Raw genomic sequence first — 117,790 nt, forward strand, 5'->3', positions numbered from 1 at the left:
GCAATAGCTCTGGCTGACTGTCAGGCCAGTTTGTCCTTGTTAGGCGAGACCAAATTAATCTGTCCGATCTGCGGATAAAAGTCTATAGCTGTAGTGTGGAGTAAGAAACTGGGGTGATAAGAATGGAATGGACACTGTGCCCGCTTCTGGTCACCTTGCCTCAAAAAGGATATTGCAGACTTGGAAAAGGTTCAGGGAACCCAAATGATGGAGGGGATTCTGCCAGTGTTTGAAAAAGAAAAGGTTCTGACCTCCTTTTTACTCCTTTGCCTAGTCCTTAGACCTTTTTGTTGTTGTTGTTATTTAGTCATTTAGTCGTGTCCGACTCTTCGTGACCCCCTGGACCAGAGCACGCCAGGCACTCCTGTCTTCCACTGCCTCCCGCAGTTTGGTCAAACTCATGCTGGTAGCTTCGATAACACTGTCCCACCATCTTGTCCTCTGTCGTCCCCTTCTCCTTGTGCCCTCAATCTTTCCCAACACCAGGGTCTTTTCCAGGGAATCTTCTCTTCTCATGAGGTGGCCAAAGTCTTGGAGCCTCAGCTTCAGGATCTGTCCTTCCAGTGAGCACTCAGAGCTGATTTCCTTCAGAACGGATAGGTTTCCTCAGACCTTAGTTGGCACAAAAGAGTATTCTTGCAGAGTATTGCTGGTTTTAGTCTTAAAAAGTCTTCTTCTCCAACCACAACCGACAGCTTTTACACACACCAAACACAACCAGCTTTCTACCATCCAACCAACCCACACCCAACACCAACATTGATCACTCTATATATACAGGTACAATTTGGTGAAAGTTGCATGCGTCATTGTAGGCCACTGACTCATGTTGAGTTAGTTCTTTTAGCATCAAAGAAACAGCGGCCAATTTTTAGCTGTAACAGATATGACAGCTGCAAGGATGCTGGTAGCCCAGAGCTAGAAGGTCCCTATCAGAGCGGAATGGCAGGCTAAGCTGTTGGACTATGCAGAGATGGCAGAAATGACCGGGAAAACCAGAAATCAGGAGGACCAAAACTTCAATAAAGAATGGAGGAAACTGATCTGAGAGACCACTGTAAATGTTTGAACTCTTAAATATCTCTTGTAACGTAACAAAGACTTTGGACATAACAGAGAACTGAAAAATTAGAGCGACTTGTACTATGCAGCTGAAAAGGTTAAGTAAAGAACCCATGGAGCGGTGGAGGAAAGTCTAGAGATTCAGAAGAATCTTGTGTATTTGTTATCATTTGTGATCTTGAATGCAAGCACTAATTTGTAAAACCGAATAAAATGATTTCAAATGACCAAGGGGATGGAGTGGTTCTTTTCTGAAGGAAGGTCGCAACATTTTTGGCTTTTTAGTTTAGAAACAAGGCGAGGAAGAGGCGATATGAGAGAAGTGTTTAAAATCATGCATGGTAAGGAGAGAATGGCTAGAGAAAAGTTTTTCTCTAACACTAAAACTCGTGGACATGCAATGTAGTGGAACGCTGGAAGATTCAGGGCAATCAAAAGGAAGGACTTCTTCATGTTACATTGGGGGCAACTGGTAGGCCACTGTGATAACAGGATGCTGAACTAGATAATAATAATGATGACGATGATAGCGGAAGCAGGTGGCGCTGTGGTCTAAACCTCTGAGCCTCTTGGGCTTGCTGATCGGAAGGTCGGTGGTTCGAATCCCCGCGACGGAGTGAGCTCCCTTTGCTCTGTCCCAGCTCCTGCCAACCTAGCAGTTCGAAAGCATGCCAGTGCAAGTAGATAAATAGGTTCCACTGCAGCGGGAAGGTAAGCAGCTTTTCCATGCGCTCTGGCACTTGTCACGGTCCTCTGTTGTGCCAGAAGCGGTTCAATCCTGCTGGCCACGACCTGGAAAACTGTGGACAAATGCCGGCTCCCTTGGCCCATAGCTGTCAACTTTCCCCTTTTCTTGCGAGGAATCCTATTCGGAATAAAGGGATTTCTCTTTAAAAAAGGGAAACGTTGACAGCTATGCCTTGGCCTGAAAGCAAGATGAGCGCTGCAACCCCATAGTCACCTTGGACTGGACTTAATCGTCCAGGGCTCCTTTACTTTACCTAACAATGAAGATATTTTTATAATAATATTTTTATTATTTGGACCTCACCCATTTGAGCTGGTTGGTTCCAGCAGGCTCTTCTGATGTGCTTAATTGCTTTGATCATCTCATGACCAGAGTAGTTCCAAGGTTGCCCAATTCCTTTTGTGGATTTGAACATTGTTTGCTGGAGAGTAAACACAAACAAGGGGACGAGGCATGGCCAGCGGCGCTCGAACAAATTGGAGTAATTGCGACTGGGCTCTTCCGCTGATCGGAGGCTCCTGCCTGTCAGAATACATTGGATTCATCTTCACCTGCCTTCTCTCCCTTGACAAACTGTGTCCTCCTTACCCTGGCCCCACCCTCAAAAGGCATCTTAATGAATTGTGGAGAGAGTAGCCCAGAATTTAAAGAGGCATCGTCATTGTACAAATAAGGCCAGTTTTGGCTCGCCAGGAGCAGCCTATAAAAGCCTTGTTTTTGTTGAGGAATGAAGCCAGATGCAGCCCGGTTTTAAATCTAGGACACCAAGGTGGTTAGGAATGCAAAAAATAATAATATTAGTAACGGCGACAACCCCGCTCCCAGCAACCTTCCCTAAACAATACCCCAAGAGCCTGCTGGACAGTTTTTGTAGCTGGAGTCAGTCCGGGCTCCACACTCCTACACCAGGTAGGAAAAGCCTGCAAGGCAGGGAGCAGGTCTTCCAGGACTCACAACCAATATATTATTATGTATTAAATTTGTTAGTTGCACAGGGCAACCCAAAGCAACTTACACCCCCCAACCTCCCCCCATAGAGACATTAAAACCAGGGGGTAAGGGCAAGGTTGCCTTTAGCATATGAGGCACCAGTGTGCTAAGATCCGCCCAGCACCCCCAAATTTTTGGGGGGGAGGTCCCAGGAGTGATGTATGGAAGTGAGAGCTGGACCATCAAGAAGGCTGATCGCCGAAGAATTGATGCTTTTGAATTCTGGTGCTGGAGGAGACTCTTGAGAGTCCCATGGACTCAGTGGCGTAGGCAAGTAATTTGCGCCCCCTAACCTGTGGATTTGCGCCCCCTAACCCGTGGATTTGCACCCCTAACCCTAGCCCCCAGATGTTGCGCCCGGTGCGGCCAGCCCCCCTGCACCCCCCACACTACACCACTGCATGGACTGCAAGAAGATCCAACCGATCCATTCTGAAGGAAATCAGCCCTGAGTGCTCATTGGAAGGACAGGTCCTGAAGCTGAGGCTCCAAGACTTTGGCCGCCTCATGAGAAGAGAAGACTCCCTGGAAAAGACCCTGATGTTGGAGAAGATGGAGGGCACAAGGAGAAGGGGATGACAGAGGACCAGATGGTGGGACAGTGTTTTCAAAGGTTTGACCAAACTGGGGGAGGCAGTGGAAGACAGGAGCGCCTGGCATGCTCTGTTCCATGGGGTCACGAAGAGTCGAACACAACTAAACGACTAAACAACAACAACGACAACAAAGTTGTTGAGCTTCTAAGCAGGGGAGAATGGGAAAAAAGCGGCAGCAATAACTCCATCTTTCCGTTTTGCAATCATGCGAAAATGAGACACCACTAGGCACCACTGCCAGATACGTTGATTCTGCAAATTACCCATCGACCACAATCACCCCGGGATCACTGTTAAGAGCTTAAGTGGCTTCAGCGGCAGGCACCCCCCAGAATTTGGTGCCCGGGTGCACCGCACCCCTTGCATGCCCAAGTATAGACGGCCCTGGGTGAGGGGAATACATTATACCATCCCAAGCCCTTCTGAAAGGTCACAGATAGTTAAAGGCCAAAGGCCTGCTTAAGGTGGAAAGATTTTGCCTGACGCCTAGAGATGGTGCCAAGTGAGGCTGCCTGGAGAGAACCTTCCACAAACAGGGGGCCACCACAGAAAAGGCAGTGTCACAGCTCCTGCCCCATTCACATTTATGGTTTTTTGGCAGTTAGTCCTTCAGGGTCATTCCTTGAGAGTTCTCTGCCCCACTCCAAGGGAGATTTAGGTCTCCGGTGCAAGGGCTGTTGATGTCCAGTGTAACTTTTTTTGGGTTTTTTTAGGGGAGTGAAAGAGTCTTAAAAATGATAATAATAATAATAATAATAATAATAATAATAATAATAATAATAATAAATTTTGTTTATATCCCGCCCTCCCCAGCCGAAGCCGGGCTCAGGGCGGCTAACAACAATCAAATAATCAAACAATCAAATAATCCAACATTTTAAAAACATTTCATTATAAAAATTAATTAAAATCAAATTGATGGCAACTGTTAAGCAAAATTCTGTGCAGGTTGCCAGAGGAGGGAGTCAGGCTGTGCCCTATCCTGGAGACAACCTATCCGAAATCTGAGTGTCCCTTGTGCCCACGAGACCCGGCAGCTGCCTTATGTAACCTCCAGCCTGGGGGCATTTTCCAAGGAAGGGGATGGAGTTGTTGTTTAGTTGTTAGTCGTGTCTGACTCTTCGTGACCCCCTGGACCAGAGCACGCCAGGCACTCCTGTCTTCCACTGCCTCCCCCAGTTTGGTCAAACTCATGCTGGTAGCTTCAATAACACTGTCCCACCATCTCGTCCTCTGTCGTCCCCTTCTCCTTGTGCCCTCCATCTTTCCCAACATCAGGGTCTTTTCCAGGGAGTCTTCTCTTCTCCTGAGGTGGCCAAAGTCTTGGAGCCTCAGCTTCAGGATCTGTCCTTCCAGTGAGCACTCAGGGCTGATTTCCTTCAGAATGGATCGGTTTGATCTTCTTGCAGTCCATGGGACTCTCAAGAGTCTCCTCCAGCACCATAATTCAAAAGCATCCATTCTTCGGCGATCAGCCTTCTTTATGGTCCAGCTCTCACTTCCATACATCACTACTGGGAAAACCATAGCTTTTACTATACGGGATGGAGAAACCCACCCAATTATGAAACCGGTGGGGTGGGCTCGGTCTTTTTACTGCTTTTCTTTGCAAGTGAGAACGGCAGCCTGGCTGCTTCCAGCTCCTGCGCTCTGCCCCGCTTTAAACAATGAACTAAATTGGAGAATGAATAAAGGGGCAAATGGAGCTGTTTATTCCTGCATACGAGGTTTAGTGCCAGGATAAATCTTGCGTTCCGCTCCGCGCTGTCGCCCGAGTTCCACCTCCGCGCTGGGAGAATTAACTGCCAGGCGCTCATTGCCAGATGTTTCCTGCAATCGCGGCCTATTTAATCGGGCAGTTTGGTGGGGAGAGGAGAGATCAAACCTCCTCAATTTATGCCTCACTGACCTTTGAGAAATTGTATGCAAATGAGCTGAACAAACGCAGCAACGAGGAGCTGGAGCACGACACCCAACAAACGACACGGCGGCGACGCTCCGATTCTCCGGGAAAGAGAGATGCAATTCTCAGAAATTTGGGAGGGTGGAAAGGCAGAAATTATGTGCCCACCCCCTTTTTCTTCTGGGAAAACATACAGGTTGGGGAGAGATGGGGATAAAATAACCAGAATGTTATTTGAAAAGAGGTAGCCTGATGATTCATATGAGTTTTCCCCAATCTGTTGCCATTCCCTCCAGCCGTTTTGGACAACAAATGCCATTATCAGGACTCAGCCACAAAAGGATGGTTTATATGCTCTGAGCTAAAAAAAAAACCAAACCCACATGGAGATGGACAGAGTTTCTTCTTCCTCGCCCATCCTGAAAAATGGCCCTGGGGAAAGCAGGCAGAAGGTCTTATTTCTCTACCCTTGGAACCAGCAGAAATGACCTGTCAGGACTACGGTTGGAGCACTGCACCCCCAACCTCTGCTGCAGGACCAGTCCACCAGTGGGACCACCTGGAGCAGCATCCTCTTCCCACAGTGCCCCACCAGATGCCTGTGGAAAACCAGTGATCAGGACCAGAGCACAAGGCCAGCACTCTCCCCACCTGTGGTTTCCAGAAACTGAGATCCTGAAGCATCACAGCCTGTGACAGTGGAGGCATAGACATCCGGGCTAGTAGCCACTGTTGTAAACAAAAAATCTGCCCTTTTCCCTTATGGGGTATCCAAGAGCCCATATAGAGTCCTTACGTAGGTTCCCTATTGGTAGGAGAAAATAACAGAGGCCAACCAGAGAATATTGAGAAGCAAAGCAGCTGGTAAGCCTGATCTTTATTGATCTGTTGCAACAGGGTGCTCCCCTCACACGTAGGAAAGGAGGAACCCAGAACAATGGTGCGCAAGGCCTTATATAGACATTTTAAATTCTCTGCCCTGGAGCTCCAGACCACCCCTCTATACATCATACATACATCACAGAAGGGGTGTAACCTAAGACCACCCCCCAGATACATCATACCTACATCACAGAAAAGGCGGTCTACAGCAAAAATCTGAGTGTGTTGTTTATCTCGTCTGACAGGTTACCTGTGTAATGGTCACTTGATTGGATTGCCTGGGGAGCCTGGCCAGTCTTTTGTAATGATAAATAGCCTGAGCCAGGTCACAGGCTCACACCCTATTCATACCTTAAACATGCCCTTAAGACAGGATTTGTGAAGGAAAATGCCATGGGGAGGCGTTTCCATTTTCCTTTGACCTAGCAGAGAAAACATTTGCTCAGTTTGGGAATCAAAACGGTTTCAGGTCGGTCTTCCTGTGGTGATCTATGTACGTGCTTGCTTGGTACACTTATGAATATATATCTAAGATTCCTATCACACCACTGATTGCCCTCTCCTCTTCCATGACTCTGTCTAACCCTCTTTCAAAGCCATCCAGGCTGGTGGCCATCATTGCTTCCTGTGGCAGTGAGTTCCACAGATTAACACCCTTCCTTTTCTCTGTCCCGAAACTTCCAACATAGATTCCTATTAACCTCCCTCCTGTATCGGGATGGCACAAATGTCAACCACTGCTGTCCTTTCCATGCAGCACAAACTTCTGCGAACGCTCGTGACCCCGAGTGCAGAATCAGGGGTTGCAGTAACTGTCCTGGATTAATGACTGCAGCAAACACCCAGGTAAGCGGAGTCAGCATTGCAGTCAGTCCTTCCCTTCCACAGAGCATTCATCCTGCTTTTCCTCCTCCCCTCCTTCACACCTTGCTGTGTCAGACCGGAGGGCAGACAATCCTTTCCTCGCCATCATGTTTGCTTAATTTTCTCTCCTTGTAAAACAGATGGAAAGCATGCAGGGCCAGGGCATTAGCTTCTAATGTGATTAAAAGCCAAAAGCAAGGTTATCTCCTGGCTTCCCACAGGCTGCTTCCATCATCCAGGTTAGCTCCGAGGAGGTTCTGGCTGACAGCCAGTCAAACAGGTGTCTAATGGACTCTTCTGCATTCTCACCGGACAGATTCAATCATTCGCCCGTGCTCAGAGTCTTTTGTTCCTTGCCCACCCATCAGTGAAAAATAATTATGTTAAACCTGGAGCCCCAGTTGGCCGATGGAGGATATCCACAGCAAACGGGAATGTAATGAGGGGAGGGAGGAAAGTGGCTGAAAGATATCCCTAGCAACAGAGGAGGAAGGGTCTGTGTTTGGATGAATTTACCTTGTCAAAAGTCTAACAAGAGGGAGATCGGAGCCAAAGGACACATTTGCCCTGTTCTTGCCGCTGCTTGTCCGCCAGGTTTCTCTTACGCACAGCAACCCAGGGCATGTGGGTGGGGGCTTAAGGTGTTATGGAAATTACGGGGGGGGGGGCATCTTTAAAGTTGTTAATTGTTACAAATACTATGCATAAATGTATCCTTTCGACTTGACAGCTCAGGGAAGTTAAAAGGTAAAGGTAAAGGGACCCCTGACCATTAGGTCCAGTCGTGACCGACTCTGGGGTTGCAGCGCTCATCTCACTTTATTGGCCGAGGGAGCCGCCGTACAGCTTCCGGGTCATGTGGCCAGCAGGACTAAGCCGCTTCTGGCAAACCAGAGCAGGAAACACTGTTTACCTTCCCGCCAGAACAGTACCTATTTATCTACTTGCACCTTGACGTGCTTTTGAACTGCTAGGTTGGCAGGAGCAGGGACCGAGCAACGGGAGCTCACCCCGTCACGGGGATTCGAACCACCAACCTTCTGATTGGCAAGTCCTAGGCTCTGTGGTTTAACCCACAGCACCACCTGCGTCCCACTAGGGAAGTTACCTAGCTTTAAAAATAATATAAAATCAACTCCTTTGCCAGTTTCCTTCATTCCACCGCCAATTTGCTTTATTGGCCAAGGACTTGGAAACCACTCAGTCCCGCCATAATCCCTCAAGCGGGAGGTCACTGTACTCACAGGAAGGTACTCATAGGTGTCAATCGCTGGGCAAAGGCACTCCTCCGGACTTGCCCAGGTGGCAGACTATGCAAACCAAAGTTCTATTGTCCCTTTGTAGTTAAGTGCTTCAAAGTGCAAGTAGATAAATAGGTACCGCTCCAGAGGGAAGGTAAACAGTGTTTCCGTGCGCTGCTCTGGTTCACCAGAAGCGGCTTAGTCATGCTGGCCACATGACCCGAAAGCTGTATGCTGGCTCCCTCGGCCAATAAAGCAAGATGAGCGCTGCAACCCCAGAGTCGGTCACGACTGGACCTAATGATCAGGGGTCCCTTTACCTTTAGTAGGTGCTTAGAATGTACTTCCCAATACATATCCTGTATCAGCCTGTTGCCCCAACACATTCCTCCTATGTTAATCACGTATATCCCTCCCCTTTTCTGATGTAGCAATGGTGTAGTGATGATGCTTAATGAACTGTACGCTGGGATAAGATAGAAACTTTTAAAAGTCCTTGTCGCCCCATCCTCGGGGTTCAAAATTCCTCTTTGAACCTGTTGCGCAATAAACTTTGGTCTACAGCTATTTGCTCTGGTTGGTGGCTGGACTCCTTTCTTTATTCCGCAGGGACCCACGGGCTCTGCCTGACCAGCTGGGGGACTGAGCAGCCTCGCACCTAGATTTTTCTGTAACAAAGGAAATCATTAGATTTCACCAGGTGACCTATGGGGGAGACCCAGTTTTCTGAGTGCAAGTTCTGGAAGATGGGCAATAGGGGCAGTGCAGGATTCCTTTGGGTGTACCGATCTCCCCGCTGCACTAAGGATTCCCTGCCCAAGCTGCTTCAGGTCATGGCAGATGTTCTCTTGGAGACACCTAGTTTGGTGGTCCTAACATCCATGACGACACAACCTTACATGGGGCTGCTTGGGACTTCGTAGAAAGCATGGCCTCCATGGGGCTGTCCCTGAATAAGTTTGGCCTGACACATAGTCGTGGACATGTCTTAGACCTGGTGTTTACCTCTACGGATGTGGGTGATTTGACACTAAGTTCCAGTGAAACGAATGGGACGCGGGTGGCGCTGTGGGTAAAACCTCAGTGCCTAGGACTTGCCGATCGCATGGTCGGCGGTTCGAATCCCCGCGGCGGGGTGAGCTCCCGTCTTTCGGCCCCAGCTCCTGCCCACCTAGCAGTTCGAAAGCACCCCTAAGTGCAAGTAGATAAATAGGTACCGCTTTATAGCAGGAAGGTAAACGGCGTTTCCGTGTGCTGCGCTGGTGCTGGCTCGCCAGAGCAGCTTTGTCACGCTGGCCACATGACCCGGAAGTGTCTCTGGACAGCGCTGGCCCCCGGCCTCTTAAGTGAGATGGGCGCACAACCCTAGAGTCGGACACGACTGGTCCGTACGGGCAGGGGTACCTTTACCTTTACCTTTTTCCAGTGAAACGAAGTACCGTGGTCAGATCACTTCCTGGTACAGCTAGACTTCTCTGTGACCCTTCCCCTCTGCAGGGAGGTGGGACCGATTCAAATGGTCTGCCCCTGCCACTTAATGGATCCAAATGGTTTCCAGAAAGTCGTAGGGGATGTCTTATCCCATGTTGATGGCCTCTCAGCAGATTCCCTGGTGGCTCGCTGGAATGTGGAGTTAACCAGGTTTTGAAGCACCCTTCAGATCCTCCCCTCCAGAGCAGGAGAAATCAAGCTTGCTGCATCTTTCATAGGACAGCCCTTGAGATATTTGAAGATGGCTCTCATATCTAATCTCAGTCTCTTCTTTTCCAGGCTAAACATTCCCAGCTCCTTCAACCATTCCTCATAAGGCTTGGTTTCCAGACCCTTGATCATCCTGGTCGCCCTCCTTCTTAAATTCTGGTGATCAGAATCGGACACAGTATTCCAGGTCGGGTCTGACCAGGGCAGAACCGTGACTTCCCTAAATCCGGAAACTATACTTCTGTTGATACAGTCTAGAATAGCATTCGCCTTTTTTGCTGCTGCATCACACTGTTGCCTCATGTTCAGCTTGTGGTCCACCAAGACCCCTAGGTCCTTTTCACATGTACTGCTAGTAAGCCAGGTGTCCCCCATCCTATATTTGTGTATCTGTTTATTCCTGCTTAAGTGCAGAACCTCACATTTGTTTTCACACTGGCCACACCTGAGGTCAACTGCAACTTTCTGCACTTGAGATTCCCAGCACCTGGTATACAGAGGCTCACTGGACATAGTAATTGTGGCCAATAGCCATTGACAGACTTATCCTCTGTGAAAAGTCCGGGCTGAATCAATGCTACAGCATGACGTTACAGCAGGTTCCGAGGCTCATTAAATTGCTCCATTTTTCCAGGAACTGAGTTCAGATTTATTACCCTCAGTCTTATTTAAACTCTACAAAGATAGAGGAGGGAACGTTTGGAGACGAGGCCTTTTGAGATACATCAGATGAAAGAGCCGGGTGTTTTTTTTCCTTTTTCTTTTATGGCTATCCCAGGCCAGTGCACAAAAGGCAAATTTTATGTAGAAGGCAGTGGCGTAGCGTGGGGGGTGCCAGGGGTGCCGGCCGCACCGGGCGCAACATCTGGGGGGGGCGCGAGTCCAGAGGGCCCAGCCGCGTCGTGCCCTCGGCCCGCCCCTATTGTCAGAGCGGCCGGCCAGCCTCCGCCTGCTCCTACCTTGCCCACCCGAGGACTGCGGCAGCGCCCGCCCCCGTGGCCACCTACCCCCGCCTCGCCCATTGGCTTGCCTCCCTCGGCCCCGCCTCTCTCCGATGGCTGCGGGGGTGTCCTGCTCGGCGCCGGCGCCTTTTTTCAGGAGGTAGGGAGGCTGGACGGGGAGGTGGGGTCGGAAGCGGGCAGAGAAGGAGGGGAGCTCGTAGCCAAAAGGGCTGCGCCGGCCGGCAAAGGGCCGGGGAAAGTTTGGAGAGGAGAAACGCACCGTCATGATTTCCTGGTGGAAGCGGCAGAATTAGGGATGGCGAAGCGTAATTACGCACGAATTTCGCTGGGTGAGAGCTTCGGGGATCGATCGGCGGAAATGGGAATCAATTGGAATATGAGAAAGAGAGAGAGGGACCATCATTCATAGGCATAGATTTGTAGGGTTAGGGGGCGCAAATTACTTGCCTTGCCCCGGGTTAGGGGGCGCAAATTACTTGCCTTGCCCCGGGTGCTGACAACCCACGCTACGCCGCTGGTAGAAGGGCTGTCATCTGTTTCAATCACATCCCCACAGATATAAAATTTGAAAACCACAGCCTCAGTGAAGTCGATGGCTGTATGTCAGATTTACAAAGGGGGAAATGAGCTCAAATTATCTTCTCTATCAAGGCCTAGCATGAGATGGAAGGGAATGTGACCCAGAGAAGTGGGGGGGGGGGTGTGGAGAACTGCTGAGGTGGGGAAGGGAGTGGATTCAAGGGCAGTGAAAGTGGGCAAGCAGAGGGCAAGGGCAGGATAGCTGTGATTCCTGCACAGCAGGGGGTTGGAATAGATGAACCTTGGGGGTCCCTTCCAGCGCTACGATTCTGTGATTCTACACTTCCATAACCCCTGCGAATATATACACACAGAACATCCACCCACAAAATGGTCAGGCAGATAAAGGGAGCCCTTCTTTATGCAGCACATGAAACTACCTTAAGGTCCATAAATGGCAACACTTTGGAGGTCCCAAGTTGCAAGGTGGTTAGATTGGCTTCAACTAGGGCCAGGGTCTTTTCAGTTCTGGCCCCGACTTGGTGGAACGCTCTGTCCCAAGAGACTAGGGCCCTGCAGGACTTGACATCTTTCCGCAGGGCCTGCAAGACAGAGCTCTTCCGCCTGGCCTTTGGTTTGGACTCAGTCTGACCCTTCTATTTCCCTCCCCTTATGGTTTTGATGAGGAAGCATTTTAAATTGCATTTTATCCTGTATTTGAAATTGGTCCCCCCCCCCCAATTATGTTTTTACAGTGGTACCTCAGGTTACATACGCTTCAGGTTACATACACTTCAGGTTACAGACTCCGCTAACCCAGAAATAGTGCTTCAGGTTAAGAACTTAGCTTCAGGATGAGAACAGAAATTGTGCTCTGGTGGCGCGGCGGCAGCAGGAGGCCCCATTAGCTAAAGTGGTGCTTCAGGTTAAGAACAGTTTCAGGTTAAGAACAGACCTCCGGAACGAATTAAGTACTTAACCTGAGGTACCTAATTGTACTGTTGTTAGCCGCCCTGAGCCCAGCTCTGGCCAGGGAGGGCGGGGTATAAATAAAATTAATTAATTAATTTTTATTTTTTTTTTATTATTATTATTATTATTATTATTATTATTATTATTATTATTAAACTCACTCCCACAGGAGGCAGCGTCAGCCACCAACTTGGATGGCGTTAAAAGAGGATCAGAGAAATTCTTGGGCAAGAGGGCTATCGCTGGCTACTAGCTTTGATGGCTAGGCTCTGCCTCCACGGTTGGAGGCAGCCATGCTTCTCAAAACCAGTTGATGGAAACCGCAGGAGGGGAAAGGGCTTTTGTGCTCGAATCCTGTTTCTGGGATTCCCCTGGGAGAAAAGGATGCTGGACGAGACGGGCCATTGGCCTGACCCAGCAGGCCATTCCTATGTTCTTAGGGGCTTCTTGCTAGGTTTTCACGAGCATGAAAATGGACGTGCCCCTCTCTTATTGGCCTCAAATGGACTCTCTGCTCCAGTTTCATCTCCCCGTTAGGGCCTCGCCATCTTGCTAGGAAATCCAACCCCATCCCAATGAAGCGGCCATTCCTTCTTGCCTCCTGGAAGGTCAGAGAAAAGGCAGGCGAGAGGGTGACGTGGTAAAGGTAAAGGTAAAGGGACCCCTGACCATTAGGTCCAGTCGTGACCGATTCTGGGGTTGCGGCGCTCATCTCGCTTTATTGGCTGACGGAGCCGGCGTACAGCTTCCGGGTCATGTGGCCAGCATGACTAAGCCGCTTCTGGCGAACCAGAGCAGGGCGCGGAAACGCCGTTTACCTTCCTGCTGGAGTGGTACCTATTTATCTACTTGCACTGGCATGCTTTCGAACTGCTAGGTTGGCAGGAGCAGGGACTGAGCAACGGGAGCTCACCCCGTCGCGGGGATTCGAACCACCGACCTTCCGATCGGCAAGTCCTACGCTCTGTGGTTTAACCCACAGCGCCACCCGCATCTGGTGACGTGGTAGGAAGGTTCAAAAATGACGCACAGCATGTAGAAAGTGGACAGAGCACTCTTGTGACACTCTCGCCCCAACCTGCTTTGTCAACAGAGCGGACCCACTAACCAAACCCCCAAGTCTCCTACTTCTTTCCCACCCCTCGGAGGCTGTGTGCTTCGATCTGAGCCAATTTGCATTCATTCCCCAAGACGTATCCCGCTAACTGCTGTATCAAACGCTTTCGTTCACACCCTCCCAAATAAATCCCACCTTACGGGGCCCGGTTTTGTGTGTAATCCTATAAAAAGAAAAGGCCAGCAGCTTTGTCAGGCGTGATTTAGTCTGCATAAACCAAATGCTTTATAGCTTTGGCAGCCGGGCTGGGGGGTGGGGAGTTGCGGCGGCGGCGGCGGCGAGAATTAGCTCCTGAGCAGTTTCTCTCTCTTTATTAATTCAATTCCTTTTTCATGAGAAGCAGAACTGTGATTTAAAAGGAGAGGGCTTTTTAAAACTCTCTGCCTGCCTGCAGTCTAATGCTGGGTAGCTTATCTTTACTCGCCTCTTCTCCTTTGGAGTAGGGCATTTAGGGAAGGAAATGGAGAAGGCTCGCAGAAAAGGCTGTCAATGCTTTGAACAGGGGGGTCATACAGGACTCTAAACTTGCAACAAAGCCTGGTACTTTGTCTATAATGAGCGAGGTCGACTGACACATGTGCTTCTTTTGATGCCTCTTCGCTCGCTGCTCCCTGAAAAAGCATTGTGTTCAATGTGACGTCCGGCACTAGCAAACTTCACCCTTTAGTGCTCTGAAAGTGCGAAGACCCTGGAGGCAGCTCCTCGCTTTCCACCGAAAACCAATCGAGCACGTATGTGTGAACAGGGCGCTCTGGAGTCGGAAGGGGTGAAGCTGCCAGCCTCACCGCATTTTGCAACGCAACTGATGATTTGGGTTCCATCGCCTCTGCCCTGCTCAGTGGTTGCCAACACCTCGGCCGGCTGCAGGGCGAGGCAGGACCTCTCTAAATTGAAAACTCAGGGATGGGGAAGGCTGCCCGCTGCCACCCAGACTGTCCCTTTCAATCGCAGTGTGAAATTGTGGGACATGCCTCACACCCTGCCTGTCCCCATCTGCCTCAGACAAGAGGCTGGCTTGCAAAATGGAAAACCAGGGCTGGAATCGCCAACTCGGAAGGCTCAGGAGTGTGTCGACTCTGGCTCAGTTTCTTCTTTGACTTCTACAGTGGTACCTCGGGTTAAGGACTTAATTTGTTCCAGAGGTCCGTTCTTAACCTGAAATTGTTCTTAACCTGAAGCACCACTTTAATGGGGCCTCTTGCTGCCACTGCGCCACGGCCGCGTGATTTCTGTTCTCATTCTGAAGCAAAATTCTTAACCCGAGGTACTGTTTCTGGGTTAGCGGAGTCTGTAACCTGAAGAACAAGGCGAGAAAGTTATTTAAATGGATATGTATAAATATGCAGGGATGGTGGGGAAATTAAAGGAAGAAGGGAAGCTGTTGAATGTTTTTATTAAAAGAAAGATATTAACGGTGGAAATGTGCATTTGAACGTGAATGTGATTTTTGGAAATGGTAATAATGAAAATCGTACTAAAATAATTTTAAAAAAAGAAACACAGTTTGTAAACTTCTTTTTTTATTCCAGTTACTGATTTTCTACAAGTAGTTCTTGCAGCAATAAAAGAAGCAGAGAGGAAGAGACCTTTCCTCTAATCAACATAAGCCAATAATTCACTATCCCAGTAAAATGGTTCCTAAGGCAATCTGAAGCTGCAGAAGCATAAGGCAGGGCTGGGTTTTTTTGTTCAGCAGTAAGGCACATGTTTTTCATGGAACATGGAAGGCCCAAGACTCAGTTCCTGGGATATCCGGTTAGGCACAGCTCTGTGTTAGAATCCTGACGCCAACTTCTGAGCCCAGAATTTGCATAATACTCTTTCCTAGTCTCCACGATTTGTCCTGATTTTCCTAGTTAAGGCAAAGGGGCACAGATGCGGGGCACAGAAACCTCACCCTCACTTGGTGGAAATCTTCATGAACAGATTCTCTGGCTTTGGGGGTTGCAGGGAAGTTTTTAATGTATGACATATTAGTGTACTGTATTTTTCGCCCTATAGGACGCACCGTCCCATAAGGCGCACCTAGTTTTTTGGGGGGGAAATAAAGGGGAAAAAATTATTTCTGCCCCCAGGCACGGGGCTGCGGCCGGGGAGGCCCGAGCTTCCCCCGACCCCAGCCCCCAAACAGGCAGCTCTCTGCAAGCCGTGGGAGCCCAGCGCTGGCTCCCGCTGCTTGCGGAGAGGTCCGTGAAGCCTGGGCGCGCTGATCTCAGCGCGCGCAGGCTTCGGCTTGCAGGCAACTCTCCGCAAGCAGCGGGAGCACTCCCGCTGCTTGCGAAGAGGTCCGCGAAGCCTGGAGAGCGAGAGGGGTCGTTGCGCACCGACCGCTCTTGCTCTCCAGGCTTCAGCGAAAGCCTGCATTCGCCCCATAGGACGCACACACATTTCCCCTTCATTTTTGGAGGGGAAAAAGTGCGTCCTATAGGGCGAAAAATACGGTATTTTTGGTCTTTGTGGAAGCCGCCCAGCATGGCTGGGGAAACCCAGCCAGATGGGCGGGGTACAAATAATAAACTATTATTATTATTATTATTATTATTATTATTATTATTATTATTATTCTGGGCTTACACAATTGCAACCAAATCTTCAAAATCTTACAGGAGGGGTGGAGAACCTGTGGCCTTGCAAATGTTGCTGCACTACAACAAATCAGCATCCTGGGTTTGTTAAGCCAGTTTCCCTCTGATGCTGGAACCTGTAAACAGTGGTTTAAGTGCTGCCGACTGACCCAGATTGCAAGCCATGGTTTGATTGTGGTTTGACCCCCTCCCCCCTTTTTTGTAGGACAAAAAAGAACCATAAGATCCTGACTTGCATGTCCTTGGGGAACTGTACTTCAGCAAACTAGCAGGCCTCCTCTTCAGGTAGGTGCCTGGATTGGACTAGATAGTTCTTTGGGTCTCTTCCAACTCTACAATTCTTTGATTCAAGGAGGAGGAGGAGGAAGTGCTTATTCTCAGTCCAATAAACCATGGTGTGTTAGACCCGAAACTTTTAAGCCAGGTGAATTATCTTGGACAGTTTTCTTAAAAATATAATTATTCTCACTTACGAACTTTCAGCAGAATCAATATGAGCTGAAAACTTGTGGGGAAGGGGCTATTTCTGGTGTTTTGGGCTTTGTGCTATTAAAACATGATTGTTAGTCCATTTTCTGTTGTTAAGAATGAATTACATTATATAGTGGTACCTCGGTTTTGGAATGTAATCCGTTCCGGAAGACCGTTCGAGTTCCGAAATGTTTGAAAACGGAAATCTCAATATGGAAGCCTCAGAATGGAAAACTCAATATGGAAGCCACGTGGCATGTTTGACTTCTGAAAAGTGTTTGAAAACCAAAGCATTTACTTCTGGGTTTATGGCATTTGAAAACCGAACCGTTCGTCAACGGAGACGTTCGAAAACCAAGGTACCACTGTAACACATTTTTCCCATGCCACCAACGTGAAAATCCATTTTGTTTCCGAAAGCACCCACAGCCGTTCAGAGCAAATCCGCAATGGCTTCTTTCCAAAGCCAACCGCCAGCGCTTGAGCCAGGTTTGTTGCCGGGTCCTGCTTAGAGCTTGGCCATCGACTGTAGTGGCACATCCTTGTGAACGCCCTGCAACCACTCGATGAGGATCTTGTTCAAAGCCGCAGGCCTGAGAGGAAACAGGTACAAAAAACAAAGACCTTAACCCGGTGCCCACAGGAACTAAACTGCTGCCAAGCCACATTCTGCAATTTTTTTTTCACGCGGCATAGCTTTTCCATGCTCCTTTTCATGTGTGGAGGAGTGTGACCGGGGAAAGAACATGCAGACAATGCACAGGGTGGAAGGGAGCTGTTCTGGCGTGCTCCCTGGGAACAGGAGCTGCAATGGAGCTGGACTGCATCTCACTTTCGCCATGAGCACACTAGAGCTGCCCTTTTGCAAACCACAGTGACAGCGGCCGGGTTTGCACGACACAGTAAACTGTGGCTTTACAGGGATCGCACAAACAGAGAGAAGAGAAGACGGAGAGAGGGGATGTGAGAGCCGTCTTCAAATATCTGAAGGGCCGTCAACTGGGAGATGAAGCAAGCTTGCTTTCTCCTGACCTGGAGGGTAGGACCCAAACCAACGGGTTCAAGTGACAAGGAGATTCCTGCTAAACCTTAGGAAGAACTTTCTGGTGGCAAGAGCTGTTTGACAGTGAAAGGGACTCCCTTGGAAGGTGGTGAAATCCTTCAACTGGAGGTTTTTACAGAGCAGTTGGGTGTCCATCTGTCAGGGATTCTTTTGCTGTGATTCGTGTATTGCAGGGGGTTGAGCTAGATTGCCCCTGCTAATTCTATTATTCTATTCTATTCTATTCTATTCTATTCTATTCTATTCTATTCTATTCTGTTCTGTTCTGTTCTGTTCTGTTCTGTTCTGTTCTGTTCTGTCCTGTCCTGTCCTGTCCTGTCCTATCCTGCAAAGGACCCAGAAGCTGCTTTCCTCTTCCACCTTCCTTAGCCTTGTGCCTTACATAGCTAAGTCAACATGTGGTTTACCATGCCATAGGAAGCAGAATTTTTGGTTAGCCTTGTTAGGATTCATTTCCCGTGTTGCAGTCATGGGATTGTTTTTATCACATGACGGTGTATGTTTTCATTCCACATTGTGGGAAGTAACGGAGACAGGATGTTTATATTACTGTGTTTCCGTGATGTAGGACTTTTGTCCTTTGTTCTTTCTCTTTGCTGGTCTGATGCTGAAGAAGGAGGAGCTGAGTTACGATGCTCCAAGTGTATATATGTAAATAAACATAGTTTAGAGAAAATGCTGCGCTACTGAGTCTGAACGCTGACTGCCTATACTCTGCTGATCCTGAAGTGTGCCGATGCCTTTGAGGCTGTGATGTTCGGACTGGAAAAAGTTATTGAATCTCCTGAACGACTGATCAGGAGGCAGAGAACCTGCCAGTCGGGCTTGTGTCTCTGCCGGACTCCTACTCGTGTGTAGGACCTCCTGACAAGCCTCTCTCCTTATGAGCTGTTGGTGTGGAAGCTTAAATGTGAGTCCCAGTCTGAATGACACACCAAGTCACTGGCTTAGCTCACTGTGAAACAGGAGCAAAAAGGTCCCATTCTGCATCCTCTCCGGTTGCCTGCCAAAGATCCTGGAAGTTCCAGTCCCTTCTCCAGCAGGGATGGGGGCACAGATGAGCCCGTGGGGCTCGGAGACTCTGCCTCTGTATATTCCCCTGCTCTATCTTAAGGTAAGTTACTGGGCCTTTGGTTCCGGGGGCAGGGGCAGCAGGTACTTTGTGGGTAGATTCGAAGTTTTGTGGGGAATGTTTCAACCAGGTGCCTGCAAATGGCTCCAGCCTTTCTGAACGTCCAGCCTGCAACTCTTAAGAGCGGCTTCATCCCTTTGCATCCCTCCAGGTCCTGCACTGGTGACCTGGGAAAGACATTAAAGGTAAAGGGACCCCTGACCATTAGGTCCAGTTGTGGCCGACTCTGGGGTTGTGGCGCTCATCTCGCTTTATTGGCCGAGGGAGGCGGCGAACAGCTTCCGGGTCATGTGGCCAGTGTGACTAAGCCGCTTCTGGCGAACCAGAGCAGTGCACGGAAACGCCGTTTACCTTCCCGCCGGAGTGGTACCTATTTATCTACTTGCACTTTGACGTGCTTTTGAACTGCTAGGTTGGCAGGAGCAGGGACCAAGTAATGGGAGCTCACCCCGTTGCGGGGATTCGAACCGCCAACCTTCTGATCGGCAAGTGCTAGGCTCTGTGGTTTAACCCACAGTGCCACCCGCGTCCCTTAGGCATTAGGCAGGGATAAAAGCCTTGCACCACAATCCAGCTCTGGGCAACTGAGGGAATGGCTAAGACTAGCCAGCAAGGCTAACTCTTCACACCAGGGTGGGGAAACCTTTTCTGACGGAGGGCTGCCTGCCTTCATGGGCAACCCTTTTGTGCGTCACTCGCCAGTAGTGCGTGTGTCCAGGGGCAAAGTGAGATGAGCAATGGATGCGATTCATATATTTGAACAGCAGGGTACATTCCAGAGGTTTATACAGTCGTACCCTGGTTCTCGAAAGGAATCTGTTCCGTAAGTCCGTTTGGCTTCCGAAAAAAGTTCACAAACTGGAACACTTACTTCTGGGTTTGCGGCATTCGGGAGCCAAAATGTTCCGAGTCACAAGGTGTTTGAGAACCAAGGTACGACTCTACACACACACACACACACACACACACACTTTGCCATCGTCAACCCAGACAAGCAAGGGGCATTGACACACTGCCGGCACACATCCTGGCTTGGCATACAGGAGGATGCAGAGAAGGGCAACTGAGGGCTCCAACTAATCCAGCCTCCTGTTCTCAGTGGCCACCCAGATGCCTCCCCTGGGAAACTCGCAAGCAGGATCTGAGCACAAGAGCAGTCTCTGCTTCTCCGGTTTCCGGCAACCGGTACTAAGAAGCATCGATGCCTCCAATGGTGGAGGAAGAGCGCAGGCATTGTAGTGAGAAGCCATTGATAGCCCTCTCCTCCTCTTTGCACAGTCCTCTTTTAAAGCCATCTAGGTTGCTTCCCAGTGATGTATGGAAGTGAGAGCTGGACCATACAGAAGGCTGATCGCCCAAGAATTGATGCTTTTGAATTCTGGTGCTGGAGGAGACTCTGGAGAGTCCCATGGACTGCAAGAAGATCAAACCTCTCTATTCTGAAGGAAATCAGCCCTAAGTGCTCACTGGAAGGACAGATCGTGAAGCTGAGGCTCCAAGACTTTGGCCACCTCATGAGAAGAGAAGACCCTGATGTTGGGAAAGATGGAGGGCACAAGGAGAAGGGGACGACAGAGGAGATGGTGGGACAATGTTCTTGAAGCTACGAACATGAGTTTGACCAAACTGCGGGAGGCAGTGGAAGACCGGAATGCCTGGTCCATGGGGTCATGAATAGTCAGACACGACTCAACGACTAAACAACAACAGGTTGCTTCCTGTGGCAGGGAGTTCCACAGTTTAACCGTGTGCTGCATTAAGAAATACTCTCTCGTCTGCACATGCACACAGCGGTCTTTCTGCCCAGGTGCTGCATCCACCTGCAGATTAGATACAATGTGCCCTTTACCACTGTGTTCACCCCCCACCACTCTAATTCCCACCCCATAAATCCAGGAGAATATTCCACCATGTCGTTTAAATTGGCAAGATGTTATACCTCCTTGTAAAGTTTGATGTGGGGGTTGGGAGCAGGCAAGAAAGAAAGACGACTCTGACCCTTACTCAGAGCTGAGCTGTCCCCGCTTCCCGCCCCGATTTATTCATCCTGCGCCAGAATTTATTGTCCCGTCAGTGGGGGGATGTCTCTGCCGAAAGGCAATTCCACCCAGCGGCTCATTTAACGGTCTTCAAGAGAGCGTTGATAGTTGGGTTATTTTTTTACAGCTGCTGTGACATTAGGATGAGATGGAGGTTTATGGGTCGCGGATGAACAATGGGGGCAGGAAGGGGGTGAGGCGGGGTGGGTGTTCATGGAAGAAATAAAACACCTCCTTGCACATATACACACACAGAGACATGGAAGAACTTGGTGCAAAGGAAACTTTGGTGAGGGGAGCTGGTGGGGGGCTTGGTTTAGAGTGCACCTTCACTGCAGTGGCCTAGAGGTCTGCAGGCACACATCACTCTACTGGGAAGAATTTTTGTTGTTTAGTCGTTTAGTTGTGTCTGCCTCTTTGTGACCCCATGGACCAGAGCACGCCAGGCCCTCCTGTCTTCCACTGCCTCCCACAGTTTGGTCAAACTCATGCCGGTAACTTCGAGAACACTGTCCCACCATCTCGTCCTCTGTTGTCCCCTTCTCCTTGTGCCCTCCATCTTTCCCAACATCAGGGTCTTTTCCAGGGAGTCTTCTCATGAGGTGGCCAAAGTCTTGGAGCCTCAGCTTCAGGATCTGTCCTTCCAGTGAGCACTCAGGGCTGATTTCCTTCAGAATGGAGAGGTTTGATCTTCTTGCAGTCCATGGGACTCTCCAGAGTCTCCTCCAGCACCAGAATTCAAAAGCATCCATTCTTCGTCGATCAGCCTTCTTTATGGTCCAGCTCTCACTTCCATACATCACTACTGGGAAAACCATAGCTTTAACTATACAGATCTATGTCAGCAAGGTGATGGGAGGTGATGGGAAGAATAGGGACGTGCAGCTGTCAATATTGGTTTCTCCCTGATGGGAAGGAGCGAAACGGAACCTGAGAGGCAGAGTACCTCCATAACTCACCCACAGAAAGTGGGTAGAGGAGAAGATTGTCTCCCCTTCCTCCTAACGCCAGAACTCGTGGGCAGCCAACGCAGCTCAATGTTGGGAGATTTGGGACTGAGAAAACGAAGTCCTTCTTCACGCAGCGCAGAGTCAAACGGTGGCAGCGAGGGCCACCAACTTGGAGGGCTTTACAAGAGGACTGGGCAACTTCACGGAGGAAGAAAAAGCTACCAATGGTTGCTACACACAGTGGTTACGTTCCGCTTCCATAGTTGTGAGGCAGAAATGCTTCTGGATGGCAGTTGCTGGAAACCGCAGGAGGGGAAGCGGGCTCCATGTTTACCTCTCCATCTGCGTGAAGTGTCCGCACTCTTCAATGTGCCCACGGCTCAGATGTGGAATCTGGAAAGACAAGACTCGGGTTACGACCCAGGCCAGCCGTAGGATAATAAATAATAATAATAATAATAATAATAATAATAATAATAATAATACTAAATACCTACTAAAAGCGTATTCGTTCAGACAAGCCTGTCCGGATACTTAGAAAGTAGGTGTGAGTTTTAATCAGTTTTCAGTCCGTTGTTATTTTAGCTTTCTGAAAGTCCTAGATTGTTGTTCGTTTCTCTTAGTGATCATTTTATTCCTTTATCTTTTTTTTGTAAACCGCTTTGAGGTTTTTGTTACAATCGAGCGGTGTATAAATTTTACGAAATTATGAAATAAGAAAGTAAGTTGCGGGGAGAGGTGCTATTTGACTGGCAAGCAAGCGATGAGGCAGCCTGGGGGTCACGCCTGTCACTGCCCCCTTTCAGGGCAGCTGCACCAGTCAGAACCGTGGTCCTTCTCCCTCCTTTCATCACCCTGCACTGGCTTCGCTGGAGCCATTTCCGTTTTCTTCCTCGGCTTCTTAACCGAGGAGCACTGCACTGCCCTCCCAGCTTCCAATTGCCGCTGCCGACCCCTCTCCGCTCGTGATCTCTCGCCACGGAGAAGCCATCCATGGTTTTAACCTTTAAAGCCCTATACGGCCTAGGACCCTCGTACCTACAGGACTGCCTCTCCTGGCATGTCCCACAGAGGACCTTACAGTCTTCAAACAAAAACATCTTGGAGATCCCAGGCCACAGGGAGGTTAGGCTGGCCTCAGCCAGAGCCAGAGCCAGGGCTTTTTTGCCTGTGGCCCCGATCTGGTGGAACACTCTGTCACAAGAGACTAGGGCCCTGCGGGACTTGACATCTTTCCGCAGGGCCTGCAAGACAAAGCTGTTCCACCAGGCCTTTGGCCAAGGCACAGTCTGACCCCCTCCTTCTGTAATCCTCACAGAACTCTAGCCCAATGGTTGCCATTAATTTGATTTGGACTGAATTTATAATGAATTGATTTTGGAATGCTGTATTCTTTTACTGTTGTTAGCTGCTCTGAGCCTGGCTTTGGCTGGGAAGGGCGGGATATAAATATTTATTATTATTATTATTATTTAGGGCTACAGAAGATCAAACGAACTGGAAGCCGCTACAGATGGCAAGAGGAAGGGGCATTGTGTGGTTCAACGCCTTTGACTTCATTTGAGCTCAGTTTCGAATAACTTCGGCAGCTGACTTTTGTCTTTCGCGGACAGCCCCACGTAAAGAGCACTACAGCAATCCAACCCAGGAGGCCACAAAACAGAAAGGATGTTCCAAAAGGACGGCTCGGCTCCAGCAACCTGCAACTCCTGTGCATCTGCGGGCAAACATCACCCAACTGTTGCAGAGGCTGACAGCACTAGTCACTCACCCATTCTTCCATGCCTTTGCTCAGTTTCGGGGACAGGACTACGTCCCCCCCAGCAGTGACCATCAAAGCAGGAACTCTGATCTGTAGATTCAAAGATGCAAAAGGAAGGGAGGCCAGTTTGAAGCAGTGATTAGCCAGGCATGATTTTACGTGTTGCAGAAATGGGCAGGGGAGAGTTGGCTTGTGTGCAGCTGCCAAACCCCTTGGGAGATGCAGTCTTCCCCCCACCCCAATATTTTGGGTTATACGGTGGAAATTCCAGAGTAGCGGATGTGCTTTCTGGGTTTGTTACGTGGTGCCTTAAAAGACTAATAGGTTGTTTGGGGGGAATAAGGTTTTGTGGACAGGAACGGCCCGCTCTGTCAGATGCATGAAGTATTATCCTCAAATAGTAAACACACAAGAGGGATTTTGGCCAAGAAATCTAAGAGACAGATTTTAGCTGTGAAAATGATTTAGGAGAGCAACTCCCTCCTTGTTTTTCATGTGCGTTTTCCTCTCCTGAATGGAAGGCTGCCCGTGCCAACTTGCTCGCTCAAGACTTGTGCCAACCTGGTGCCCTCCAGCTGCTGAAGGGCACCAGGTTGGCAAAATCTGTGCTTGAGATTAACCTTTTGATGAAGATCTACTGCATTTGGCCACTAGAGGTTTACGGTGACCTTTTGGAGCTTTGTTCCAGGGCAAGAGGGTGGGGAAATCAAGGAAGTCACTTCTTCTCCATCCCTTACCTTCCAGCTCCTTGCACGGGATCCCCAGCGCACGTTCGCCTGCATGTTTCGGTACCAGTTCAGTGGTCCTCTGAAAGAGGCGAAGGGGAGAAGAGAAGGAGGCTCATAAGAGGCCAGTCACAGAATCATAGAGTTGGAAGGGACCCCAAAGACCATCCGGTTCAACCCCTTGCAGTGTGCGAACCACCGCAAAAGAATCAGAAATCCTTGAGCCCCACAGAGCCCCATCACATGCAATGCCTGTTGGGATACTGCCGGGGAGACGAGGGCATCAGGCAGGCCCCCAGCTGGCTCCAGCCACCGGCCGGCAGCCGGACAATCACCGGTCTCCCTTGGAACAGCATCAATCAGCGACACGAGCCTCAGATACATTTAGAGACCCGTGCACGCTCTGTCAGCAGAGTGAATAAATCTTCTCACAGCAGAAGAGGCAGACAGAGAAATGTGTAAGCATATTTACAGCTTTTATTCAGCAGCAGGAACAAAGGAAAAAACATATCTGCTTCCCTTCGTCTCCAGCAAAACAGCAAAAGCTCTATACAAACGGAAGTTCCCAGCAGATCTGTGCTGAAAGTAAACAGGCATGTGGCACACAACAGTCATGCCTGTACTCTTTTACGGTGGAACGGAACTATATCCTAACAATACTGGCGCTCCAAAGTACAAGCTGTATTGCAGTCCTTGCGCAACGATATTGCCGTCAAACCCAGGGCTGTCTTAAGCATATGCGGCGCTGGGGTGCAAAGATCCACCCATCGCCCCCCAGTTGCCCAGTCCCAGGCGTGCAGGAGGGCGGAGCCAGCCAGCAGCCTCAGCGTCTCGCTGGCTCGGTCGCCCCCGAACTCGCGGCACAGAGCTGACCACAGCAGAAGAGCCCAACGCAACGCTCCGTCCAATGGGTGGGCTCAACTCTCGGGCCCCGGACTCTCGGCCTGGCGCCTCTGAGAGCCTGGCGCCCAGGTGCCCAACACCCCTAGAGACTATGGGTCAGATGGCCCTGGTCAAACCAACAATTCACATTGTGCCAGACAGGCACATGAAGGGGCTGAGGGTCACAGAGCTTTCCTTTAAATTTGCTAGAGAGAACCTTGTGAGATGGCTTCCTTTGCCTTGGCAGGAAGCTGTAACACTACATCCTTCCTTCCTGCCTGGTCAGCCTCTTCTTTCTTCATCATGCTTCCGAGCTGGCCCCACATGCATGTCCGAGCTCTGCTGCTCACAGAACTCTCTCTGCAGCTCAGACACTATTTTTGAACATACAGTGGTACCTTGGTTACCAAACTTAATCCATTTCGAGAGTCCGTTCGACTCCCGGAACTGTTCGAAAACCAAGGGGCAACTTCCAATTTGCTGCAGGAGCTTCCTGCACTCAATCGGAAGATGCAGAAGGCACATCGGATGTTCGGCTTCCGAAAGACGTTTGCAAACTGGAACACTTACTTCCGGGTTTTCAGCGTTTGGGAGCTGATTTGTTCGGGAGCCAAGCCGTTTGACAACCAAGGTACCACTGTATATTTTGTACTACTTCAAGACTTGGATTATGTAAGTAAATACTACTTTTATTTCTTCACAAAACAATGGGAGTGTGATTGCTATTTTTAAGGGGGAGAAAACAGGTAATACCAGGAAAACACAGTCTGTCTTAAAGCATCTTGGATTATTGTTGCTAGATGGTTAAGTCAACCTTGTCTTAGCTCCCAAGTTTAAGATGCAAAGGATGGTACTCTGCTGATCTCACAAGGAAGGATAAGAACTAAACAATAAATCCTCTCCTACTGTCTAAATCTATTCCTACATAAATGAGAGCCAAAGTTACTCCTGCTTCATCCCCTCCCTGCCACTCACCTAAATCCAGATTTTTGAAACTGTTGGAGATAGTACTGCAGCACAGGCTCTGGCAGGAGAGAACTTGAGGGTGCGTCTTCGGAAAGTCCTTTCAGCAGTCCTCCTGTGGTGCAAATGAAGGAAGATTGGAATGAAAGTAATGCTTTCGTGGCCATAATTAATTGCAAAAGGCGGGGCCTGAGCAAAAAATGGCACTTCCAGACAGTCGCTATTTTGTGGGTGGGATTTATAAGAGCGTAAGAGGTGTTGGTTTCTGTGTGTTTCCACTGTGCAATGCTCTTGGAGTCACAAGACTCTGTTTACATTCCAGGGATTCCAGACTGTTGGAAGTCTCATGGAAGACAGGAGACGGATGTGATGTTACTGGTTTCCTGTTCCTTTGTTTTTCAGTTGCTCTCTGCTTTCACAGAGAGAGCATGTTTATTTCTTTTCTGTCTGCATAGCGAGAAATAAAAGTCTTTGCAATGTAGCTCTTCAATCTCGTCACTTCTGCCGCTTTGAAACTCTGCTGAATGGGGAACATGCCTGGAGGCTTATCAGAGGCTCAGGTTGTTAATTATCGTCGGAGGCGATTCCGAAGGACTCGGCCGGAGGAGGAGTAGCTTGGTCGTAGTGAATGCAAGTCCAACAAGAGGAGCCTGTTGGACCAGGCCAATGGCCTAGAGCAGTGTTCCCCAACCTTGGGCCTCCAGCTGTTTTTGGACTACAATTCCCATCATCCTTGACCACTGGTCTTGCTAGCGAGGGATGATGGGAGTTGTAGTCCAAAATCAGCTGGAGGCCCAAGGTTGGGGAACACTGGCCTAGAGTGTCCAGTATCCTGCTCTCACAGTGGCCACCGAGATGCTTCTTCTGGGAAACCAGCAAGCAGGATTCAAACCCAAGAGCCCTCTCCCCTCTTATGCTCTCTGGCAACTGGCATTTGGAAGCACTGTTGCCTTCAACTGTGGAGGCGCCGCATAGCCATCACGGCTGGCAGCCATTGACAGCCCTCTCCTCTATGAATTCATCTCATCTTCTTTTAAAGCTCTAAACGACCTCTGCCCAGCAGACCTGAAGAAGCGTCTCCACCCCCATCGTCCAGCTCAGACACTGAGGTCCAGCTCCAAGGGCCTTCTGGCGGTTCCCTCACTGCGAGAAATGAGCTTACAGGGAACGAGGCAGAGGGCCTTCTTGGTGGTGGTGCTCGCTCTGTGGAACACCCTCCCAGCAGATGTCAAGGAGATAAACAATTATCTGACTTTTAGAAGACATCTGACGGCAGCCCTGTATAGAGAAGTTTTTAATGTTTGATGTTTTATTGCGTTTTTAATATTCTGTTGGGAGCTGCCGAGAGTGGCTGGGGAAACCCAGCCAGATGCATGGGGTATAAATAAATCATCATCATCATCATCATCATCATCTAGGTTCGTGGCCATCTTTGCCTTCTGTGGGATTGAGTTCCGTAATTTAACTATGCGCTGCATGAATATGTCCTTTAAAAAAACACAAAAAGTATTTCCTAAATCTCCTGACAGTCAGCTTCATCAGATGTTCCCAAATTCTAGTGCTATGAGAGAGGGCGTCTCTCTAGCCGTGCCATGTATCATTTTCTAAAATTCTATCTCACTCACCTTTTCTCTAAACTAAAAAATCTCAAATGCTACAACGTTCCTTCAGAGGAGAGTTGCTCCATCCTCTTATGGTTTTGGTTGCCCTTTTCTGATTCAATCACATATAAACAACAGATTCAGGCTGCATAATTAGAATTGACTGGAGGGTCTTGCACAAGAAACCCACTTTCCCTAGAGATTGGGCTTTGCAGTAATGGAGAAACGCCCTGGGATAAGACTTGCTTGAGGCAATGGCATATAACCTCCCCACAAACAAATCGGAATGCATGCTCATTAAACAACCAACAACATCTAATCTCCCTGCTAACAAATCAGGCTGAATACTCAACAAGCAGATCATCTAGAAGCACCCAAAGTTTCTGCACAGCAAATACCTTTGCACAAGGAGCCTCTCTCTCGGTTCCTACACTTCATTTGCATCCGTCTGCAAACCATCAAGCGTGGCGCGACATGCCAACTGTTTTCTCTCCCCTGAATAATTCTCAAATCACACTCTGCAAATGTGTGATTTGAGATCTAAGGCATTGTGTCAGCGCAAAGCAGGCCACGCTCTGGGATCACCGGAACAGACAAAGGAGATACAGTCAACACTTGCAAGGGCTGGAACAGACTCTCCCACCAGGAGTTTAAATTCACTGAACACCTGTACTTGTTGAGCAGGAAAATTAAGTTGGGAACTCACAAGCTGAAAGCGCCCCTATGTTGTTGAGGAAGAACGGAATGGGGTCCAGTTAGTCAGCTGCGATCACTGCCTAATTTGCTTAGATTGAGCATGTCGCTACTGTTATTTAATGTTATTCATGAAGGTTGGCAGTTCGAATCCTCACAATGGGACGAGCTCCCATTGTTCGGTCCCTGCTCCTACCCACCTAGCAGTTCGAAAGCATGTCAAACTACAAGTAGATAAATAGGTACCACTCCTGCGGGAAGATAAACAGCGTTTCTGTGTGCTGCTCTGGTTCGCCAGAAGCGGCTTAGTCATGCTGGCCGCATGACCCGGAAGCTGTCTGCAGACAAATGCTGGCTCCCTTGGCCAATAAAGAGAGATGAGCGCCGCAACCCCAGAGTCGTCCGAGACTGGACTTAACGGTCAGGGGTCCCTTTACCTTTTTAATGCCCAACCTGTTAGGGCCATACCCTAAAAGCTAGTACAGTGGTACCATGGTTCTCAAACGCCTTGGTAGTCAAACAACTTGGAACCCAAACACTGCAAACCCAGAAGTAAGTGTTCCGGTTTGCGAACTTGTTCTGGAAGCTGAACGTGCTCCGTTTTGAGTGTTACGCTTCCATTTTAAGTGTTACACTGAGGCCTGTCTGTTTTTGCTATTTATTTTGCCACTTTGTTTTTGCGGCTTTTTTTGTTTGGTTTTTGTCATTGATTGATTGATTGTGTGACTACAGTACAATGTTTATTGCTTTCATTTTATGGATCAATCAGTGGTCTCGTTAGATAGTAAGATTCAAGTTAAATTGTTGTTTTAGGGATTGTTCTTAAAAGTCTGGAACGGAGGAATCCATTTTGCATTACTTTCTATGGGAAAGCCCGTCTTGGTTTTGGAACGCTTTGGACTTCTGGAACGGATTAAGTTTGAGAACGAAGGTACAAGTGTAAGAACAAAACCCAACCAATAATCCGTCCTCCCACAACACATTTAAAAGGGCACTGGATGTCAATCAGCCTGGTTATAGAGGAATGTTTTGGCCTGGTGCCTAAAGGTGCATAATGAAGGTGCCAAGGGGAGCTTCCCTGGGGGGAGCATCCCACAAGCGGGGAGCCACTGCAGAAAAGGCCCCGTTCTTGTCCTGCCATCCTCCAGACCTCTCATGAAGGAGGCCCTCAGAGAATGATCTCAGGGTCCGGGTCAGTTCATATGGGGAGCGGCAGTCCTTAAGTTTTTGCGGTCTTGACCCTTTTATGGCTTTATAGGTCAAAACCAGCCCTTTGAACTGGGACCAGAAACTATCCGGCAGCCAGATGTTCGCAAACCTTGGCTTGTGCCCTTTTAAAATGTGTTTTTTGTGGGGGTGGGGTGGGGCTGGCTGTTGGGTTGTTGTTTTTGTTTTTATTAGGTTAAGGTTACCAGATTTTTTTCAAAGAATCCGGGGACACTTTTTTTTTTTGAAAAGAGAAAAAAAGTTATTATTATTATTAAATTAAAAAGTTATCTCTTCTGTGGTCTCCTCTGTCGCACGGCCTTCCTCTGGGCCCTGGCCTGCCCTCTCGGAGTGCTAGCTACTGTGGAGTAGGCTCGGGCCGGGCCTGGGCTCAGCCAAGTGTCCTTGCCCTCCTGGTGCTCTCCTACCTCTCCATCTCGGCGGCAGCGGCAGTGGCGCGACACGTTCAGGGCTCCCCCTTTTTTTCTTCTTTCTCTTTCTGTCTCTTCCTTCTCCTCTCCTTCTTCCTGCATCAGCTCCAGGGTTTTCCTGGCCCTGGTGCGTCGCTGGGCAGTCGACCGGGTGCTCTTGCTCCCGGCTCGATTTGGGTCGCGGGGGGTGGGTGGGTGTGTCAGCGGTTCCCCCTGTTGACGCGCCGGGCGTCCCCGGTTCCCCCTCGGCAGCAGCAGTCTCAGCAGCCTGGAGCCAGTCTGGTAGCGCAGTTGGCTCTGGCTGGCTTCAGGAGCTGTTCGCTGCCGTGGCGCCCACCATTTTGCCTCGCTGGAAGTCCCCATATGATGTGTCTTGTGCCGTTGAACCAATCACGCAACGTTCTTTCCCTACTAATAAATCTACAACACTTAAAATATAAGTCCGGGGACATCAAATGAAATCCGGGGACATACCGTTGACGGATTTTGTCCGGGGACAAATCTGTAAATCCGGGGACTGTCCCCGGGAAACGGGGACATCTGGTAACCATATATTAGGTATTTTGTGGTTTTTATATCTTGATTTTATTCTGTGAACCACCCTGAGACCCGTGGTTCAATTAATGATAATAATGATTATAACGATAATAATGATAATAAACAACGTGCAAGAGGAGCCAGCTGCAACAGTCATTAAGGGGTCACCCTTTGGGTGCCATAGGCACTTGGCAAGTTTCTTATTTTGTCTGCCCTGAATCTCCCACCGCACAGTCCGATTCGGACTCGGAGGCTGAACCTGAGGGATCCCAGCCTGCACAGGATTCCCCGCCTCCAGAACCAGCTGAGCCAGGGCTGGGGCCTGAGCCTGATGGGTCCTCACCTGTGCTTGATCCATAGGTGCAGACACCAGCTGAGTCTGCTCTGGCTCCTGAGGTGATGGAGGAACCATTGCCTGCAGGTGCTCCACTCTCAGCCCCGTCAAAGGAAGCTGAGGTTGCCTCTGGGTCCGGTAACCCTCCATCCTCTCCTGAGCTGCAGAGGCTCAGGGCAGAGAGGCGGAGGGAACTAAGTTCCTGCAGGAGGAGTGCTCGCCTCCAGGCCAGGAGAGGCGAGTCACCTGTGGACTGGGGCCGCCCTATGCCTCGGGGCAGATAAAAGCCAGCCAGCCCCAGTCCCAGGTTGCGGGAGCAACATTGTTGGTAGCCAGTTCTTGCCTGAACCCTGTTCTGCTGGAGCTCCTGACCTCACCTGACTCCATGCCTTGGATCCAGCTTCAGCTTTGACGGACAGCCTCCATACTGCACCCTCGACCTGGACTCGGACCTCGCCTCACAGTTAACCCACGGGACCAGCACATGATGAGGGAGGGAGCAAAAGGTTTTCCTTCTCCCCTGTTGCACCCCACGCCCAAATGCATGCACCCCATATCACGTGGGAACTGCTGTAGCGCCTGCCCGGCTGCTGTGTTCTCTCACCTCGCTCCCGGCATTTCCTGACATCAAGCGAAGGGCCGTTTATCTTGTCCTGCAAGGAAAGCGTTTTGAATGATCAGAAGTCAAGCCAGTAGGCTGGTGGTGGTGAAGAGGCAAAGAGGTGAGGTGGAGAGGAGCTGGGAAAGAGATCTGCTAGAACAGGGGTCAGCAACATTTTTCGGCTGTGGGCTGGTCCACTGTCCCTCAGACCTTGTGGGGGGCCGGACTTTATTTTGGGGGGAAGAATTGAATGAATTCCTATGTTCCACAAATAACCCAGAGATGCATTTTAAATAAAAGGACACATTCTACTCATGTAAAAACACCAGGCAGGCCCCACAAATAAGCCAGAGATGCATTTTAAATAAAAGGACACTTCTAATCGTGTAAAAACGATTCCTGGACTGTCCATGGGTCGGAATTAGAAGGCGATTGGGCCGCATATGGCCCCCGGGCCTTAGGTTGCCTACCCCTGTGCTAGAGTCAGAACTGATGGGCCACTTAGCTCAGCATTCTCAAGAGAAAGTCAAAAAAATAAATGAATCTGAGCAAACGTAACCCAGCTTTTAAGCCACGGAAGGCTGGATATTTCAGCCCAAATAAAAATGAGACAATGATATGTTTAGATTAAAGGAGTAAAGTGGAAAGCACAACATTATCTAGGAATGTTATAAAGAGATAAAAATTCAAAATCTAAAGAGTGCAAGGATCATACAGAATTTAAAAATAAGGAAGTTGTGGTGTAGTGGAGGGAAGTCAAGGTGATGTGAGGGGAATGGGGGGGGGAGGATTTGTGTTTGTGTAAATAATAGCGTATTTTTGTGTGGTTCTGTTTTGGTAGAATGTACTTTTTCTTTTTCGTATTAATAAAATTCAATAAATTTTTTAAAGAAAATGGGGGGGGGGGGGAATGATACAGGTTCGGCCAAATCTGCACGATGCAATTCAGTTTCTGCAGTCATGTGGAGGGGCAAAGCCCATGCAGCTGGACAAAAAGAGGACTTTGAGAATTCTGAAAGTGTGGAGAAAGAGATATATGTTGTTCCTGAGGAGAAGGAAGGAGGAGCTGTAACCTTGCAAATGACAAAGGAGAGCCAGAGGCCTGACATCATGCTCAAAAAGGGAAACAAAAAATCAAACCAAAGGCCTGACAGGATGATTACAAAGGAAAATAAGTACTGGATGATGAAATTCTGGTTTAAATTGGTGAAGGAAGAATGGAGAGATTCCTTTGTGTGGAGACCTGAAGATCTATGGATTACAAATTTGATTAAAGTGGAAGCTGGAGTCTTGGTGACAATTGGACTTTTGGACCTTGCTTTTAAGTATGGAGGTCTGGCTGGAAGAAATTTGGACTTTATTGAGACAGAGCTCCTCCGAAATTTGGAGTTTAATATTAAGGACTATCAAAAAAACCAGCAGAGAGGAACTGAGAGAGAATTAAGAGCCTCGGACGTGAGATCTCCAGGCTGATAGAAGATTAAAACTGGACATTTGTTGGGGATCGAAACCGGGAAAGGGGGTGGTGGGGTTTGAGAATCCAAAGGGTGTATAATTATGATCTGTCTTTTTTTTTTGTTTGGTTATTAATATGAAAATTGGGAAATTCGTGGAATGGAATCAGGGTCAACTTTAGGAAAAAGATTTGTGTATTGAGGTACAAATATTGATGTTTATAAGTTAAAATAAGTTTTTAAAAAATGAATTAAATATAAAAAGGTTAAAAATTGGGGATAAGAACTTGTTGAACAAACAACTTGAATTGGAATGCAAGAAGGGGAAGTGTGGGGAAGTCTGGGAAATATGGTAATGAAAATATGGAATTTTATGTGTTTTTAAATTTTTCCTTTTTTATTTTTTTTGTATTTTTTTGTTTTTTTTATTTCTTTTGTATTGAATTTGAAAATCCTAATAAATATTTCATTAAAAAAAAAAAAACAAAGTCTGACGGAGCCCCCTCCATTCTGTATCAGCCCTGGAGGTCGTAAGGCACTGCCCACCATTCAACTAAACTCGCCCATTAAACTGGAGATGCAAGGAGGTCGAGGGAATGTTTCTTCATATGCGGTGGACTTGTAAAAGGGCAAAAGAGTATTGGGAAATGATCCATAATGAATTGAAAAAAATGTTTTAAAGTACTTTTCCAAAAAAAACCCCAACAACCCCAGAGTCCTTTCTGTTGGGGATAATTCACACAGAAATTCCCAGGTGTCAAAAAAGGTTATTTATGTATGCCACTACTGTGCCTGTGTTTTGTTGGCCCCAAAATGGAAAACGAGCAAGGTCCCAACTAAAGAAGAATGGCAAACTTAAGCTGACGGAATATGCGCAGCTTGCAGACTTAACATAAGAGAAGAAGAAGAACATACATTTAAAGAAGATTAGAAAATGTTTGCTGAATATATTGGAAATAATTGTGTACAGCTGAAAGCACTGGTGGCATTAAGATAAATTCAACCGTGTAAATAAGTTTTGAGGGATGTGTCAGGGAACTGTCATCTGAGACGAAGGAGGTGAAAGGGCTCATGGAGGGTGAGAGAGACCACTCAGCGGAGGAGGGGACCAGCAGGGGGAGAAGTGGAGTTCCAAGGGAAAGTGAGTCGGAGGGAGGGCTCAGAGACACTTCAAGCGAGAACAGTGGGGAGGTTTCAGGACCTCCCGTAGGGACACCCACTCCTCGGCGGAAACTGTCACGCCGAGAGTCCAGAAGACGCGTTTCCGTTAAGGAGCTTTTATGCTGGAAGAAGTTCCGTAAACGCCCACTGTCCGATTCAACGAGCGATTGATGGAGCCATGCTTAAGGAGCTCCATCACAGACAGAGGTTTGGGGACTTAGCCAAACTCTGAGGGATCAGGATTTTACGCACAAGCAGCTCACCATCCCATCACAGCAATCGGACAGTCCCTGAAAGCAGCTTGTGCAGAGAGGCATCATGAGCAACCCAGCCGGAGCCGGAGGAGCAGCAGGAGCTGGAGAAAGTCCAAGTCTGGAAGAAAGGTACAGAGTGTTGGAACTCCAGCTAGCAATGCAAACGGCGAGGCTAGAAGAAAGGAGGGCGCAGGATGCAGAAAAGGCAAAAGGCGCTACACTAGCAATAAAGATGCCAGGAATGGTGCAGAAGTTTGGGGGGGACCCCAGGAACTACCAAGCCTTTAGGACAGAGATGCAGTATGCTCTCGAACTGCAGTTTAACGACTTTCCCGATGAGGCATCGCGAGTGGCGTTTGTGATTGGCCATCTCGAAGGGGGGGCGAGAGACTGGGTGAGGCCCCTGATGGCAGGGAATAGTGACATGCTGAAGGACGCGAGGAAGTTTTTTCGCGCCATGGATTTGATGTTTTCCAGCGAGATTGAACAGGGACTGGTGCGCAGGCAATTGATGGCTTGCAAACAGGGGAGCCGATCGGTTCGTGAGTACTGGACTGAGTTTACAATGTTGATACATAAATTGGGGTGGGACTTATCGGCGGAACCCATTCAAATGCTCTTTGAAGAGGGGCTTTCTTCGGCGGTGAAAGACGAACTTTCCCGGGCGCCCAGGGCGGAGTCTATGGACCAGCTGACCAAATCAGCGCTGACCATTGGAGCGCGCCAGGAGGCAAGAGCCTTGGAGAAGCGGGAGGGGAAAGGAGAGCGTTGGAGGGATTTCCGCATTCCAGAGATTCCAGAACCAAGTTTCCCGCCCGGAGAGCCGATGGAAGTTGGAACAGCGCGCGCGCGCGCAGTTTCAAATCCCAGTGAAGGGAGGAAGAAGGAGGGAAAGAGCGCCAAGAAATGTTATCTCTGCCAGCAGCCAGGTCACTTTGCCAGAGTCTGCCCGCAAAGAAAGGAATGGCAAGGGATGGCTGGAGCTGTTGGGGGGAAGGAGGAGGAAGTCCAGGAGCCAGTAAAAGCCAACGCCTGTCTGCCACGGTCAGGGCACTGCAGACAGGCCAAGGAGCAGTAAAAGTGCCCACTCCGGAACCTCCAAGACCAGCCCTAGTAATAGAGGTGTTGCTAGAGCTGGCAAACGGATACCCACTAAAGACCAAAGCGCTGTTGGACTCAGGCAGCTCCTGTAATTTTATGAGCAAGGAGTTTGCAGCTGAACACCAGATACAGACACTCCCTTTAAGCAACCCCCTGCAGGTCACCACGATCGATGGGAGGGAGCTGTTGGGGGGAGAAGTTAGCCTACAGACCGTCCCAATGGTTATGAGGGTGGCAAGGCACACCGAAAGGATAGCGTTCAATGTAGCCACCCTGGGAGGGGCGCCAGTCATTTTGGGAATGAGCTGGCTAGCGTTGCATGACCCGCTAGTGGGCTGGCATCAGAGAGTGGTCTCCTTTGGGTCAGCACATTGCCTGGAACACTGCAAAGAGGGGAAGGTGCCAGAAGGGGCAAAAGCCTCCCTAGCAGGGACGGAAGTGGCGGACAAAGGGAAGGTGCCCAAACAATACGCTGACCTGAGCAAGGTCTTCAGCGAAAGGGAAGCAGATAAACTACCACCGCATAGAGACTTTGACTGCCAAATTAACCTGGTCCCTGGGGCCCAGCTCCCCGTGGGCAAGCTGTACGCCATGTCAGACAGGGAAATGCAGGAGTTGAGGGAGTTTATTGACAAAAACCTGAAGAGAGGTTTCATCAGAGAGTCCAGAGCGGTGGGGGGCAGCCCAGTGTTTTTTGTGGACAAAAAAAACACGGATAAACCGAGATTGGTCGTGGACTACCGGCGGCTGAATGCCGTGTCAGAACCAGTGACTTTCCCCATGCCCAGGATTGATGACATTTTGACCAGGGTGAGGAAGGGAAAGATATTCACGAAACTGGACCTGAGAGGAGCGTACAACCTGATACGAATAAAGAAGGGGGATGAATGGAAGACAACGATGTTCACCCCCCTAGGGGCTTTCGAATATCTTGTTATGCCCTTTGGATTACAAGCAGGCTCCGCCTGTTTTCAATCGCTCATGAACCATGTACTGGGACCTTTGCTCTACAAGAATTGCGTGGCATTCCTCGATGACGTGCTGATATATTCAGAGAATGAGGAGCAGCATGTAAAGGATGTCAGGGAAGTGCTGAGCCAGCTGCAAGCAAACCAGTTGTGGGTGAAATTGGAGAAGTGTCAGTTCCACACCAAGGAGGTGGAATTCCTGGGGTACCGCCTATCAGACAAGGGATTAGCCATGGATCCAGGCAAGGTCCAGGCGGTGCTGGAATGGAAGACACCGAAAACGAAAAAAGATGTGCAAAGGTTCTTAGGGTTTGGGAACTTTTACCGTAAATTCATCAAGAACTTTGCCCACTTAACGGCTCCCATCACGGACTGTCTAAGCAGCAAGAAGAAATTCGTTTGGACGGCGGAGGCGGAGCACGCTTTTGAGGAATTGAAAAAGGCATTCGCTTCGGAAGAACAGCTCCTGCATGTGGATTTACAAAAACCCATGAGAGTGGAAACTGATGCCTCAGACCGGGCGGTGGGGGCGGTGCTGCTTCAGCCAGGGAGCAATGAGTCGGAATGGAGACCGTGTGCCTTCTTTTCGCGTAAGCTGAACAAATCCGAGAGGAACTACACGGTATATGACCGAGAACTACTCGCCATTCACGAAGCGTTCCGGAGATGGAGACACTTACTAATTGGCGCACAGCATAAGGTGCAAGTGTGTACGGACCACAAGAATTTGGAGTATTGGAGAACGGCACGAGTGCTCAACCAACGACAAGTGAGATGGGCCCAGGAGTTCTCCAAATTCCATTTTGAAATCTGCTATGTGCCAGGTCCAGAAAACATCAGAGCGGACGCTCTCTCTCGCAAACCTGAATATTTGGAGGGGGAGGGAGCGCCAGAAGAGAGACATATTATCCCAGAGGACCACTGGGTGTGTGGTGCGGCCTGGGTGGGGCAAAGAGAACTGGTAGAGGGAACGGTAAATGATGAGTACGCCCAGGATAAGCTCAGAGGTTTAAGGAGAGAGGGAGAAGACCCCGGAGGTTTTGAAGAAAGAAACGGGGCATTGTATTACAAAGGGGCGCTATATATACCCGAAGGGGAATTGAGGGGGAGAGTACTCAAATAGCTGCACGACAATCCCACAGCGGGGCATTTTGGGCAACACAAGACCATGTGGTTGGTGACCAGGGAGTTTTGGTGGCCCAAGGTGAGGGAGGATGTACGGGAGTATGTGAGAAGGTGTGACCAATGCCAGAGAGCCAAAGGAGAAAGGCGGGCACCAGCGGGGTTATTAGAACCGTTACCCACACCAGAACGACCGTGGGAGGCGGTGTCGATAGATTTTATGACTGATCTGCCCAAATCCCAGGGGAAAACCGCCATACTAGTCGTAGTAGACCAGTTAACTAAGATGGGTCACTTTGTAGCTTGCTCACATGCAGTCACGGCGGAAGAGACAGCGAAATTGTTTGTAGAACATATTTTTAGGCTGCATGGCGCCCCCTTGAGGCTGGTTTCCGACAGAGGGAAACAGTTCACGTCCAGATTCTGGAGGAAGCTTATGAGCTTGTTGCACGTAGAGGTCAACTTTTCGACTGCCAGGCACCCTGAGACCAATGGGCAGGCGGAGAGGGCAAACGGTATCCTTCAACAATACCTGAGGTGTTATGTCAATGACAGAGAAAACGATTGGGTCGAAAAGTTGGCACTAGCGGAATTTGCTTACAATAATGCAGAGAATGTGTCCACCGGGATGAGCCCCTTTTTGGCTAATTATGGGTGCCACCCCAGGGCGTTTCCAGGGGAAGGAGGAGAGAGATGGAGTGTTCCGGCCGCTGAACCTTTTGTAGAAGAAATGGAAGCGATCCATCGTCAACTCCAACACAACTTAGAAAGGGCCAAAGAAGAATATAAGAGGCAGGCAGACAAGAGCAGAAGGGAAGGTGAAACAATTAGGGTGGGGAGTCGGGTCTGGCTATCTACCCAAGGATTGCCGTTCAAGGGGGGTTGCAAGAAATTGAGACCCAAAAGATTGGGACCATTTGAGGTCATACAACAGGTCAACCCAGTGGCTTTCAGACTCCGGTTACCGAACCACATGAAACTGCACCCAGTATTCCACAGGTCATTACTGTCACCATACAGGGGGGAAGGTGAAGGGGTATCCACACGGGGGCCAGCCATAGAAGAAAGGGAAAGCCGCAACTATGTGGCGGAAATCATCGACTCCAGGTGGAAGGGTAATCAGGTGGAGTATTTGGTCGCGTGGGAAGGGGAACCGGAGTCGGAAAACACCTGGGTGAAGGCAGAGGAGGTCCATGACGAGATCTTGATCGAAACGTTCCACCAAAGGTTCCCCAGGAAACCTCAGCCAGTAGCGAGGTTCCGGAGGGAGTACTTTGGCACCACCGACGATGAGGAGGAACTGGAGGGATTCAGGGAATCGGAGTTGGAAGGAGGTACAGACTCCGAGGAGGAGGAGTACTTGGAAACCGGAAACAGCAAAAGGTGGAGGGAAGTGTTCGAAACTTCGGAAGATGAGGGAGGTTCCTTCAGGGGTTTTGCTCCCTCGCCTCCCGCAGAGGAGTGGAGGGAAGGGGGTGAAGGGGGCCCTGGAGGGGAGGTGGATGTCAGGGAACTGTCATCTGAGACGAAGGAGGTGAAAGGGCTCATGGAGGGTGAGAGAGACCACTCAGCGGAGGAGGGGACCAGCAGGGGGAGAAGTGGAGTTCCAAGGGAAAGTGAGTCGGAGGGAGGGCTCAGAGACACTTCAAGCGAGAACAGTGGGGAGGTTTCAGGACCTCCCGTAGGGACACCCACTCCTCGGCGGAAACTGTCACGCCGAGAGTCCAGAAGACGCGTTTCCGTTAAGGAGCTTTTATGCTGGAAGAAGTTCCGTAAACGCCCACTGTCCGATTCAACGAGCGATTGATGGAGCCATGCTTAAGGAGCTCCATCACAGACAGAGGTTTGGGGACTTAGCCAAACTCTGAGGGATCAGGATTTTACGCACAAGCAGCTCACCATCCCATCACAGGATGTAATAATGGGATACTGAATGGTTTCGTCTATGTTAAATATTCAGGGATTTATGGTATGCAAAATGAACCACGGAAAGAGAAGAAGGGAAGTCACTGATATTGCAAGGATGTTTAAATGAGTATTTAAAATTGTAAAACAGAAAATCTAATATAAATTATGAAAATAAACTAAACCCTCCACGTCCACAAGGACTTCTGCAACACATTCGGCCTTCCCTTGCTCTCCTGCACACACACAAAGTACAAACAGCATCAAATTCAGCAGGAGGGAGAACCTGAGCCCAGACGTAAATAGCAGTGCCTCTGACATCCCAGGACATCCTCTCCTGCCCCAACACCCCACATGCAGGAGACACCAACCTCCTTCCGGATCGACCGGATCATGAACTTCAGGGTCCTGCTGATGTCCTTCTCCAGTTCAGCCTCCGCAACTCCCTGCAGAGGAAAAAGGTGAAACATTGAAGTGTGGATGCAAGACATGACAGGAGGCACCGTAGGAGAAAGAATATCTCTCTTGGCTACAACCAGGCACTGGTTATTTATTAGAGTATTGTCACATGTCACTCCTATCTCGGGGAGAGTTCAGGGGTGCTGGGAGTTTAGCCAGGTCCGGTTTGCTTGAAGTCAGCGGAGACTGAGGTGTCTTTAGGATATGTGGTTTTACGATACGATACGATAATCTTTATTGTCATTGTCCCATACAGGACAACGAAATTGAAAAAAAATCCACATCAGACCTTCAAAAACAAGCCTGCTATCCCAGCTATCCCAGCCTGGTTAGCCCCCTAAAAACTCTGATACCCCATAATTAAATACAATATACTCCCATAGAAACTACCTTAAAGGTAAAGGGACCACTGACTGTTAGGTCCAGTCGTGGCCAACTCTGGGGTTGCAGCGCTCATCTCGCTTTATTGGCTGAGGGAGCCGGCGTACAGCTTCCGGGTCATGTGGCCAGCATGACTAAGCCGCTTCTGACGAACCAGAGCAGGGCACGGAAATGCTGTTTACCTTCCCGCCGGAGCAGTACCTATTTATCTACTTGCACTTTGACGTGCTTTCGAACTGCTAGGTTGGCAGGAGCAGGGACCGAGCAACGGGAGCTCACCCCATCGTGGGGATTCGAACCACCGACCTTCCGATCAGCAAGCCTTAGGCTCTGTGGTTTAACCCACGGCGCCACCCATGCCCCTAGAAACTATCAACCCGCCGCATTTGCAACCCGCAGTGCTGTGTCTGTACACCCACGGGTCGCAATTCGGTGCATCTGCGCATAGCACGATTTAGTGTTTCTGCGCATGCGTGAGCGCCGAAACCCAGAAGTAACCCGTTCCGGTACTTCTGGGTTTGGCGCTGTGTGCAACCCGAAAATGCGCAACCTGAAGCATCTGTAACCCGAGGTATGACTGTATATTTAATTGCAACATTCTGTCTATAAGACGCCCCTCAATTTTAAAATTTTAAAAAATGGGGAAAAAATATCGTCTTATACACGGGAAAATGTGGCATATATCAATTTCTGGCTTTTGGCAGTCAATCATGCCTATTCAGATGGTAGCTGCTTCCACTGCTCTACCTCAGAAGGTGGCAGAGGTATCTCGTTCATTGGAGGTTCTCAAGCAGAGGTTGGGTGGCCACAGATGCTTTAGCTGAGATGCCTGCATTACAGGGGGTTGGATTGGATGACCTCTGGGGTCCCCCTTCCAACTCTACGATCCTATGATTCTCTGAAAGTCCAACTAAGTGCCTGCATTAAGGACCTGCGTCTCCTATCAGCACCATCCACTCTCTTTGCCTCCTCGCCTCTTGCCAGTAGGAAGGGCTGGCAGGGCCCCCTGTTTGAACAGCAACAGGCTCTGTGGCCGCTCGCTTGAGCTTTGTACAGCTGCCGCCTGAGAAAAAGGGGGCAGTTTGTCTTCCTGTAATTTAAAGTGCTCTGTTGATTCTATTTTGTTTAAGCAAACATGGAGCAAAGGAAACAAAAGAGGGGAAACATGCATTTCCAGAGAGGCAAATGTCTCCACAAGGCAGCCCAGAAGTCAACAGAGCTCCACTTTTCAGTCTGTCTCTCACACAGGAGATGCTTCTGTTTTCAAGGCAAGAGAGCGCCGCAAGTCTGGCCTCATTTTGCATGTCATTTTGGGAAAATGCAATATTTCCGTGGGGTGTGGGGAGGTTTGTGAACAGGTGCCTTCTCTCTCTCCCCACCCCTCCACAAAAGGGCCTTCAAAAACTTTTTTTTCTGAGCTATGCAGTTCTGAAAATTTGCAAGCGTTTGGTAACATGGAAAAGCGGAACCAGAACTCTGGGACCATCCAAAGGAGCCTGTTGGAATGTTCAGAACAGATGAAAGATAAAAGAAAGTCTTTTTTCACACATCACACAGTTCAACTATGGAACTTGCTGACACAGGAGCACCAAGCTTAGATGGGCGTTGGAAACCGCCCTGTGGTCTATTGGTTATATGAATATACCATATTTTTCACTCCATAAGATGCACTTAAAAAGTAAGGGGAAATGTCTGTGCGTCTTATGGAGTGACTGCGTGGTCCCTGGAGCCGAATTACCCAGGGGCGAAAAGCAGATCGTGCTTCTTCTTTTTTTTAGAAAGATGGAAGGGGGTGTTGAAACAAAGCTGCTGAGCAGCTGATCGGCAAGTGATCGGAAGGAGATAAGGGACTCTAGCGATAAAGGAGGCTGCCTGGGAGCGGGGAGGTAAAGACAGCGAACTTGCAAGGAGAGGAGACAGTAATACTAAAACAAGCAATGAGGAGAGAAATTAGAAGAAAAGGAGGAACAAAAAACTGCTCCAGCTAAGGAAAAGACACTAAGGCAAACAAGAGGGAAGGGGGTGTTGAAAGGAAACAGCTGATCGGTAAGCGATTGGGAGGAAGATAAGGGACTCTAGCGATAAAGGAGGCTGCCTGGGAGGGGGGAGGTAAAAGCACATGGATCCTCAGGATTTTTGCATTGGATCACCCCAAATTCACCATCAGATCACATAGCATGTCCAAAATGCCGCCACCAAAAAAAATCACCCACCCACTGTTGCGTGGGGCCGCAATGGCTCAAAAACGTGGTTACAAAGCACGGATCCACATGGATCCTCAGGATTTTTGCATTGGGTTACCTCAAACTCACCGTCAAATCACATGTCTGTGGCCACAGCATGAACCACAAAAATCATACATCCACTGTTTCGTTCGGAATATTTTTTTTCTTGCTTTCCTCCTCTAAAAACTAGGTGCGTCTTATGGAGCGAAAAATATGGTAATCAAGATAAATAAATAAATGGCTCTACAAGAGGATAAGAGAAGACTGTGGAGGAGAGGCTCCTAGCCAGTGCTACTTTTCTATAAAAAGAGGTGCTGGAACGCACCATGAACCCTTGTTCTCTTAAAATGGCAATGGCGCCGGCCTGAAAGGTGCCAGAACTGAGTTCCTGCTGGAAAAAAAGCCCAGCTCCTGGCCAGGATGGCTCTGCTCTGCCTCCATTGCCCGAGGCAAGGATGCCTCTGAATCTCAGTTGCTGGAAACCGCCGGAGGGGAGAAGGTTCTCGTGCTCAAATCCTGCTTGCTAGTTTCCCATGGAGTCATCCGGGTGGACACTGTGAGAACAGGATGCAGGAATAGATGGACCACTGGCATGATGCAGCAGGCTCTTCTTACAGTCTTAGGCTCAGTTGCCACCCCTGGGCTCTCAGACCCCAAGTTTCCAGAGATCCGGCAGCCCTGCAAAGGTCTGCAAATTCTGCCCCTGTGCTTCTTTGCGTGTGCTGTTCGAAACAGACTGAGCTCCTGGCCCAGAGACCTCAGACTGAACCAACAGCAGCATTCTGTACAAGACACCTTGCTGAAGATCCAGGTATTTTACATTCAGAGTGTTCCCTTTATCTACCGAACATGTTAAAGAAAGGATTAAAGTCGGTTTAATGCAGTTTGCTTTTAAAGAACTGGTTAATGACAACACTGAAAGGAAAAAGGGGGGACACACACACACAAAGCACCCTCCTGACATTTGAGATAACCAGGAAATCAATAAAAGTCAGATGGTGCCAGGAGCAGATTTTATAGCCCCTCATCACTCTGGGTTGACAGCGCCAGTCGGCTCCAATTTCCAATTGCCTGAATGCGGCTGGATTGTCATCCACTCTCTGTTCTCGGTGAATGATGGGTTCTTTCCTTGCAAAGCTAAATTGGATTACTGCTGTAGACTAGCCCAGCTGTGATTCAGAGCCCAGCCTCAGCACTAATTCTTCCCAACCCCACAAGCCAAACTGCTGATGAGGTGGGATTGCTGGCCATATAGAGCTTGGATGGGCACCGGGGAGCAGGAAAGAATTCTTCATGGCCGTGGCCAGATCTACCAGCTTTGCTTCTTGAGACACACACTTGCCAGCCCAGGAGATTTTTCTTCCCTCAATGCTGGCCAGATGAGCCAAGATTACTTGCCCCACTGCAGGCATGCTGGGGAGCAAAACTGTGGAAAAGGAGCCCTGCTTTTATTAGGGCGAAGGGGGTCCATCCAGTCCGTTCCTGCGTTGTATTTATTGTTTATGACTAATTTTGCTAGGTTTGTAAATGTGTGGGGGGTTTTCATGTTGTAACCTGCCCTGAGTGCTCACTGGAAGGACAGATCCTGAAGCTGAGGCTCCAAGACTTTGACCACCTCATGAGAAGAGAAGACGCCCTGGAAAAGACCCTGATGTTGGGAAAGATGGAGGGCACAAGGAGAAGGGGACGACAGAGGACGAGATGGTGGGACAGTGTTCTCGAAGCTACGAACATGTGTTTGACCAAAGTGCGGGAGGCAGTGGAAGACAGGAGTGCCTGGCGTGCTCTGGTCCAGGGGGTCACGAAGAGTCGGACACGACTAAACGACTAAACAACAACAACAACAACCTGCCTTGAGCAAGGTTTTAACTATAGAAAGGTGGCATACAGATAAAATTATGTATGTCTTTTTTTCTACTTTGGCGATCCCTCGTAGCCGAGTAATATTGTCTCCCATGAATACAGTTTTAACAGTGAGTCTGTAAGTGACTGTGGAGGCCAATTCTGGATCCACACGTCCTTCCACAGTGGGGATGTATGTTTCTAGGTGGGAGTAGATCATGGTGAGGGTTCGTCAAATGTGCCTTCCTCTTAGCATGTTTCTCCCTTTCATTGTGAGTTTGTGTTTCTTCAAAGTTAATGACGCCTTTGGTAGAAGGTATTCTCCAACTGCGGGAGGCAGTGGAAGACAGGAGTGCCTGGCATGCTCTGGTCCATGGGGTCACGAAGAGTCGGACACGACTAAACGACTAAACAACAACAATAATTCTCCAACTGGAGTGCTCACAGGCCAGTGTTTCCCAGTTGTTGGTGTTTATGCTACATTTTTAAAGTTTTGCCTTGAGAGAGGCTTTAAACCTCTTTTGCTGTCCACCAGTATTTCACTTTCCATTCTTAAGGTAGGAATAGAGTCGTTGCTTCAGAAGATGATAATCAGGCATCCAAACAACACGATCAGTCCAATGAAATTGATGTTGAAGAATCATTGCTTCGACACTGGGGGTCTTTGCTTCTTCTAGTACACTGCCATTAAGTTTGCCTGCCTTCCCAAGTGATGTGTAAAAATTTTTGAGGACACCATTGATGGAATCTTTCGAGGAGTTGGAGATGGCGTTTATAAGTGGTCCATGTTTCACAAGCATAGTTGTGTAGTACAGTAGCTTTGTAAACAAGCATTTTGGTTTCCGTGTGAATGTCCTGGTTCTCAAATGCTCTGTGCTTCAATAGGGAGAAAGCTGCACTCACAGAGCTCAGGCGATGCTGGATTTCAGCATCAGTGTTGGCCCTTGTGGAAAGATAACTGCCTAGGTAGGAAAAATGATCGACATTTTCCAACGTTACACCATTAAGTTGGATTTGTGGCACCGCGGAGGAGTTGTTTGGTGCTTGTTGGTGCAGCACTTTGGTTTCTTGGATATTGAGCGACAGGCCGATTATATATGTACAGTGGTATCTCGGGTTAAGAACTTGATTTGTTCTGGAGGTCTGTTCTTAACCTGAAACTGTTCTTAACCTGAAGCACCACTTTAGCTAATGGGGCCTTCTGCTGCCGCCGCGCCGCTGCCACATGATTTCTGTTCTCATCTGAAGCAAAGTTCTTAACCCAAGGTACTATTTCTGGGTTAGCGGAGTCTGTAACCTGAAGCGTCAGTAATCTGAAGCATCTGTAACCTGAGGTACCACTGTATGTACATATCTAGCTGGACACTAAGGGAAAAAAGATGGTGAACTAGGCAGGATTTTTCTCTAGTACCCCCATCCAGAGCAAGTGGCGATATTTATTATTATTGATGTTGTGGATGTGGGGGGCGGGGTCAGTCTGGATGATGCCCCGAGTGCCTTCCCATTCTTGGGGTCCTACACCCTGGGTGTAGTGGCATCTAAGAGAGGAGGTTGCTTCTCAGACAAGCTTCTTCGTAAGAGAACAACCTTAGCTGCCTGCTTGAGTCTCCTCGTCAGCATCCCCAAAAGAATGAACTAGGTGGAAAGAGCTATCACTAAGAGATGGGGCCCTCCAGGCAAATTGGGGGGGGGGGGGAGCTTTCCAACATCCCGCTTACTTAGCTTTGAGGTGAGAGAACAAGAGCCTGAGTTTTGGGGTGTGAGCTGATCTGGAAGCAGACTGGAAGCTGAGACACAGAAACCTGCTTGCTCTGCACTGAGACCAAAGCCGCTGCTATAGGAGAAGGAATTGCTTCTCTATTTTGGCTTTGTTGTTGTTGTTTAGTAGTGTCCGCCTCTTCGTGACCCCCTGGACCAGAGCACGCCAGGCACTCCTGTCTTCCACTGCCTCCCGCAGTTTGGTCAAACTCATGTTTGTAGCTTCGAGAACACTGTCCCATCATCTCGTCCTCCGTCGTCCCATTCTCCTTGTGCCCTCCATCTTTCCCAACATCAGGGTCTTTTCCAGGGAGTCTTCTCTTCTCATGAGGTGGCCAAAGTCTTGGAGCCTCAGCTTCAGGATCTGTCCTTCCAGGGAGCACTCAGGGCTGATTTCCTTCAGAATGGATACATTTGATCTTCTTGCAGTCCATGGGACTCTCAAGAGTCTCCTCCAGCACCATAATTCAAAAGCATCAGTTCTTCGGCGATCAGCCTTCTTTATGGTCCAGCTCTCACTTCCATACATTACTACTGGGAAAACCATAGCTTTAACTATACGGACCTTACTTTTTCTGTTTGGAGGTAGCAAAGTGGGTGAAAGGAGAAACAAACCAGAAGCGGAAGTTGGGGGAAGCCTAGGAGGGGAGGGAGGGAGGAATACATAGTAAATGTTAAGAATCTGAGATGTATGTAATGAATGAAAAAGAAAAATGAATAATTTTTTTATAAAAAAGAAAAAAAAAGAAACACCTGCTTCCCACGGATGCAAACTTTCCTAAGGGTGCAAAACTGAGTGCGCATGCGTGAACACACACACACACACAAAATCAGTGCAAAGAGTTAGGGAAGAGGACAATTTGGGGGAGAAGGAGAGCATTTGCATAATAAACGCCAGCTAAAACAACCCTGGAAAGCAATAACCTTGAGCGGCAATTGGGCGATTTCAATAATTCATCCCTTTAATCAAAACTGCGAGCGAAGCAGGGCGACGACAAGGAAATGCACTTCGGGCGCCCAGAAATCACTTCCAGCTGGGTTGCCTCCCTCACCCTGCCTCCAAACACACACACAGAGGAGAGGAGAGAAGGCAGAGGCTGAACTCAGTCCAATGTGAAAAAAACTTAGGACTTCTTCTTCCCACTCAGTGAAGCTTTTCCCCAGAAGCTGCCAGCACGGGCTCAGCCCTTCCAACCAGAATCAGGGCCGGCTGCTTCAAGCTGGCGAAGGCAAAACTGCAGCTTGCCACAGATGTGAGAAATAGATCTTTTCTGGCAAGGGAATAGTTTATCGCAGCGGGTTCTGAGGCCAAAACAAATCTTTCGCTCCAGAGCCAACACAAAACCAAAACCTCACATAAAGAAAAAAAGCCTTAGGAAAACTCGAAGGTTGCAAAACAGGATGCCTAGTGGTCAGAGGGCCGACTGAGGGTGGGAGGGAAGTAGTTCAGTAGGGAGAGCACATGCTGGCAGGGGCTGATGGGAGCTGTAGTCCAAATCATTTTTTTTGGCGGGGGGCACCAGCTTTGCAAAGGCTGCTCTACAGAGAGCCTTCTCTCTCTCAAATTCGCTTCCAACCTTGCTAATACAAAGACTACGAATTTTTCCTTTATTCCTCTTCTCAGCGTTAAAAATGGACTTGGAGTTCTGGGTCGTGCTAGGAAGACTATCTTGGTTTCTGAGAGATCATCTCACTCCCTTAGATACCCAGTGGGGGGCCTGCTGCAGAAACCGTCCTATCAGGACGCCCATTCCACACAATGCGGGATTTGGGCTTTTAGTGTTAGTGGCATTAAAACTTTGGAACTCCCTCCCCTTGAATATTAGACAGGAGCTGCTATCTGAGGTCCCTCCCTTTGCTTCTGTGTCCCAGCATGCAACATCACATCATGCGGAAAAGACTGAACGGAGGGCATTCAGCAAAGGTTATATTTTCTGAGAATCCTCCAGGAAAATAATCTCTCAAAGGACCTGTTGATGGCATTTTACCATTGTACTGTTGAGAGTGTATTAACTTATGGTCTCTGTGTGTGGTTTGGGAGCTGCACGGTCAGGGAAAAAAACAATGCTGTCCAGGATTGTAAAGACTGCGGAGAGAATAATTGGGTGCACTCTTCCCACCTTGGATCAAATCTACGCTTCCAGGTGCCATAAGAAAGCTGCAGAGATAGCGCAGGATAGTGCGCACCCCGGAAATGATCTCTTTCAGCTTCTGCCTTCTGGAAGAAGGTACAGAGTTATAAAGACTAGGACTAGCCACCTGAGAAACAGTTTCTATCCAAATGTGATTTTAACGCATTGTAAACGCAGTGTAAGGAGTCTCTATGGGAGTATATTGTATTTAATTATGGGGTATCAGAGATTTAGGGGGCTAACCAGGCTGGGATAGCAGGCTTGTTGGATTTTGAATGTCTTGATGTAGATTATTTTCAATTTCATTGTTCTGTATGGGACAATGACAATAAAGATTATCATATCGTAACGTATTCTTGCAGGCCTGAAACAATCTGCAATCAAAAAAACTCATCCCTAAGACTATTCATAAGCAATCAACTCATGGCAGGGCACAAGAAAAGCGTGATAAAACTCCCAAGATCAAAGGCGACAAAACAAATGGCAAACACGGAACCAAGAGCTACAATTTGGGCTTGCACAAGAGTTTTGCTTCCTTTGAACCATTGCATCGCCCTGAGCACACTAAATGCAGGAAACTGATAGCAGCTGAAGCCCAAACTGTCTGTGCTCCATATCTTCCAGGGTGGAAAAGAGGAATCAACACTCTGGCTCCCAGGTCTGAGCTGGGAGTCTCGCAGCCTAAAAGAGGTGCCAGAGAGGAGTCTGCCCACTTTGCTTTTCTGTAGACTTTTTAGGTCTGCGCACGTTGGCTTAGGATGTAATAGAACCACAGAACTGTAGAGCTGGAAGGGACTCTGGGGATCATCTAGTCCAACCCCTGCAATGCAGGAATATGCAGTTGTCCCATAAGGGAATCGAACTTGTGCCCTTGGCATTATCAGTACCACGTTCCAACCAACTAAGCTATCCGAAAACCTCAACTGCGATCACAGGTTCGGATGGCACACTAAGCCAAACCTGGGTTAGTGGCTGCCCTGAACTGACCTTACAGGCCTGGAGAGGAGCAAAACGGCTGCAAACTCCTCCTCCTCCTTGAGAGCCAACACAATTGCAGTGTCACACTAAACCATGGTTTAGCGATCAGCAGAAAATGAACGGCAAACCATGGTTTAGTGAACAGCAAAAAATGAAACCAAACCATGGTTTAGCGAAGAGCAGAAAATGAACACCAAACCATGGTTTAGTGAACAGCAAAAAAAGAAACCAAACCATGGTTTAGTGAAGAGCAGAAAATGAACACCAAACCATGGTTTAGTGTGTAGCACGATGTGTGAATGGAGCCTCTGCATGCTCAGGTCTCAGAGCCCTCTTCAGGTAGGCATGGATAGGAGTGCAACCTCAGCTCCTGTGATTTGTCAACGCAGCGAAGCCTCTAGATTGGACTGGCCTTCTGCCCTCGTGTGGTCCACTACAGACCAGGATCCTCCATATGGTCCAGTTCAGGGTCCAGTTCCAAAGATGAACAGCAGACACCTTGGATTAAAAACAGAATACCTACCCCAAGTCTAGATTCTGGTACAGCCTCAGCTGGACACCAACACGGTACACGTCACCAACTTCCATACTCTTACACTTCCTTGCAGGGGGTTGGACTAGATGACCCTTTTCAACTCTACAATCTTGATCTTATGATACTTACTGGCTCCTGGAAGTAGAGCTGATAATCAAAGACAGGTATGGATTCAATACTTTTCATTACATCCACTGTGGGATCTGAAGGCTTGTAGGGAGTATTCAGCCCAGCCACTGCCCTGAAACATCACAGCAAGAAGCCAGAGGGCAGTGTTAGTCTGTGGCTGCAAAAAAGCAACAGTCTTCCGGCATCTTAAACATTTTAAATAAATTTAGTTACGACCCCTCCCAAGTGAGACAGATCACTGCTCTGGCCAAGAAACTCTGCTCTTGATTTTTTATTTGCTCCCCTTTATCTTCTTTTTTTAAAATCATTTTTATTAAGTTTCCCATTTTAACAATCCAATCCAATCACCACATTAAATGTTCCAAATTATACAAATACGTGTCAAATAGTCCAAATATTCTGCCTGAATTATAACTTTTTTGTTGGGACTTCCCATGCTTCAAGTTCGGTTGGGGCTCTGATCATCTCATATCTCTGCTGCCTTGGATAGTCTTTCCAATAGTTCCTTTAAATCTTCCTGTTGTTAACCTTCCTTCTTTCATGGCCTCTGAGTTGTTTCCACGAGCGAGTTGAAGTAAGCAATGACGTGTTTCTGTGTGGATTTTATGTGTATGATTCTCCTCTGTTGTTGAAGTATCTCCTCACACGCTGGTGTTTGTGCCGAATCAATCCAAAAGTCGTATCTCTGCTGGCAGACGCCATCTTCTCTCAGTTCCAATGAAATCAAATCTAGGCGTTTGCTCATTAATAACCCTGCTCTTCATTTTGAACACAAAGCTTTGGCTTGATGCATCAAGGATTGGTCACAAGCATAACAAGTCAAACTACAACCAGCCCAGAATGCGGCTGCCAGACTGGTGACTGGAAGCAACCGCCAGACCATATAACATCAGTCCCATAGGATCTATATTGGCTTCTAGTACGTTTCGGAGGACAATTCAAAGTGTTGGTGCTGACCTTGAAAGCCCTAAATGGCCTTTTCCCAGTATACCTGAAGGAGCGTTTCCACCCCCATCGTTCAGCCCGGACACTGAGGTCCAGCTCCGAGGGCCTTCTGGCAGTTCCCTCCCTGCGAGAAGTGAGGTTACAGGGAACCAGGCAGAGGGCCTTCTCGGTAGTGGCGCCCGCCCTGTGGAACGCCCTCCCGTCAGATGTCAAGGAAATAAACAACTACCTGACATTTAGAAGACATCTGAAGGCAGCCCTGCATCGGGAAGTTTTTAATGTTTGGTGTTTTATCGTGCTTTTAATTCTGTTGGGAGCCGCACGAAGAGGCAGGGGGAAACCCAGCCAGATGGGCGGGGTATGTATAAATAAATAAATAAATAAGGCCAGGTTGCCCTACTTTACATGTTTATTCTGAGCAAAGCACAGAGGTTTGCACAAAGCACCCTGGGAATCATTTGCTAACACCACTGCCCAGGTAAGTTCAAGATACTAATGCTATTTTGTTAGGAACACATTGTGCTGGGCCTGGGGGTTAACCCGAGCAACGCGGTCCAGGTCCGGTCCTGAATCCAAGGATTCCACGAGGAGTCAGTCCAACAGGGCCAAGGCAGGAAACCAGGCTAGGTCAGGCACATGGTAACAGGCAGGTTCCATCAAGCAGCAATGTTGCTCCCGCAACCTGGGGCAGGGTCCGACAGCCTTTTATCTCTGTAACGGCCGGTCCTGATCCCCTGGCGACTCACCTCCCTGTCTCACCCAAAGACAAGCACTCCTCCTGCGAGTACTCAGGTCTCTCCTTCTCTCAGACCTCAGTCTCTGCAGCTCGGGAGACATCGGTGGGTTACTAGACCCAGAGGCCGCCTCAGCCTCCCCTGACCCAGCCGGTAGTGGAGCAGCTGTAAGTGATGGCCCAGCTGGAGGCAAGGAGGTCATCCCCGCATCTGGAGCCAGGGCAGGCTCAGGCCCCTGACTTGGCCCAGCTGCTGCTTGTTGCAGGGGAACCTGTGCAGTCTGGGGCTCTTCAGGATCAGGCCCCAGACTTGGTTCAGATGCCGCCTGAGGCAGAGGATTCGGTGTGGACCGAGACTCCTCCGGTTCCGAGTCCGAGTCCCAGGCCATCAGACACAGGAAGCTTCCTCACCCCATTGGTCCATCAAGCTCGGGACTGTCCACACTGACCACCAGCAGCTCTCCAGGATTCTAGGCAGGAGTCTTCCAGCCCTACATGGAAGTGCCACTGGGGACCGAACCCAAGACCTTCTGCTTGCAAGGCAGAGGCTTCCCTGCTGAGCTGCGGCCCTTACCTTCCCAGTGCTGAGTTGTTTTTTTCTCTTAAGTTGTGTGCATGGTGGAGGTTGAGAGGAACCGCTAAATATGTTGATTTCCCTTAGAATTAAAAATGCTGCACAAATGCTAATTCAACTCACCTGACTCGCTCTGGGTAAAGAAGAGCCATGTGCCACACCGTGACACCGCCCCAGTCGTGGCCGATGAAGGTAGCTTGGGCGATGCCCTGAAGGAGAACGGAAAAAGCAGTGAGCTGACGCAGGGCTCGGAAGCTCCCCCTCCCAAAAGCGCAAGGCATGTTTCCTGCGCTGCTGCTCTTCAAGCAGCAATATGCAACTTAACGGAAGGTATAAAAATATAATAATAATACTTTAATATTTATACCCCACTCATCTGGCTGGGTTTCCCCAGCCACTCGGGGCAGCTTCCAACAAAATATTAAAAACAATACAGCATCAGACATTAAAAACTTCCCTAAACAGGGCCGCCTTCATTGTCTTTTAAAAGTAAAATAGTTGCTTATTGCCTTGACATCTGATGGGAGGGCGTTCCACAGGGCAGGCGCCACCACCGAGAAGGCCCTCTGCCTGGTTCCCTGTAACCTCACTTCTTGCAGCGAGAGAACTGCCAGAAGGCCCTCGGCGCTGGGCTGGGCTGAGGCCATTTAGGGCTTTCAAGCTCGGCACCAGTACTTTGAATTGTGCTCAAAAACATACTGGGAGCCAATGAAGATCTTTCAGGACCGGTGTTGTATGGTCTCGGAGGCCGCCTCCATTCACCAGTCTAGTTGCTGCATTCTGGATTAATTGCAGTTTCCAAGTCACCTTCAAAGGTAGCCCCACGTAGAGCACATTGCAGTAGTCCAAGCGGGAGATAACCAGAGCATGCACCACTCTGGCGAGACAGTCCGCGGGCAGGGAGGGTCTCATCCTGCGTACCAGATGGAGCTGGTAAACAGCTGCCCTGGACACAGAATTGACCTGCGCCTCCATGGACAGCTGTGAGTCAAAAACGACCCCCAGGCTGCACACCTGGTCCTTCCGGGGCACAGTTACCCCATTCAGGACTATGGAGTCCTCCACACCCACCCACCCCATCCCCCCAAAACAGTACTTCTGTCTTGTCAGGATTCAACCGCATTCCATTGGCTGCCATCCATCCTCCAAGCGCCTCCAGACACTCACACAGGACCTTCACCGCCTTCACTGGTTCCGATTTAAAAGAGAGCTGCTTTATATATGGACAATTCTCGTTTTGTTTGGGGGTTCCCTGCATACATAAGCCCACTCTGCTCTGCCCCTTTATGTGATGTTTTGGCGCTACTTCCAGCCTCGGCTCTGTGCAAGCAATCACATGTCATTCGGACGTACTTAATATCAGAATTGCCTGTACTGCGGCAGCACAATTATCTTTTGCAAAAGGAAAGGCTCACGAGTCTTGGGCACAGATTAAAAACAAGAAGAAGAAGACGAAGAGTTTGGACTTGATATCCCGCCTTTCACTCCCTTTAAGGAGTCTCAAAGCGGCTCAAATTCTCCTTCCCCTTCCTTCCCCACAACAAACACTCTGTGAGGTGAGTGGGGCTGAGAGACTTCAAAGAAGTGTGACTGGCCCAAGGTCACTGTCAGGGAACTGTCATCGGAAGAACCGGTGGTGCAAGGGCTCCCAGAGGTTGGGAGAGACTTATCAGCGGAGGAGGGAACCAGCAGGGGGAGAGAAAGAGCTCCAAGGGAAAGTGAGTCGGAAGGATGGCTCAGAGACAATTCCAGCGAGAACAGTGGGGAGGTTTCAGGACCTCCTATAGGGACACCCACTCCTCGCCGGAAACTGTCACGCAGAGAGTCCAGAAGGCGTGTTTCCGTTAAGGAGCTTTTATGCTGGAAGAAATTCCGTAAACGCCCACTGTCGGATTCTGCCAGCGACTGACGGAGCCATGCTTATGGAGCTCCGTTACAGACAGTGGTTTGTGGACTTAGCCAAACACTGAGGGACTAGGAACTTCACGCACAAGCAGCTCATCATCCCATCACAGTCACCCAGCAGCTGCATGTGGAGGAGCGGAGATGCGAACCCGGTTCCCCAGATTACGAGACTACCGCTCTTAACCACTACACCACACAACAGTTCATCGTCACCTGGTAAAGCTGTTTCTGGACTGCACCACTTCAGGTGCGGAAGTGCGGGCCTGAATCTGCATGGAAAAGCTCCCTTAAACACTGAAATTTAAGCTCTGAGCGTAGAACGGGGTGGGTGGATTTATCAGTTTCAGTTTCTCATTTTTCCTGTCTTAAGAGCAGTTCTCCGCATTTCCGCATCAGTTTGTGAATGTGTTTTGTTTTTAAGTGCTCGTGAAAATTCATGCTAATATGCACATCTTGATATGCAGTTTTGCCTGTTGTACAAATTTTTGCAGGGCGTTCCCCCCATTGTATTGCATTTTCCCACATAACTTCCACTAATATGCATGTGAATGCACATTATACGCATTTTCGGTACACATTACTTGGGCTGGAGAACTGAATCGCAAAATCCGGAGAAGCGCAAAATTTGCAAGATGGCTTTGTTTCAGTAGTTGTTTAAATTTGTATAGAGTGGTACCTCGGGTTAAGTACTTAATTCGTTCCGGAGGTCCATTCTTAACCTGAAACTGTTCTTAACCTGAAGTGCCACTTTAGCTAATGGGGCCTCCCGCTGCCGCCACGCCACCGGAGCACGATTTCTGTTCTCATCCTGAAGCAAAGTTCTTAACCCAAGGTACTATTTCTGGGTTAGCGGAGTCTGTAACCTGAAGCGTATGTAACCCGTGGTACCACTGTATACCACCCTATAGCCACAGGTCTCATGGCAGTTCACATGGGTTATTTCATTAAGTGTGAATTACTTAAGCTCACCATTGGATCAAATCTCTCCCCCCTCCCCCCAATCCCTTGACTGGAATGTTTCTCTTGGACAACTGTGTGCCATGATAATGTCTTTTGTTTATAGTACAAGGCAGCATTCACTCCTGTAGCCCCCACCCCCTGCCCCAAAGTTTGTCATGGTACAGTCCAAGAGTCTACCAGCATGTGATGAGCCATTTGCTTAGACCAGCCCACTACGAAAGAGAGAAGGGGAGATATCCCTAAGGAGTGCTCAGTCCTGTAAAGCATGGCCTCCCGAAAAACAAACTCTGCCCTGGGTTGAGGCTCCAGACCAGTTTGTCTTTTTACGCTGGCCCAGAGCCAGGCCAACTCAGAGGGGATGCCTTGCCAAATTATCTTGAAAAGGAGTGGGGCAAGGAAAAAAAAGCTAAACTCCAAATTCCAAGCATCCAAGCCCTCTCTCAACTTGAAAGGGCCATTCTGGCTTTTAAGAGCCATCTGTTTGCTCAAGATACGGCTTCATTCGAGACACAGCTTGCATCCACTAACCCTTTCCCTCGCTTATTCCGAAAGCCCGTGGAAAGGAGACTCACCTTGCTTGCTCTTTAAGTCCTAAATTAGCCCTGGCAAGAGACAAGCTCCTTTGGAGAAGGTTGGCATAGCCTCAGCGGCTGCCCAGGGAGACCCCCACCGCCCGCAAAGGGGTGCGTCTTTCATGGAAACAGCCCTTTCTCCCTCACCCCAGATCTGAGCCTGCCAAAACCTGCTTTGCCAATCTACGTTTTTCAAGCCCTCAGGAGTGGGGTGACTGCGCTTTTCAACTTTTTCTTAAATGACCCGGAGTCAGGGTGGTGTCCAAATTTGCTGGTGCTACAAAATCGTTCGGGGCGGTAGAAACGGATTGCGAGGAGCTCCAAAAGGCTGCCTCTGAACCGGGCAATAAAATGGCAAGTGTGGTTCTGTGTAAGTAAGTGTAAAGTGTTGCAAAGTGGGGCAAGAAAATAAATCTTAACTTCACATGTACATTAATGGAGTCATAACTGGTAGCAACTCACAAGGAAAGAAACCTTGGGACTGCAGTGAATAACTTTTTGAAGATGTTGGCCCAGGGCTCTTCCTTATTATTCACGTTTTATCCTGTATTTTAAGCTGTTTTTTGTTGCATCAATTAAGTGTTTTAAATTTGTTGTTAGCCGCCCTGAGCCCATTTTTCTGAACTGGGAAGGGTGGGGTATAAATAAAAATTTATTATTATTATTATTATTCCTTGTTCTGATGCTGGCAGCTCCTTCTCTGCATTTAGGTAGTTGCCAAGGTAGCTAATCCTTGCTCAGAGAAACGCAAGAAAACTTGGGAGCATTCCATTATCTAAGACGCATGTCGAAAAAGAAACATAAAAGAATTAAATGATACAGACTTCCAACAGATTTATAGTCCTCAAAAAACCGAGCTGAAGAAGGCGTTTACTCCGAAACAGGGCCCTGTCCTGGTCACCACTACTGAGTCGTACATCTGATTCACACTTCGGATACTCCTTCTTGGCCCTATTTGATTCTTTATTCCTTATTCTGATTCTATATAATATGGACTCCTTTTGACTGCCATTGAGACTTGTATAAAATAATTGTTGTGTACTGGTATTTCATGTACCTCTATACTATATCACTGCATATTTGAAACTACATTATTCCTGTACTTAAACGTTTTACCTTAAAACTATTGTACTCACATGTTGTGTTTAAATTTACTTAAAACTATCGTACTTACACGTTGTGTTTAAATTTACTATCAGCTTCAAATTGTTATTCTTAGCAGAATATACACGTTTTTCTTTTCAACTCTCGAGTAGGAATTATTCCTTATATTGAAACTTGTGGCCTGAGCTCTTGGTATATCCTTTTAAGGTAGCTAATCCGGCATAGAATCAAAGGCGGTTGCTTTATCCTGGGCAGACTATTTGGCCACCTACCCTAGCATTGTCTATTTCCACCTTCCCTAGCCTGAAGTTCTCCAAAAGCTTGGGACTGCAAATCCCATCAGCCCTGGCAAGCAAGGGCAATGGTCAGGGATGATGGGAGTTGTAGTCCAAGACATGGGGTGAGGGGTAGGGCGAGGCAAGCTGGTCTACTCTGACTGGTAGCCATTCTCCAAAGGCTTGAAGAAGAAGAAGAAGAAGAAGAAGAAGAAGAAGAAGAAGAAGAAGAAGAAGAAGAGTTTGGATTTGATATCCCGCTTTATCACTACCCGAAGGAGTCTCAAAGCGGCTCACAATCTCCTTTCCCTTCCTCCCCCACAACAAACACTCTGTGAGGTGAGTGGGGCTGAGAGACTTCAGAGACGTGTGACTGGCCCAAGGTCACCCAGCAGCTGCATGTGGAGGAGCGGGGAAGCGAACCCAGTTCGCCAGATTACGAGTCTACCGCTCTTAACCACTACACCACACTGGCTCTCTTGAACAGAGGAAAGCTCCCTCCCCACCGGCAATCATCTACTTGCTACTTTTCAAAAAACAGGAGATGCTTAACGCTGAACCTTCTGCACAAAAAGCATATGGGCTGCCACCAAATCACAGCGCCTCCCTTGATCGTTCAAGTCCTGGTTCTCTTCCCATTGCAGCAGCAAGCAACGTTTTAGCAAGCAGACATTTGAATGATGCAGTGAGATAAACCAGACACGTGATCGGCTTTGCCTTTATAAATGCATGCCTTTGACTGAAGCAAAAAAAAAAAGGACCCCAGAAAGTTAAGTGCAGTTAAAGGCGACTATGGGGTTGCAGTGCTCATCTCGCTTCAGGCCGAGGAAGCCACTGTTTGTCCACAGACAGCTTCTGGGTCATGGGGCCAGCATGACTAAGCCACTTCTGGCGAACCAGAGCAGCACACGGAAATGCCGTTTACCTTCCTGCCGGAGTGGTACCTATTTATCTACTTGCATTTTGATGTGCTTTTGAACTGCTAGGTTGGCAGGAGCAGGGACCGAGCAACGGGAGCTCACCCAGTCGCGGGGATTCAAACCGCCGACCTTCTGATCGGCAAGCCATAGGCTCTGTGGTTTAGACCACAGTGCCACCCATGTCCCAGCTATCATCCTAGATGGCTTTAGAAGAGTGACGGAAACCAGATCGCACGGAAACACCGTTTACCTTCCTGCCGCAGCGGTACCTATTTATCTACTTGCACTGGCGTGCTTTCGAACTGCTAGGTTGGCAGGAGCTGGGACAGAGCAATGGGAGTTCACCCTGTTGCGGGAATGCAAACTGCCATCCTTCTGACTGGCAAGCCCAAGAGGCTCAGTGGTTTAGACCACAGCGCCACCTGCATCCCTTACCTTTGTCTGAAGCAACAGGGCATGTGAGCATGTGTTCCTTATAAATTAAGGATCCACATTAATCCAACCTGCGCTGGATTAGCAACTGATAGTTTGGAAGAGAGACAAACGCCTAGGAGCTGACAAACAGCTGGTGCCTGACACCCTGCATCCTTTGGGCCCTGGGAAGCTTGAGATACAACTCTGCACAAGGACACACACAACCCTTCACACATGCACATCAGCTGTAGGATAGGCGTCCAGTGCATCCCCCAGCATAGAACAACGGAAGGAGCAAAGGGTTCCCTGTCCTGTCATTCCAGCAGCTTCTATCAGCCTGCTTTGGGTTCTCAGCCTCTCCCTGGGAGCCAAGGCTCTCTGCTTCTGCCTCATCAGCAGCCGCTGTCCCAGCCTGGCGTGGCAAATTCCGTTTGATTGAGCAGGCTCTTTTGCTCAGCCTCCTGCACGAGCCGCACAGGCAGCCGGCTAATGAGATGGCAGCGGCTTCTGCTGCAGCAGCAGAAAAAGGAAGGAAAATCAAGGATTGTTGGGGGAAGCAGCAGCAGCAGCAGCACGGAGGTCTGGCCTGGAAGATGGAGGGTTTGCGCAACAACAGGCCAGGAACAAGAGCAACCGTAGTAATAATCACAGGAGCAATGCCTTAAAGTACCGTATTTTTCGCTCCATAGGGCGCACCGGACCATAGGGCGCACCTAGTTTTTTTTTGGGGGGGGGGGGAAATAAAGGAAAAAAAATTGTTTCTCCCCCCCCCAGCCCCAAAGAGCAAAGAAGCTTGGCTTCCTCTTTAGCCATGCACAACCTCTCCAGCCGGGAGAGGCTGCGCGTGGCTTTGGCAGAAGCCAAGAGAGCAAGTGGGATGGACCCCACTCGCTCTCTTGGCTTCATTTTTAGCTGTGGGGCTGGGGCGGGGGAAACCCAAGCTTCCCCCGACCCCAGTCCCCAGAACGGGTCCGGGAGCGGCGGCGAGGTTGTACGCAAGCTCGCCTTCACTCCCGGAGCTTGCTGCTATCCGCAAGCCTTGGGAGCCCAGTGGGCACTCCCACCGCGCTCCGAAGGCTTGTGGATAGCTTCCTGAAGCCTGGATTCGCTCCATAGGACGCACACACATTTCCCCTTCATATTTTTTTTTTTGCTTTGTTTATAAGATATTTATTGAGATTTTACAAAAACATAAGTTTACAAAATAGAAAAAAGTCACATAGAAAGAAAAAGATACAAAAAAGAAGACACAGAAAAATACATAAAAAAGAAAAAAGAAGAATAAAAATACAAAATACAAAAAACAAATAGATAACAAAGAGTCATTTCCCCTTCATTTTTGGAGGGGGGAAATGCGTCCTATAGAGCGAAAAATACGGTACTTGGCACTGTAGGGGAGGATATTAACAGACAGGATTGTAAATTGTTTTTATATGCAACAACGGCACTTTTGTTATGGGCACAAAAATGGAAACAAGAAGAATTACCGACGAAAGAAGAGTGGCAAATGAAATTAATGGACTATGCAGAATTAGACAAACTGACAGGAAGGATTCGAAACCTGCGGGACCAGAGACTCTTAGAGGACTGGAGTAAATATTTAAACTATTTGAAAAGCAATTGTAATAAACAGATTACATTAGTAGGACCGCAAGAAGTTCTGTAAGGAGGATTAGGTGAAATATTGCAAGGAAGACTATGAAGAAAATTAGGAGTTAAGGACAATTAAAAGTAATAGAGAAATTAATAGAGAAATTAAGAAATGCAGATTAAGTGATAAGGAATGGAAAATCTTCAGAAGTAGTTGACGGAAGTCTAAAATATTGTATAAGATAAGAATGTATGTTAAATGACTGTTGGAAATGATATGTTAAAAAATTAATAAAAATGTATAAAAAAAGAGAGAGAAATGCAAAGCACGGACACTTTGGGTGGTTTCGTTCTGCAGGGCTATTCCCACATGCCTAAGGGGACATTTCCATATGTGATCTGATATGTTGCCTGCATGCAGCCCATTGCAAGCCCTCAAACCTGCCAATTTTTACAACCAGTCCTGAAAATTTGAAGAACTCGAACTCCACTTTCCCAAATACTGCCCCCCCTCCAGAGATGGTACCACTGATTTTCTGGGAGCCACTGATCCACACTGATGGGCACCAGGTTGCAGGGATTCAGGCCTTAGCGCTCCTTGGAGATACCACAGGGACTGAACCAGGGGTGTTCTGCATGCAAGGAAGATGCTCCACTGTTGAGTCACAGTTCTCCCCCTTGTGTCAAAAGACAGGAGGGCACTGAGCCTTGTAGACATAGCTCCCAATACTGGACAAGCTATTGGCTACACCCCTAGGGACCCAAACTTGCAATTAGTATTTTTAAAATAAAGGTGGCCAGGGAGCAGCAGCCCCCCAGATCTACAAAACTTCAGCTAGCAGACTGATGGTCCGCAACGGTGGGGCTGACCCTGTGAAGAACAGTGGAAACTCAAATACCATTTTTTAAAGGAATGTAAGAGACAATCTCCTTCTGGCATTTTGGTTTCAAAAACCTTTCATGAGGCTTCATACACTGCCATCGCCGCAGCAGCTGAAAGGCAGTGTTAATTGGATTTCTCATGGGCTTCTGTAGTGTCACAGAAAAGGCTGAAATCTAAGCTCTCTTATCAGTCCGGGATCCTCTGCACAGTGGCTTAGTCTCTGCATCAATTATGTGACCATTTCTCCATTTCAGACTCTGGCAGGCAAAAAACACCACACACACACCCAACACACACACACACACACACACACACACAGGACCGTTTTTCTGCCACACGCCCCCCGCCATCTCCAGAGTCATGGATCTAAAGAATATTCAGATGGATGGAAAATTAACAAATTGCACAAAGCCAAGTTCAGAGAATATGGGGCCAGCCGGGGCGGCCAACGCTGATTCTCTTCCCAGCGCAGAAGCTGCTGCGCACTCAAAGCTCTGCTTTCCCCATCACAAGAACAGAACAACAGCCCTGCTGGATCAAGGCAGTGGTCCATCTAGTCTAGCATCCTATCTCGAGAATGGCCAGCCACATGCCTGTGGGAAATCTGCAAGCAGGACGATAGCATGCTCCCATCCCATGGCTTCCAAAAACTGGAGCCCTAAATGGCCTCGGCCCAGTATACCTGAAGGAGCGTCTCCACCCCCATCGTTCTGCCCGGACACTGAGGTCCAGCGCCGAGGGCCTTCTGGAGGTTCCCTCATTGCGAGAAGCAAAGCTACAGGGAACCAGGCAGAGGGCCTTCTCGGTGGTGGCACCTGCCCTGTGGAACGCCCTCCCACCAGATGTCAAAGAGAACAACAACTACCAGACTTTTAAAAGACATCTGAAGGCAGCCCTGTTTAGGGAAGTATTAAATGTGTGACATTTTAATGTATTTTTAATCTTTGCTGGAAGCCACCCAGAGTGGCTGGGGAAACCCAGCAAGATGGGTGGGATACAAATAATAAATTGTTGTCGCTGTTGTTGTTGGTACATATTCAGAGGCATCCGTGGAAGAGATGAGCCCCATGAAATCTGGCTTACAGCGTGTAGGAAGATACAGTCATTCCTCGGGTTACAGACGCTTCAGGTTGCATTTTTTCGGGTTACGGACCCGCCGAAACCTGGAAGTACCGGAATGGGTTACTTCTGGGTCTCGGGGGTCTCGCATGTGCAGAACTGCTAAATTGTGCTTTGTGCATGAGCGCCGAATCGCAACCCGCGCGTGCACAGATGCACCGCTGTGAGTTGCGAATGCCGCGGGTTGCGAACATGCATCCTGCACAGATCACATTCACAACCCGAGCGTCCACTGTACAGCAAAAGGCTACGTCTTCTGTTGCACAGAGTCAGCCAAAGGGTTATGTAAGAATGCAAACAGAACTTGCTGAATCAGGCCAGTGGCCCATCTAGCCCAACATCCTGTTCTAACAGTGGCCAACCAAGTTCCCTTGAAATAAGAATTTCAATTGGTGAGCCAGCCAGCCAGTTAAAGGCAATAGGCACACCAAGCAGGGTTCATAAATTTATTTCGGGATCCCCTCTCTGGTCATGGATTCTCTTACAACACACTCAATGGGAAATCTGTGAGTAGGACCTGAGCACAACTTTCTCCCCTCCTGCTGTTTCTAGTTGGTGCCTCCAAGACATAGCCGGAACCTCTAATTTGAGGTTATTTTATGCTTCATTTAAATAATAGTAATAAACGCATGCAAACTCCCTGAAGAATCCATGTGTGTGCAAGGTTATCCTCTATTCGCCCCAGGTAGGGCCCTACTGTTATAAACAGAGGTCTCTGCATCTGGGCAACACTCCAAACTGGGATTGCAGGAAGGAAGAACAAAGGTTTTGATGTTTGATGCTGTGTTTTTATTATGTTGGAAGCTGCCCAGAGTGACTGGGGCAACACAGTCAGATGGGCAGGGCATGAATAAAATTATGATGATGGCAATTAAGCTGCTCCAAGAAACTATCTGAAGAGAAGACAAAAGAGTGTTTTTAGCATGTATTTTGTGCTTTTTTATATAGTATTTTTAAGTTGTGGACCGCCCTGAGATCTGCAGATGAAGGGTGGCACACAAATATAAATAAATAACTAAATCAGTAAAATAAACAAGAATGCTAGTGGCGTTCTGGTTGCGATAGTTCTTGCTCTTGCAGCCAAGGCTTCGAACGAGAAACCCCCCAGAGATGCATCACACAATATTAATTAAAAGCCACAAATGCATTTGCAAACAGCCGAGAGCTGCTCAGAGAAGGAGAGGGATTTGCTCTCCCAGCTCAGGGAGTTGAACAAACAAGCCACATTAATTAGTGGGCTAATTATTAGAAAACTAAAGAAAGATTTCTCTTATCTAATGTGTGTTATCTTAGGAAGCAAAGCTAGGAGAAACTCTTTCGACTGCCATTTAGCTGCACGGACGACCTTTACAACATCGAAAGGCAGCATATAAATGTTTTAGACAAACTCGGCTTGGTGGGGGCAGAACCCACATATCCAAATATTTTTTTAGCATCGTGCATCTCACAGGATGGACAGATTAAAATAAAGGAGGAGTTTACCAGGAGTGCATTGTTCTAGATTACTCCCCTCCCGGGATCAAAGTCACAGGTCTTAACTTTCCTCCATAATTATTTCCGGGCAGCAGATGGCGCGAGGGACGTTTAATCAGCAAGCAAATTAAGCAAGCACCTCCCCGCAAGCAGGTCGCTCATGCCGATTTTCATAGTTAGCGCTTATGGAGTACTTACATGTTCAAAGCCCTGCCCTGGAAAGTTAATTAAATCTAAAGCTGGCTCCTGCCAGAGAGATTTTGCTTGACGGAGGAGGCAAGGGGGTTAGCAAAGATAAGGAAAGAAAGTTTGAGGGAAATGTTGGTCCTCTTTGTGCAGCGGGGAGCGCAGCACACCAAAGACAGGAGACTTAATGTGGTGCATGCCAGAGCATGCAGGAGCCTCCAGAGTGGGGCAGCTATGGTATGATGGAGCATGCTGATGCAGAGTCTGACCAAACACCAGGAAGAACTTTCTGACAGTAAAAGATGTTCAGCAGTGCAATGGACTCCCTTGGAAGGTGCTGGACTCTCCTTCATTCAGAGGGTTTTCAGCAGAGGTTAGAGGGCCATCTGCCATGGATGCTGAGACCCTACCTGCCCACGGACTGTCTCACCAGAGTGGTGCATGCTCTGGTTATCTCCCGCTTGGACTACTGCAATGCGCTCTACGTAGGGCTACCTTTGAAGGTGACCCGGAAATTGCAATTAATCCAGAATGCGGCAGCTAGAGCAGGGACTGGGAGCAGCCACCGAGACCACATAACACCGGTCTCGAAAGACCTACATTGGCTCCCAGTACGTTTCCGAGCACAATTCAAAGTGTTGGTGCTGACCTTTAAAGCCCTAAACAGCCTCAGTCCTGTATACCTAAAGGAGTGTCTCCACCCCCACCGTCCACCCCACTGAGGTCCAGTGCGGAGGGCCTTCTGGCGGTTTCCTCGCTGCGAGAAGTGAGGTCACAGGGAACCAGGCAGAGGGCCTTCTTGGTGGTGGCACCTGCCCTGTGGCACACGCTACTATTTTTACTATTTTACACAACTATTTTACTTTTAAAAGACAACTGAAGGCGGCCCTGTTTAGGGAAGTTTTTAATGTTTGATGCTGTATTGTTTTTAATATTCGGTTGGAAGTTGCCCAGAGTGGCTGGGGAAACCACCCTGTACATTACCCTTCAGGTAATGTAACTTTCGGGTTGTGAATGCGAAAAACCTGGAAGTGTATACTTCCGGGTTTTGCTGCGCACATGCGCAAAAGCAATTCCTCATGTTGCAGACTTTTCGGGGTATGTACGGACCCCTGGAACGAATTAAGTTTGTATCCAGAGGGTCCACTGTATGCAAATTAAAAGTGAAATGGGGGAGGGGAGGAAACGAAGAGCCCTGCTGAATCAGCCAATGGCCCTAGTCCAGCATCCTGTTCTCACAGTGGCTAATAATAATAACAATAATAATAATAATAATAATAATAATAATAATAATAATAATAATAATAATTTATTACTTATTATTTATTACTTATGGATTTCCCCAGCCACTCTTGGCGGCTTCCAATGAAGATTAAAAATACAACAAAACACCAGACATTAAAAACTTCCCTAAACAGGGCTGCCTTCAGATGTCTTCTAAAAGTCAGTTGTTTATTTCCTTGACATCTGATGGGAGGGCGTTCCACAGGGCGGGTGCCACTACCGAGAAGGCCCTGTGCCTGGTTCCCTGTAACTTGGCTTCTCACAGCGAGGCAACCGCCAGAAGGCCCTCGGCGCTGGACCTCAGTGTCCGGGCTGGACGATGGGGGTGGAGACGCTCCTTCAGGTATACTGGACCGAGGATGTTTAGGGCTTTAAAGGTCAGCACCAACACTTTGAATTGTGCTCAGAAACGTAACCAGATGCCCCAAAGGGAAACCCACAAGCAGGATTCGAACACAAGAGCAACTCTCCCCTCCTATGTTTTCCAGCAACTGGTATTCAGAAGCATTGCTGCCTTTTCCTGCGGAGAAAAATGTAGCCAAAGAAACTGCCCCCACCTCCTGTTTCATTTTACACAACACAAGCAATAATGATCAGAGACCTGAAGGCTTGTAAAATCATCTCCTCCCTCAACTTTCCAGGATGCCTCCTCACTGCTCAAAGCTTGGCATTTCACAGAGAGGGCAAAAAGCAATTTAAAGTTGGTCTAGGCTTTTCAGGGCTGCCTGGGTCTGTGCTTTAGGCCTTCAGGAAAGCAATGAAGCACTGTTTGTTTTCTCCTGCAAACCATGAACCACCCTTAGGAAAGCAGGCAGCCCAGCCCAGCCCCGAAACAGAGCATATTAAGCAGCTATTGATTGGGCAAACAAAGACCATCAGAATTGGGGTCAGGGGGCTGAGAACAAAAGCGCCTCGGCAATTTTATTCCTGTTTGCCGCGGAGGAAATTCAAATAACCTCAGCAAAGCCAGCGACGGGGTTTGGGGTGGGCGGCAGGAGCTGGGCAGCAGCTGCATCCAAAGGTGCAGAAAAGAACAGAGCAGGAAGGAAACTAGAACTCTCTTGAAATCCTTAAGGAGGATACTTTGGTACCTTGGCTCTCGAACTTAATCCGTTCCCAGAGTCCATTCGACTCCCAAAACCATCCGAAAACCAAGGCGCGGCTTCTGACTGGCTGCAGGAGCTTCCTGCACTCAAGCGGAAGCCAGGTCGGACGTTCGGCTTCCGAAAAAGGTTTGCAAACCGGAACACGTTACTTCCGGGTTTGCGGCGTTCGGGAGCCAATTTGTTCAGCAACTAAGCTGTTCTGGAACCAAGGTTCCACTGTATTGACTGTCAGAATTCCTGCTCCATGATTGCAGTCATGGGATTGTTGTCTATCACATGACGGTGTATGTTTTGACTCCACAGAGTGGGAAGTGACAGAGACAGGATGTTTGTGTTACTGTGTTCCGTGAAGTGCGACTATTGTCCTTTGTCCTTTTTCTCTTTGCTGTCTGATGCAAGAGAGGGAGCCATGTTGCAGTGCTCTGTGCGTGTTTATATGTAAATAAAGTAGATTAGCCAAAATGCTGAGTTGCTGAGGTCTGTCATACAAGGTGAGCAAACTCTGTGGATCCCTAAGTGTGCCGGTGTCTGTTGGCATTGGTCACTGTGATGTTCGGGCTGAAGAAAGCTTATGAAGCTCCCGAACGAACGACCAGGAGGGAGAGAACATGCCAGTCGGGCATGTGTCTCTGCCAGGGTCCTATTCAAGTGTAGGCAGAACTCCTGACACAAGGTCACCCAGTAGCTGCAGGTGGTGGAGCGGGGAATCGAACCCGGTTCACCAGATTACGAGTCCACCGCTCTTAACTACTACACCACGCTGGCTCTCCCCGTCACTTGGCCTGTGCTCTAGGCGGGGACCAAACACCATCTGCTAGGTGCGCTCCTGGTGGCCAATCAGATGCCTCTATTGGGAAACCGGCAAGCAGGACCCAAGCACAAGAGCTCTTTCCCCACTTGTGGTTTCCAGGAACTAGCATTCAGAGGCATCATTGCGTCCAGCTGCATAGGCAGAGCAGACATCATGGCTAGTAGCCACAGATAGCCCTCTCCTCTGTGAATTTATCTAATCTTCTTTTATAGCCTGCGGACCTCGCCAACAATAGTTAAAGCTCTGGTTTTCCCAGTAGTGATGTATGGAAGTGAGAGCTGGACCATAAAGAAGGCTGATTGCCGAAGAATGGATGCTTTTGAATTCTGGTGCTGGAGGAGACTCTTGAGAGTCCCATGGACTGCAAGAAGATCAGACCCATCCATTCTGAAGGAAATCAGCTCACTGGAAGGACAGATCCTGAAGCTGAGGCTCCAAGACTTTGGCCACCTCATGAGAAGAGAAGACTCCCTGGAAAAGACCCTGATGTTGGGAAAGATGGATGGCACAAGGAGAAGGGGACGACAGAGGACGAGATGGTGGGACAGTGTTCTTGAAGCTACCAGCATGAGTTTGACCAAACTGTGGGAGGCAGTGGAAGACAGGAGGGCCTGGCGTGCTCTGGTCCATGGGGTCACAAAGAGTCGGACATGACTAAACAACAACAATTATTTATTATGTTTATACACTGCCCTTCTTCAAGAGCCCACAGGGCGGTTTACAACACCAGTCTAGGTTGGTGGCCCTCGCTGCTTCCTGTGGCAGTGAGTTCCATAGTTTAATTGTGTGCTGCATGAAGAAACGCTTCCTTTTATCTACCCTGGATCTTCCAACATTCAGTTTTAATGGATGTCCAACGGCAGGAGGGAACCACAATGGGAAAAGGAAAGTCGCTCCTTGTCCCTTTGTAGACACACAAACGCTCTACACAAAGCCACACGCGACATCGCTCCGCAGCAGATCAAGGTCACTGCATGAATTAAACATTTAAACCACCAGCGTACGTTCATTCGCTTTCGCTAATTCTGTTAATGCTGCTTTCTCCCCTGCTACCCCGCACTGCTTTATCTAATGTCATTCCAAAGTCCTTGCTCCACCAACTGCTGAACTTTCACTCCTGCAAACAAATTATTCAGGCCGCAGCCATGCCAGCAAATCTCGCTGTTCTGAGGGCACCAAACAGTTACTGACCTTAGAAAGGAGGTGTGCAAACAGATGACAGCGGGCCTTTTCCGTAGCAGGGGAGAGAATCTGTCAACACCGCAAACCAGAGTCCCTGTAGTGACTATAGCTAATTTTCAGCGGAGGAAGGAAAAGTATAAATCTAGATAAAATTGTGGGGGTATGTTATTTCATTCTGATGAAGGTGGCACTGTGCAGGTGCTGAGCAAAACCTACACATAGGTGCAGGCACCAAATCCACCATAAGTTGCCAGGTGGCATAAGCATAGCTGTCAACGTTTCCCTTTTTTAAAGGGAAACTCCCTTATTCAAATAGGATTCCTCGCAAGGAAAGGGAAAAGTTGACAGCTATGGGCATAAGCTGCATGGGCACTGGTACCAACTGGGCCCAGGAAACAGACTTATTTCGGTTCTGCTGAATTTTACTGCCCTTATCTTTAGTATATTGTATCCCTAGTGTGTTTTATTCAAACTGTGTTGCTTTACTGAGTTGCATTTTTCTAATCTAGTAAATTGCCTTGGATTTTTTTTTTTTAAATGAAAGGCATTATAAAAATATTTAATAAATACAGTGGAACCTTGGTTCCCGAACTCAAAGTCCGTTCGACTTCCAAAACGTTCGCAAACCAAGGCGCGGCTTCTGATTGGCTGACTGGAAACAATGCCAATAGCCGAAACGGACATTCAGCTTCCAAAACACGTTCGCAAACTGGAACACTCACTTCCTGATTTGTTCAGGAGCCAAGCCGTTCGGGAAGCAAGATACCACCGCAGAATTAAATTTAAAAGACATAAGATGATAAAAAGCATCCTAACTTGTTGCCTGAATGTCAACCAATTTGGAGTGCCACCACTTGGGAGTAGCTTTTGCCATATTTGCCCCCCACTCCACATTTGAAGGAAGGGGCAGCGGGTGCATGTTTCTCAGCAGAAGACCTCAAATACTGGGAAGTGTCCTCTCAGCAACTAAAAGGCACAAGACTAATAGCTTATTTGACCCACCAGTTCTTTAGGAGAACTATAGTGGGCCCTGTAGGAAAGTGCAGAGAGGAAATCTTTATTTATTATTATTTTAGAAAAATGGAATTCTTTGGTAGAACAGCGTGTCCAAAAAAAAAAAACCCCTGTCCTAAATCTTCTGCAAGATATCCACAGCAAAAAGCAAAACCTGCCTAGGTCAACAATTCAGCTTAACAACCCCACCAACACTTCAAACACTCTCTCAAGATATACGCACCTACCTCATTTTAATAAATCCTGAATTGATTCCTTCCTTCCAACAGGGCCAGCAATCAGAACTACAATCCTAATTATATTGTCAAAACAGATTAATGTCTCCAAAGAGGTTAAAAGGAGGAATCGTTATTTAACTTCGGAGGCGGGGGTTCGGGTGACCTCTCTCTGTGTTCGAGACCTGGCCGTTTATCAAAAGCAAAAAGCAAAAGGGAAGCCGTTTTATCCAGGAAGGTCAGAGAAGCAGGATTGGCATATTTCAACCAAAACGACGTGCAATAATTAATCCGCTTCGTCGGCAAAAGTGCACCAGGACCAAGCCTTGGATGAAATCTACAACTGGCTCGATCAACGTGCTCTATTACGTAGACATTACTCAAGAACGTTATAAGAGATATATATAAAAAAGAAGTCGTATTTTCACGAAGGGAATGCAGCTTAAGCATCAGCAGCTTAAGCACTGAAGCAGCCTATCTCAAAAATAAAAACACAACCAGATTTAAATGGCATGGAAGAATCACCCCAGAGAGAGCTCATCAGGTTGAAAAGTAGCCTGAGGCTTCGATCTAGAATTTCAGCAATTTCTAGGTGGCCTGCACAGAATGGACGATGGCAGGATCTCCAAGGATGCACCATATTTTTCGCTCTATAAGACGCAGACCATAAGACGCACCTAGTTTTTGGAGGAGGAAAACAAGAAAAAAAATATTCTGAATCTCAGAAACCAGAACAGCAAGAGGGATTGCTGCGCAGCGAAAGCAGCGATCCCTCTTGCTGTTCTGGCTTCTGGGATAGCTGCACAGCCTGCATTCGCTCCATAACACACACACACATTTCCCCTTACTTTTTAGAAGGGAAAAAGTGAGTCTTATACAGCAAAAAATACGGTATTTTACGGGGAGCTGGCACTAGGCCTGTTGGCAGGCTAACTCTGTGTTACAAAGATGCCTGCAAATGTAACATTTAGGCTGGCAACGTCGACCCTGCCAGGTGGGAATCCCTTGCAGACAACCGCTGTGCCTGGAGACAGGCTGCCAGGTCGTGCATCCACAGCAGTGACAAGAGATGGAATGACCGCTGGGAGGAGCGCAGAGAGAAGAAATGTCATGGCGCATCTGCATCGGCACAACTGGATGCCTTCATCTGCCCCGGCTGCAGCAAAACATGTCTCTCCCTTATTCGGTCTCTACAGCCACAGCAGGCGCTGCAACCAGCATTCAAAACTCCCGTTGTTCTAGGCGCATTTTGTGACAAGGGATTTCATTAGCGCAAGCAGTTTCTGAGCTCTGGGAACAGTACTGCCCCAAAGATTTCAGATTAAAACTGCAGAGTGGAAGGAAAGGAGGACCGTTTTCTGCCTCCCCATGTCCAGCCAGTCTCTGAAGGCTTGAGAAAATACCCTCTTAAGAATATTAGGGGAGTGGGCAAGGGAAGCATTGCTTTGTTTTTTGCAGTCTTCAGATGAAGACTACACCATGTAATAATAATAATAATTTATTATTTGTACCCCGCCCATCTGGCTGGGTTTCCCCAGCCACTCTGGGCGGCTTCCATAGAAACCAAAAATACACTAAAATATCACAGATTAAAAACTTCCCTGAACAGGGCTGCCTTAAGATGTCTTCTGAATGTCAGGTAGTTATTTATCGCTTTGACATCTGATGGGAGGGCGTTCCACAGGGCAGGCGCCACTACCGAGAAGGCCCTCTGCCTGGTTCCCTGTAGCTTTGCTTCTCGCAATGAGGGAACCGCCAGAAGGCCCTCAGCACTGGACCTCAGCATCCGGGCATAACGATGGGGGTGGAGACGCTCCTTCAGGTATACTGGGCCGAGGCCGTTTAGGGCTTTAAAGGTCAACACCAGCACTCTTAATTGTGCTCGGAAATGTACTGGGAGCCAATGCAGGTCTTTCAAGACCGGTGTTATGTGGTCTCGGCGGCCGCCCCCAGTCACCAGTCTAGCTGCCGCATTCTGGATTAGTTGTAGTTTCCGAGTCACCTTCAAAGGTAGCCCCACGTAGAGCGCATTGCAGTAAGAATGTAAGAAATGAATATAAGATTTTGGCTGCAGTTCATTCATTTCCAGCTTTGTATTCTTGTTATACAAAAAGTGCGCCTAGACATTCCCTTGTTGCGCCCATAACCTAGGTTTAAGGTGCTATTTAGCTCCTAGCTTTCATATCTCAGTTTCTAACTCTGGCTGCAACCTTCCAACAGCTCACCCTCAAAGGCACACTCCGCCATTGTCTCCCGAGGCAGATGGATGCCCGCCAGCAAACCAGGAACCCACTCATATAATCATATAATAATAATTTATTATTTGTACCCCGCTCATCTGGCTGGGTTGCCCCAACAAAGGGCAACTTCCAACCAAGGGCGGCTTCCAACAAAGATTAAAAATACATTAAAATGTCACACATTAAAAACTTCCCTGAACAGGGCTGCCTTCAGATGTCTTCTAAATGTAAGATAGTTGTTTATCTCTTTGACATCTGATGGGAGGGCGTTCCACAGGGCGGGTGCCACCACCGAGAAGGCCCTCTGCCTGGTTCCCTGTAGCTTTGCTTCTCGCAGTGAGGGAACCACCAGAAGGCCCTCGGTGCTGGACCTCAGTGTCTGGGCTGAACGATGGGGGTGGAGACGCTCCTTCCGGTATACAGGACCGAGGCCGTTTAGGGCTTTCAAGGTCAGCACCAACACTTTGAGTTGTGCTTGGAAACATACTGGGAGCCAGTGTAGAACTCAGGCCATAACGGCACCTAGAGATGCCTTGGGACACACATTCCCTTCCCTGCCCATCCCAAGTGAGGGCAACGCAGCACCAGCAGCCTTGCCCTCGCTCTAAATGGGCTATGCCTGCTTTCCCTGACCCTGGCTATTTCGCACTGTGATATCATCATGCCTACAGCACAATCCCCGATTGGCTGGATCGTGCTGCGAGGAAGCTTGTTGGGGGAAAATCCACCCAAGCAGCTTCTAAGGAGGACAGGTTCCCTCACCAAGAGAAGTCAAGTTATAGGGGTCTTCGTTGCGAGATCACATTCACCCGGTGCTGTACCAGCTGCACTGGCTCCCGGTGGAGTACAGGATCAGGTTTAAGGTGCTGGTTTTAACCTTTAAAGCCCTATACGGCCTAGGACCCTCGTACCTACGGGACCACCTCTCCTGGTATGTCCCAAGGAGGAACTTACGGTCTTCAAATAAAAACATCCTGAAGATCCCAGGCCACAGAGAGGTTAGGCTGGCCTCAACTAGAGCCAGAGCTTTTTCGGCTGCGGCTCCAACCTGGTGGAACGCTCTGTCGCAAGAGACAAGGGCCCTGCAGGACTTGACATCTTTCCGCAGAGCCTGCAAGACAGAGCTGTTCCACCAGGCCTTTGGTCAGGGCGCAGCCTGACTCCCTCCTTTGGCAATCTTTACAAAACTTTATGGTTGCCATCAATTTGTATTTTAATTAATTTTTATAATGTTTTTATAATGTTGCACTGTTTTAGTGTTGTTAGCCGCCCTGAGCCCGGCTTCGGCTGGGGAGGGCGGGATATAAATAAAATTTATTATTATTATTATTATTATTATTATTATTATTATTATTATTAGGGAACCAGGAAGTAGTGGCACCCGCCCTGTGGAACGCCCTCCCACCAGATGTCAAAGAGAAAAACAACTACCAAACTTTTAGGAGATATCTGAAGGCAGCCCTGTATAGGGAAGCTTTTAATGGTTAAAAGGTTATTGAATTTTAGTGTTTTGCTGAAAGCAGCCCAGAGCGGCTGGGGAAACCCAGCCAGGTGGGCAGGGTATAAATATATTATTATTATTATTATTATTATTATTATTATTATTATTATTATTATAACGGGAAAACAGACCCACATAAAATATGCACATTTTATTCCTGCTGTATTATTATCCCTACTGTCAGTAGTCGTGTGTGTTACTGGTGGAAAACGAGGATATAAACCGAAATGATATATGTTTTACCCACCGTTAGGCTCTTTTCCTTTGCTGCAGGAACACTGAGCACAGTCCTAATGCACACACAACTTAAGAGCTGGTGCATTTGGAAACCAGCCTGCTCTGAAAAACCACCACTGATGCCAAGGGCTGAAGGAGTCATGGGGACAATTTATCTCCCCTACCACCACTGGATCAAGTCATCTTGAATGCTGGGATGGATCAGGAGGAGCCTCAGAGGCAACCGAAACCAATGACCCCAAACAAGTCCAGGGGCTAGTTGGAATATGACAGGGCAACAGCACGCTTGTGTTGTTAACCGGCACTCGCATCTCCCTCCCCGAAGCATCAGTCTCTTGACAGAGGATGCATCCGCTATTAAACTGATACGAGAGGCTGTACTTTAGCCAAGAGAGAAAAATTGATTAGAACATTCACTCCAGCTGCTTGCCAAGCCACGGGGGAATCTTCCTTTACTACTCTCTCCCAGCGAGGCTCAAAGAACGACACGGCTGAACTTCTAAGAGCACTTCCATTAACCGTCTTTTTCCGTCGGTCGGTTATAATCAGAGGGATAAAGGAAGGACATGTCACAGGAAGAGGGAAAGGATGCAGGCAACAACAGCGGAATCGGTTTGGAGAGGAGAGCGAACCTGAAGGCACTTGGGCAGGAATCTGAAGATCTCGTGCAAGGATTGGGAACACACCTAGAGGACCACAGGTGCTATTGGACTACAACTCACAGCAGCCAGCAGGGACGGTGGGAATTGAAGTCTAGCAATACCCAGAGAGACGCAGTATTCCCATCCCTGATTTGGTACCAAGCCAGGAATCTAGGCACAAGACAATCCCCACGCCTCAAAAGCACCAGTGAAAGCCAACTCTAAATAATAAATAATAATAGTTACAGATAGGTAGCCGTGTTGGTCTGCCATAGTCAAAACAAAAAAAATTTTTTCCTTCCAGTAGCACCTTAAAGACCAACTAAGTTAGTTCTTGGTATGAGCTTTCGTGTGCATGCACACTTCTTCAGATACCCACGAAAGCTCATACCAAGAACTAACTTAGTTGGTCTTTAAGGTGCTACTGGAAGGAAAAAAAATTTTTTGTTTTAATAAATAATAATAATAATAATAATTTATTATTTATACCCCACCCATCTGGTTGGATTTCCCCAGCCACTCTGGGCGGCTACTAAAAGAATAGTAAAAACACAATAAAACATCAAACATTAAAAACTTCCCTAAACAGGGCTGCCTTCAGATGTCTTCTAAAGTCAGATAGTTGTTTATTTCCTTGACATCTGACGGGAGGGTGTTCCACAGGGCGGGTGCCACCACCGAGAAGGCCCTCTGCCTGGTTCCCTGTAACCTCACTTCTCGCAGCGAGGGAACCGCCAGAAGGTCCTTGGAGCTGGACCTTAGTGACTGGGCAGAACGATGGGGGTGGAGACACTCCTTTTGTGTGGACTAACATCCACACGAAACATTAGGAGTCCCACGGATGCCTTTAAAATCCCATTTATGCCATGCAGATGAGGAAATGTGAGCAGGTGCAGGTGGGTCAACAGAACATGCATGATCCAAATACGCTGCAGATAATAATTTAGTTATTTGGATATATTTCTAAAGTCACTTAATTAAAAAAACCAAAACATACATGCAGTGCAAGTCAACATAAAAATGGTAAAAATACATCATAAGAACAGGAAAAAGAAGAAGAATCCACACAGAGGAGTCTCACAGATACGCCACGTCGCAAGAGACGGACAGCCATGAAAAGGTTTCAAGTCTGAATATTTTTTTGAAACTTACCATTTTGTCCAGGAAGACCAGCAGATCCTAAGGAAGCAAAGATCAAATGAGAAGTCAATATTAATAATTGTTTATAAAAATAAAATTTTTATTTATACCCTGCCCTTCCCAGTTCAAAAACCGGGCTCAGGGCGTCTAACAACAAATTTAAAACACTTAATTATAAAAGCAGCATTAAAAACATGAATAACAATAAAATTCAAAAATCAATTAGATAATCCCCAGGGCTAGCTGGCTGAATTGGTCCTACTTGGGCCAGTGAGGAGGCCGGGGGAGAATTAGCTGTGGGGTCTCAGAGCGGGTGATCTTCATAAAAGGGGAGGGGGACGAAAGAGAAGGGAAATAAAAGATTAGGCTGAATTCAAATTAAAGGCCAGGCAGAATAGCTCTGTCTTACAGGCCCAACAGAAGGAGGTTAACTCCTGAAGGGCCCTAGTCTCATGGGACAGAGCGTTCCACCAGGTAGGAGCCATCACTGAGAAGGCCCTGGCCCTGGTGGAGGACAGTCTGACTTCCTTAGGGCCCGGGACCTCTAAACTATGGTTCTTCATGGACCTTAAGGTCCTCTGAGGGGCAGACCAGGAGAGGCGGTCCCGTAAATACGGAAGTCAAGCCTCCAGCATTTTTCTTCCGAGAGTATCTTGTCGCTACTGAACCCACGCTAGCTGTTAAAATGATGCTGATCGTGAGCAGCTGCAAATGTGCTCAGTCTACACTGCAACACACACCTATCAACTCTGGACATGCCCAGGCATTCTCTGGATGCAAGCGAGCAGGAGTCTGGACTGACAGCTCACAAGGCTACACTAAAAGGGGATGTGTAACCCAATCTCCGTTGGCCAGACTTTTGGGGTACGATCTGCTCCCTTGCTCAGAGTCTGACCAATTAGCAATATTCCAGCAGCTGGGATTTTGAGGCATAGTAAAGGTAAAGGGACCCCTGACCATTAGGTCCACTCATGGCCGACTCTGGGGTTGCGGCGCTCATCTCACTTTACTGGCTGAGGGAGCCGGCGTACAGCTTCCGGGTCACGTGGCTAGCATGACTAAGCCACTTCTGGCGAACCAGAGCAGCGCACGGAAACGCCATTTACCTTCCCACCAGAGTGGTACCTATTCATCTACTTGCACTTTGATGTGCTTTTGAACTGCTAGGTTGGCAGGAGCTGGGACAGAGCAATGGGAGCTCACCCCATCGCAGGGATTCGAAGCGCCAACCTTCTGAACGGCAAGTCCTAGGCTCTGTGGACTCTAATAATAATAATAATAATAATAATAATAATAATACTGCCTCTGCGTCTGGAGACGGTGGTACACACCTATTGCTTCTTATCCTCCATGAAGCTGCCTAAACCTCTTTTAAATGTATCCAACTTAGAGGCCACCACTAATAATAATAAGAATAAATTTTATTTATATCCCGCCCTCCCCAGCCGAAGCTGGGCTCAGGGCGGCTAACAACAATCAAAATAATCCAACATTCTAAAAACATTCATTATAAAATTAATTAAAATCAAATTAAAATCAAATTGATGGCAACCATTAAGCAAAATTCTGTGCAGATTGCCAGAGGAGGGGGTCAGGCTGCGCCCTGACCAAAGGCCTGGTGGAACAACTCTGTCTTGCAGGCCCTGCGGAAAGATGTCAGGTCCCGCAGGGCCCTAGTCTCTTGTGACAGAGCGTTCCACCAGATTGGAGCCGCAGCTGAAAAAGCCCTGGCTCTAATTGAGACCAGCCTAACCTCTCTGTGGCCTGGGATCTTCAGGATGTTTTTATTTGCAGACCGTAAGTTTCTCTGTGGGGCATACCAGGAGAGGCGGTCCCGTAGGTACGAGGGTCCTAGGCCGTATAGGGCTTTAAAGGTTAAAACCAGCACCTTAAACCTGATCCTGTACTCCACCGGGAGCGAGTGCAGCTGGTATAGCACCGGATGAATGTGATCTCGCAGCGAAGACCCCATAAGGAGTCTCGCCGCGGCATTCTGCACCCGCTGGAGTTTCTGGGTCAGTCTCAAGGGCAGCCCCACGTAGAGCGAGTTACAATAATCCAGTCCGGAGGTGACCGTCGCGTGGATCACAGTGGCTAGGTCAGGACGAGAGAGGTAAGGAGCCAACTGCTTAGCTTGGCGGAGATGGAAAAATGCTGCCTTTGTTATAGCTGTAATCTGCGCCTCCATAGAGAGGGAGGTATCGAAGATTACACCCAAACTCTTAACGGACGATGCTGGCACTAATTGCACCCCTGCACTATATATTGTGGCAGTGAATTCCATAGGTTAACAGTGCGTAGTGTGATAGAAGTACTTTTTGTCTGCCCTGATTCTTCCAAAATTCAGCTTCACTGGATGTCACTTAGTTCACGTATTATGAAAGGAGGAGGAAAACTCACTATCCCCTCTCCATTCATAATCTTATGTAGTTTTTGTAGAATCACAGAGTTGGAACTTAATTTCAACTGTGGTCTGATATAAAGCTGTTAGGAAACCTGTTTTATTTTCAACGGCTTGCACAACTTCAGCAGCAAACTTAAGAGCATGAACACTCGATTCAGCCGAATTTCATAATCTCTCTGACCTGTTGCAGGCCAAATCTGACAGATGGGAGGCGCTGCCCACCTGTCAATCACCTGCTATCACAACGATGTCAGGTGAAGAGCCAATGATCAGCAGGCTTGAAGTCTCCACCTAACAGCTGATGGGCGGTGACTTGAAATCTGCTTTCCCTAGCGATTGGCTGTATGACCAAGCTCCACATGGCAAATTTGATCACATAGCCCAGGGGTCAGCAACCTTTTTCAGCCATGGGCCGGTCCACCGTCCATATGGTGGGCCGGACTATATTTTGGAAAAAAAATATGAATGAATTCCTATGCCCCACAAATAACCCAGAGATGCATTTTAAATAAAAGCACACATTCTACTCATGTAAAAACACGCTGATTCCAGGACCGTCCACGGTCTGCATTGAAAAGACAATTGGGCTGCATCCGGCCCCCGGGCCTTAGGTTGCCTACCCCTTACATAGACCAGTGCTGCCTGCCCCAGCAGGGTTAAATTACCCGTTCCGCATTTGTAAGAACTCAATCTTTCAGTGTCCCAGTGACTCCATTTTGGAACTCCCTATTGATATCAGCCAGCCACTTTCACTGCGCTCATTTCAGTGCCTCCTTAAAACATCCTTGCTCAGACAAGCCTGTCCAGATGTCCAGAAAGTTGATGTGAGTTTTAAACCACAAAGCCTAGGACTTGCTGATCAGAAGGTCGGCGGTTTGAATCCCCGCGATGGGGTGAGCTCCCGTTGCTCTGTCCCTGCTCCTGCCAACCTAGCAGTTTGAAAGCACGTCCAAGTGCAAATAGATAAATAGGTACCACTCCGTTGGGAAGGTAAAAGGTGTTTCTGTGTGCTGCTCTGGTTTGCCAGAAGCAGCTTAGTCATGCTGGCCACATGACCCGGAAGCTGTCTGCCGGCTCCCTCGGCCAGTAAAGCGAGATGAGCGCCGCAACCCCAAAGTTGTCCGCAACTGGACCTAACGGACAGGGTTCCCTTTACCCTTTACCTTTATTTAGTCTATTGTTATATTAACTTTCTGAAAGTCCTAAACGATTGCTGTTGTTGTTTTCTTACCGGTTAGTAAGCAATCAATCAATCAATCAATCAATCAATAGCTCAGCCGGTTAAAGTGTTGTGCTGATACTGCCAAGGTTGCAGGTCCTGCGACAGCTGCATATTCCTGCATTGCACGGGGTTGGACTAGATGACCCTCAGGGTCCCTTCCAACTCTATGATTCCTGGGGTGTAGACAGTAATTAGCTAGATGGACTCAGTACATAGCAGCTTCCTGGTTTTTGGCTGAACTCTGCACCTTTTTCCCCAGCCCCATTAACGAAGTCTAGGCTACCTTTTCTCTGTTCTAATACAGTCTTGATCCAACTTTCATTTTAAGCGTTCGCACGGGATCGATTCAAGTGAGCGCACGCCAGAGGTAGGCTCCTGAACGCTGTGACCTACCTTGCATATTTCTTCCTGGGAATATTCCTCTATCTCTGCAAAAACAAAATCAATTATTAAAGCCATTTTAGTGCCCTCAAAATTCATTTTTAATGTTCCAAAGCTGCCATGCGCCTCTCCTCGTGAGCAATCTTCCAATCTCTGCAAGTGTCTGCCTCTTTGGACTCGATACAGAGAGAGAAGCTGCTTTTTGGAGAAGGATGAATAAGCATTGTACTGGAGCATTCAGCAACAGGTCTTGGAACGACTTGGATAAAAGAATTGAGGGGGCCCTCGTCAAATTTGCAGATGGCTCCAAACTGGGAGGGGCAGCTAATGCCACCAAGACAGAATCGGGATTCAAGATGAGTCTAAACAGATTGGAGAACTGGGCCAAAACTAACAAAATGAATTCCAGCAGGGACAATTGTAGGGCCCTACACTTAAGCAGGAAGAACCAGCGGTACAACTGGGGACACCTGGCTATTCTTTGGCGATCAGCCTTCTTTATGGTCCAACTCTCACTTCCATACATCACTACTGGGAAAACCATGGCTTTAACTATATGGATATAAACTTAAAACAAATTGCCATTTGTGGTTTGAAAAGTTAGCTGGAAGTTTCGGGGCACACAATGATTGCAAACGAAGCTATCTGTTTACCCCAAAATTCTTGCAGGCAACAGCAGCAATGAAAGCAGGATCTCCTGTAACCCCCCCCCCCAATATATCATCAAGAGCACAAATTGTCATGAATGCAGAAGAAAAAGGATAGCTGGACAGACCCAAATTGCTGGATTCATGAGGCTCAGCACACCTTCGGCACTTAGAGCATCTGTTTTGCATGCAGAATACTTCAGGTCCAATCCTTGCTATTTCCAGGCAAGGCTGGGAGAGACTCCTGCCCGAAACCCCGGAGCGCTGCTGTCAGTCAGAGCAGACGATACTGAACTAGATTGCACAAGGGTCTGAGACCCTGCGGGGGGTTGGACTAGATGACCCCGTAGGGTCCCTTCCAACCCTACAGTTTTATGATTCTAGGTTCCTGCGCTCATTTCCTCAAAGCTGGAAGGCAATGGGGGGGGTGGAACTGATGGAAGGGAGGAGAGGGCAGCTGAGGGCAGCCGAGCTTTAAGCAGATCAAGAAGGGAGTGTGTCCCAGCCTCTCTCTTCCTTCCCACCCACCCTTTCATCAGGCTAATCTCCAGCTGTGCTTTGGGCCAGAGGTTCCTCACCTGTGGATGAAAAGCCCTTGGGATCTTATGAGCTGCTGCCAGGAATGTGTCTGGCATTAACAAGAGCAAAGGAAGAGGAGAGGAGCCCTTACATGCAGCTGCTGGGAGAGATCACCGGGGGTTTGGGCTGGGTGTCCATCAATATGCAGATGATACCCAGCTCTACCTCTCTCTCAAATCAGAACCAGTCAAGGCGGTGAAGGTCCTGTGTGAGTGTCTGGAGGCGGTTGGAGGAAGGATGGTGGCTAACAGATTGAGGTTGAATCCTGACAAGACGGAAGAACTGTTCTTGGGGGACAGGAGGCGGGCGGGTGTGGGGGACTCCCTGGTCCTGAATGGGGTAACTGTGCCCCTGAAGGACCAGGTGTGCAGCCTGGGAGTCATTTTGGACTCACAGCTGTCCATGGAGGCGCAGGTCAATTCTGTGTCCAGGGCAGCTGTCGAAGAGCTCCATCTGGTACGCAGGCTGAGACCCTACCTGTCCACAGACTGTCTCACCAGAGTGGTGCATGCTCTAGTTATCTCCCGCTTGGACTACTGCAATGCGCTCTATGTGGGGCTACCTTTGAAGGTGACCTGGAAACTGCAACTAATCCAGAATGCGGCAGCTAGACTGGTGACTGGGAGTGGCTGCCAAAACCACATAACACCGGTCTTGAAAGACCTACACTGGCTCCCAGTATGTTTCTGAGCACAATTCAAAGTGTTGGTGTTGACCTTTAAAGCCCTAAACAGCCTCAGTCCAGTATACCTGAAGGAGTGTCTCCACCCCCATTGTTCTACCCAGCTCTGAGGGCCTTCTGGCGGTTCCCTTGCTGCGAGAAGCCAAGTTACAGGGAACCAGGCAGAGGGCCTTCTCGGTAGTGGCACCTGCCCTGTGGAATGCCCTCCCACCAGATGTCAAAGAGAACAACAACTACCAGACTTTTAGACGACATCTGAAGGCAGCCCTGTTTAGGGAAGCTTTTAATGTTTGAGGCATTACTGTATTTTCATATTGTGTTGGAAGCCGCCCAGAGTGGCTGGGGAAACCCAGCCAGATGGGCGGGGTATAAATAATAAATTATTATTATTATTATTACTGCGGGCGCAAAAGAAGCAGGGCGGCTTTGCAAGGCCTTTGCCTTTCAAGGCTCACACCGTCCAGTGGGCAGCTGGTGTTCTGCAGCAAAGGCAGATCTAACGGGTGATGGAAGTTGTAACCCAACAAGATTTGGAGGGTGCCATTTGGCTACCTCAACTGGTGAATAGTACTGAGCTGGGCGGAACTAAGGCCTGATGTGGTGGAAAGCAGCTTCACATAATTGTAGAGTTCTGGAAGGGACCCCAAGGGTCATCCAGCCCAACCCCCTGCGATGCAGGATCCCCACTTCCTCTGTCCATATGTTCAAGACAAGGGCTGAAAGCTAGCTCACCTGGGGGAGCTGTGGAGTCTCCATATCCTTTCATTTCCACGGCAATGACACGGAAGCCAGCGTCAGCTAGAGCTGGGATCTGGGACGGAAAAACAAGAGTGAACTGGAAGGCAGTGGGGTGAGAATTAACTCGGATTACTGGAACGTTTATTTCTTCCCTCCATCCAGGTCTGCCCCCAGGCCACAAAGGGCTCCTTTGCTTTCATCCTGCACCATCCAGCCTGTCAACACTTGCTGCACGTAAGGAGCTTAGGAGTCTCTTTCCAAGGGATTAGGAGTGGAAACGGGCTCTAAGCAACATACAGTCACTGCTATCAAGGTGGGCATCGTAGCAAAGTACAGATAGGAATAGTTAAGAAACTGAGTATGGTACAAATCATAAAAAAAACCACAGGTTTACTGTCTGAACAGGCAAAGGAAGGAATGGGGGAAAGGCATGAACTCAAGTGGAAAGAAAGAGAAAGACACATGGGCAACACTTGGTGAGATTTTGGAATGACCGCTCCCCACATTAAATGGGGGGGCGCCCTTTGAATGGTCGCGTGCAGCCCCCTGGACCCTATGCGGCACCATTAGCACAGGCTTGGCTTCGCCTCCCCCCAGGTGGGATACCTGGAGGTCTCCGCCTACCTCAGTCAGTTGCCCAATCCCGCCTGGGGAGGCGTTGCCAAGGTGATCACGCCAGGTAGGGGGAGGGACTACCTGCCCACACAATAGGCGGAGGATCTTACCTGGGAATCTGGCTCCAGAGCTTCTCCCACCCTACCCACCCTCAGTTAAGACTTCTTTTGCAGGTTAACCTTTTCTCCACAGGTACCCGGGCGCTGCTACGTCAAGGTCGCTGTTGAAGGGCCAGAAAGGAATTCCCCTGCAGGTTTGCCTTTCCCGTAGCAAAACATCACAACTTTGGCGGTATATGGCCTTGGGCGGAATCCTTTAGTCTATCTTCCCTGAATTGGGAGGGGGGGCGTGCAGCAGTGACCCACGCCCCCCCTCCTCTTTGCGGCGGCGATACCAGGGTTCCCCGTAAAAGGGGTTGTTTGAGGGGAGGCTCTGGCCATACACCTAGAGGTCATCATTGCTCTCCCCTGCGACGGTGGCGTAACGGGGGCGGGCTCTCTCTGCTTGAACATATGTTCTCCAGAGCCAGCCCATCGCCGCCCCACACACTGAATAACCCTGATGTTCCCCAGATCCCCGGCGGGGGACTGGGAGGGATAAACGCCCAGTGCCTGAGCCAAGGTCTACCCACATCTGAAACATAATAAAGCTGTGGCCAATTTTAATCCCATAGCACATTGTCTTGAGTCGTTATTCCTCAGCGGGGCCGCCCAGGGTTTGGGGGACTCCGCCTGTCCACGCAAACCAGAGCAGCAGCTGAATTCGTTTTCCAGCCCATGTGTTTCACACCTCTCCACCTTTTACTGGGTCCTCCGTGCATTTCTCAGGTCTTGGGTGAGTCCCAAGATGGGCTTGGATAGGAGTTGTACTCCAAGACACCAGGAGAAGGCTGGGTTAAAGCTCCCTGTGCGCAGGAGAAACCAATGCACACAGCCTGCGTGCCCAAGACCCGCCTCCCTCTTCGCCATTCCGCACTACGAATCCCAGGTGTGTTGGCTGGGGCTGATGGGAGTTGTAGTCCAAAGCATCAGGTTATGGGAGGCTGCTGCACACAGTGTGGTGGGTGCTAATGGGGCCCTATTACAAATATAAGGGATGGAGGTCACCCTCCTCTCCACCTGCACGGAATATCTCTTACCTGGTACCTCCAAGAGAACCAGGACTCTGGGAAGCCGTGGCACAGGAGAACGACCGGGCCGCTACCCAGCTCCACAAAGTGCAGCCGGGTACCAGGCTAAAGGGGAGACAGCGTAAGACATGAGTCAGAATCGCAGACGGAGGTGGAAGCAAAATCAATCTTTGAATAGCTTTGGAAGTGGATATAGGCTGTAGGGTTAGAAGTAGAAGATAGTGTATTTTAAAATAGTATTATTTGTAAGTGATAAAATGTGAAGTTATTTTAAATGTGATTAAAAGAAAAAAGATGGTTAGAAATTATGATATATGTAAACTGCTAAAGATGAAGTAAAATGAAAATCAGATAGGTGGGACTTGGGGAAGCCCACTTAACAATGTTTAGAAAAATAAGGATATGGCAATAATTTGTTTGTATTGTTTGTTTTTCTGTTTGTGTTCTTTATTTGTGTTATAAAATGAATAATTTTTTTTGGAAAAAAGGTTGTTTCTTTTGTGCTTTCTATTTTATCTCGGTTTATTGCACCCCACTTTGGTGACTTTGGGTTGTGAAGTGGTTTACAAATCTGCAGGTGAATAAAAATACAATAAATAAGTTCCAAGTTGCCAGAAAGTCAAGATTGCTGCAGTCTGGGAAGCCACCACTGGACGACCATGCGTCAATCTGCAGAGCAGATTTGACAAATGCAAAGTAGCAACTGTGGGACTCGCTTTAATTGTTCGCAGTATATATATATGTCAGCCTCCCAGCAACGAAGCTTCTCCTGGCAGTTTTCAAGGAACAACTCACAGGATTCTTTTCCCTGGAAAAAGCACTTATACGACCCTAACCCCCAAAGCAGTCCATCTGCTCTTACCTTGATTGCCACATAGCCGTGGACCACACTCTCCGGTTCGCAGGCGGGTGGAAGGCATTCCTCCTGCTCAAGAAGCTGGGAAGAAGTAGATAATTGAAGGAAGGAGAGAGATTTCAAACACCTTTTGCAGATACAGGAATAGCAGCAAGCTGCTTAATACACAAGGTGTGTAATTAGGAGACGTGAGCAGTAAAGCACAGATGAATTTTGACAAGTACTTCTTTTAAATGGGAGATATCCAACTAACTCATTCTGTTAGCGGAAGGACTTCCACTTGCGCAGCTAAACTCTTTTTGGTGCACACCCTGCAACCTTCCCAAACCCTTTTCTGAGGGGTCAGGGGAACCCACACTTAGGGGAGCATAAGAGACAGGAAGGGACACGGGTGGCGCTGTGGGTTAAACCACAGAGCCTAGGACTTGCCGGTCAGAAGGTCGGCAGTTCGGATCCCCGTGACGGGGTGAGCTCCCGTTGCTCGGTCCCTGCTCCTGCTAACCTAGCAGTTCGAAAGCACGTCAAAGTGCAAGTAGATCAACAGGTCCCGCTCCAGCGGGAAGGTAAACGGCATTTCCGTGTGCTGCTCTGGTTCGCTTAGTCATGCTGGCCACATGACCCGGAAGCTGTACGTTGGCTCCTTCGGCCAATAAAGCGAGATGAGCGCCGCAACCCCAGAGTCGTCCGCGACTGGACCTAATGGTCAGGGGTCCCTTTACCCTTTAAGAGGCAGGAAAAGCGCTACCGTAGAAGTAGAAATCTTTGAACTGACGGGAGCAAGTTAGTTGGATGCTGCCCAAAGAAATCGGCAAACCGATCCAGAAATGTGGCCAAATGAGAAACCCGAAAGAAATCGAAATGGACCCATATGTTCATCTTTGGGTTTCTCAATTTTTCCAGTCTCAAGTTTGGTTCCCGGCCTCCCCCTTGCCTCTTAGCACCCCACTAGGTGATTCCACTGCCCACTTTGGGAACCATTGGTTTAAAGCGAACATTCAAGTTTTCACCACATATAGGGATTTTTATGCATTTATGTGCACATTACCTGGCTGAAGAACTGCACCAAAAAAATTCAGGAAAGTGTGGATTTCAAAGAATGGATGCGTTTCAGTTAACATATTGTTTGGGAAAGTGCAAAGCAGGGAGGTCTGCCTTGAAATAATAATAATAATAATTTTTATTTTTGCCCCGCCCTCCCCAGCCAGAGCCAGGGCTCAGCGCAGCTAACACCAGTAAAATTACAATAGAAACATAATAGGGGGGGAACAAAACAAAAAAACAAAAACCCAATTTAAAATACAGGTTAAAATACAATTTAAAAAGCAGCCTCATTTTATTAGTAGCCCATAAATCAAAACCATAAGGGGAGGGAAGACATAAGGGTCAGACTGGAACAGGCCAGGCGGAACAGCTGCATCTTGCAGGCCCTGCGGAAAGATGTCAAGTCCTGCAGGGCCTTGGTCTCTTGTGACAGAGCGTTCCACCAAGTCGGGGCCAGTGCTAAAAAGGCCCTGGCCCTAGTTGAGACCAATCTAACCACCTTGCAACTTGGGACCTCCAAAGTGTTGTCATTTGTGGGCCTTAAGGTCCTCCACGGGGCATACCAGGAGAGGTGGTCCAGTAGGTACGTGGGTCCTAGGCCGCAAGCTGAACCAAATTTCTACCCCCATCATGAGCCTGTGACGAGGCAAAGAGGCAGAGAGAGACCGTCCTAAAAGCATTTGAGGAACTTCAAGGTTTATCAGAGATGGGAATGCAGCCAGGGTCTAGCACTCCACCCACAATGACATTCTGGCATCTCGTCAAGCTGGCTGGAAGGTTCTCTTTATTTTGTTTTTTCTTGCTTCCTCTTTGGTCACTTGTTTGGCACTCAGAACCTCTTGTTCACCGTAGCGTCCCATGCAAGGTGCTTATGTGTGGTGGTGGTGAAGGAATCGTTTGGTGGTGTTTTTTGGGGGCTGTTTTTCAGACTGAGGAGCAAGCAGACACTGAGCCGTCCCGCTTGGACTACTGCAATGCGCTGTGCGTGGGGCTACCTTTGAAGGTGACCCGGAAACTGCAATTAATCCAGAATGCGGCATCTAGACTGGTGACTGGGAGCGGCCGCTGGGACCACATAACACCGGTCCTGAAAGACCTATGTTGGCTCCCAGTACGTTTCTGAGCACAATTCAAAGTGTTGGTGCTGACCTTGAAAGCCCTAAATGGCCTCAGTCCAGTATACCTGAAGGAGCGTCTCCACCCCCATTGTTCAGACTGGACACTGAGGTCCAGCGCCGAGGGCCTTCTGGCAGTTCCCTCATTGTGAGAAGCCAAGTTACAGGGAACCAGACAGAGGGCCTTCTCGGTAGTGGCGCCCACCCTGTGGAATACCCTCCCTTCAGATGTGAAGGAAATAAGGGGCTATCTTCTTTTTAAAAGACATCTGAAGGCAGCCCTGTTCAGGGAAGTTTTTAATATTTAACGCTGTACTGTTTTTAACACTCGATTGGGAGCCACCCAGAGTGGCTGGGGAAACTCAGCCAGATGGGTGGGGTATAAATAATAAATTATTATGATTATATATTATATAAAGCAAAGTCCTGCAAACCTCAGTCCCCAAATGCCAACCCAAGAAAATGACAACTGGTGCAGTGAATTGTCAGGAAGCCTGGGAAATATCCCAAAATGCTTGTGTATGAAAGAGGCAAAGGTATTTTTCATGCGCAGCAAATATGCTTAGCTCCCATGCACACGGGAGGCCTAGATAAATAGCAACCTTTCTAATATCTACAACCATGAGGTCTGGAAACTTGCCTTTTAAATATTAAATAATACTGCATTTTAAAAAGCATGTAAAAATGCAAAGTTCTGCTCAATGCCACACACACACACACACACACACACACACACACACAAATGCCTATGTTGAAATGTAAATGAAGTGCAATTAAGATGATCCAAAGGTTTAGATTTTTCCTGCTCTGAAACAATCTTGCCATCTAAAAGCGCCCTTTGTATTTTCTTTACCACAAAACCTGGCAATTCAGTGAGTGCAAAAGTACAAGCCTGGCTCAGTCAGTGCAGAAGAGAAAGTTTCTACGCTTCTGCGGTTAATAGTTCACTCAGCAGAGGCCTCTCTAGAGAGCAGAAGAAAGGAACCTTCCAAAGGATGGAGAGGATCCACTTTCAAAGAATCAGCTGGTACGTGAGCTACCTTTGTAGACGGGGAGGGAAACTGCAGCAGCTTGTTAGAACTAGGAGCGACGGAAGCACTACGGAGAGGCACTTTGCTCCGGCACTGAGTAACGAGATCCTGCTGGGCCAGTCACCGAGGAAGGTTTACAAGGTTAATATGCCCATCACTGCTGAAATCAGCAGTCCTGGATAACCCTTGCCGCAACTGCCTCCTTTGCAGCCTCGGGATGCTCTGCTGTTAACCTCTTTCCCCAGGTTCATTTCATTCCTTGTTGGTGGAGGGGATGTTAGTGGCAGAGATAATTTGAGGTGTCATTTAGGGAAGGGCCATAGCTCAGTGGGCGAGCATCTGCGCTGCGTGAAGACACTCCCAGCATCTCCAGTCCCTGCCTGGAAGCCTGGAGAGGTGCTGCCAGTCAGTGCAAACAATACTGAGCTAGATGATTAAATTGTTGTTGCTTAGTCGTTCAGTCGTGTCCGACTCTTCGTGGCCCCCTGGACCAGAGCACGCCAGGCACTCCTGTCTTCCACTGCCTCCCACAGTTTGGTCAAACTCATGCTGGTAGCTTCGAGAACACTGTCCCACCATCTCGTCCTCTGTCGTCCCCTTCTCCTTGTGCCCTCCATCTTTCCCAACATCAGGGTCTTTTCCAGGGAGTCTTCTCTTCTCATGAGGTGGCCAAAGTCTTGGAGCCTCAGCTTCAGGATCTGTCCTTCCAGTGAGCACTCAGGGCTGATTTCCTTCAGAATGGAGAGGTTTGATCTTCTTGCAGTCCATGGGACTCTCAAGAGTCTCCTCCAACACCAGAATTCAAAAGCATCCATTCTTCGGCGATCAGCCTTCTTTATGGTCCACCTCTCACTTCCATACATCACTACTGGGAAAACCATAGCTTTAATTATATGGACCTTTGTTGGCAAGGTGATGTCTCTGCTTTTGAAGATGCTGTCTAGGTTTGTCACTGCTTTTCTCCCAAGAAGCAGGCATCTTTTAATTTCATGACTGCTGTCACCATCTGCAGTAATCATGGAGCTCAAGAAAGTAAAATCTCTCACTGCCTCCATTTCTTCCCCTTCTATTTGCCAGGAGGTGATGGGACCAGTGGCCATGATCTTAGTTAGATTATTAAATATGGAAGTGCAATAAGACATGTTGGTATTTTCAGAAGGCTGAGGAAGACCTTGTTAGGATATAGTTCTGTTCCATCTTAAAAGAGTACAGGCATGACTGTTTGTGTGTCACATGCCTGTTTACTTCCAGCACTTGCTGGGAACTTCCGTTTGTATATAGCTTTTGCATTGCTGCTGTTTTGCCTGGAAACGAAGGGAAGCAGACATGTTTTTTTCCTTTGTTCCTGCTGCTGAACAAAATGCTGTAATATACTGCTTACACATGGCTCTGTCTGCCTCTTCTGCTGTGAGAAGATTTATTCACTCTGCTGACAGAGCGTGCACAGGTCTCTAAACGTATCTGAGGCTCGTGTCACTGTTTGATGCTGTTCCAAGGGAGACCGGTGATCGTCCGGCTGCCGGCCGGTGGCTGGAGCCAACTGGGGGCCTGCCTGATGCCCCCATCTCCCTGGCAGTATCCCAATAGACCTGACATTTGTGTTTTTGTATATTTTGTTGGAAGCCACCCAGAGCGGCGGGGAAACCCAGTCTGATAGGCGGGGTATCAAAAAATAAATGATTGTTATTGTTATCACTGCCTTCCTACGCCCACAAAATGTTCAGAAATGTTCCCTGCAGAGCTGCAACTGCAAGGTTCTTCCCTTCCAGCATCAAGCCTGGTGAGGCAGCCACTCCACCTTTCTAATGTGACTAGAAGTTGCTTCACCTTGCAAGCACTTAAGCCTTCAGCTCACGGGCTGCCAACCAGCTCCCGGCAGAAGACAACTGGCTTGTCACATCTCTCATCTTCTTGCAAAAGCTACATTATGTGAACAGGCTGTTGTGTTATGTGAAGCTGGTTGGCCAACCAAACGCAAAGGAGTGCTCACTGCTGGTTCCTCATCATCCTGGGAGATGCAGGGTTCTACCCTGGGCCCGTTGTTGTTCAACATATTTATAAACAACTTGGATGAAGGAATTGAAGGAACACTTGTCAAATTTGCAGATGAACCAAACTGTAGAAGACAGAATCGGGATTCAACATGGCCTTAACAGATCGGACAACTGGGACCAAACTAACAAATTGAAATTCAGTGGGGATAAATGCAAGGATAAATGCACTTAGGCAGGAATGGCCAGCTGCACGAATGTAACATGTAAATTTGAAAAGGATCTAGGGGTCTTCGTAGACCACAAGCTTAACACGAGTCAACAATCTGATGACGCAGCAAAAAAGCTGATGCTATTCAAGGCTGCATCAACAGAGGCACGGTGTCCAGACTAAGGAACTGGAGGCAGCAACAACTTCTGAACAGAAGTTGCTGGAAACCACAGGAGAGGAGAATGCTCTCGTGCTCAAATCCTGCTTATAGGTTTCCATTTGCAGCCTCTGGCTAGCCACTGTGCAAACAGGATCCTGGATTAGCAATAATAATAATTTATATGCCACTCTGGGCAGCTTCCAACGAATTAAAACAGCAAACGCAGTAAAACATCAAGCATTAAAAACTTCCCCACACAGGGCTGCCTTCTTCTAAAGATCCAATAATAATTTATTATGTAGACAGCACGGTGGCCTGATCCAGCAGTCTCCTTCTTATGTCCATTACTTGTTAGGACTGCAATGCAATCCACAGGTGCAATTGCTAAAACTCAGGAACCAACCTACAGAGAGAAAGTCATTTCCACGCAACGTCCGCACGCAAAAAGGCTCCTCACCTGAACTCCCGTCAGGTCCTGCAGCTCCTTCAGAGCCGAGTCAAAATCTTTCACGAGGATGGTGGCCATGCCCATCTCCCGAGCGGGCTTCAAGTTTGCGCCAGTGTCATCCAGAAAAATAACCTGGTGCGAGGAAGAAGCAAAAGCCAGAGTCAGCTGACAGGAAAGAACGCATGCACCTATCCTGTTCTGCCATTGTTAGATCTAGTGGTCCTCTGACTACCTCGTGGCTGCAAGGAATGCTTTGTGTATATACACCACAATTTTCTTTTAAAAAAAAAACTTACTCTGCACCCAGCAAGTCCTAATTCTGCACCAAGGAAAACAGGACTGTCCTGATTTGCCTAGGGAACTGGCATAACCTCAAGAAGCTAGGCAACATGACACCACCCCCTGCCCCCCAAACCCTCAAGGGATTTGATCCATTCACCCCTCTGACCCTCTAGCCAACCCCAAGCATAACCCCATAGCTACTGGGGAAGACTACAATCTGCAGCAGAATGCTGGTGGACAAGCTAGGAAAGAGCCTAGAGATCCATTATCTGCAATCCTGGGCTTCACACTTTTAACACTGTGGTCTGGCAAGATTGAATCAAAAGAGCAGCCAAGTGGGGGCCGTTAACCCTTTCTCCACCACAATTTCCCGGACAGGTCACAGTCTCTTTCTCTCTCTCCTTTGGAGGACTGGCTGATGACATGTAAGAACAGCTCCCTAAGAACGGGTGCCTGAGTTTGATTCCTGCCCCCTACTTCCATCCCTGTCCCTTCTCCCTTTATGTGTTGTGCTTTCCCCCCCTTTTTAGATTGGCAGCTTGTGGGCAGGGACTGTTTCAACTGATCGCATGTAGGCTACTCAGGGAGCCTTTTTAACTGAAGAGTTGAATACAAACACGCCAAGTATGAGTGTGTGTCTGTGTGTCTGTGTGTGCACACGTGTGTGTGTGAGAGAGAGAGAGAGAGAGAGAGCCAAACAATCATAGAATCATAGAATAGAATCATAGAATCATAGAATCATAGAGTTGGAAGAGACCACAAGGGCCATCGGGTCCAAGCCCCTGCCAAGCAGGAAACACCATCAGAGCACTCCTGACGTATGGTTGTCAAGCCTCTGCTTAAAGACCTCCAAAGAAGGAGACTCCACCACACTCCTTGGCAGCAAATTCCACTGTCAAACAGCTCTTACTGTCAGGAAGTTCTTCCTAATGTTTAGGTGGAATCTTCTTACTTGTAGTTTGGATCCATTGCTCCGTGTCCGCTTCTCTGGAGCAGCAGAAAACAACCTTTCTCCCTCCTCTATGTGACATCCTTTTATATATTTGAACATGGCTATCATATCACCCCTTCACCTCCTCTTCTCCAGGCTAAACATGCCCAGCTCCCTTAGCCATTCCTCATAAGGCATCATTTCCAGGCCTTTGACCATTTTGGTTGCCCTCCTCTGGACACGTTCCAGTTTGTCAGTGTCCCTCTTGAACAAACATACACACACACTGCAATTTGCTCTGTTTGGACTGGGACCACAGGCCTTATCCCCTCTAATGTGGCAAAGAGTATATTGAGTGTGTCGATCAAATCAGGAAAATGGTATGGGTTTGATCTCCCCATCGACCACCACTGGGGTCCAGATTACACAGACCTACTTCTGAAACTAAATTTAAAGAGAAAGGAGAACAGATCATGGATTTTCTCCGAAGGCCTCATCCAATTTGCTCTCTGAATACTTGTTTTTCACTACAAGACCCATTCCCGCCACCATCCTGTGGCCAAGTTTGACAGGTAGGTGAGGATACTCGCTTGACATCACGACGACATCAGCTGAGCCATTTTTGCTCGCGCAGCCAGCTGATTGTTGGCAATTGCAAAGGGGGGGGGGAGTTGTGGATGCTGCCAAACAGCTGATCAGTGGTGCATACAAGCCCCTTTTTGGCCCTGTCATGTCTTTACCTGCCACACAACTGGCACTGAGTGTACAGAGGAAAGCAACCAAGATGATCAAGGGTCTGGAAACCAAATCTTAGCCTGGAGAAGAGGAGACTGAGAGGTGACACCTTCAAATATCTGAAGGGATGTCATGCGGAAGATGGAACAAGCTTGTTTCTGCTGCTCCAGAGGGGAGGAGCTGAACCAATGGATTCGAACTACAAGGAAGGAGATTCTGGCTAAACAGTAGGGAGAACTTTCTGACAGTGAAAGGTTCCTCACCACCACCCCTGCCCCAGAGAATAGAATCATAGAATTGCAGAGTTATAGAATCATGTAGTCCAACCCCCTGCAGTTCAGGACTGATGTTAAACACATCTGGAGAGAGAGAGAAAGATCCTGAAGGGAACAACAGAAGTACAAGGCAGGTTCACAGATGTGTGCCACCAACCTCTTCAGGTTTCACCTTCAGCACATCCAGCGCATACTCATAGATCTTGGGATCCGGCTTTTGCAGACCAACACGGCATGACTCAATCACCCGGTCAAAATATCTGTTCAGCAGACAGAGGGCAAGCCCAGTACGGTGCCTGAAGTGGCTGTCATCAACCCAGTTGTTGGTCAGGACAGCTGTCTTGAAGCCTGGAAGGGGAGAGGCAGGAGACTCAGAAGATGAACCAAAGCCCAGGCCACGTTCCGTACCATAGTTAGGAAATACGTCTTAATTCCAGATGTGGATTCAGATAGCATAAAGAATTAGGGTGCAGGGAGAAGGGCTTGGGTGCTTTGTAAACCGCCCTGCGATCTTCGGGTGAAGGGTGGCATGGAAATTTAATAATAATATAAATGACCCATTCAGAGGGGAAAGCTTTCATGCTGCATCTGTTTTCGGAATACTGTCATATTGCTTTTCTGTTGAATCACTGTACAGTCGACGCTCGGGTTGCGAACGTGATCGGTGCGGGATGCACGTTTGCAACTCGCAGAGGCACGTCTGTGCACGTGCGGGTTGTGATATGGGGCTTTTGCGCATGCGCAAAGCGCGATGTAGCGCTTCTGCGCATGTGCGGCCGCCGAAACCCGGAAGTAACCCGTTCCGGTACTTCCGGGTTTCGGTGGTCCGTAACCTGAAAAAAAGGAACCTGAAGCGTCTGTAACCTGAGGTATGACTATGCCACTTTGAGAGTTTTTAAAATGTTAAATGTTTTAGAAACACTTTTAAACATACAAGCAATAAATGAAGGATATCAACAGGGTGAATAAATAAAGGGCTCCTTCTAAGCTCATAAAAAGTAAAGGTAAAGGGACCCCTGACCATTAGGTCCAGTCGTGACCGACTCTGGGTTGCGGCGCTCATCTCGCTTTATTGGCCGAGGGAACCGGAGTACAGCTTCCGGGTCATGTGGCCAGCATGACTAAGCCGCTTCTGGCGAACCAGAGCAGCGCACGGAAAAGGCCGTTTACCTTCCCGCCAGAGTGGCACCTATTTATCTACTTGCACTTTGACGTGCTTTCGAACTGCTAGATTGGCAGGAGCAGGGACAGAGCAACGGGAGCTCACCCTGTTGCAGGGATTCGAACCGCCGACCTTGTGATCAGCAAGCCCTAGGCTCTGTGGTTTAACCCACAGCGCCACCCGCGTCCTGAGCTCATAAAAAAGCACCCTACAAAAATACAACACCGACATAGCCGTGAACCATCGGAGGCACCCAGGTTGTGCAACAGCCACCCCTTGCCACACGAAGGAGCCATTACCGTTTTCCCTGAGCCTCACAGCTGCCCGCAGGAAAGGGGTATCGAAGGAATGTTCCTCCATCAATTTCTCAACGACCTGAGCCACCGAGAACTGTTTTGGGAGGGAGGCTCCAGAGGCACCAGCAGCCTTCTTACAGTCTTCTTCAAAGTCGGCCATCATCTGAAACGCAGGAATACAGGAGGCTGCTTTATGACAAGTCAGACCATTGGGCCCCACTACCTCAGTGTTGATGTATGGAAGTGAGAGTTGGACCATAAAGAAGGCTGATCGCTGAAGAATTGATGCTTTTGAATTCTGGTGCTGGAGGAGACTCTTGAGAGTCCCATGGACTGCAAGAAGATCAAACCTCTCCATTCTGAAGGAAATCAGCCCTGAGTGCTCACTGGATGGACAGATCCTGAAGCTGAGGCTCCAAGACTTTGGCCACCTCATGAGAAGAGAAGACTCCCTGGAAAAGACCCTGATGCTGGGAAAGATGGAGGGCACAAGGAGAAGGGGACGACAGAGGACGAGATGGTTGGACAGTGTACTCGAAGCTACCAACATGAGTTTGACCAAACTGCGGGAGGCAGTGGAAGACAGGAGTGCCTGGCGTGCTCTGGTCCAGGGGGTCACGAAGAGGCGGACACGACTAAACAACTAAACAACAACAACACCTCAGTGTTGTCTGAATGGATGGAGAGCAGCTCTCTAGGTTTTCCAGGCTGTATAGGTTCCCTACCCAGGGACTGAACCTGGGACCGTCTGCAGATGATCTGCCACAGATTTACGACCTTCCCTGTGTGCTCCCCAGCCACCAAACCTTAGGAAGAATTGAATTATTTATCTTGAAACAGTTGTGCAAGAAAAGGCAAGGTCTTTCCAGCAAGCATGGCTGAGAAGGCAGAAATGTCTTTCGGATCCCACCGGACCGGGCCTGATGGAACTGTCCTGCGACATGTCTAGAGATCCCAGCGATGGAACATTGGGGCCCATGCCTCCCCATGACATGCTCTGCCCCAAGCCAAGACCCCTCCCCCCCAGCCCCTCAGTCTTACCTGACTGAGTGCCACCTGCCCCGTCATCGCTTTGGCGAAGTGTCCATCAATGCCTCCTTGCAAGGCAGCATTTTGGAAGAAATCGCTAGAAGATGAAAGCACATGCAGACATACAAAATTAGACCACGGTAAGACTGGCAAATGAATCTTTGCTCCACTGTAAATTTATAATAATAATATGATGATGATGATGATGATGATGATGATGATGAATTGATTATTTCGGTCACAGACCAGTTCCAGCCCACATACAATATCAAGGAAGTCATAAAACACAATAGGGATACATTTGAATTTGCAAATTAGGGGATGCTTTATCCCATGTTGATGGCCTTTCAGCTGATTCCCTGGTGGCCCGCTGGAATGTGGAGTTAACCAGGGCTATTGACTGTTTGGCTCCGAAGCGCCCTCTCCGATTGCATGGAGCCCGGACAGCCCCGTGGTTTTCCACGGATCTGAGGGCAATGAAACAATCGTTGAGACGGCTAGAGCGCCGGTGGCGGATAACTCATTCCGAATCTGACCGGACACAGGTTAGAGCTCAACGTCGAGCCTACCAAGTGGCGATAGAAGAATTTCTTCGCCGCCTCTATTGCATCTGCAGAAAACAGCAGCAGGAGACTTTTTCAGGTGGTTCACAATTTAGCGGAACCACCTGCAACATCGGGGCCCAGTACGGGCCACATGTTCTCCTGCAATGATTTTGCAAAGTTTTTTGCAGATAAAATCGCTCAGATTCGGGAAGAAGTAGACTCCACCGTGGGAGCAGGGCCGGGGCGGGAGAGTGCTAGAGTTCTGTCTAGTCAAGTTGAGTGGGATCAATTCCAATCTGTTACCTCCGAGGATGTGGACAGGCTGCTTGGACGAGTGAAACCAACCACCTGTCTCCTGGATCCTTGCCCATCCTGGCTTATAAAAGCTAGCCGGGAAAGACTGGGCGATGGGCTTCGTGGGGTGGTGAATGCTTCCCTCCGTGAGGGAGCCTTCCCAGACCCGCTGAAAGAGGCGGTTATTAAACCGCTTCTTAAAAAACCATCTTTAGATGCGGCCACGATGGCCAACTATCGCCCAGTCTCAAATCTTCCATTCTTGGGCAAGGTGATTGAGCGAGCGGTTGCAGAACAACTCCAGGCACGCCTGGAAGAAGTGGACCATTTGGATCCCTTCCAGTCGGGATTCAGGCCTCATCATGGGACTGAAACTGCCTTGGTCGCACTGGTTGATGATCTCCGGCGGGCTAGGGACAAAGGTGAGAGCTGTTTCCTAGTTCTGCTGGATCTCTCAGCGGCGTTTGATACCATTGACCATAACATCCTTCTGGACCGTCTTCAGGGGCTGGGAGCTGGAGGCACTGTCATACAGTGGTTCCGCTCCTTACTCCTGGGCCGTGTTCAGAAAGTGGTGGTGGGGGATGAGTGTTCAGACCCCTGGGCTCTCACTTGTGGGGTGCCTCAGGGTTCTGTCCTCTCCCCCATGCTTTTCAACATTTACATGCAGCCGCTGGGAGAGATCATCAGGAGGTTTGGGCTGGGTGTTCATCAGTATGCGGATGATACCCAGCTCTACCTCTCTTTTAAATCAGAACCAGTGAGGGCGGTGAAGGTCCTGTGTGAGTGTCTCGAAGCGGTTGGAGGATGGATGGCGGCTAACAGATTGAGGTTGAATCCTGACAAGACAGAAGTACTGTTTTTGGGGGACAGGAGGCGGGCAGGTGTGGAGGATTCCCTGGTCCTGAATGGGGTAACTGTGCCCCTGAAGGACCAGGTGCGCAGCCTGGGAGTCATTTTGGACTCACAGCTGTCCATGGAGGCACAGGTCAAATCTGTGTCCAGGGCAGCTGTTTACCAGCTCCATCTGGTACGTAGGCTGAGACCCTATCTGCCTGCGGACTGTCTCGCCAGAGTGGTGCATGCTCTGGTTATCTCCTGCTTGGACTACTGCAATGCACTCTATGTGGGGCTACCTTTGAAGGTGACTCGGAAACTACAACTAATCCAGAATGCGGCAGCTAGACTGGTGACTGGGGGCGGCCGCCGAGACCATATAACACCGGTCTTGAAAGACCTACATTGGCTCCCAGTACGTTTCCGAGCACAATTCAAAGTGTTGGTGCTGACCTTTAAAGCCCTAAACGGCCTCGGTCCAGTATACCTGAAGGAGCGTCTCCACCCCCATCATTCTGCCCGGACGCTGAGGTCCAGCGCCGAGGGCCTTCTGGCGGTTCCCTCATTGCGAGAAGCAAAGCTACAGGGAACCAGGCAGAGGGCCTTCTCGGTAGTGGCGCCCGCCCTGTGGAACGCCCTTCCAGCAGATGTCAAAACGATAAACAACTACCTGACATTCAGAAGACATCTTAAGGCAGCCCTGTTCAGGGAAGTTTTTAACGTGTGATATTTTATTGTATTTTTGGTTTTTATGGAAGCCGCCCAGAGTGGCTGGGGAGGCCCAGCAAGATGGGCGGGGTATAAATAATAAATTATTATTATTATTATTATTATTATTATTATTATTATTAATTTATTATTTATACCCCGCCCATCTGGCTGAGTTTCCCCAGCCACTCTGGGTGGCTCCCAATCAAGTGTTAAAAACAATACAACATTAAATATTAAAAACTTCCCAAAACAGGGCTGCCTTCAGATGTCTTTTAAAGATAAGATAGCTGCTTATTTCCTTGACATCTGAAGGGAAGGCGTTCCACAGGGCAGGTGCCACTACCGAGAAGGCCCTCTGTCTGGTTCCCTGTAACCTCACTTCTCGCAATGAGGGAACTGTCAGAAGGCCCTTGGCGCTGGACCTCAATGGAAATGCCAGCCAGCACCGCAGGTTTAAGTTTGAACTCCAAAGCTGTAAAAGTGATGGCTTCACCAATCCGATTGCATTCAAAACTGTTGCAACCAGCCCTGGGACCTTAGGGTGAAGGGCGGGTTGTTAATTAAAGCAATAATAATCTTTCCAAGCATACCCTTGTAGGATTAAGTTGTCAAGAAGGGAAACGGACCAAACCTCAGGTTCTTTCATCTGCCTCCTTTTCAATCAGATAATCTCCAACCTTTGTAATTAAGGCAGTATCCATATCTCTTTGCTCTGGGGAACTGCTCAAGGGCGTATCCTGACTAAGTGAGTTTTAGCCTTTCCAGGTGAAATGCAAGTAATACCTTGGAAGCCGGTGCTTGGTGTTTTAATCTCTTTGCTGCTCTTTCATTATTGCAGGGTGGAACAGGCGATAGGGAGGAAGAAAGATTAAGACCCAGTTGTTGGTGGCATCTGTCTATCTCAGGAGACAATGGAGTGTGCCTCTGGGGGTGAAGCCAAATGGCTGTGTTGTTAGTGACCGCCGCATTTTGCATCAGGGAATTTCATTAGAATGCACACTTTCTGAGCTCTGGGCTCAGTACTACATGTAGTTAGCAACATGAACAAGAGTTGTCTGCAAGCACCCCTCTTTCAATGCCAAAAACAGTTCTGCAGAAAGCAGAAATCTTCCTCTTCTAGAAGAAACCACAATAACAATCCGAAAAGCTGGGGGAATTAACTGGCACCTTCTCTGGTCAAGAGAGACGGGTCAGAAAGGTCTTCCTGACGGAAAAAGGGCCATTGCTCCCTGCTAAGTGCCTGCAACCAATTCATTCTGCAAGGGGCAGCAGCCGAAAACGAAACAGCCAGGAAAAGGAGTTCGTCTCCTCACCCGGGGAACCCTTCCTCACACCTCCACGTTGCCCACAAATGAAGGAAAACAAAGAGGCAGAGATGAGCAAATGAAGGCAGAAGTGTTGAGTGGGAGGGGGGGGTGAGATGGCAGAGATATAGAGAAAAACAAAGGGTTGCTTTTCATCAGCCAGGAAGATTTGGAAAGCAGCACTGGGCAAAACCAGAAAGCCACCCTGATGCGCAATCACTTCCTCAGATTCAGCAACACTTTTTCTCTTTTCTTCTTTTTTCATTTTTTTTTTCTAGCCACCTTGGGTCCTGGTTCTGGAGAAAGTCAGGAAATAAGTAAAACAGTAGTAGCGGTAATAATGATCATTATTATTTTATGTCCTCCTGCATTCTGTTGTTTGCTTCGCCTTCACGTTCCCTTTCCCAGCCTTTCCAGAGAATACTGAAGGGCCTTGTTGAACTGTCCTAGTTCTTTGTGTCTCAGCCCCTCTGCCCTGCGCACTGTCATTACTGGCAGCTGTGCAGTCCCATCAATCTGCTTCATGCCTGGGCTTGGTATCTCAGCAAGTAAAAGGTAAAGGGACCCCTGACCATTAGGTCCAGTCGTGGCCGACTCTGGGGTTGCGGCGCTCATCTCGCTCTACTGGCCGAGGGAGCCGGAGTACAGCATGTGGCCAGCATGACTAAGCCGCTTCTGGCAAACCAGAGCAGTGCAGAGAAATGCTGTTTACCTTCCCACCGGAGCGGTACCTATTTATCTACTTGCACTTTGACGTGCTTTCGAACTGCTAGTTTGGCAGGAGCAGGGACTGAGCAACGGGAGCTCACTCCGTTGCGGGGATTTGAACCGCTGACCTTCTGATTGGCAAGTCCTAGGCTCTGTGGTTTAACCCACAGCGCCACCCACATCCCTGTCTCACCAAGTACCATTCTCCAAATGGTGTCTATGTATTAAGTCTCATCCATTTTTTTAAAAAAAAAAAAGCAAAAAAACAAAGGTAAGACACATCATCAACACACAACAAGCAGATCAGCAGAAGTGGGGAACCTGTGGCCCTCCAGATGTCATGGTCATGTCCCAGCTCCCATCAACCCTCACCATTGGCCATGCTGACTTCTGGGACTGATAGGAGTTGGGTGTTCAACAGCATCTGGAGGGCCACTGGCACCCCACCCCAATATAGAGTGCAAGAAGACAATGTCAGATAAATCTGAGACCCAAAGCTTTCTCAGATGTCTTGTGTTGGGTACCATCCCATGCAGCCACAGATGCCATACAACCTCAAAGCATTCAGGGTGGTTGGCACTTTGTGGATAACTCATGATCTCTATCCAAAAGCCTCTTTTAACTTCCCCCTTCCCCTGTGTTAAACCAGGAGCAGACTCTATATTTACATTTCCAAAACGTATCATTGTGGTCAGCATAAGCCATGCTCAATCCTAAAGGTGTCAAGTAACCCTCGGTAGTGATTTTCTTTTAGATTTACAGATGAAGAACATGCTGATCCTGTAGTAAACATAGCAAATCAAACATTCTAGGACTTGGGAGCCAATCATATTTCCCCTTCCCTAAGGTTATTGCTCTTAATGAAGGGTGCGAGGCTTTGCACATGAACCCAAATCATGCACTCCTGTAGTGGGGTCTAGCTTTGACAGGAAATTCTGCTGGTGCTTTAATTAAATTAATAATAATAATAATAATAATAATAATAATAATAATATTTATACCCCGCCCATCTGGCTGGGTTTCCCCAGCCACTCTGGGTGGCTCCCAATAACATATTAAAAACACGATAAAACATCAAACATTAAAAACTGCCCTAAACAGGGCTGCCTTCAGATGTTTTCGAAAAGTCAGGTAGTTGCTTATTCCCTTGACATCTGATGGGAGGGCGTTCCACAGCGCGGGCACCACTACCGAGAAGGCCCTCTGCCTGGTTTAAAGCAACAGAGTTCACTTATCATTCACAGTCACCTACAATTACAATGTTCTGGTCTCCCATAAATACCCCGTTCTTCCTCCTCCCATTCTTGACGGCACATGGCAAGTTCTACCTTGGCCGCAAGTGTAGCCTTCATTTGAAAGAAGTTTCAGAGGCTGTACTTTAACCCGCTTTTGACAGCCAGTGGTGGTGTGTAGTTTAAAGGCTGCGGCCTTTGGCTTGGGAAGATCCAAGTTTAAATGAGAGTTCCTCTGAGCCATGAAAATTAGTGAGTAAACTTAGGCTAGTTGCGATCTCCTCCTAACCTAACCCACATGGCTGTCAGGGAGGTGATGTGGAGGAGCCTATGTTCCTTGGAAGAAGAGCGAGTAGCAATGTAACAAACAACAGGTGCCTTCTTCATGGCAGCACACAGTTAAACTATGCAACTTGCTCCAGCAGGAGGCAATGATAGCTATCATCCTAAAAAGTAAAGGTAAAGGGACCTCTGACCTTAAGGTCCAGTCGTGGCCTACTCTGGGGTTCCAGCACTCATCTCGCTTTATTGGCCGAGGCAGCCGGCGTACAGCTTCCAGGTCATGTGGCCAGCATGACTAAGTCACTTCTAGCGAATCAGAGCAGCGCACGGAAACGCCGTTTACCTTCCCGCCGGAGCGGTACCTATTTATCTACTTGCACTTTGACGTGCTTTCGAACTGCCAGGTTGGCAGAAGCAGGGACCGAGCAACGGGAGGTCACCCCGTTGCGGGGATTCGAACCTCCAACCTTCTGATCGGCAAGCCCTAGGCTCTGTGGTTTAGACCACAGTACCAGCCGCATCCCAGCTATCATCCTAGATGGCTTTAAAAGAGGATTAGACAAGTTCATGGAGGAAAAGGCTATGAATGGCTGCTAGCTATGCTTGGTCTCCACCCAGTTGGAAGCAATGATGCTTCTGAAACACCAGGTGCTAGAAACTGAATCAGGGGAAAGGCCTCTTGTGCTCAGATCCTTCTTGCTGGTTTCTCACAGGCATCTGGTTGGCCATTGCGAGAAAAGGATGCTGGATGAGACTGGCCAGCAGCCAGGTCCAGCAGGCTCTTATTAAGTTCTTATGGAGCTTCAGTATTCAAGGCCAGCACTCAGCTGTGATGTGAAAAGACTTGAATTTCTCTTGCCTATTTTTCCTAACTTCCCATTCTTTCACTCTGCTCTTTGATTCCTTCTCTGCACTAAATAGATTCCCTTGGCTTCCCTTCTTAGGATCCCTCTTGGGAACTCAAGTTTCTGGAGCTTCTCTTTCTATATTTTTATTTGTACCTTGTTCTTCTGCTCATTGAGAACCCAGAGGAGCCGGAAGCTCTGCATTTCTGATAGAGTTACCTGTCAACTTGAGGGACGCTTAAAGCTCATCCGTTTCCGACGGTTCTGGCACAGTTGCTTCCATTAGGAATGACCTTTACTTACATAATGCATATTTATGCTAATTGGCTCCTTTGTTTGGCAGCTCTGCTTTTGTCTCATTTATTTATCATTTCAAATTATAACAGTGCAATCTTGGCCTTCAAAAATCAATGGTAACGAGGACGGGTCAAGGCTCCACGGCAGAACACCTGCTTTGCATGCAGAAGGCTCCAGGCTGAATCAGAATCATAGAATTGCAGTTCCTATCTAGTCCAACCCCCCTGCAATGCAGAAATCAAAGCTGAAGATTCTGTAACAGATAGGCCAACCAGCCTCTGCTTAAAAACCTCCAAGGAAGGAGTCTACCACCTTCCAAGGGAGTCTCTTCTACTGTCACACAGCTCTTAATGTCAGAAAGTTCTTCCTAATGTTTAGTCGGAACCGCCTTTCTTATAATTTGAAACTATTGGTTCAGGCCCTCCCCTCTGGAGCAGTAGGAAACAACCTTGCTCCATCTTCCATGTGACAGCCTATCAGATATGTGAAGATGGCAATCCTATCACTTCTCAGTCTCCTCTTCTCCAGGCCAAACATCTTCAACTCCCTCAACCATTCCTCATATGGTTTGGTTTCCAGGCCCTTCCAGGCCCTTCATCATCCTGCTCAGCCTCCTCTGCACACCTTCCAACTTGTCAATATCCTTCTTAAACTGCAGTGCCTAGAACTGGGCAGACGACCCCAGGTGGGGTCTGACCAAGGCAGAATAGAGCGCCCAGAAGCCTCAGATTCTCCACCTAGTAATTATATCCAGTTGTGGGTCTGGCTGAAGATCAACCAAGGAATTTGGGATGAAAATACAATTTCTCAAGTCTTCTCTAGAAGAGCTTTAGTTGTTCTGCATATGGACTCATCCCTCAGGCTAAAGGCTGGGCCTTAGATGGCAGAACCTCTTGTACTGTCTTGATCCCATATCTGCTACCCTTCCCTGCCATTAGAATGCAGCATGTGCTGTCTTGTTCTATTGCATTTCAGCAACCTCCCCTAATCCCTCTTTTTAAAGCCATCACTCATGCGTGCCTTTGAAAGGATGTCTCCATGTTCCCGATGGGGCTTAGTGTTTGACATCATATATCAAATGGAAGGAGCTGATCTTTCCCATCATAGAGTTGTAGGGTAGGGAAAGGGAAGGGAACATGAAGGTGAAGCAAACAATAGAACGCAGGAGAACACTTCCTACCAATTATGCCATTTGATGTCAAAGGGCATAAGAAGATAAGGATCAGGTGCACAGCCTGGGAGTCATTTTGGACTCACAGCTGTCCATGGAGGCGCAGGTTAATTCTGTGTCCAGGGTGACTGTCTACCAGCTCCACCAGGTACGCAGGCTGAGACCCTACCTGCCTGCGGACTGTCTTGCCAGAGTGGTGCATGCTCTAGTTATCTCCCGCTTGGACTACTGCCATGCGTTCTACGTGGGGCTGAAGGAAAGTCTTGATTCTGCACATGACTGTGACATGTTTGGGAAAGTCTTGCTTCTAAGTTTCGTCTCTGTACATGCTGCATAAATTGTTCTGCACAAATCATTCTAATACTAAGACATTCCCTCACCACCCCAGAATGTTCAGTTCACATTGAGTTCATGAAACACCGTAACGTGCCTGTTCTTAATGCATAGTTGACCACATCTATGGATGAATGTTATATCAATCACTAGTAAAAGTTTAATTAGAAGGTCTTCATGCCTGTCTAGTTTTGTGCACCCTTTCCCAGCCTTTAATGTATTGGTGATTAATGCAACCTTTGCTTTGTACTTGTGTTAACCAATCAGCAATAAGCACATATGTGGCAATGTTGTAATATTCAATAAAAGAGGCTCCTTGAGACTTGCTCAGGAGATGCCTCCCAGATGACACTCGCTACCTGTCTGTCGTTATTTCAACCCAACATCTGGTGACCCCGACGTGATTGCCAGATCCCTTACGCAGCCAAGCCCCTGTACTTCACTCGACTGGAAAAGTCTTAGCGCGCTACTTCGTGAGTATGGGGGGGGGAATTGACTAAATTCCAAAAAGAGCATGCCAAGGAGTTGCTCTATCTCATTAGACAGCGGGTGGCGGGCGCTCATATTTCTTTGAATGAAATTGAACAATTGCTATGTGAGATTGCTTGCCAATGTCCCTGGTATCCAGAATCGGGGTCTTTAGGGTCAGAGGCTTGGCAAAAGATCGGAAAAACCCTTTTCGCAGAACCGAGGGCTCCGATTCATTGTCTGCTTACTTGGCAGAAATGTGCAGACGCCGTCGCTAGATTAGGACCTCAGGCATCTCCGACGGCACCTGCTCTTTTGTCAGTTGCAGACAATCCCCCACCTTACCCCAAGATTTTACCTCCATTGCAACCTTGCCAGCCCCTCCCTACGCCTCAGCCCACATCCACCCCCCCCATCCCTCCTTCGCCTGCCCCAGCCCCTGCGTGCTCTCCTACAGGAGCTGTGTGCGCCGCGCTTTCTTTAGCTAGGCAGAAAGGGCTCCTGTCCTTAGAGGAAGAGTCTGAATGGGCTGGGGAAATGCCATCTGCTTTCCCTATCTCCTATACCAACCAAGGAACCGCTCAACAACAGGTGTTGTACGAGACACTTCCTTATTCTGTTATGAGGGAACTAAGGAGAGCCATTACTGATTCTGGTTTAAAATCCTCCTATGTGATAGGGATGCTGGAGGGGATAGCAAGCGGTTATACAATGCTACCCCAAGATTGGAAAGATTTGATGCGCATGCTTTTATCTCCAGCGCAATATGTAGTTTTTGATAGTGAATTTAAGCACAGTGCATCAGCCCTGGCTGATCCACAGCATACAGCCAGTCAACTTTATGGCGCTGGTCCGTATGATAATATAACAGCCCAGGCGACACTGACACCTTTGCATTTTAGTCGCACTGCGACCTGTGTGCAACGTGCCTTTCGGAAAGTCCCTGTCTCAGGGCAACCACTGAGCTCCTTTGTTAATATTAAGCAACAACATTCGGAGCCCTACCATCAATTTATAGATAGGTTGAAAGAATCAGTCACTAGGCAGGTTGATAACACTACAGCCCAAAATGAATTGATGAAAAAATTGGCTTTTGAAAATGCAAACACCGACTGCAAAAAGGCATTGCAGTCAGTTATACATCGCCCTAAATATGACCTGGCCGATATGATTCAAACTTGTGCAGAAATTGGAAGCCAGAGTCATGCGATGTCCTTGCTTGCCGGTGCCATCCAAGCTGGCAATAAGCCAACAGGCAATTGCTTCAACTGCAAGCGCCCAGGTCATTTTGCCAAACAATGCAGAGCCCCTGGCGGAGGAGCACATAGGAATGGTGATGGCAGTAAGGCTAAACCTTCCAAAAAAATGCCCAAAATGTGGTAAAGGCTATCATTGGGCAAATCAGTGCCGGAGTTCGGGAAACTCCATGGTGGCCCCACTCTCGGGCCAGGACAAATAGAGAGGACAACAGAAATAGAGAGCCCTTTGCCGTCAGTTTCTGCTATTGAAAATTTTCCAAAGGAAACACCTTCTGATTTCACCATTGACTTAATTAATCAGGAAACCAAAGACGCTGTTTTACCTGGTGAAATCGTGCTCATGCCCACCCAATTGGCAGGCCCACTACCTCCTAAGGTCGCAGGCTTGATTTTACCCAAATTCTCTGCAGCCAAAGAAGGAATCATGGTTATTCCGGGAGTCCTAGATCCTGCCTATGTGGGCACAATCATGGTTCAACTTTGGAGCCATCTGCCCATGCAGTTAAAAAAGGGTGAGTCTTGGGCGCATTTGGTAGTGCTCCCTTCTCATCCTACTGCTTCTATTATGGATAGTAATTTGCACCAGCTCTCTCCTCTCTCTCCACAGCTATTAGCTGTAATCCAGAGGATCGGTGAACAGAAACTTCTTCGTAAGTACAAAATCAATGGCAAAGTTCTGGAAGGCTTGATTGACACAGGCGCAGACATTTCTGTCATTTCCAGTCATTGCTGGGACCCCACGTGGCCCCTTGAGTCTGCCTCTGCAGTTTGGGGTGTGGGTGGACCTCAAACCTCTTCTAAAAGCGTACAGTGGCTGCCTGTTTCTCTGCCTGATAGCTCTGAAACCATTGCATATATCCAGCCCTGTGTGCTGAAAATCCACCTCAATCTGTGGGGCAGAGATTTGCTACAACAATTGCAAGCTACCATTCAATTTAATGAGTAAGCTTGCACTCCCCCATACTATGTGAATCAAGCCCTCCAGCCTTTCCGTCTTCAGTGGCCAAATAAAATCACTCTCACTTCAAGCTGAACAGTTTAGAAAGGAACAGCAGCTGGAAGCAAGCCCTGATAATTTGCTTCTGTGCCTCATTTCGTGCCTTAATATAAATTCCATGATAGTGCTCATTTTCAGTGTTTTGTTTTTGCCCCTTTCTGCTTCCGCTCCTAATAGCGGTGATTCCACACCAATTAATGTGTGGGAATCTTTTGCAAAAAGCCTCAATGTTTCATCCTTTTGCCTAACTCAGCAGGTATCAATAGGTGAAATCCTTGGGTCTTGCCTTATCCCTGTTTGCCATGACCCTCTCGATTTGCAAAATGATACCTGGTTTTATTCATCCTTACCCCAAAATGATTCTCTCCGCACCCTTGGTTATTCTGGTTACCATAACTGGGGTAACCAAGTTCGCCGACGCCCATCTCTGGCCATTGATTTGTTGACCCCATACGTGGCCTCTTTTAATATCACTTGCACCCGTATGGTCAATTGCACAAAAACCAACTGTGTGACAATGGGCAAGGATAATTTCAACTGCTCTGATTATGTAAATATTTCCTATGTATATAAATATACAGAGCTGCCTGAAGGCTGGTTCTGGTCGTGTCCAGGCTACACATTCAATTATATTCCAGCAAATATTAGCCATGGCACACCTTGCTGTTTAAGCCGTTTGTCTATCATATTACCCAAGAAGCATCATTTATCCCGCTCTCGATATCGACGCTCTGTAGAATTGATTAATGATTGTGATGATTCTGTTTCTCTCCCTAGCAGATCTGAATATATTTCTCTAGCTGTCTCTCTTTTAGGAGTCCCTGGATTGGCTGTACGGAATAGCAGGAATATTAACTCTTTAGCTTGCTCCGCAGCAAAAGCCTTGAATTCTACTTCACAAGCCCTTCACCTTTTGAGTAAAGAACAGAGTGAATTGCGTCACGGACTCTTACAGAATCGCGCTGCAATAGATTATTTGCTAATGCTTCATCATTATGGTTGTGAACAAATGGATGGCATGTGCTGTTTCAACATTACTGACAATTCTAAAGCTATTCAAGCACAAATTTCTCATTTGCAAAATCTCACACATCACATCAAACAGGACGTTGGACTTTCTGGCCTCTGGGATTCGTTTACCCAGTGGCTCACTGGCTGGTTGCCAAATATGAATTGGCTTCGCAATCTTTTTCAATATGTTATTATCATAATATGTATATTAATTTTGCTATGTTGTTTCATCCAGTGCATCCCTGGTCTCATACGCCTTTGGTCTCAGTGTTTTTCTCCTCCTCAGCCACCCAATAAAATTATTGCTGCCTATTTTACGAAATGGCAGCACCAACAGTAAACATTAGGGGAGACGTGGGCTGAATTATTTCGGGCATGCGCTGGCAAACCACGTATCCCGAAGTATTTTTTGTCCCATTCACCCTGAAATCACATAACAACATCGGTGGGCAGACTTATTTCGGGTATGCGCTGGCAAACCACGTATCCCGAAGTATTTTTGTCCCACTCACTTTTAAATAAAAAAGAAAGGAGGAGATGAAGGAAAGTCTTGATTCTGCACATGACTGTGACATGTTTGGGAAAGTCTTGCTTCTAAGTTTCGTCTCTGTACATGCTGCATAAATCGTTCTGCACAAATCATTCTAATACTAAGACATTCCCTCACCACCCCAGAATGTTCAGTTCACATTGAGTTCATGAAACACCGTAACGTGCCTGTTCTTAATGCATAGTTGACCACATCTACGGATGAATGTTATATCAATCACTAGTAAAAGTTTAATTAGAAGGTCTTCATGCCTGTCTAGTTTTGTGCACCCTTTCCCAGCCTTTAATGTATTGGTGATTAATGCAACCTTTGCTTTGTACCTGTGTTAACCAATCAGCAATAAGCACATATGTGGCAATGTTGTAATATTCAATAAAAGAGGCTCCTTGAGACTTGCTCAGGAGATGCCTCCCAGATGACACTCGCTACCTGTCTGTCGTTATTTCAACCCAACATGGGGCTACCTTTGAAGGTGACCCGGAAACTGCAATTAATCCAGAATGCGGCACCTGGACTGTTGACTGGGAGTGGCCGCCGGGACCACATAACACCGGTCCTAAAAGATCTGCATTGGCTCCCAGTACGTTTCCAAGCACAATAGATAGATAAACTTTATTCGCATTAGCCAATGGCCATAGCAACATAAAACAAGCAATATATACAATTAAAAAGACAACAATTGGTAAAAAGGACAATCATTGGCTCCCAGTACGCTTCCGAGCACAATTCAAAGTGTTGGTCTGACCTTTAAAGCCCTCAACAGCCTCTGTCCTGTATACCTGAAGAAGCGTCTCCACCCCCATTGTTCAGCCCAGACACTGAGGTCCAGCTCTGAGGGCCTTCTGGCGGTTCCCTCATTGCGAGAATGAAGTTACAAGGAACCAGACAGAGGGCCTTCTCGGTTGTGGCGCCCGCCCTGTGGAACACCCTCCCTTCAGATGTGAAGGAAATAAGCAGCTATCTTTTCTTTAAAAGACATCTGAAGGCAGCCCTGTTTAGGGAAGTTCTTAATATTTAATGCTGTACTGTTTTTAACACTTGATTGGAAGCCGCCCAGAGTGGCTGGGGAAACTCAGCCAGATGGCCAGGGTATTATTATTATTATTATTATTATTATTATTATTATTATTGCTGCCTGCAGGATTACGCCAGTGGCCCATCTGGTCTATCGAGTCCAGCATTCTCTGCTCACAATGGCCAACCATAAGCCTGGTGGGAAACCAGCGAGCAGAACGTGAGCAAGAGCGCTCTCCCATCTCGTGGTTGGCAGCAACTGGTAGCCAGAAGCATCATGGCTAGTAGTCATTGACAGCCCTCTCCTTCATAAATCATTGCTTCCCTAGTATGACTATGTACTGCATGAAGAAATATATTTGAATATAAATATGAATGCCCCCCCCCACATACTGAAAACACTCCACAGGCAACCAGTTACAGTACTACCTCGGGTTAAGTACTTAATTTGTTCTGGAGGTCCGTTCTTAACCTGAAACTGTTCTTAACCTGAAGCACCACTTTAGCTAATGAGGCCTCCTGCTGCCGCCGCGCCGCTGGAGCACGATTTCTGTTCTCATCCTGAAGCAAAGTTCTTAACCTGAGGTACTATTTCTGGGTTAGCGGAGTCTGTAACCTGAAGTGTATGTAACCTGAAGTGTATGTAACCCGAGGTACCACTGTATTCACTACCAACCAATTATGGCAATTGGTGTCAAAGGGCATAAGAAAATAAGAATAGCTTGCAGGATCATGCCAATGGCCCTTCTGGTCTGTTGAGTCCAGCATCCCATGCTCACAATGGCCACCCAGATGCCTGTTGGGAAACCAACGAGCAGAACGTGAGCAAGAGCACTCTCCCATCTTGTGGTTGGCAACAACTGGTATCCAGAAGCATCATGGCTAGTAGTCATTGACAGCCCTCTCCTTCATAAATCACTGCCTCCATAGTATGACTATGTACTGCATGAAGAAATATATTATTCTATGTGTCCTAAATCATAGAATGGTAGAGTTGGAAGGGACCCAAGGGTCATCTAGTCCAACCCCCTGCAATGCAGGAATCTCAGCTAAAGCATCCAGGTTTCCAGTAACTGGTCACAGCCATCATGGCTAGAAGCCATCAGTAGCCCTCTCCTCCATGAATCTGCCTCGCTCTCTTTAGGCTGCTAATGCACCAGCAATGACTTGCCATGGTTACGTGCGAAGAGTTAGGCAGGCAAGAGTAATTGTGGTTAGCAACATTAATGGACAAATGGTCTGGGCTGCTTAACCAGTCCCATTTCTCCTGCCTTCCCACACACCCATGAAATGTCTCTGGGAGAGTTTCAGCTGCAAGGTTCTTCTCTTCCAGCCTCAAGCCTGGAGAGGCAGCCAGCTCATCTCTCAAGAGTGACTAGTAGCTGCTTCACTCTGCAAGCATTTAATCCACCACCAGCTCACGGGCTGCCAATCAGTTCCCAGCAGAAGTCAACTGGCTTATTGCTCCATCTCATCTTCTTGCAAAAGCTGCCTTGTGCAAACAGGCTGTTGCATTCTATGATTAAACGGGAGTTACACTACTTGCTCAGCAACTGACTGGGCTAAACTCAGTGTTATCTCTTACATGAAGAAACTGCATTCCTAACACATACAGGAGCCTACAGGTACATCCCTGATCAACTCAGATAACTTTACAAAAGATACCTTCCGAAATGTCACAATAAAGTACATAAGTGTTGCTTTATGCATTCCAAAGGGTACAACCTGTGGGTTAGACAAGAGTGAGTGGTTTCAAACAAAGCTGGGGTGCAGTTAGCATGAGAACACTGAGTGATAAAGGTGTTGGAAAATACATGAAGGAAATAAAGCGAGGTCCCTGTGTTACCTAGGTAAGAGAGATTTAGGCAGTTTTCATGCCTTAAAGGTAATGTGGCCAGCATGACAAAGCCACTTCTGGCGAACCAGAGCAGCGCACGGAAACACCGTTTACCTTCCCACGGGAGCGGTACCTATTTATCTACTTGCACTTTGATGTGCTTTCGAACTTACTCACATATAATAAGGCAGTTTCCTTATTTGCCAATAACATTTTTATTGAAAGCTTTTTTTAACCCATTAAACACTCAAAACTCTAACTCATTTATACAAAAATACAAAACACAATTATATAGGGAAAAGAAAAAAGAGAGAGTTTCCTCTGTTCCTGTCTAGAACTGGGGCTGCTGTTCCTGCTGCTGTTTGTATTGATTGATTTATTCTAGCGACACTTTTTTTAAAGCACAAAATTCCTTTTAACTGTACTGTGACTGAAATGTGTATTAAGTTCAGTTTCAGTGCAAGTAACCTTAAGGTGCATTTGCTGGAAATGGTGAGATGAAATGATTGTAGTTTCAGACAAAGATCAATAAAATATCCCTCTAAAGAGAATGGCAAAATTGACAGGACCAAATGGCATGGGGCTTGTTTGTTTCAATAAACAGATATTTATGATGTTTTCTGGGCACAATTAAAATCACAAAATAAAAGAGGGTGCAGTGAAATGCTGTCTTGCCCTTCTCCCTCTCCCAGTGGAAACATGTGTTCAGATGCTTTCTTTTTTCATGTCCAAACGCCTTATAAAATTACCGTATTTTTTGCACCGTAACACTCACTTTTTTCCTCTTAGAAAGTAAGGGGAAATGTCTGTGCGTGTTATGGAGGGAATGCCTACGGGTGGCATGCCTACGGATTTTCCTCCTCTAAAAACTACGTGCGTGTTATGGTCGGGTGCGTGTTATAGAGCGAAAAATAGGGTAGCCTCTCTGTGGTGTATCTGAAGTCTAAAGTCAAAGATAAGAGACGGTTATAAAAAAATGCTTTCTGTCCCTTCTGAGGACAGCAGCAGCAGATGAGAGAGATGTAGATCCTGTGCATGCTTATCTGTGAGTAGACATCACCGAACACAGTGGTCTGAACTTATTCCCAAACAGGCATGGAAGACACCAACTTTTGCAAACAGGGCCTGAGGGTGACATAGCATTAAGTAACCCCCATATTGACTTGGAGAGATATTCCCCCAAATCTAGCTGAAACAAAAGGTAAGGTAAAGGATCCCTGGATGGTTAAGTCCAGTGCAAGGCGACTATGGGGTTGCGGCGCTCATCTCGCTTTAGGCCGAGGGAGACAGCGTTTGTCCACAGACAGCTTTCCGGGTCATGTGGCCAGCAGGACTAAACCGCTTCTGGTGCAATGGGACACTGTGACAGAAGCCACAGTGGTACCTGTTTATCTACTTGCACTGGCGTGCTTTAGAACTGCTAGGTTGGCAGAAGCTGGGACAAAGCAACGGGAGCTCACTACCGTCGTGGGGATTCGAATCACCGACCTTCCAATCGGCAAGCCCAAGAGGCTCAGTGGTTTAGACCACAGCGCCACCTGTTCCCAGCAAAGCCAAGCTCAATACAATACCTCTCAAAACAATAACAAGTACCTACAAGAAGTGAGTTGGTGGTCACTGCTGCCTTCTGGGGGAGCAAGTTCCATAGTTTAACTATGTGTTTCATGAAAAAATCCTCTATCTGCCCTGAATCTTGCAACCTTCACTATTCAGCTGCACCACCCTCCATTCCAAGCCCATCAACAGATGGTGTAATTGCCTGAACCCCGTTTATCATTTGCTGGTGCTCTGACATGGCTGCACACACATCACTGGCAACCCAATGCTGGCTGGAATCATGGCTGCTACATTGAGCTCCTTGGATAAAAAGGTGGGCTATATAAAGGCACAGATCGTGAAGCTGAGGCTCCAAGACTTTGGCCACCTCATGAGAAGAGAAGACTCCCTGGAAAAGACCCTGATGTTGGGAAAGATGGAGGGCACAAGGAGAAGGCGACGACAGAGGACGAGATGGTGGGACAGTGTTCTCGAAGCTACCAGCATGCGTTTGACCACACTGCGGGAGGCAGTGGAAGACAGGAGTGCCTGGCGTGCTCTGGTCCAGGGGGTCATGAAGAGGCAGACACGACTAAACGACTAAACAACAATATAAATGCAAAAAATGAATAAATCACGGCCTCTCGTGGCAACAAATTCCATCGTTTAGCTTTGTGCCGTGTGAAAAAGTACTTTCTTTTGTCTGTCCTGAATTGTCCAGCTTTCAGCTTCAACATGTGGTCCAGGGTTTTAGTTATTAAAGGACAGGGGGAAGTAACTCCTCTATCCACTTTCTCCACATCATGAATAATTTTATACAGTTCTGTCTTGCATCTTCTTACTCCTCTTTGCTCTCAACTAAGAAGCCCCAAACGTTGCAACCTCTCCCATATCCACTTAGCTGGGACAGTTCCAGTCTTGGGCTGGATCATACCTGCTCGAAGAAGAGCAACGGAAGTCTGAGCACGGAAGAGAGAAGCATTCATAATTTACTGAGAATGGGAAGAGAGCAGAAGAGAAGGTCAGGTCAGATCAGTTAAAGGACCCTTGGGCGGTTAAGTCCAGTCAAAGGCGACTATGGGGTTGGAGCGCTCATCTCGCTTTTCAGGCCAAGGGAGCCGGTGTTTGTCCACAGACAGCTTTCCGAGTCATGTGGCCAGCAGGACTAAACCACTTCTGGCGCAATGGGACACCGTGATAGAAGCCAGAGCGCATGGAAACGCCATTTATCGTCCCTATTTATCTACTCACACTGGCATGTTTTCGAACTGCTAGGCTGACAGAAACTTGGGCAGAGCATCGGCAAGCCCAAGAGGCTCGTGGTTTAGCTTCCAGGTGGAAAAATCAAAATTGGAAACGGAACTGTTAGATCCCAAAACTAAGATATTATCAAGAATGTATAACTTGCTGTTGAAATGGAACACTCATGATGAAACGGTGAAATCTGCTATGATTAAATGGGCACAAGATGTTGGACATAACATTATGTTTGCTGACTGGGAACAGTTATGGACCACAGGTATGAAATTTATGGCATGCAATGCCTTAAGAGAGAATATTATGAAAATGATATACAGGTGGTACATGACACCAGTCAAGCTTGCAAAAATCTATCATTTGCCCGATAATAAATGTTGGAAATGTAAAGAAAATGAAGGTACATTCTTTCACCTTTGGTGGACGTGCCCAAGGATTAAGGCTTTCTGGGAGATGATCTATAATGAAATGAAAAAGGTATTTAAATATACCTTTTTGAAGAAACCAGAGGCCTTTCTCCTGGGCATGGTCGGCCAACTGGTGCCAAAGAAGGATAGAACTTTCTTTATGTATGCAACAACAGCAGCAAGAATACTCATCGCAAAGTACTGGAAGACACAAGATTTACCCACCCGGGAAGAATGGCAGATGAAGTTGATGGACTACATGGAACTGGCGGAAATGACTGGCAGAATCCGAGACCAGGGAGAAGAGTCAGTAGAAGAAGATTGGAAGAAATTTAAAGACTATTTACAGAAACACTGTAAAATTAAGGAATGTTAGAAGGATGCTGGAATGAAGTTATGTGGTTTTAGCAGTAATGCTACAAAGGGGCATGTAAAAATGGATTGTTAACAGGTGAGAATATAAAGTTACAATATATTAAGATAAATTATTAAGATAAAAGCAAAAATGGTAAGGATTTGCTGAAACAACTATTGAACTATAATACAAAAAAGGGAGGTGTGAGGAGGTCAGGGAAATAAGTAAATGAAAGACAAGACATGGAAAGACTGATTTGTTTTTAATTGTTTCTATTTTTCTGTATTTTGTATTTTTTGTTTCCTTCTTTTTTCTTTTTTCATTATTTCATTTTTGTAACTCTTGTAACTTTTTTGAAACTTTAATAAATATTATTTAAAAAAATGTGCAGAAATGTTCTGTGCGCTTTGCGCATGCGCAGAAGCGTTCCGCGAACTTCACGCATGCACAGAAGTGCTCTATCACACCACGTGCATGCACAGAAATGACGCTCTAGTTACAGACTTTCCGGGGTGCAAACGGCACCTCGGAACGGATCGAGTCAGTAACTAGAGGTACCACTGTAAAAGGAAGGTGAAGTTAAAAAAACAACAACTCACACACAGGGACACCTTTCCTGCCGGCTAAACAAGCTTGCATTCTATGTGCATGGAATACTTTTGCATAGAGGGTTCATTCCATCATGGGAGCCCCTACTGCCAATACGAAGCCCTGGCACAAGTTGAAAGGCTGCCTGGGTACTGTCCTTCAACTCAGGATATTGCACAGTGATTAAGGGAGTGAGCTACAAATGAGGAAACCTCAAGCTCAAGTGCAACCTCTACCAGGAGCTTGCTAAATGGCTTCCAGAAGCCCACTCTTAAGAACAATCAGAACGTGACTTAAGAGCGTGGCTGCTGGATCAAGCCAAAGTCTCTTCTAAATCCATCATCCCATTCTCACAAAGGCTAATCCAGCAATAGGAGCACTCTCCCAAAGATCCAGCACCACCCAAGTTGCAGGGAACCAGGCAGAGGGCCTTCTTGGTAGTGGCGCCCGCTCTGGGGAACACCCTCCTATCAGATGTCAAATAGATAAACAACTATCTGGTGCTTAGAAGACATCTGAAGGCAGCCCTGTTTAGGGAAGTTTTTAATGACTGATGTTTTAATTTATTTTCAGTCTTTGTTGGAAGCTGCCCAGCGTGGCTGGGGAAATCCAGCCAAATGGGTGGGGTATAAATAATAAATTATTATTAATTATTATTGTGACTTATTTTCATTGGATCGGGTTGTTATAAGATGTGCAATCTTTGCTGTTTCTACGGCTTGTGAACTTGTCTTGAAAGATTGTATAAAAATGTAAAGAGAAATTGGAAAATAAATAACAAAATAAATAACAAAATTAGCAATACGTAACAATAACCACAAAGCAATAGGACCCCTTTAGCCGTCCTCATCTCCCTCCCCTGTACACAAACAATTCCAGTAAACACCTCAAGGTGCAAACATATCTCAGAGTCCTAAATGTGGGGCGTTCACCACAGAGCCCTGGTTTCCCATCTTCTAACCCCAATGCTCAGGACACTGCCTACATGACAACAGACTTGAAACACCTCTAAGCATATGCAGAGTGCAGCAACTGTCCTGCCAGCTGCTGGGGGGGGCACATAAGCTTGGGGTTTAATATGTTTAATGAACTGGTCTCTCTCAATCTGACTCTCAGGGATGTCCAATACATTCAGCAGAACCTCTATCTATCTATCTATCTATCTATCTATTAAAATTGATTGATTGATTGATTGATTGATATACTACTCCCCTGAAGATCACAGGGCAGCTTACAACCAAACAAACATGTGCTAAAGGATTAAGAAACGGGTCCCCAATGCACGTTTGGGTTCAAAGCGGGTCCTGGGTCCAAAAAGGCCACAGGTACCATATCTGCAAAGCACTGTGCGTAGCAACGAACACCTAAGCATGTGCAGAGCGCAACAACTCCCCCGGGGCCACCACCAACCCCAAAGGCAACCGCGAGGCAGCACCACCCAGCCCCCTCTGTTCCAGGGTTAGATTATTTAGCTAAGAATTATTTAGCTATAATTAATTTGTCATTTGCTATTATATGATTACGTGGAATTAAATAATAATTAAAATATTACAGTATCCCACTATAATTAGCTAAGTATATGCGATTATATACAGTAGGGGGAAACCCAGCCAGAGGAGCGGTGTATAAATAATAATAATAATAATAATAAAATTAAATTTATTTAAAAATAAATAAATGGTCATTATTAATTATTTAATTTAATTTAGTTTAATTAATAATAAATTATTATTATTATTAACTATTTTTATTATATTACATAAACATTAATTATTGCTCATTTATTGAGTACACACGATTCTGTAATTACAGATAGGTAGCCGTGTTGGTCTGCCATAGTCAAAACAAACAAATTTTTTTCCTTCCAGTAGCACCTTAAAGACCAACTAAGTTAGTTCTTGGTATGAGCTTTCGTGTGCATGCACACTTCTTCAGATACACCCAATTAATTCTGTAATTAATTAATTAATTAATTCTGTAATTAATCAATTAATTAATTAATTCTGTAATTAATTATTCTGTAATTAATTATTCTGTAATTCTGTAATTAATTATCATTTAATTATCAATTAAAGAACAGCGATCATTAAATTGTGATAATTATCACGAATATCCAACGAGTGGATCTCTCTCTCTCTCTTTCTGACTCCCGAGAAATTCAGCGCAGCAGCCTCTCTCTCCCTCGCGCGCGGCCGGGCGCGACCAACAACACACAAACGCACGAGAGACGCGGCGGCGGCTGCGGGGTTGTTTTTTGCGGTTGGCGTCGCCCCCCGAGCCCAGAGCAGCAGTCGGGCGGGCGGCTTTGCCTCCGCCCCCTCCGCCGCCGCCGCCGCGTCCTCCCCTCGCGGCCGGCTACCCACCCGGGCAGGCCCAGGGACGGCTCCAGCTGCCGGAAGACTCCCGGGAGGCCGCTGCCGAAGAGGACGCCGCCCAGGTCGAAGAGCACCGCCCGCCGCTTGGCCGCCATCGCCTCCCGAGCCAGAGACGCTCTGAGGGAAAAGAGGCTCTGAGGAGAATCTGAGGGGAAGGCGAGGCCACGCCCACCCGCCGAGGGAAGCCACGCCCCCTACTCGAAGAAGTCGGCCGGGGACAAGTGGGCCACGCCTACTCCCACCTGCGCGAAAAAGCCACGCCCCTCACGTAGAGCCACGCCCCCCACTGCCCTCCTCCTCCTCCTCCAAGCCGGCAGGGGATGGGCAGGTCCTAGCGCCGCAGGTTTCACCCACGATGGGTGAATATATTTGAAATATTTCTAAGTGGTGTACGCAGTGCTTTTTTTTTCTATATAAATTGGCTCATCTCATTTTGGCTCCATAAAATCACCGTTTTATAGTTCAGATCGGGGAAAATGAATACAGTAAATGGGCAAAAGTACAAAGATTCACAAAACGTTTAGAAGAGCCAGGGCTTTGTCGGCTGTGGCCCCAATCTGGTGGAGCGCTCTGTCACAAGAGACCAGGGCCCTGCGGGACTTGACATCTTTCCGCAGGGCCTTCAAGACAGAGCTGTTCCACCAGGCCTTTGGCCAA

The 117,790-nt window shown here is 48.0% G+C and overlaps 1 protein-coding gene across 1 annotated transcript; it reads right to left on the minus strand.

Annotated features, from left to right (window-relative positions):
- Positions 1–15,060: 15,060 nt before the first annotated feature.
- EPHX2 (epoxide hydrolase 2) lies at positions 15,061–117,323 on the minus strand. The gene is made up of 20 exons (XM_083605234.1): positions 117,122–117,323; positions 94,933–95,017; positions 93,895–94,054; positions 92,591–92,781; positions 90,220–90,342; positions 84,220–84,294; positions 83,367–83,462; positions 81,608–81,686; positions 78,980–79,014; positions 74,973–74,999; positions 52,312–52,397; positions 49,937–50,048; positions 39,869–39,943; positions 31,536–31,584; positions 26,142–26,244; positions 24,297–24,366; positions 23,569–23,649; positions 22,132–22,190; positions 15,998–17,206; positions 15,061–15,538 (listed from the first exon to the last, which is right to left on the minus strand). The coding sequence occupies exons 1-19, from the start codon at positions 117,226–117,228 to the stop codon at positions 17,122–17,124; spliced, it is 1,698 nt and encodes a 565-aa protein (XP_083461360.1). The 5' UTR covers positions 117,229–117,323; the 3' UTR covers positions 15,061–15,538; positions 15,998–17,121.
- Between the last annotated feature and the right edge of the window lie 467 nt (positions 117,324–117,790).

This window comes from Podarcis filfolensis, assembly GCF_964270895.1.
Source record: "Podarcis filfolensis genome assembly, chromosome: 3".
NCBI lineage: Eukaryota > Metazoa > Chordata > Lepidosauria > Squamata > Lacertidae > Podarcis > Podarcis filfolensis.

Bases quoted from the DNA above. Each gene is read 5' to 3' on its own strand.
- EPHX2 (XM_083605234.1), bottom strand. From the start codon at position 117,228: ATGGCGGCCAAGCGGCGGGCGGTGCTCTTCGACCTGGGCGGCGTCCTC. The intron at 94,055-94,932 runs GTAAGACTGAGG...CCTGCGTTTCAG, and splicing joins GGCAGGTGGCACTCAGTCAG to ATGATGGCCGACTTTGAAGA. The intron at 79,015-81,607 runs GTGAGCTAGCTT...TTGTTTTTGCAG, and splicing joins AGACTCCACAGCTCCCCCAG to AGATAGAGGAATATTCCCAG.